Source organism: Microcaecilia unicolor, chromosome 1 (genome assembly GCF_901765095.1).
Source record: "Microcaecilia unicolor chromosome 1, aMicUni1.1, whole genome shotgun sequence".
NCBI classification, from domain to species: domain Eukaryota; kingdom Metazoa; phylum Chordata; class Amphibia; order Gymnophiona; family Siphonopidae; genus Microcaecilia; species Microcaecilia unicolor.
Genome location: NC_044031.1, coordinates 307,226,033 through 307,370,211, shown reverse-complemented (window position 1 = coordinate 307,370,211; position 144,179 = coordinate 307,226,033). Strand labels below are relative to the sequence as shown.

Genomic DNA, 144,179 nt, shown 5'->3' with positions numbered 1-144,179 from the left:
ATTCCATTTCAGAAACGTTTTGATCTACCTCTCAACTTGTTTTAATTGCCTGAAAATGTTTTCCTCCCTCCAAGGATTGAGCTGCTTTAAAAAGACTCAAAATAGTCAGTTTGTCGGCAGCCACTGTCTCAAAAAACCCTCAAAATATCTCCTAACTTAGATTTTAAACTCTTGGGATCTAGAGGTCGGATGTAATGCTTGAGTTGGCAGAAGAAGGTGTATTAGTCCCCCCGTCTCACATTTGCCTGTTGTTGAATAGACTCTAATGACATCTTAGTCCTCAGTGAGTACACTTTCCAACAAGCTATACCCTTGGTTTTCTCAATGAACAAAAGCATTGTTATCCATACCTGGCAGGAACTGTATATTGCCCCTGATGGACAATTGATCCGTAGCCATAGGGGCACTACCTAGCCAGTGTGTCCGTTTAATCCAAACGTCTTTTAAGGGTCTAAACAGCACACTTTTCCTTAACAAAGAAGGCAAGAGATGATGAGGAACTTGCAAGAGAGATCTAACACTATAAGGTGCATAAAGCAGCTGTTCATAGTCAGTAGATATAGTCCTTTCTACCCAACAGCCAATCCTCCAAATGGTGCAGAAGACATGCATAATTATACAATTGTAAATCTGGTAGGCCCAACCCCCCACATCTCCAGTTACCATATAGATATAATAAGTAGAATGTCACCTCTATCCCGCCCTAACAGAATTTAGTCAGTAATTTTGCTACCTGCAAGTGATCTCTCTTGAAGAGGGGACAGGCAAGACCTGGAGCACATACAGCCACTTAAGGAACACCACCATCTGGTATAAGCTAAGCCTACTGGACAAGGACAAAGGCAGTGATGACTATCTGTTATGATTCAGGGTAGTGAGCCCTTGGTTTGCTTGTGGACCCTATGAAAGATTAAGTCCCCACAGGCAAGAAGCCCAGCCATTTGCAGACAACCTGTGGGAGTAAAACAAGGCAGGCCAAACACAATTACAAGGCTGAATGGGAACCCAGGAATGCAGGAGAGAAAGCAGGAAAGAAGGTATGCATATGGGCCGCAAGGCCGAACTGGAACCCGTACACTCGAGAACTCACTCACCCATGCAGACCAAAAGTAAGAAAGGTAAGGCAGGAAGAGATACACATAGGCAGTGGAATGGCTGCACAAACATACGAGGGAAGAGAACAAAGCAAGACAATGCTGGAACCAAAACAGACAAGCAGCGGACTGCTGCGCAGGAACCAAATACAAAAGCAAGGCAAAGCAAAGCTTGTGGAACTTACATAAGCAGCAGCAAGCTGCACTGGAACCCAAGTACACAAACAATGAAAGGAGGAGGCGGAAATCCTTGCAGGCAAGCAGCAAATGACACAAAGTGGAGTGACTGTGGGGATGGCATCTCAGGACCTGGAAAGCAGAAATGTAGGCAGGGTGGCTTCGATGCGAGAGTGCCAGGACTGGGAACTGAGCAGTTTAAATCCCCCTGTTTGGTGTCTGACATCACAGGAATGCGCCGGCGCTGAACACTGCAGGTCTCGCGATGGGCGGCATCTACTGCGCATTGGTTGTGCGATCTAGACCCGGAGTCACTGTAAGGCCATGACACCATCCCTCCGAAGATTTCCCACATTAAGGGAATGTAACAGCTTCATGGATAGAGGCAACTGAATCCCTAAATATCAGAGAGATTGTGCAGCACACTTCAATGGGAAAACTCCCCTCCAAGTCTGGCTCACCACCTCCTTGGTGGCCAAGGCCTTTGATTTAGAAGGATTTAATTTAAACCCTGCATAGATCCCATACTCGTGAAAAATGCAGTTATCAGGGTATATCATGATTCTATGCATGGGGACTGGAATATGGTACAGGCAGGATCTCTGGACCCAACTAAGCACACAGCCCAATCAACAGAGCTTTATGCCTGCAGAGTGGAACTGAGTTCATACACCCAGTCACCACTGACAATTTACACTGACTCCCAATATGTGCACCAGGCATAGGGTTACCATATTTTGTCCTACTACTACTACTATTAAACATTTCTATAGCGCTACTAGACTTACGCAGCGCTGTACAAATCTCTGAAAAAGAGGACACATGCCCCGCCCCTTGCCCCACCCATGCCCACCCCTGTCACATATTCCCCTCCCCCGGGTCACATATTCCCCTCCCCTGCCCCCGTCACTTCCCCTCCCCTTACTTACTATCTATTGCCCTGGTGGTCTAGTGACCTCTTTGGGGCAGGAAAGAGCCCCCTCTTTCCTGCCCGGAGCTCTGTCCTTGCCCTGCATCCTGTTGCTGTGATGGTCTCGGGATTCAAAATGGCCGCCGAGAGTTGAAGTCTCGCGAGGCCGCTTCAACTCTCGGCGGCCATTTTGAATCCCGAGACCTTCACAGCAACAGAATGCAGGGCAAGGCACCGCTCCGGGCAGGAAAAAGGGGGCTCTTTCCTGCCCCGAAGAGGTCACTAGACCACCAGGGCAGTAGATAGTAGGGAAGGGGAGGGGAGGCTAGAAATCCGGACAAACGGGCGAACTGGCAAAACCCATCCAGACGCCCGGACATGTCCTCAAAAAGAGGACATGTCCGGGTAAATCCGGACTTATGGTAACCCTAACCAGGCACTGACTAAGAATCTGGACAGATGGTTAAGGAGAGGTATGCTCACAAGGCACAGTACCCCTGTCTCACATTTAGCCATTCTCTGTGACATAATTTGTTTGCTGCATCAGAGATTGGAGCAGCAGGTCCCAGTAGTTGTTATTGTCAGGCACACACTGGAGACAATGATTGGATTTCTTCCATGAATGACATTTGTGATCATGAGGCTAAACTAGCTAGAGAGGAGCCCTGAGAGGAAGATAGTAGGCCTCTACAGTTGATTACCTTGCGCTCGGGCAAACAGTTCCAGCCATCCCAACCTACACCTCCTGAAGGAGATGCAGTTACAAGCTCTCCAGACTGAACTGAAGCAGAGGGAAAGTGCAGGATGTCAGGTAACCCTTGCATTTCTTTTCAGGCTCTAACAATGATGTTAGGCCAAATACATTTGCCACTATATACAGTGGTGGAAATAAGTATTTGATCCCTTGCTGATTTTGTAAGTTTGCCCACTGACAAAGACATGAGCAGCCCATAATTGAAGGGTAGGTTATTGGTAACAGTGAGAGATAGCACATCACAAATTAAATCCGGAAAATCACATTGTGGAAAGTATATGAATTTATTTGCATTCTGCAGAGGGAAATAAGTATTTAATCCCTCTGGCAAACAAGACCTAATACTTGGTGGCAAAACCCTTGTTGGCAAGCACAGCGGTCAGACGTCTTCTGTAGTTGATGATGAGGTTTGCACACATGTCAGGAGGAATTTTGGTCCACTCCTCTTTGCAGATCATCTCTAAATCATTAAGAGTTCTGGGCTGTCGCTTGGCAACTCGCAGCTTCAGCTCCCTCCATAAGTTTTCAATGGGATTAAGGTCTGGTGACTGGCTAGGCCACTCCATGACCCTAATGTGCTTCTTCCTGAGCCACTCCTTTGCTGCCTTGGCTGTATGTTTTGGGTCATTGTCGTGCTGGAAGACCCAGCCACGACCCATTTTTAAGGCCCTGGCGGAGGGAAGGAGGTTGTCACTCAGAATTGTACGGTACATGGCCCCATCCATTCTCCCATTGATGCGGTGAAGTAGTCCTGTGCCCTTAGCAGAGAAACACCCCCAAAACATAACATTTCCACCTCCATGCTTGACAGTGGGGACGGTGTTCTTTGGGTCATAGGCAGCATTTCTCTTCCTCCAAACACGGCGAGTTGAGTTCATGCCAAAGAGCTCAATTTTTGCCTCATCTGACCACAGCACCTTCTCCCAATCACTCTCGGCATCATCCAGGTGTTCACTGGCAAACTTCAGACGGGCCGTCACATGTGCCTTCCGGAGCAGGGGGACCTTGCGGGCACTGCAGGATTGCAATCCGTTATGTCGTAATGTGTTACCAATGGTTTTCGTGGTGACAGTGGTCCCAGCTGCCTTGAGATCATTGACAAGTTCCCCCCTTGTAGTTGTAGGCTGATTTCTAACCTTCCTCATGATCAAGGATACCCCACGAGGTGAGATTTTGCGTGGAGCCCCAGATCTTTGTCGATTGACAGTCATTTTGTACTTCTTCCATTTTCTTACTATGGCACCAACAGTTGTCTCCTTCTCGCCCAGCGTCTTACTGATGGCTTTGTAGCCCATTCCAGCCTTGTGCAGGTGTATGATCTTGTCCCTGACATCCTTAGACAGCTCCTTGCTCTTGGCCATTTTGTAGAGGTTAGAGTCTGACTGATTCACTGAGTCTGTGGACAGGTGTCTTTCATACAGGTGACCATTGCCGACAGCTGTCTGTCATGCAGGTAACGAGTTGATTTGGAGCATCTACCTGGTCTGTAGGGGCCAGATCTCTTACTGGTTGGTGGGGGATCAAATACTTATTTCCTTCTGCAGAATGCAAATAAATTCATATACTTTCCACAATGTGATTTTCCGGATTTAATTTGTGATGTGCTATCTCTCACTGTTACCAATAACCTACCCTTCAATTATGGGCTGCTCATGTCTTTGTCAGTGGGCAAACTTACAAAATCAGCAAGGGATCAAATACTTATTTCCACCACTGTATACCAGCATCCACCTTGATAAATGACATATGACAGAAATGGTGGGAGCCTAATTTAAGCAGGTTGTGCAGAATTTTTTGTTTTTATGTGCAGTGTGTCAGCAGGTCACCTCTCAATTCAGGAAATAGGTACCGTCTCTCCCTGCAGTCGGGGTCGGGGGGATTGGAGGTAAGCTGGACCTCTAGCCCCCATGTCACTGGCTTGGGGTGGGGGTTCGGTGGGGCACTAGGCCACCAGGGCCTTGCTGTTTGGGGTCTGGTGGTCCCACGGACCTCCAGACCCTGTGTATGACAGGTCTGGACTTTTGTCCTCTTGCACTTTACCCTATGATCAGAGATAATAGCGCGCATACATTTGCATGCTATTATCTATGATTGTAGGGGCGGTAAAGCCCTGCGCTGTTCTAGAGCTATTTTTAAAGCACTGTGTAGAACAGCGCAGTTCTTTTGATCATCTGGGCATGAGAGAAGGAGATGGAAATTTAATAGATGGAGAACTGGAGGGTGAGAAAGAAGGTGAAATTTGAGTGGACAGAGAGGCAGAAATCAAAGGAAGGGAGGAAAGAGCTAAAAGAGGACGATCAATATGTCAGAAACTGCTGTGAGAGAATGGATGACAGGTGAAAGGACAAATTGACAGCAGCCACTGGAAAGAATTAGCAGAAGATAGGCAGGAAAGCAGAAGAAATAAACTCACTGGGACTATGACTGGAAAAATAAAATGTTCACACATCAAAAGTATTTTTAAAAAGATGTCTTTTTTTGAATTTATGAACTGGAATATGTTAGTTTTGGGAAATGTGCATCACAGGTGTCTTTGTATTGTGCAGTTCAAGAGAAAATGCATTTCTGTTTTTATTTCTTCACTATTGTGGTACATGTTGAATTTGACTTCTTGGGTTTCCAGTTCACTTTTTGTTATCATATGTCTATTTCCAATTTGTGATCTGTGTTTGGTGAGGGTCTATCTGTGCATAGGCAATAACATTTCAAAATGATTGGGGGTGCAGATACACACACTTGCAGAGCTGCTGGCTCCTATAAGTTGCTAGATTTCTGACCTCCTCCTGAATTTATAGTCCTTCCTGCCCACCCCTTTCCCATCCACCCGTAGGCTAGCTCTCTTTATATAGAAAAACCAAGAGACAATTATCTTCAATAAACACTATATTGGACAATCCTGCTCATTGATATCCATTAACATAGTACACTTTTTCACACTTGTTAATCATATCAACATAACTTTCATTCAATGCAATATATGTTGTGCCTTAGTGCTAAGGCAAACCATCTGGATCCTTAGAGCTTGCCCCAACTGTCTCCAAATATCAGTTATGAAAGATGAAATCAACAAACTCAAGAAGGAATTGGCTGCAATTAAGGAAGCATCCAGGACTACATAATTCCCAGCCAATTTACCACCAGCATGGCCACAAAGAATAAAGCAACAGAGGAATAAATGGGTCACAGTAGGCTCAGGTAGATTACGATCTAGAGGCATTCACCTTCCCAGTCTTTGCCCCTATATCATTCCTTTGCTGCAATGGAGCATTATGATGCTCAGAAAAGAAGTGCTGAGGTGGAGCCAGTGGCAAGCAATGTAACAGAATCCAAAAGACATCCTCAAAACAATGACACCTGGTCAACAATAGCAAGTTTACAGCACAGACAGTATTCCAGAAGCTTGGGGAGGGACTAGCGTTTGCCTACCGTGCACTAAAAAACACTACCGCGGGATGTTCTGAGGTGTCCTGCGGTACTACGACATTCAGCACGGGCTATACTTATATTATTCTTGTCATAAATCTCAGCCTTCACCTAAAATTCAGCTCAAAAATTATTTTCTGCTCTTTCAATATGACTTCTCCTCAAATTTGTAATATTTCAGTTATTTCTAACCAAGTAAACAAATTATATTTCTCCTAAAGCCGTGTTTTTGTTTGTTTGTTTATTTATTTCTCTCATCCAATCCTCCCGGTTCTCCCATCCCGAGCTGATCTTTCCCATGAGCTTTGCACCCCTTCAATCAGGGCTTAATTTGGAGATAAAAAAAGAAGTAGAACTGTGAATTTGGGAAAGAGAGTGAGTCAGGGGTAGAAGCAACAGAAAGAGAGAGGCTGGATTACAGGGACTGTTCTCTGCTCTGTTCTATGTTCACCCTCTCCCTTCCCCTTCCCTACAGGCTGTCTGGAAGGGAGAGCTTGGAACAGAAAACATTTGCTACTCTGGAGTCTGAAAATAAGTGGTGAAATTGTGTTCCAGGCTGTTCCCCCAGAAATTAAGCTCTGCCTTTGATCTGATCTTTCCGATTCCCCCACCCCCGATCCAATCTTTCCAATAAGCTCCACACCTGCATCAAGCCCCACTCACAGGTTCCTGATATGAAAGGCTGACCCCTAGCAGCAGTACTGCAAGGGTACCATTAGAGCAGGGCTTCTCAACCAAGTCCCATTGGGTTTTTGGGATATCCACAATGAATATGCGTGAGATAGATTTGCATGCACTTGGTATGCAAATTTATCTCATGCATATTCATTGTGGATATCCTAAAAACCCAATGGGACTTGGTGTGCTCCGAGAACTGGTTTGAGAAGCCCTGCACTAGAGGTTGGTGAGTGCCATTTTGAATCAGATGGGGCAGGAGTGGAGGGGAACTGCTCCCACTTTGTCCCACTAGACTACCAGGGATGGCCCTCAGGTATGTCTCAGGGGGGTGGGGGTTGAGTTTTGAACCTATGGATGAGGCTTGGATATGGTTGTGGGGCTTATTAGAAAGATTAGATTTGAGGAATGGGGGTATTGAGAAGATCAAATCAGAGGGAGAGGTGTTGGGGGATCAGATCCGAGGGTGGGGGGATCAGGAGGGAGAGTCGGCCTCTGTAGCAGCCTCATAGCAGCCATGCTACAGGATTGCCGGTAGCACAGCCGCATTTATCGCCTTCTCTTGAGATGGTGGATAAGTGCAGCTGTGCCATTGGCAGTCGTTACAGCTAGCACATGGTACCAACCCATGTTCTAGCTGTGTCAGCCAGCCGCACCTCTGACCCACCTAATTTATGCCTCGTTCTTGCCCCCTACCTGCGTTAAGCAGCTAATGTTTTTGGTCCCGCACTGCTGCTTTTAATTTACAGTAAACATCTTACTGTACACCGACAAGTGAATTCTTTCAAAAAGGCGGTAAATAAATCTTAATAAATAATAAAGTAAAGCTTGTGCTAGCTGCTTAATGCAACTTAGTAAAAGAGTCCCTATATGAGATTCCATAAACTGCTTAAAGCTGTCTTTTTGTGCAGGGTTTTGGCTGAATTGGACTGAAAGGGGGAATAGGAATGCTGCATTCAGAATTTTGTTATTTGTTGTACATATTTGCCTGTCTTGACTGGAAGTGAGGCCATAAAAAATAATAAATCCTTTTATCATAATTAACAGATTATTTCTAAACTGTTAAGCTGCCAAGATTTCCTTATGATCTTATTTGGCCCAAATGAGTGATGTAAAACCAGTCTTGAATTGTTGAAGTTATCCCATGAAGAGAAATCCCACAGCATTAATTACATGAGGCTTCCAGCCCCGGCTGTGCAGAGGGGTATGAGATGAGAGGTCACTCTTGAACCATGGATCGCATGCTTGAAAGCCTGTTGCACAAACCATTAGCCAAAATCTCAGACTCAACATTACGAGGGTGAAGGTGAGGAGGAAGGGAGGGGAGTGCAAAACAAGTCAGACCTCATTCAAGGATTTACTGATAACTGAAACCACAGCAGTCTGTAAATCCCTAGTACTTGGGAGAAGAAAGGAATAGAGAGATTTACCCGTCATGGATGGAACAGAGGTCAGTGGCTGCTTGCTTCTGTTAGTCTGTTCCTTGGCTTTGTGGCCATTCTCAATGGGGGCTGCACCTCCTTCCACTGTGGGGGATCTGCCTCCTCCAGAGGAGGCCCTAACTGAAATGCCACTCCCAGAAAAGATGGGTGATGCTTCTGTGCTAGACTCTGATATCCATATCATAAGGAAGAAGCCCTCATCCAACCTGAGACCCTACAGCCTGTCCCTCTTACAAGAGGATTATCACTACTCTCCCAAACCCAAGCATCTGCGCAGTGCCCGGCTTTTGAGGCTCCTGGGACCCTCATTCGACCCCTTTTGGATGTCCGTGGAGAAACCCCAGAACCGTAGTGCCGAAGTTGCAGATCTGGAGTCCCTGAGCCAGGACTTGGCAGATGGCATGACACGGTACCAGAAGAAGCTGTTGCGTGAAGCCCAGAATCTGAACCTCCACTCTCTTCTGCCCCGAGGAGAATCCAGCAATGTAACGGAGGCCGTCCTTGCCTATCTGCACCAGTGGCTGGTAAACAGTGCCACCTGCAAGCTTACCTCTTCCTGGGTGCACCTGGGGCCTGTCTTCTGGCCACGCTGGGTCCGCCACACTGACTGCGACACTTCCTACACCAGCTGCTCCTGGCCACCTGGCATGGTGTGCCGCCAAGCACAGGTCACCCAGCTTAAGATTTTAGCTTGGCACTGCTGGACAGGCAAAGACCCTTTGGGCACGGGCAGACTGATACACCAGTGCACCTGGCGACAAGTCCCATATCCTGTGGTGGCTGCATGCAAGTGTTCTTGCCGTTGAGGACGGAGAGGTATCAGTTGGAAGGATATACAGCCGCCCTGCACTCCATGTGCTCATGACATCTACATTCTACAGGAAACTCTGAATCTATCCTTACAAATCTGATGCCTCAATTTGCGTTTGTAGGGCCAGGTCCACTAGAGGGGTTTCCTATTTTGTGGCAAAGGAGAAAACACTTAATATATTTGGCCCATAGAGATGACAAGTGATGGGGATGGGTTATTAAAGGATATTACATGCTTAAACTGCAAGAACTTTGGCTGCTCCGGAATGAAATACATTATCCCAAAACCAATCTTGGGCAGCACCCAAAAGATTGATCATTTCTGAGCTCCTTGGCCTTCATGAAATAACAAGTTTCTTGTTTCTCTGTGGTTTAAAGTGCAGAGCTGGCTGCATACTAGTGTTCTCACCCGGTGGTTCCAGCGCTATTACATATTCAGTCCATGGCTCTTCTTATCCTTTTTGTGGAGGATAATCAGCAAGTTCCCCTTTCATGTATTCCAGTCCTAGTTCTGATGAGCAGCTTGAAGACAATATGTCCAGCCACCATTAACTGTCTCTGTTCACCAGGGGATGCTACCCATAAAGCAATCAAGTGGCAGGGGCTGGCATCTCTGAGTCACCATTTACCCTGCACAGGTGGGGAAGGATACATGTACCTTTGGGGTTTGTTCATACAGTACTGTTGGCAGGCTTCTTTTGTTTTTTTGTTTTTAGCCTCTGCTCAGTAAGAGCAGAGACTTATCAGATGGTAAAATACGTGTATATGTGGTGTGGTTTATGGTTTTCCTCTATTTTTCCTCCATTATTACTTTGGAACAACTGGATGCAGCTCCACCAGGACATAGGTCCTTGGGTTGACATCTGACCTAACCACTCTTCAGAACTGGTGAATTGGTATAGGACAGTATGGGAAGGGGCAGAGTTGACAGTTTTTTTCAGAAGAAATGCAGGCAGCTTGTGTTGTCTGTGTATGTTCCCTCCCTCCCCCTTACAACTTTGAAACCTTTGTGTGAAAGTAAGCTTTTGGGGGTAAGCGGGAGGGCAGCAGACTTTTCAAAATGTGTGGGTGATTTGGGGAGGGAAGTGTGTGTGTGTGTGGGGGGGGGGAGGGGGTTGAACAAAGGCTCTCTAGAACATCACACTTTCTTCTAGCAATATTTTATATTTATTAGATTTTCAAGTGCATGCTTCTGTTTGGCTAAAATACTGCTGGTTTTAATTGCAGGATTCATTATGGGGGCGATAGTTAGCAAATTTGTTCTGTGATTGCAAATGTCTTGCATTTCCTCTGTTCAGTGTTAATTAAAAAAATGAGAATAATAAAGTTCTGATCAGTTTTCCTAGGCATTGCACTTATGAGTAGCATCATACCAAGGGCCGTTACAGGGCCCTTGGCTCCCAGCCCACCATCATCTCTCATTGACAGTGGCAAGTTGGGTGGGGTGGGGGAAGGTACCAGTGGATGAGTCACACTGGAAACTATAGTTTGCTATGGTCTTGCTTAGGAATGAGCAGCAGATGGCCTTCGGGGAATGGAAAGGGGATGGGATTTGATATATCACCTTTCTGTGGTTACAATCTTAAGTAGAGAAGTGTGGTAGCCGTGTTAGTCCACTCCTAAGGTTATCAATAGAAATCAAACAAAATAAAACATGGAAAAGAAAATAAGATGATACCTTTTTTATTGGACATAACTTAATACATTTCTTGATTAGCTTTCGTAGGTTGCCCTTCTTCGTCAGATCAGAAAACATAAACCATAAAGCTGTATTTCTCTGTTGATCACCCCACCCCTCACCTATCCACACCCATCCTGTTAGAATATCAATGATATGCTTTGATGTCCCCATGCATACCTCCTACCCACCCCCATCCTCCTACCCTGTCAGACTGTCATAGTAATGCTTGAATGTTTTCACTTATATACACTGTCAGCTAGCACATTTGCTTATTTCCGATCTGACGAAGAAGGGCAACCTTCGAAAGCTAATCAAGAAATGTATTAAGTTATGTCCAATAAAAAAGGTATCATCTTATTTTCTTTTCCATGTTTTATTTTGTTTGATTTCTATGTGGTTACAATCAAAGCGGTTTACATATTATATGCAGGTATTACTTTTGTACTTGGGGCAATGGAGGGTTAAGTGATTTGCCCAGAGTCATAAGTGCCCCGATGATCAAAGGTAAATGCGGGTGCTAGAGACCACTCATGCCAGACTAGTGCCGCATTTACAAGAGCAGCATGATAAGAGGGTCTTGTGCAAGTGCACCAGGGAATACCGCAGAGCTCATTATATTTAAATGACCCTCTGCGATATTCCGTCCGTATGATCAGAGCACTGCACTTTGATCTTACACACGGAATAGCACCTTAACCCTACACCAGCGGCGTTAGGGTTAAGGCAGTATTCCTCTCCCCCCCCCCCCACCCCCCATTCATGTCAGGCAGCCAGGGCTGTCACTGTCAGCCTAGGCTGTTACCGTCAGTCCTGAAGGTCCAGTGAACCCCCAAACCCACCCCCAGACACCGACACCTCCTCCCCAACAGAAGGGACCTCCATCCCACACCTGGTGGTCTAGCACACCCTCCCCCAGTGATCTAGTGGTCCTGAACCCTCTCCCCTGTACCTTAGATGCCCTGCCCAGAGCATCCTCCAGTCCTCTCTTCTGTTGGGGGGATGTAAGGGGGTCTGGAAGTCCACTGATCCCCCTGTGTTGGTGTCCTGGGGAGGGGCACTAGGCCACTAAGGCTTTGCCTTTGGGGGTGTGATCCAGGGGTCCTTGCAGTGGCGTAGCCCAGGCCCACCCACTTTGAGCTCAGGCCCACCCAATAGCAGCACACCTACGATGTGGCTGGCACTGATCCTCAAGCCTCACCAGCTGAAAACTCCCAACAACTGTCCCTCTTGCATACGTTGTAAATAGCAGATCTTCGCCTTCAGCGAGTAGCAACTGATACATACTGTTCGCACCAGCCCCACAGCCTTCCCTCTGATGTTTCCCTCTGCAGAAACAGGAAGTTGCATCAGAGGGAAGGCTGTGGGGCCAACATGAGCAGTGTATTAGTTGCTGCTCGCTGACAGTGAAAATCTGCTATTTAAAAGGTATGTGGGGGAAGTGGATTTTTGAGAAACCATATGGCATGCAGGCGAGAGAGGAACTGACCAAATCACTTGTGAGACAGAGCGGAGTTCTTCTGCCCACCCATCTTGAGCCCAGGCCCACCCAAAATTGGGTGTCTGGCTACGCCCCTGGGTTCTTGGAATGTTTGACAGGTCCGGGCTTAGTCAAACAAGTGTGGGAGGATTGTGCCTGAGCTCATACCCAGGCACAATCCTCCTGCACTTTCCCCCGATGATCAACGCTAATGCTCCTTAATTTGCATTTTATTAGCATTGATCATTGGGGAGTTAATTCCCCATGTTGTTCTGGCGCTATTTTTACAGCACTGTTTCGGAACAGTTTGGGGAATTGATCATCGAGTCCAAGAAGCTTTGGGTTGTATGATTTATTCTCCAAGAGCAGCCAGTGTCCTGGGTGCAGGATGAGGCACAATCAGTTTCCCTGAGGGAAGGGACAAGCCCTGGACTATCTTATTCTGTTAGAAATCAGAACTACGAAATAAATACAAAGTGTGCTTTCCTTTCAGCTTAGGATCTCTTTCTGTCTGTAATTGGCTTCATATTGAATTAAATTGACTGGAAGAGCAGGAAACAGCACAGACATTTTCTGAGAAGAAGGTTTTACAGAGTCACTTTTTCTGGGGATGCCCTTCACCCTTCTTTCTCTTTTTAATTCTTTCTAACTAAATGGAATGTTGGAAAAAAATTGTACATAAGTGATGACGAATGTTGGTCCATCAGTCTGGGGCAAACTAACACTCTGAAAATGTAACCAAGGCAGACCAAATTTGGTGGCAGAGGAGGTGGAGAGAAAAGACATTTGAAAATGGGCCAGAGCAGACTGGGGTTTCCAGAGAAATAAAGTCCCCACCAAAAATGACAGAATGCATTTTTATGGAAGAGGGAGTCCAGCAACAACATTGAAAAGTGGCTATTAAGGACTTTATCCTTTCAGACTGCCCCTGCTCCCTCCTCTCTCAGTCACAAACATACACAGAGCAAACACACATATATGCAAACACACTCGCACATGCACACATATACCAATCCATTCCCAGACATACACAAACACAAACACACACAGACATACATATACACAAATGAAACAGACACACACAAACACACAGATACCAACTTTTCAAAATGATTGGGCGTGCCAAACTTAACACAAATTACCCCTCTCTGGATGAAGTGAAGGTGATTGCTCATTACTGGGGGTGCACAAACATTCACTGAATCCACAGAGCTGTAGGGTTACCATATTTGCCTTGACAAAAAAAGAGGACACCAATAGCCACGCTCCCTCCCCACCCCGTCATGCCCCTCTCACGCCTCTCCCCACCCACCACACCCTCTGCCATGCCCCTCCCCACCTCATGCCACACAGTCACCTTGATCCCCCCAAAGAAAGCCTCCCTCACCCCCTACTAACATTCCATCTATGATCCAACCCTACCTTATCGTGCCCTGGTGGTCTAGTAACCCCCACTCTTTCCTGCCCAGCAATGCCACTCCCGCTTGCTGCTGGCGCTGTTTCAAAATGGCTGCCGGGACTTCAAGTGGCAGCCTTGTGGGACTTCCACAGAAGTCTTACAAGGTCACTGCTTGAAGTCTTGGCAGCCATTTTGAAGCAGTGCTGGCAGCGAGTGGGTAGCGGCATTTCCGAGCAGGAAAGAATGGGGCCCTTTCCTGCTCCGGAGGCCACTAGACCACCAGGGCATGATAAGGTAGGGGAGGGGAGGACACCCCGAGGCCCACTAGCACCAGTCTAGCAGCCAGTCTGCCCACTTACCTGCAAACCTGGACAAATGGGAGGCTGGAAAAACCCACCCGGACGTTCCGCAGTATCCTCAAAAAGAGGCCATGTCTGGGTAAAACCGGACATATAGTAACTCTAGCACCTGTACCTAAGACACACACATACACATATGTGCAGAGGGGTACTAGAAATAATTCCATTACACATGGTCTGCATTCTTTTCTCACCAGGTTCTTCCCCTTCCCCTGCTGCCACAACAATCCTATCCCTGCTGGGTTGGCTCTTGGTGAATCAGATTTTATTTTTGTTACATTTGTACCCCGCGCTTTCCCACTCATGGCAGGCTCAATGCGGCTTACATGATGTGTATTTCCTCTTCTGTTTTGAAAATTCTACTGTGATTCTATACCTTTCTTAATAGTTGCTGTGTATGGTGAAAGAATCATTCATGTTGCTTGCTGTTGGTTGCTATGTTTGTTACCTACTAGCAGTGGAGTAAGCATGGCAATACCTGTTGCCTTGCAACAAAGGCATGCTGTGGTTACATCTTTAAATGTTGAGTGACATCTAATGGTTTGTTATATTATCACATTTTAGTTTCATTTTATTATTCTTACCACACAAAGCCCTATACCAGCCCCGCTTCTCTTCCCAAGTTACCCAGTTCCAGGAGGGAGACTTTTTGGTCAATCCTGGTTTTGAATTTACACCTCAAAGCAGTGTGAGATTTACAGTTCCCTATTCTATATATTCAAATCCATGCTGCAGGTCACATAATGCATAAGCCAATCATTCTCCCTGTGCTTAAACTGAAAGGAATGCGGATGACACATAAAAGGTATGCTATGAACTAACACCAGGCCTTTGAGACTTGGGTGAATAGTTAGACCAGGCCATTTAGTAATTCCAGTAGAAAAAGTGCACAATTTCACCTGCATTGTAAAGATAGTTGGTATAACCATGATAATTTTGGTCAGGGTCTGCCTTGGGCCAATGTAAGATAAGACAAAGTGTCAATACCTTCACATTCCTGTGATACATCTGAAGCAGAGTCTCTCCTCGTACCATCTCAGAACCAGGGCCGGTCAAACCCAGTAAGCAGGGTAAGCACCGCAGGGGGGCGCCTGCCTTCAAGGGCGTCGCTGCGCCGCCATACCATGCCGCCCTTGGGAGTTTAAATCTTTTATTTATCTCCGTCCCAGCATCCGCGTCATTTCAAAGCCCTGCTCGTCTCTAGCCTTCCCTTCCTTTGTGAGTTCGTTCCGCAGAGTCCCGCCTTCTGACATCATTTCCTCGAGGGCGGGACTCTGCGGGAACGAACTCACGAAGGGAGGGAAGGCTAGAGATGGGCAGGGCTTTGAAATGACGCGGACACTGGGACGGAGGTAAATTAAAAAAGACTTAAACCATGCAGGGTGGCAAGAAGAAAAAGAGGGATGTTGGGGGGAGAAGAGGGCGGGCAGGTGGCCATAAATGGGAGGGGGATGGGGCAAAGGAGAATCGCTGGACAGGGGCAGGGTGGGAGAAGAGAGAAAGGAGATGGGGGGCGCCAACTGATAGTCTGCAGGGGGGCGCCAGAGACCCTAGGACCGGCCCTGCTCAGAACAGTCACATGCGGTTGGAATCTGCTGGTGAGTTTCAGAACTATTACTGGAATGGCAGGACATACAGGGAAATGCCAAGTGTGAATGTATTAGAGATTGTGGAGGAATGCAGAGAGCAGGGCCTAGGGGCTTGGGCATGGGCATTTGCCAGAGGATGAACACTGGCTCCCATGAGTGCAGTGATCAAACCTTTTGGTGGATGACAAGTATGCATGCAGGAAAATTATAACTATTTTAAAATGGGTGTTCCTAACCTCTTTCTGGGTCTTATTTTGCTTACTCATTTATACGAAATGTGCACATTTTGCAGAAACATCACTGCTCCATAATACCCTTCAATTATAATTAAGAACATAAGAATAGCCATACTGGGTCATACCAATGGTCCATCTAGTCCAGTATGCTGTTTTCAACAGTGGTCAAGCCATGTCACAAGTACCTGGCAGAAACCCAAATAGTAGTAACATTCCATACTACCAATCCCAGGGCACACAGTGGCTTCCCACATATCCATCTCAATAACAAACTATGGACTTTTCCTCCACGAACTTGTCCAAACCTTCTTTTAAACTCAGAAACACTAATTGTTGTTACAACATCCTCTGGCAACAAGTTCCAAAGCTTAACTATTTGTTGAGTGAAAAAATATTTTCTCCTATTTGTTTTAAAAGTATTTCCACGTAATATCATCGAGTGTCCCCTAGTCTTTGTACTTTTTGAAAGAGTAAAAAATTGATTCACTTTTATCTGTTCTACACCACTCAGGATTTTATAGACCTCAATCGTATCTCCCCTCAGCTGTCTCCTTTCCAAGCTGACGAGCCCTAACCACTTTAGCCTTTGCATATATGAGAGGAGTTCCATTCCCTTTATCATTTTGGTCACTCTTCTTTGAACCTTTTCTAATTCCACTATATGGGCTGTAAACTAAGATTCCCAGGACATTTGGTGTTTTCAGCAACCTTTCCCCAAACTAGAAAAGGGTCTGCAGAGCACAGAAAACAGGTGCAAAAGAGGCCCGCTAAAGTAAAGTGGCATCCTGCAAAATCTCTGCGGCCAGCACAAGATTCATTGCTATACATTCTCCCACCAACTAGTGACATATGTAGTCAAGATGCGTATGAACATCCTGTCAGACCCAGCCCCCCGCTCGTGGCCTGAAAATTATCTTTTCGCCTGGGCAGCAGCCTGCACTGAGACTTTCTCTCTGAACTGTCCAGCCCCTTCTGACACAACTTCCTGTTTTGTGAAGAGTCTGATGACGGTTCAGAGAGAAAGTCTCGGTGCAAGCTGCAGGCAGCCTATGAGTGCTGCTGCTGCCTAGGCAAAGACTGGAGGTGATTTTAAGGTACTGGGGCCGGAGAGGGAGCGCAGGAAGATGCATCCCCTGTTATAAATTCCTGGCTACACCACTGCCACCCACTACTATCCATTCAACATAAATAGGAAGGTGCTGTAATGCAGTTTCTATTGAATTAAGGTTTAGTAAAAAATCACTTTCTTTCAGGGAGCTTTTAAAAACGTGGCTGTTTGGTTTATCACTAACTTCCAGTACAGCCAATGAGTCATATTGGTTCAGAGACTGTAGTTTAATTTGTTTGTGTCCTGGTTTGTCTGGGATGTTCTGAGTTGGGAAGGATTTGTTTTGCTTGTTTTGTCTTATGTTTAAGATTAAGGTCTTATCTTTTTGTTATTGTTTGTTCTTTTTGTGTGTGTTGTGGGGGTTGGCTTGCTGGTCTTATTGTTTTTAAGAATTATAGTCTTGCTTTTGTAAGTTTTGTCTATCACCTAGGGCAGTGGTTCCCAAATCTGGTTCTGGAGACACCCCAGTCAGTCAGGTTTTCAGGATATCCACAATGAATATTCATGAGAGAGATTTGCGTGCAGTGGAGGCAGTGTATGCAAATCTCTCTCATGAACATTCATTGTGTCGGCTGCAACAGTTTTTCTTGAGTCCAGTTTCTCAGGATTACCGTTTGTGCCTCCTTTGGACACTCAGGCGATGAAGCAGCATGTCGTGGTGGCTGTCCACGAACAATCTCTGCCTGAGGATGCCACTGGCGACCCCCTCCTTGGATAATGGTAGTGACCGATGCCAGCCTCTTGGGTTGGGGTGCTCATTGTCTTCACCACAGTGTTCAGGGGCTATGGAGCAAGAAAGAATCAATGGCAGATAAATCGTCTGGAACTCAAAGCAATTCGGCTTGCCCTTCGGGCATTTCATGTGGTACTGGAGGGCAGGCCACTATGGTAAAATGGACGAGTTTTCTATCTTTTGTATTAATAGCCAGATGCTAATTTTCCCATTATCATGTGAGCCTAGACTGCCACCTATTTTGTAGATGGAAATCCCCAAACGCTAACCGATTAGCACAGAACACGCCCATTTTCCGCCCCAGCACTAAAAAATAAATGTTATTTTTTAGCACATGGGTAGCACACACACATCCCCAAATTATTGTGAGATGCCTCAGAATGCCCTGCGGTAAGACTTTTGTTTTGCTGTGGTCAGAGTGCATTAGTGCTTACTGCAGCTTTGTAAAAGGGCCCCTTAGATTGTAAACCTTCTGGGGATAGGGAAACACCAGCATGTAACTCACCTTGAACTACCAAGGAAAAAAGGTGTGAGATAAGTGTAAACTAATCAGTCAATCTTGGGTAGTGCTTACAAATCGAAGTGAGAGGAAAATGGACCAGGCTAGTTTATTTTTATTTGTTGCATTTGTATCCCACATTTCCCCACCTATTTGCAGGCTCAATGTGGCTTACATAATGCCGTAATGGCGATTGCCATTTCCGGATTGAGAAATACAAAATGGTTCTTAAGTGACAGAGTAGATTAAGCAATCAAATGTAGCGAGTTCATTTCTGGCATGAGAAATAGAGTGGTATTGCTATAGAGTTCATGAGTGACAGGGAAAGTTAAGCAATCAAGTGTATAGAGAGTTCTTTTCTGGACTGAGAAGTAGACTGATATAACGATAAAGTTCATTAGTGCCAAAGTACAGTTAAAAAATCCAGTGTTGAGAGTTCGGTTTTGTCCCGTTCTGGTATGGGTTTTGTTGTCTGGTATTTAAGATGGATCATTGTGGTATGCCTTTTCGAACAAGTTGGTTTTTAATAACTTTCAGAAGTTTGTTAGGTCGTGTATTGCTTTGATGGCAGTCGGCAGGGCATTCCATAGTTGTGCGCTTATGTAGGAGAAGCTGGATGCATATGTTGATTTATATTTTAGTCCTTTGCAGCTAGGGTAGTGAAGATTCAGGAAAGTGCGTGCTGATCTTTTTGCGTTTCTGGTTAGTAAGTCTACGAGGTTTGTCATGTATACCGGGGCCTCGCCGTGAATAATTTTATGAACCAGGGTACAGATTTTGAACGCAATACGTTCTTTAAGTGGGAGCCAGTGTAGCTTTTCTCTTGGGGGGTTTGGCGCTTTCGTATTTCATTTTTCCAAATATGAGTCTGGCTGCAGTGTTTTGGGTGGTTTGGAGTTTCTTAATGATTTGTTCAGTGATCGAAAAGGAATGTTACCCTTCCCCTAAATCTTCCCCTCCTTGTAACATCTGTTGTAGGCTATCCAATTATTTGCCTTCTTTATTATATCACCCCTTCTGATAATCTGTTAACTTTTCCATCTCTCCAGTGTTCCCCAATCTGTTTCTCCAATCATATACTGTGGGACTCTCCTTCCAATGTGCCACAGTTTCACTCCACACTGTTCTTTTTTTATTGTGGGGCAGTACTTCATCATTTTTTGCTGTGTCACAGTAGACAACTATCCCAGTTCAATGCTCTTCTCCCTCCCTCTGACCAGTCAGTAGAAGGAAAGCAAGATGTATTTCATGTCACCCTCTGCCTCCTAGCTTTAATATTGACTTTAGATTTAACTGCTCATCTTTTGTCCAAATCCAAGCTCAGGGAAAGTTACATATTCAGGAACAGTAAGTAGGTTCATGCCCAGAAGCCAGTGTTGCAATGGGGGTCCAATTTTTGTGAGGGGGATTTTAGTACATGCCCCAGTCCCGCCCACTCTACCTCATGGCTCCGCCTCTACCATACTGTTTGAGTAGTGCAGAAGGCTGCGATGCCAGCCCTCCTACACATGCTCAGTTCAGGCACTTGAAAATGGAATATAAGGTGATACCTTATTATTAGAAAAGCCTAATACATTTTTTGATTATCTTTCAGAGGCCAAAACCTCCTGCCTTAGGTCAGGTCAGGACAGTATACTGCTGTTATGGTATCCTCTCCTGACTTGAGGAAGAAGTGTTCGTTTCTGAAAGCTAGTCAAAAATGTATTAAAATTAGTCCAATGTAAAGGTATCATCCCGATTTCCATTTTATGTTTTATTTGTATTTATCAATATTTATTAATTCAGCTACCACATTACTTTATCCTAAATTAAAAAAAAAAAAAAATATATATATATATATATATATTTTTTTTTTAACGTTTGATGTCTGACAATTTTTCTTTTTCCAATTGTGTTGGTCCTAGTCGCTTGTTTCTTCTTTCCTTTATCTTCTCTTAACTCTCTTGCCAGGGTTTCCTATCCATTTGCCATTCTTTCTCTCCTCCTTTTTCTTGCCGTTTTCTTCTATTTATTTTTCTGCCTAACTGTCCAGATTTAATTCATTCTTATTATCCAGTCTTTAATATCCCTCTTTTTACTTTGTCTATCTACAGTCTTTCATCTTTCCCTCACCCTTGTTCTCCCCTATGCCCCTTCCTCTTATTCTCCATTCTTTCACTAACTCTATCCTCTCCCCCTTTCCATCCAGCATATCCCCATCCTTCCATCAAGTGCCTCCCCTTTATTTCCCAACCCCTCCATCCAGCATCTCCCCTCTTTCACTTCCCATCTTTCCATCCAGTGTCTACCCTCCCTCTTCCCATCCTTCTACACATCATCTTCTCTCTCTCTACCCTTTTCCATTCAGTGTGTCCTCTCTCTCCCCATCCTTTCATCTAGTGTCTCCCCTTTCTCTCCCCTCTTTCTCTCCCTAACCTTCCATTCAGCATCTCCCCTCTTTCTGTATCCATCTTTCCAGCATCTCCCCTCTTCCGTTCTCTCTCTTCTTCCATCCAGTTTCTCCCCTCTTTCTGTCCCCATCCTTCAAGCATCTCCCCTCTTTCTCTCTCCATCAGTATCTTCTCTCTCCAGCCCTTTTATCGTTTCTTCATTTTACTATACCGTCTCAAATTGTGGTTACAAAACAAAAACGGTTTACATGTTAATATAAAATCATAATAAGAACAAACATAAAAGAACTCCATCAAGTTGATAGGAAAGCAAGCTAAGACAACCATTCCTGACCACACAATCATACCAAGTGATATCTAATTCGACTACATCAGCTACATGGATACCTGAATGTGGAGTTCCACAAGGATTCCCCCCTCTCACTTAACGATGATACCCTTGGCGAAACTACTATCAAACCAAAACCTTAACCCATACATATATGCAGACGACGTAACGATCTACATTCCACTTAAACAAGATCTAAAGGAAATTTCCAATGACATCAACCAAAGCCTACATATCATGCACACATGGGCGGACGCATACAAGCTGAAACTCAATGCAGAAAAAACCCAGTGCCTAATACTCACCTCGCAACACAACATGAACAAATTCACCACCATTGACACCCCAAAACTGAATCTTCCAATTTCGGACACCCTAAAAATTCTTGGAGTTACCATTGATCGACACCTAACACTTGAGAGTCACGCGAGAAACACAACCAAGAAGATGTTCCACTCAATGTGGAAATTAAAAAGAGTAAGACCTTTCTTCCCAAGAACCGTCTTCCGCAACCTGGTACAATCAATGGTACTCAGTCATCTAGAATACTGCAATGCACTCTACGCTGGCTGCAAAGAGCAAATAATCAAGAAACTTCAGACAGCTCAGAACACTGCAGCTAGACTCATATTCGGTAAAACAAAATACGAAAGCGCTAAACCCATACGAGAAAAGCTGCACTGGCTCCCACTCAAAAAACATATCACGTTCAAAATATGCACCCTAGTTCATAAAATTATTCACGGAGATGCACCAGCCTACAGGTCAGACCTGATAGACCTACCATCCAGGAATGCTAAGAAATCATTCCGTACAGTCCTTAATCTTCACTTCCCAAACTCTAAAGGTCTTAAATACAAACTAACGCATGCGTCAACCTTTTCCTACCTGAGCACACAATTCTGGAATGTGCTGCCATGCAACTTAAAAACGATCTATGAACTAGCTAACTTCCGAATTCTACTGAAGACCCATCTCTTTAACAAGGCATACAACAACGAGTAACAAATATGAACTCATGTACACATATCCAGAACTGCCTCTACAATACTTAATTGCCAAACTGTTATCATGTTTTTGCGCTATCATGTTACCCAAGATCCTTCTGCTATTACTAAATGTATATTTTCTTATATAATTCTTAGATATTTCTTAAATATTTCTTACTATGTTGCTTGTTAAAATACTATCCTGTTTTATCATTATCATGTTACCCAAAATCCTTCTGTTATTACTAAATGTATACTTTCTCATGTATTTCCACTATTCATGATGTATTGTAAGCCACATTGAGCCTGCAAAGAGATGGGAAAATGTGGGATACAAACGCAACAAATAAAAAATTCTTAAAAAATAAAGAAAACACCAATTTTTACTAAACAGCCATTCATAACAAATACATAACTAACATAATTTTCCATCCAGCATGTCTCCTTTTTCTCTCCTCATCTTTCCAATCATCTTCTGTCTCTACCCATCTTCCATCCAGTGTCCTGTCCTTCTTTTCATCATCTCCCGCCTCTCCCTCCCTCCCTCCATGTGGGATCTTCTGTTTCCTGCAGGCCGCTGCTGCTTGTCCCAATATGCAGCAGCAGTGGCATCAAAGCAATAAGAAGCGGATGTGGGGCTGCAGTCTTCAGACATGCACTGTCAGTTCTGCCGGTCCCCTGCCCCCTCTGACATCAACTTCTGTTCTGGAGCAGGGGACCAGCAGAGCCAACAGTGCATGCCTGAAGACTGCAGCCCCGCATCTGCTTCTTATTGCTTTGCGCCACTGCTGCTTGTCAGGAGAAGTGGCGGTGGTGGGTTCGGTGGGGGCAGTGGCTGAGCGAGATAATTTTCCACTTTGGTGGGAGGGTGGGAGATAACTCGCCAGGTCTACAGAAGGACTTACAGTCTAAGTTGTATCTGAGGCAAGGGAGAGTGAAGTGACTTGTCCATGATTACAAGGAGTGTCATTAGGAGAAACAGGATTTGATCCCTGGTTGTCAGCCTGCTTAGGGCCACAATATGACTTTTTGGGGCCCTGGGCACTTATGCCTTCGTGAGTCCCTCCCTCATAAATAAATAAATAAATAAATATATATGACAGAGCTTTTAATTTGAATTAATTTGTATTCTACTTATTGTGTATATGTTCATGGCCAAAAGGCAAGACATGAAATAAAAAACAACTTCTACTTTATTTTTATTCTTTCTGATTAAAAAATAATTTAAAACATTTTCAAGGTCCCTAGGCATTGTGCCTATGTGCCTAATGGATGTGTCTATCCTGAGCCTGATGCTCTTAACACTGAGCTTCTCTGTTCAAGGTCCCATTTTCTCACAGGATCTTCCAGTAATGTGTGTTCTAATCTTAGGGGGTTGTTTACTAAAGCTTAGTTCGAGTTATCTGCAGCAGGGCCCATTTTATTCCTATGGGCCCTGCTGCAGATAACTTTGAGCTAAGCTTTAGTAAACAACTCCCTTAGTTTGAAGCCAGCAGAGGAGAGATCATGAAAGGCCCAGACCTTGTGATGTTAAACACTACCCACTGTCTATTCTTTTGCTTTTCTGTTTTTCTAGAATGATGTAATTTTCTTTTCTTTGCTTTTAAATACAATTTTATTACTGTTAACTGTGCAGCTGTTTTAATGATGATAATTGGTACAAAATAAGATTATGACCCCTCCAGGGACAGAAAAATACCTAGTGTACCTGAATGTAACTTACCTTGAGCTACTACTGAAAAGGTGTGAGCAAAATCTAAAATAAATTTAAAGAAGTAAACCTTGAAACTTTGAGACAGATGGGATGAGATGCACCATTTCTCCTCTCTTGGCCAGATGGAGGGAACTGAGAGAGGATTATGCAGGGGGGGGGGGGGGGGGGGCAGGCAGAGGATGCATAAATGAAAGGATAAAGGATGAGAATTTTCCACATGTGACAGGAAAGGATGGACAGTGAGTGATCTGTATGAGTATGTGGGCAGGGCTCAAAAGGAGACTGTATTAATGAGGAGTGGAGGGGGTAAAAGAAAAGACCACAGGAATATTGGAGAGCAATGAAAAATGGGACTGCATGAGTGGGGGGGGGGGGGGGGGAGAGGAGGTAAAAGAAAAGAATGGAGGGGGTGAAAGAGCAGATTGCACAAGCATTGGGGTGGGTGGTGAAAGAAAGGACTATGAGTGTGTGGCATGGAGGAGCAGATTGTGGGAGTAAGAGGGCTACAGGAGTGGAGGGTGTGAATGAGAGGACTGTAGAAGTGTATGTGTGTAAGGGGAGGTGGGGGGGTTGTGTGTAAGAGACCACTGTTGGGTTTGGATTTCTCATTAGGCAGAGGAAACAACTACCCATGGGCAATTGCCCCACCTCGTTAGGCTGACTGGCTGACAAAATATTAAGGATGGACCCCTCTGGGCCTGCAATAATGTATGATTTTGGGGAGGACCACTCAGAAGGTTAAATTCACCACTAATCACTGCATGTTTGTGTATGTGTAGGAGGGGGGATGCAGGTTGTGAGAGAGAGAGAGAGAGAGAGAGAGAGAGCGATCCATGAGTGTATGGGGAACAGCCTAGGTGATAGAATAATATTGGGGGGGGGGGGGGGGCTGAATCTGATAGGGAGGTGATAAGGCAAGAGAGGCAAGGAGAGAGTGCTTGAGGTATGGCCTGGGACCAAAGAGAGAGTTCAGGGTACTTGGTCAGGAAGAAAAAGCTGAGAAAGAAGTGTGCAGGGGAGGGAGAGACACAGAGTTGACTGGTTGAATCTAGGAAGGTAGAAGAGAAGGGTTTATTTATTTAATTTATTTATTTGTGATATTTATATCCCACCTTATCCCAAACAAGCTTGAGTTCAATGTGGCTTACAATAAAGGGTAGATATCAAGAAATAATACAAGAGGAGAGAGTAATCTGGTTGGGAAATCAAGAATACAATATAGAAATCTGTAGAGAGTCATAATTTGAATAACCTAACAGAAAGAGATTATACATGAATCATTTGAGAAGATCAGGATTGATTACCATTGCAGGAGATAATTAATAATTTGAAATGGAATAATTCTTTGTGAGGAACTACTTGAAAAGGAATGATTTTAAGATCTTGCGGAATCCGGTGTACTCTTGTATGCTTGTTATTTTTGAAGGTAGGGAGTTTCACAATTTGGTCCCTAAATATGTGAAGTCAGTAGAATGGACTGATTTGTAGATCACCTTTTTACAGTTAGGGAAATGTAGTCTTAGGTAGTCTCTCGCTTCATATGTAGCATTGCGCAGGAGTAGATTTATTAATGGTAACATACAATCTGGGGCTGTACCATTCAAGATTTGAAAGATGAAGGCACATAATTTGAAAGTGATTCTCGCTCTGACGGGAAGCCAGTGTAATTTAATTAATAGAGGGGAGGCACTTTCAAAATGAGAAATTCTGTATATAAATCTGGCTTCAGTGTTTTGAGCCTTTTGGAGGTTTTTTTTAAACAGGTGCTCCTTATAGTCGACATATATGGCATTGCAATAATCGAATTGGGTTAAAATTAGTGATTGCACCAGTAGTTTAAAGGTTTCTGATGAGAAATAAGGTCTAATCCTTTTCAGGTTCCAATGAGACCTGAAGGACTTTGCAGTTACTGAGGATATTTGAGAACCAAAGGTTAAATGCGAAGGATGTTAAAAAAATGGAAGCGGTGCAAAGAAAAGCTACAAGAATGGTATGGGATTTGCGTTCCAAGACGTATGAGCAGAGACTTGCTGACCTGAACATGTATACCCTGGAGGAAAGGAGGAACAGGGGTGATATGATACAGATGTTCAAATACTTGAAAGGTATTAATCCGCAAAAAAATCTTTTCCGGAGATGAGAAGGCGGTAGAACGAGAGGACATGAAATGAGATTGAAGGGGGGCAGACTCAAAAAAGATGTCAGGAAGTATTTTTTCACGGAGAGGGAGGTGGATGCTTGGAATGCCCTCCCACGGGAGGTGGTGGACATGAAAACGGTAACGGAATTCAATCATGCGTGGGATATGCATAAAGGAATCCTATGCAGTAGGAATGGATCCTCAGAAGCTTAGCCGAAATTGGGTGGCGGAGCAGGTGGGGGAAGAGAGGTTGGTGGTTGGGAGGCGAGGATAGTGGAGGGCAGACTTATACGGTCTGTGCCAGAGCCAGTGATGGGAGGCGGGACTGGTGGTTGGGAGGCGGGAAATACTGCTGGGCAGACTTGTACGGTCTGTGCCCTGAAAAAGGCAGGTACAAATCAAGTTAAGGTATACACATATGAGTTTATCTTGTTGGGCAGACTGGATGGACCATGCAGGCCTTTTTCTGCCGTCATCTACTATGTTACTATGTTTGTCTATGACTATACCTAGTATTTTCAAAGTGTGGTTAATGGAGAATGAGGTATTATCAATTCTGAAACTGTTACAATCAGTTTGGTCGAATGGATTGGTGATGATCATGAATTTAGTTTTGTCTTTATTTAGTTTCAATTTGAATTCTGAGGCCCAGGTTTCCCTCAAATCGAGGCCATGTTTTGCCTTATGTAAGATATCTTGGATGTTCTTCTTAAAGGATATGTATATGGTGACGTCATCGGCATATATGAATGTTATGAACCCTGCTGTCTCTAATTTGCTTCCAAGTGGTGAAATCATTACATTAAATAGTATGGGTGATAGTGGAGAACCTTGTAGGATGCCACAATCCAGTGACCACGGTGGAGATAGGGATCCCTTCATTTTCACTCTATAGGATCTTGATTTCAGGAATCCTTGGAACCATTTACGGACTGTGTCGCATATGCCGAAGTTGTCTAGTAAGTTTAATAGGATATTATGATGTACCACGTTGAATCCACTAGACATATCAAATTGGCCTATTGATTATAGCAATGGACTGAGAATCAGGAAAGCCAGGGCTGAAATCCTGCTTCTGCCACTGATACTCCTTGTAACTTTGGACGTTGCCTGAGGTACCCACTTAGAATGTAAATTCTCTGGGGACGGGACTTGTTATACACGTCACCATTTTATAGGGCTGCATATCTCCAGTAATGCTGTAGAAATAACTATTAATTTTCACTTTTCCTGGTCAGGGCTGGTGTTAGGGTTTCTGGCAAACCCTTGCAGCCTACTAGTTGGCACCCCCTACCCATCCAGCATCTTCTCTCTCCTTTCTCCTCCCAACTCATCCCATCCCCTGTATCATCTTTGTCGCCCTTCTCTGCACCTTTTCTAATTCCACTATATCTTTTTTGAGGTGCGGCGACCAGAATTGAACACAATACTCGAGGTGCGGTCGCACCATGGAGCGATACAACGGCAGAATAATATCCTCATTTTTGTTTTCCATCCCTTTCCTAATAATACCCAACATTCTAATTGCTTTCCTAGCCGCAGCAGCACATTGAGCAGAAGGTTTCAATGTATCATCAACAATGACACCTAGATCCCTTTCTTGGACCGTGACTCCTAATGCTGAACCCTGCATTACATAGTTATAGTTTGGGTTCCTCTTTCCCACATGCATTACTTTGCACTTGTTCACATTAAACATCATCTGCCATTTAGACGCCCAGTCTCCCAATCTCGTAAGGTCCTGTTGTAATTTTTCACAATCTTCCCGCGATTTGACGACTTTGAATAACTTTGTGTCATCAGCAAATTTGATTACCTCACTAGTTACTCCCATCTCTAGGTCATTTATGAATATGTTAAAAAGCAGAGGTCCCAGCACAGATCCCTGAGGGACCCCACTAACTACCCTTCTCCATTGCGAATATTGACCTTTTAACCCTACTCTCTGTTTCCTGTCTTTCAACCAGTTTTTAATCCACAGTAAGACACTACCTCCGATCCCATGTCCCTCTAATTTCCTCTGTAGTCTTTCATGAGGGACCTTATCAAATGCCTTCTGAAAATCTAGATACACAATATCAACCGGCTCACCTTTGTCCACATGTTTGTTTACCCCTTCAAAGAAATGCAGCAGATTGGTGAGGCAAGACTTCCCTTCACTAAATCCATGTTGACTTTGTCCCATTAGTCCACCCATAACTCTGCCCAGAACCACCCACAGCTCCGCCCCAGCACACTGCGATTTGCATCCAGGAGAACCAAAAGTAGCCTCCGTTTCCAGCAACAGCAGGACTCAGGAGACGCTTTCATATAACATCATCTTCTGCTGCCACGAGACCAGCGGCAGCAGGAGATGATGTTTAATGAAGGCATTTTCTGCTGTCACTGGAAACAGAGGCTGTTCAGCAGGAGATCCTGGCTCCCCGACGAGAGTGTGGGAGATGACCCGCAAAAGTGGGAGTCTACTACTACTTATCATTTCTATAGTGCTACTAGACGTACGCAGCGCTGTACACTTGAACATGAAGAGACAGTCCCTGCTCGACAGAGCTTACAATTTAATTAGGACAGACAAACAGGACAAACAAGAGATAAGGGAATATTAACGTGACTTGGCAGGTCTGTGTAACTATTACACCAGGCCACTAGTGCAGTTAGGACTGAATGGGCCCTGGGTGGAAAAATTAAGATGGGTCCCCTATAACACCAGCTCTCCCAAGCTAGTGGGGACCAGGGCTGAGGGGGAGGAGGGGGAATCCATTCATAGCGCCAATAAACAAACCCTGCAGATAGCAAACACATTCCAGACCTGAATAGAAAATCTATCATAGCAACAGAAATATTTCTTAACTCTCTTTCCAGGATCTCCTGTTCTTTTGGCTTTTCTTCTCTCTCTATGCCCATCTTTCCATCTTACCTCTTCACCCCTTATCTGTCCTGTCCAGCATCTCCCTTCTGTGTCCCTGGTCTATTCTCCCCTATGTTCAACATCTGTCCTCTCAGTGTCCCTATCCCTCCCCCATATTCAGCATCTATCTTCTGTGTCCCTATCTTAATTTGTCCAGTATCTCCTCTCTGTAGCCCTGACTCTAAGCTTCCTCTATGCACAGAACCTCTTTTCTGAGCTCCTGTCCCTCCTCATCTCCAGCATCTCCCCCTCTCTTTCCTTCCTCCTGCACCCCCCTCCCCTGGGGCCCACATCTCTCCCTCTTTCTCCCCTGCCATCCCACCCCATCCCAGGACCAGCATCTCTCCCTCTCTCACCCTGCCCCCCACCCCTTTTGTCCCTGCATCTCTCTCATCCTCTCTCCCTGGTCCAGTCTCTCTGTCTGTCTTCTCTACAGTTCACCCATGTAGTATCTTCCCCCCCTTTTAGTCCAGGTCTAGGTCTCTCTCTCTCTCTCTCTCTCTCACTCTTCCCCCTCCTCCTTTGGTACAGGTCTCTATCTCTCTTCCTCTTCCCCCTCCTCCCCCATGTAGGCTTGGCTTCTCTTCACCTGCCTTCTCCTACCCCCCACCCCCCACCCCGCATGGGTCTGGCATCTTTCTGAAGCCCCTGCTCTCCCCTGTGCTCAGTTCTGGCATATTTTCCTTCCTCCCCCTCCCCCCATGGTTTTCAAAACTCACACCAACGGTGACAGTGATGACAATAACAGCTAGCCTCTGGTTTGCCCCACCACGACCTTTCTTCTTCCAAGGTCCTGCCTCCTCTGAAGTAACTTCCTGTGGGGTTACCCGGAAGAGGAAAGGCCCTGGCAATGCTGGCTGGATGCTAGCTGTTGTCATTGCTACCACTGCCAGGTTGGAGGGCTGCAGGAGGGGGTGGGGTTAGAAAAGACAGTGGATCTACAGCAGTGTAGGGGGGAGGTGAGAGTAAGGGACAGAGAGAGATAGGTACTGGACAGAGGGGGGAAGAGAATGGGAGAGAGAGAAATGCTGCACAGCCAATGTGTTAAAGAGCACTGTGAAAGCAGGCGGCCTCTACCTTTGAGTAGCCCTGGGTATTCTGCCAGGCTCGTTCATTGGTAGCTCCGCTCCTGTACCAGGCGCTGGAGTACTAATACAGATACTACTAGGAAACTAGAACAAGCTGGACTGCTACAGATCCCTATACAGGAATCCTTCACCTCAGTCACACGTGGAGAACACGGACAGATCCTCATCCAATACAGAATAGATCATGTTAGAAAGAAACAGACAGAAAGAAACTGAAATGGAAACATTTAAAGAAGACAAACTCTATAAGCAGTACAGTACCAGTAAATGAAAAACAGAAATTCATTTCCCTCTGTATGCTACAAAATACAGAAACAGAAAGATGCACTATACCCAAAGCTGATGCACTGTAGTTCCTAAAATTTCAAAATATTGTATTTCATTTTCTACCCTTGGTAGGATGCAGCAGAAAGAAGGACCCATGGACAGCAGAACAGTGTCTCTCAGCCACTGCTGCCTGTCATTCAATGACTCCAGGCAAGAAGACAAGCGGGGTGGGGGGGGGGGGGGGGGGGGGAGTTGGAAGGGAGGGAAAGATGCTGGATCTCATCTGGGCTGCCGGCATCAGGCCCCCCCTTGGAGGTTGGACCCAGGGGAATCTTGCCCTCCCCTGCTCCCTCTATCGGCGGCCCAGTAAAATGTATTTGTATAAATAAATAAGTTATATCTATAATCTATCTATGCGTATATCTATATCTATAATCTATCTATCTAGATAAATGAAGATATAATTTGGGTTTTATTTCTTAACCTCATTTCTGTGCATGCCTGGGCAAAGCCTTGGATGGGGGAACCTGAAGGGAAGTCTAGAGAGCAGTAGAGTCCTTCTCCGTAGCTGCTCATGTTTATCGTTACATAATCTGCTGCTGGGGCTGGTGTGAAGGCCAAAGAGGGAGAGTCTGCCTGTGGAATAACCCAAACAAATCTAAAATAAGGCAGAGTGTATCCAAGCTGAGTCCCTGCACAACTGCAGCCCTTCCTCCTTCTTTGGAGGTCACAGAGAATGACGTCCTCCCTGAGCACCTCGTACTGCCCTGATCCACTCATGTGCCAGTGCTGCCTTCCTGTCTCTTGAATGAGCAAGGAAATGGTGCAGCTCCTCAGCAGGGATACCCCTGTGTGCAGCAGCTCACTCTGTTGAGGGTGAAGCCCAGATCAGTGGCTGCTCTTTCACAAGAGCTGTCAGCATTTGTTAAAATGAGCTTGGGGGGTGGGGCACACAACCAATTTTCCAATTTTGGGTGGACCTGAGCCCAAAGTGGGTGAGCACAAAAATTGTCTCTCTGCCCCTTCCTCTTCCTCCCCCCATTCTCCACCCCTTCCCGGCATCTCCCGACTCAAAATATACTTTGGCTCATGAGGATCCCCAAGATCTGTCAGCTGAAAACTTACTCCAAAGATGGCCAGAATTCCCTTTTACCAAGCTTAGCAGGCTGATGGCGGCACCCCATGCATGCTTAGTTGTCAGTGAGTAAAGGATGCAGTCGCCATCTGCCAAGCTTAGTAGAAGGGAGTTTTGGCTGCCTTCAGAGGAGGTCCTCAGCTGATGGAGCTTGGGGATCCCCAACAGCTACAGCAAGGGTCAGGACTAGTGTTAGACATGCTATGTCTCAAATTCCCTCTCTTCCCTGCCTCCCCTCCAATCTTCCCACCTACCATTACAATCACACTGACAGACCATCACCAAATACAGAACAAGGGATCACAAATTAGAATTAAAAATAATTAGACAAAAACTGAACTTGGAACCTCGCCATGTACTACAACAGTGGAGAAATAAAAACAGAAATGTATTTATTTTTTCTACTGAACACAACAAATTGACATCCACTATGCACATTTCTCAAGTTAACATATTTCAGTTAATAAATTCAAAATAAAATGCCTTTTCTACCTTTGTTGTCCGGTCATTTTTATTCCCATGTTAGTTCCAGTTTCTCTTTTCTACTCTCCTGTCTTTCTGTTAATTCTCCTTCAAGCAGCTGCTGTTCATTTGTCTTTTCTCCACTCGTTCCATTCCCTCATTACACTTGCCTCTGACATATTGATCTTTCCATTTTAGCTCTTTCCTCATTTTTTCTCTTCTGTTCTCTGTCCACTCAAATTTCACCCTCTTTCTAACCCCTTTCCTTCTTTCTTTTCAGATACCTATCAGATTTCCATCTCCTTCTTTCACCCACTAGCTCTCCTATTCCTCATCTCACTCCTTCCCCAATCTTCCATTCCCTTCCATCTTCAATCTATTCCCCACTATCATATTTCTACCCCCTGTAATCACTTTCCTTCTTTTGTTCATTTCCTTACCACCCCCTTTGGCCTCTCCCACATGGTTCTACCATCCCGGTGTCTCCCTCCTTCCAACTCTTCTAGCCCAGCATCTGCTCCCTCTTTCTCCTCTCTCCACCCTCCACCCCCTCCCAGCATCTTCCTGTCCCTTCTCTTTTTCCTCTTGCCCCCTCCCCTGGGAGCTAGCATTTCTTCCCCTCCGACCCATTGTCCAGCATTTCTGCCTCACTTCCTTCTACTCCTGGATCCAACATCTCTCTCCTTCTTCCCCTCTCCTGTGTAGCATCTCTCCTTCCCTCTCCTCCACCCTCATGTTCAACATCATTTCCTGTATTTTTCCTCTTCCATTGTCCAACATCTCTCTCTCTCTCTCTCTCTCTCTCTCTCACACACACACACACACCCTTGCATCCCCAGTCTAACATCTCTCCATGTCTCCCTTCCCCATCATGTCCAACATTTCTCCCTCATCCCTGTCTCCCCTGTGCAGCATCTCTCCCTCCCTCCCCTCCTTCCTTCCCAGGTCCAACATTTCTTCTGCTCTATCCTTCATCCCTCCTGTGCAGCATCTCTCCTTCCCTCCTCACCCTACATCTAACAATTATCCCATACTCTCTCCCTCCTTGCAGCATCTCTCCCTTTCTCCCTCTATGTCCAACAATGATCCTACCTACCCATGTACCCATGCAGTATCTCTCCCTCCCCTCCACTCCCATGCCCAACAATTTTCCCTCTCTCCTACACCCCCCCCCATGCAGCATCTCTCCCTCCACTTCACTCTCATGCCCAACAAGTTTTCCTCTCTCCCCCTCCCCCATGCAGCATCAAGAGCACCTCCGCAGCACTTAAAACTTTGAAATTCAAAGGGTCACTGGCAGCGTATAAGAATTGCTGACCTGGAAGCCTTTCCTCTGCTGCGTCTTTCCGCCCAGGAAATTACATCATAGTTTGGGGGAAAGATGCGGCAGAGGGAAGGTTTCCAGGTCAGCCAGCATCAGAAATTCTTAGATGCGGCCGGCGACCCTTTAAACGAGCACAATTGAAGAGGAAAGGCTTCCAGGTAAGCCGGCAACAGCAGCAGTGATTCTTATATGCTGCTGGCAACCCTTTTGAACAGGAGCAGCTGCAGAGGGAAGACAGACATGGGATCCTAGCTTGCTTCAGCATTGGCATAGGTGCACAGCTGCTGGGTGGGCCTGAGTCCAAACTGGGTGGGCCCAGGCCTACCCGTGGCTACTCCCCTGGTTGGAAGAAAGTAACAAATCCACTTATGTGGGTCACTGCTGAAGTTCGGGCAACCAGCAGCAATCAGGTCAGACCCAGATACTCAATGCTGGCTCCTAAACATGGCCCAACATTGAATATCCAGATCTAACTTAGCCTACGATGCACCAACTAAATGTTGACTGGCAATGGAGTTATTCCCCCTTACAATTTGCCATACAAAAAATATTCAAATTGTGATAATCACCTCTTGAACAGCACACACTCCTTCCATTGCCAGACACTTTGTTTAAATTAGATGAGTCTTTATTTGTGTGATAACTCAACAGGATGTGGAGAGCACTAGTCTTGAGCATTTTTACTTTGGATGCCAAGGGCCTGCTTTACTTCATTATTCATACAGCTTCACTGGCTCCCTGTGAAATTCTGATTGCAATACAAGATACTTATACTTACTCACAAGGTTCTGTACACTGGCAGACCCCTATACCTTTACATAAGTACATAATGGAGTCACGGAAAGATATAAACAGGATGGAGTCAGTCCAGAGAGCGGTCTTTGTCTTAAAACATATAGGGACAGACTTATGAACCTCAACATGTATATGCTGGAAGAGAGGAGGGAGAGAGGGGATATGATAGAGACGTTTAAATACATCGGTGGCGTTAATGTACAGGAGGTGAGCCTTTTTCAAATGAACAACCAGTGCATGACCCCCAGAGACCCAAGTGGAGTTGCTGCCCTGGGAGAGAACAGAGATGCAGATCCGCAGCCAGGAAGTCAGTTTTCTTTTTATTCTCTTTTGTTTTCTTTTCTTTATTAGACTCTCAAATGCAGCCTGCAGGGCTCCTTGCCTCAATGTGGCCATGCATGTGACACACATATTTCTCACCTAGACAAGTAGGGAACATACAATGAACTTGTCGTGAAGTCAAATGAAGATGAAGTGTGTGTGAGCCACCAGACCACATAAGCTCGATCCTCTGAAAAGAAGAAAAAAACAGAGTGCCCCTGAAAGATTAGTTACACCAGTATCCTTAGCAAGGAGCTCAGAACAAATGAAGATCAAACGTTTGCCCAGATCTGACTGTATAAACCAAAGCAACACTGAACTCCCATAAGTACATTGCACCAAAATACATGATAGGTGATCAAGCAGAGGATCACCACATAGTGTCTCCATAAGGACCTCGCGCATAAACGCCCCACAGAAGAATAACCACAGGGTACCTAAACAGGATCCACTCCAGGTCTACAGATAGGCAGCCCCCCACGCATCTCAAAATGGCAAACCTAAGAACATGGGCCTTCTATTACATGATAATAATATGGATAACCAGGATACTAGCGACATCACTGAGCGAATGGAACAAAACCCCCATATGCATCACTGATAAGCGAAGACCCCCACCATCAACTGGAAGAACCACAATATAACCCTAACAATGAAACAGAGACAAAACTAACAACCAACAACAAAATGATAAGCCAGAATAACACACAACAAGCTCATTATCAAAAATATCCTCCAGTCAGATTGGTAGATGAAAAAAAGCTTCTTATAAGTGTAAGGAGGTCAAGAATTTCTCCTTTCTACCGTCATCATCACCGATCTGAAAGTTTCCATATGAAAACAAAGAATCTGCAGGTAACAGTTGACTTTTTATGAGGTCAAGAATGAGCCCAAAGGAACCATCCTTCTTGGGAACCATGAAATAGACAGACCAGATCCCCGTTTGCCACTCTGAAGTGAGAGTATGGTTTTCAGAACCAAGAACCTGAACAGGATAGACTCCACCACCACCATTTCTGACCTTGAATAGCAAGGTCTCAGGGATGGGGGAGGATAATTCCAGGGTATATCCATTGAGAATGATGTCTAGGACCCAAAGGTCCACTGCGGGTAAAACTGCTGAAGATATCTGTCACGTACTCAAAGCTGGAAACTGGTTTGTGAGCTCTTGGGCCACTGCCGAGGAGCGGCAGTGGCAGGCAAAACCACCCCCACACCGGAGACAAGGCAGAGCTTAATGAACAGTTAGGCTTCACCTGCACCTGGCCACTTTTCACTAAGGGTTGAGCCCTTGGCTTCAGGTGGCTGGCAGGACTTGTAGGACAGGGCTGGAACAAGATCCCAACTAGACTGAACAGGGACTGAGGGTCAGAGGGGAAAGGAACATACAGGGACAGCAGGGCAAGGAAAGGGTAAAATAAAGGACAGACTGAAAGCTGTAAACAGCCACTAAAACAGGGAGCAAAACACTGACTAACAAGACACAAAACTAAAAGCTGCAGAGCAGCCACTAAGCCACAAGCAAACAAAGACTAAACACAAAACTAAAGCCCAGAGACAAGACTAGCAAACTAACAACAACCTAAACTAACTACACACTGACTGGCTAGAACAGACAAGAATCAAGGCAAGGATTCAAACTAGGCAGCAGAGCAACAAGCATTAACATACCAGGGCCTTAGACGCAATGCCAAGGCAAAGCCAGAGAGTTTCAAAATGGCTAATAAGCCCAGACAGGAAAGACTCAGCTGCAGCAATCACCAGGAAGCTATGGTGGCTGTGCAGGCTCAATCCAAGCAAGCAAACCTGGCAGCCTGGAAGATCTGGACCGGACTCAGCTAAAATCTGGAACGGGTGATGGTCCATAGCAGCCACCTGTACTGGCCACCAGAGGGCGAGGAAAGTACAGACGTAACAATATCCCCAATGGAGTCACTTCAGGTTGGCTGTAGTCACCACAGAAATTCCAGAACCTCCACTCTTAGGCTTCCACACTCCCAAAAAATGACTGGCCCTGACTCATGAAGTAGTTGCCCACCAATAACTGCCTTCCTGGCCAATAATGCCTGGACTCTGTAAAGTGGCTCTAACTCTTCAGGTTCCTCATTCACATGCGTGACCAATCTTCCAGTAGCTTCTGAAGCTTGGACTCCCGAATTCTTCACTAATTTCACCAATTTGCTTAAACAGAAGCTTGCTAAGATATGCCTTAAAGGCTCTATCCACAACCCAGTGGCACAACCATAAAAGCTGTCATGCCATAACCATGGATACTATTGCATGAGTCAAAAGGCAAACTAGATCATAAACAGCATCAGCCAAAAAGGCCACCCTGACTCCATATGTACCTCCTCTATGCTCTCTGGGAGCTGCTGGATCCGGCACAGCAAAGTGCAGGCAAAATAGCCCCTGCAGACCATAACTTGAATGCCCCAAATGAAGGAAGCAAAAGCCTGTTTCAGAAGGATCTCGTTTTGACAATGCCTTAAGTTTTTTAACACCATGACTCTTCTCCTTCCACCGGGATGGTATCTTTTGAGTAACAGTGGCTATCAGGATGTCTACATTCAGAATTTTAAAAAGGGAATCTATCCGCCAGTAGAAGTGGGTAAAGCTAGTCTCGAGTCTTGGTTCTTCTGAGGCCCACTTCAGGAGCTTACCACTTGGCAAGAAATATATGGTGGTGGTGGGCTCTGTGTAGCAGAAGACTCTTGGCAGGACAAATCATTCCCTCTAGGGGTTTTGGACTTACCATCTCTGACATTTTGAGGGTCTCCAAGACCTGAGAAATGAAGGAAGAAAGCTCTTCTTTTCCAAATAAATCTTTTAAAAGAAAAGGTTGTCCTTCTTGCAAGGAGCCATTCGCTGAGGCCAGAAGCACTTCTGGTACTAGGTCTCTCCGTCTCTGCAGCTGACAATAACCCTGGTACATCAGGCCAAATTCTGGGGAAAACTGTGGACACTGGCAACTCCTTAACATACAAAAATATAAATATTAAAAGTGTAATGTTATCTTGGGAACACACTAATCTTCCACTAGAAACCCTGCAAACATCATACCAAAACAGCACTAAATCCAATGATTCAAACTGCAACAACCCTACCTCTGAAGAGGCAACATTGCAAATATTGTACCAGGCCCTAGATCACCAACACACCTCCTACTGGGGAAACACAACAAATCAAACTGCTATAGATCCCAGGAACACACACTAGTTAAATCCTTCACCTCAGGCACATTTGCAGAATACCTTATCTAATACAGAATAAAGGACCACAAATTAGAAACAGAAATATGTTGACAAAAACTGAAATAGAAACTCCCAAAATACTAGACTGATAGAAACTGAAACGCATTTTCTCCTTAACTGTGCAACATACAAAGCAGGCAATGTGCACAGATCCCAACTGACAGAACTGAATGGGCAAAGTTGTTCATTTTTACCTTTGTTGTCTGGGTCTGGCCATCTTTTTTCATTTGTCTTGCCAGTCTTCTAGGTTCTTTTTCAGGGTCTCCTTTCTATTTTTTTTTCTGTCTTCCATTCTTTCTCTACTTGTCTCTGACATAGGATTACCATTTGGCTCCAGAAAAAGGAGGACATATTGATCCAGTCCGGGTTTTGCTTCTGTTGAAAGCAATGGAAGTAAAACCTAGACTGGCTCAATCTGTCCTCCTTTTTCTGGAGCTATATGGTAACCCTACAAGTCTGACATTGTTTTATCTTTTTTTTTTCTATTATCTCTTCCTTGTCTATTTACTCATATCTATTTTACCCCCATCTTCCAGTTTTTCATCCTCATCTCCTCCTTTTCACCCTGCACTCAAATTACCAGCTTTCCATCTCCCACTCTCATCCGTTCTCTCTAGAACTCCATTTTCCCTTCTGTCTTGCTCCTTCCCCAGCCTCCTACTCCCTTTATCTTTCACCCACTCCTTATTCTAATCCTCCATTATCGGCCCTCATCTACATTCCTATGCTTTTTCTCTCTCCACCAGCCCCAACTCCTTCCCTATCAATCATTTGCTCCCTAGTAGCCCATTTTTCGGTCTCATATCCTCATCCAGCTTCTCATTATCCCACCTTCACCTTCTCCTTTGCCCCTCTCTCACCCCCTTCAGAAACCTCTCTTTCCTCTCTCATACCTCTAGAGGACCTGGAGGACTGGCACAACACCCCAGTCCTCCAGGTCCTTCATGCCACATCTCATCTCCTCCCCACCATTTATCTCTTTCAGCACTCTCACTCATACCCCATATCATCTAACATATACTTACTCATACCTAGCCAATTGCTAGGCCTCTGTTGTACCCCCAAAGTCATTCAGCCTTCAAACCCCATTCTCATGCACAAATTGTCTCCAAGTCCCCACTTTCCAAACCAATCTGTGTTCCCAATTTCTCCTTTAATTACCAAATCCCCATTCTTTCCTTGTTTTCCCCATCCCACAAATCCTCAAATTCAATATTTCCCTTCAGGTCTCCAGTCTCTGCTGTTCCCCACCCCAACCAATCCCCAAGTCCCTGCTCTCTCCTACCCTCAGCCTCAGTCTCATCCTTCCTTTAATCTCTGCCCCCAGTTTTTTGTTCCATTCTTTCTCTGTTCTTCCCCAGTCCCTAAGCCCCATCTTTGATCTCCCCCAAGCCCTGCTCCTATCTTTCCTCTTTTCTTTTCCCCAGTCCAAAAATTTCATCCTTCTTCTGGTCTTCCCTCTCCATTCTATTGTCAAAGGGTTTTTTGGGGTTTTTTTATTTTAGGCTTTTAGATGTTTCTTCTCTTTCTGATCTCATTCCTAGCTCTCCACCTGATATTCAAAGCCATTTAAATGGTTAGGAGAGGCTCCTGGCCATTTACAGTAACTGGCTTGCTCAGGGCTATCTGGGAATATTTAGCAGTACTTAACTGGTAAGTGAAGCTGAATATCCCTGTTAACCAGCCATTTCCTAACTGGCTAAATTAGGGGTGGGGTATGGGCAGAGCACAAACTTAGGCAGTTAGCGACAATTTTCAGCCCACTAACTGGCTAAGTAACCCCATAAAGTTAGGACAGCAAAAAGGCTGTCCTAACTTTACATGGTGAAGTTAATTAGGCACCGGTCTGAATATTGGCTGGCACCCAGTTAACTTTCGGGTGACTGCTGAGACACAGATATTCAATCCGGGAGTCACAAATGCCATGACATTGAATATCTGGGCAAATAAGCACCAGTAAATATTATAGTAAAGGAGGAGGCAAAATAGTCCACATTACCAACAAGCTCAGCTCTAAGAAATATTTCTTTCCAATAAAGAATTACTGTTGGATCCGTCAGATACGCATGCTTCAACTGTTATGTAATTGTCATTGATCCTTTATCTATATATATTTTTTTCATTTTCTTCCCAATATGTAGTGTGTAATATATATTAAGTACCAGATCATAAACAGCATCAGCGATGAATGAGAACCTATACAGAGACTGACCTTGAGACAGCCATCGGTGAAAACGTGAATTCCTATCGGTCCAATGTGTCTCCTAAGATTTTATTTGCATCCCATAATGAAGGATTTAAGAAGAAGTAAAGGCTAAGTACTTGATATATATTACATACTACGTATTGGGAAGAAAATGAAAAAAATATATACAGTAGATAAAGGATCAATGATGATTACATGCTCATCCTTATTCTTGCTTGGCTCAAATAATTTAGCCTAATGGTTGAAACATGCGTATCTGACAGATCCAACAGTAATTCTTCATTGGAGAGAAATATTTATTGGAGCTGGGCTTGTTGGTAATGTGGAATATTGAATATCTGGGGTCAGTTCAGAATGCAGCTGTGAGCGGCTCATGCACCACTTACTGTTACAGGCTGAATATAGGGTGATCTATATTTTTGTCATTTGCTTTTTTTTTAAATTAAAATTTAACTTTTGTTTCTCTTTACCATACTGTGTGATATTTACTTCACACTTCCCTCCTACATTAGCATACTTGAATACATTACAGCCAGGTACAGGCAGGCTAACAAGAGCTGAGGTATTCCAATGTAAGGTAAGTTCAGGGCCCATTTTAAAAGACGGACGCATGGTACCAGTGACACCATGTGGTCAGTTTCTAACTGTTCACTTTAATATTGTAAGTATTCTGTTTACATTCCCCTCCTTCCATCTGGTCCACCCAGCAGCTGATCTCTGTCCTGCAGAGTTCATTCACCTCCTGCCTGCCTTCTCTTCACAGGCATCTGTCTGCCTCTCCGGTGAGAGCAGCTCTCTCCCCTGCTGAATGTGCATGACTGTGATATGATTGACAGCACCAGTGAACCTGAAATTTTGGATGTGCAATATTGGCATTATGTATGTAAGCTTGTTCTCCCCCTAGACTGATGAAGATAGTGCGGAATATAAATCTTGTGAAATAAATAAATAAAACAATCCTTAAATTCAAAAGTCCAAGATAGTAGCCTTGTGTTGTTTGAACTGTGCTCAATGGATTGAACAGAACCAATGCAGAAAGCTACAGCAGGCCTAACCACGTGGTTACCACAGGCTGAATGCAGGTTGTACACAGAAAGCAATGCAGAGGGGAATGAAATGCAGGTGTCAACCCATGTGGAATACATGGCCACACATTGCGTTAAAATGAATGCTAGTGAGGCCACTGAGTATTCTGTGCAATGCAGAGAGTAAACGGGCTTTTGACACATGGCTACCTTGAGAGGTTTTTTTCACCAGGTCCAGGGCAGTATTCAAGGGTTCGCAGAGAGGATTTCATGACAGTTTTTGAGATTTAACTGCCAATTTTGCTTGGTTTTGCAACCAGCAGGAAGCCTCTGCACGTTCCAAAGGCAGACAGGAGATAATATAGAAACAGAGACAAAATGTAGGCAGATAAAGACCATATGGCCTGTCCAGTCTGCCCATCCATGCCATTTACTATCTCTATCACTTCCTTAAAGATCCTGTTGCAGGAATGGATGCATGAATTTGTGATACTTCAGGAGTCAGACAGCACACACCAGAATGAGAAAGTAATCTTCTTTATTTGCCAGCAAACAAAGCAGGACATCAGCATTAAGTCTCTTCTTCTCTTTGTGTCTTTCTCTCAGCTCTCTGTGTCTTTGTCTCAGCTGCTTCTCTTCTTATGCTGTCTTCTCCTTCTTCTGTCTGTTCCTTCTGTCCTTCTCTTTCTTCTGAGCTCCTTCTGACGTAAACTGCTTCTGCTCCTACTTAAATACTGTTCTATCTAGCCTAGCCTAGCCTAGGCCCCTTACTCTCCAATTGGTTAAGGAATAGATTGATTACCTTGCCTCAACCAATCATTACCTTAAAAATATCAGTTACATAGGTTTCAGACATCCTAAACTGACCTGTGACCTGGGGCCCCTTACACCAGACATTTGGTCTCCAGTCTCTTACATTTCTCATTATGATTGATTTCTCATCTATAGCTTAACCTGGGTTCACTTAGAGGATAATGGATATTCTTACATTTATTATTCTCATATTCCTAGTACTAACTGCTAACTAAACTCTGGTATTCATTAAAGGGGTCAAAAGCCAATCTTACTTAATAGCATACGGCTATGGTCTGTTATTACTTTCAGGAGGCCAGTCCTACACTTAGCTATAATTAATCAAGGAGAAGAGAGCTGACTAGTTCTGACCTTGTTCACCTATCAGCTTATACATTGAACCAGCCAGAACTATGGCTAAGTCAAACCACATGTTTGACCTCTTCACTGCAGTCCTTGCTTAGAAAATACAGCAGAGAGTAACATTAGATTTAAAAAGGTATTCTACATTTAACTACACAGAATCAGTATTTCTTATAAGACATATTCTAAATATCTAAAACTTGTAAATACTAATCTATTGCCTCTCTCTCTCTAAATAGTATTTTCTTCTAAGCATTTTAAACTACAATATATCTGGCTCATGCCAGAGCTTACAAAGGCTACTCAGCATGCCTAATAATGTACAGATGTTGAGCCAGCTTTCATCATTCACCAGGGTGAAAGAAATTCCTGTCTCTGACCTTTCTAACCCAGCCCGGCAAACGCTAGAGTTCAATATAATCTGAACCATCTGGCATACCTTCACTTCACTTACAGAGTAAAGAGTTGAAATTTGAAATAAGAATTCAATTCAAATACCAAGCTTTTAATATCATTTCTTATGTATCAGAGTTAACACTTTCTTTGCCCACTGCCTCATTCCCCCCTTTGAGACTAAAATCAGCTTATGCAGAGATAAGTCTCACTACTCAAACTCTGGAGATTATAGTGATCCTAACTAGGAATAGACTTGTGAATCACCATTACCCTACTTGTTAAGGTCCGACGGCATACTGCCGAAGCACATGAGGCCAGGAAACAAAACAACAACCCTGCTAAAACTAAGACTATTAGGGAAATGAACAAAGGACGTATCCAGGAGGTCAATGACCACCACCAGGAGGTAAGGTCTAATCCTCCTCGGTAATCCTCCACATTAAGGCTAGCCAACTGTAGGACTTTATCCATGGCATGCCTAACTACATGCGTCCTATTTATGACAATAGTACAGCACTCTGAAGAATTTAGCACTGTGCAGAGACCACCCTGGGCTGCAAAGAGATAGTCAAGGCCCATACGATTATACCGAGAAACTATACTTAATTCATTAATTTGATCCTGCAATGCATTGACTACCACGTTCAGCTCATGAACTAAAACATGGAGTAGGGACTGAAGTCTCCGAGTAGCCATACCTAGTTCAGTAATACCCGCTACCGGGCCTCCAATTGGAATCCAGGCTGTGGCAGAAAGGGCTACAAGTCTCTTTTTAGTCAGAGGATAAGTAGAATTGATATACTGGAGGGCTAATTCAATCGCCTCATCCTCTGTGGCAACGGAGGAGGGTAAGGACAAAGCCTCTCGCTTAGAGCGGTGCGGGGATAGTGGCTTAAGAGGAATAACTTTAGGAAAATAATTCAAGGTTACCAATACACAAAAATCATATGTGGAGGGAAGAATCATGTGGAGGACATTATCACAGAGCCAGTAATGACCAAGGAGAGGGTGAGGAAAGTTCCCAATAAATGTTGGCTCAGGCTGGACAGGGTACTTAGGGTGCCCATAATGCGAGCCCCTATCCCAGGGGGAACGAAGACGAAATGGAGACTTTGCACACCATAGGCGCCAATCCCCAATTGTGACAGGCTGCTCATTTGTTAGTAACTCTTCATACCCCGGGGACTTATGAAAGTAGAAAATAAGCTTGGACACTATAGTCTTCTCAGTGGTACGCTTAGGAGCCAGATAATCACCTGGGTCATAATCTGCAGGTATGGTAGCAGGGCACATAGGAGTACCTGGAGAAACTACCCACACAGATTCTCCTTTTTCTGGGAGAACATTAGTATAGTTACAGGGAATGGGAAGAACAGTTGAGATGCTTCTTGTTAAACAAAACACTCCAGAAGCTGGATAGGGAGACGTAAAAACTGGCCTTAGAGAAGAATCAGAGGGGGAAGTAGCATTATAAAAGGACCACCAAGTATAATCCTGGCTCCAAGGGCCTGAACTCGAAAAGTAGGGAGGTATAAGAGCTGGGAGTTGCACAGGGACAGGAACAGCTGGGACATCTGTAGTATAAGGAGAAAATCGGGAACACACAATACAAGGGGAAGTAATCTTTGCCTGGCTAATTAGTTCCTGGACTGAGTGTAACCAAAGGTTGGAGCGAGTTGGGGTATTAGGAACAAGGAGGCAAGGAGTAGAAAACAACAAAAGCATCCAAACTACTAACATTTTCTCTCTTCCTAATCTAAAACAAATACAGCAAACTAATTAGGCAATAATATTTCAACAGTCTGTGCTAATCACAGATTACTCTCATATAATGTTCTCAGTCTTTGAGTTCTTATACCAGTTGGGATAGACCCTCAACTGATAAGGATCAAGCTCTCAAATTCCAAGAAAGCCAGAATCAGGGCAAGAAAGAGTCTCAGTATGAAGCCGAAGTTCAGCCGCTCCTGCAGTATGCAGTTGACCCTTCTTTTCAGCTAGTAGATTCTTTGGTTCGGGTCAGGCGCAACTTCAATGGCTCCGCTGGATCTCTTTCTGCTCTCCACTGTCTAGGCTCCGTCTGATCCGTGCTGGGCTCAGTCTGGTCAGCAGACTTAATTCGAGACCAATGGACCCATGGAGTAATCCCTGCGACCTTCACAGCTGCAGGGGTAGAAAGCAAAACAGTAAAAGGTCCTTTCCATCGGGGCCCCAAAGGCTGAAGCCTCCAATCTTTCACCCAAACTCTATCCCCTGGCAGGAAGGAATGTACCTGAGCCTGGAAGGGGACAGGGTTTATTTCTCTCACATAAGACTGAAGCTCAGAAATTATCTTACCCAGGAGGGCTACCTGCTCCTGCACCTGGGCAGACCCTAAAATCCCTATGTCTCCCTTAATTCCCTGTAAAATGGCTGGGGGCTTCCCATACACAATTTCAAAGGGAGAGAGGGCTGTTCCTTTAGTTGGGGTGCATCGAAGGCGAAAGAGGGCTAGTGGCAATGCCTGTGGCCATTTCAGTTGGGTTTCCTGACAAATCTTTGCTAGGCTATTTTTCAAGGTTCTGTTTGCCCGCTCAACCTGCCCTGAACTCTGGGGACGATAGGCACAATGCAATTTCCAGGTAATGCGCAATGCGCGGGACAGGGCCTGAAGTGTAGCTTCAACAAAGGCGGGACCATTATCTGAACCTATGGCAAGGGGCAGTCCATACCTGGGGATGACATCCCTAAGGAGGGCTCGAGCTACTTCTGTGGCTTTCTCAGTGACTGTAGGATATGCTTCCACCCACCCAGAAAAGGTACAGACCATGACCAAGAGGTATCGGAGCCTACCGCTCCTGGGCATTTCTGTGAAGTCTATAACTAAAGACTCAAAGGGTGTTAGTCCTCTAGACTGAACTCCTGGTGGAATACGGGGTCCCTGACGAGCATTATTCTGGGCACAGAGAGTACATCGGGCAGAGGCAGTGGCAACCAGACTATCCAATCCTTCCAGCACCACTACTCGATTGAGTAGACGGGCTAGTGCTGTTTTCCCTAAGTGTGATAGGTCATGAGCTTGAGACACTACAGGCCAAGCTAGGTGGCGTGGCACCAGAACTCTAGTATCAGGGAGATGTAACCAGCCATCAGGTCTCCTTACTGCACCTTCCTCTTGAGCCCATTTCTCTTCCACTTGGGTATACATAGGTGTCCATTCTTGCAATCGGATTTGGAACAGGGGGGTCACAGTACTTGCTGGGGGTCCTCGAGCAGCTTCCTTGGCCACCCGATCAGCATGGCGATTCCCTCGGGCCACTGGAGTATCTACCCTTTGGTGTCCCCTGCAATGAATGACAGCTACCTTCTTAGGGGCCCACACAGCCTCTAGCAGCTGAAGTATTTCAGGTCCATACTTAACAGGTTGGCCTGCAGCATTTATGAGTCCCTTTTCCTTATACAAAGCTCCATGAGCATGTAGGGTTGTGAAGGCATACTTAGAATCAGTATAAATGTTGGTTACCAGTCCTGCTGCTAGCTCCAGAGCTCGTATGAGGGCCACAAGTTCTGCTTTCTGGGCTGAAGTTCCTTGGGGCAGGGCTCTTGCTTCTATCACCTTGTCCTCTGTCACCACAGCATAGCCTGCCAATCGCTTGGAGTTCTCCACATAACTGCTTCCATCTGTAAAATAAATTACATCTGGGTCCCTCCACGGAACATCTTTAAGATCTGGTCGACTGGAGTACACTTCATCCATGGTTTGGATACAGTCATGATCCGGTGGTCCCTCAGATGCTGGCAAAAGAGTGGCAGGATTAAATGTAGCCACTGTTTCCAGGTGTATCCATGGATTCTCACACAAGCTAGCTTGGTACTTAACCATACGGTTATTTGTAAACCAGTGGTTGCCCTTATACTCCATGAGGGTGAGAACTGCATGGGGGACTTTAACAACCAGTTCTTGCCCCAAGGTCAACTTATCAGCTTCCTGGACCAGTAAGGCTGTTGCTGCAATGGCCCTCATGCAGGCTGGCCATCCTTTAGCCACTCCATCCAGCTGTTTAGACAGGTATGCAACAGGCCTCTGCCAAGATCCCATCATCTGGGTCAGCACACCCAGAGCAACCCCCTGTCGCTCGTGGACATACAATGAGAAAGGTTTCTCCACATCAGGAAGGCCTAACGCAGGGGCTTGGAGTAGGGCTTTCTTTATAGCAATGAAGGATTGTTGAGCTGTAGGTCCCCATTCAAATGGTTCCTTTTCACCCCCCTTTGTGGCTTGGTAAAGGGGTTTCGCCATCAATGCAAAATTTGGAATCCAAATTCTGCAGAATCCAGCTGCTCCCAGGAATTCCCTAACTTCTCTTCTGGACTTGGGTTGGGGAATTGCAGCAACTGCTTGCTTCCTACTAGCATCCAGTCTCCGACTTCCCTGGGAAATACAAAAGCCCAGATACTTCACTTCTGACTGACAAAGTTGGGCCTTTGAGCGTGAGACCTTATAGCCTGCATCCAAGAGTAGCTCCAGCAATTCTCTGGTAGCCTCAAAACACTCTTCCTGGGTCACTGCTGCAATCAGGAGGTCATCTACATACTGGAGTAAAACTCGCCTGGAAGGCTCAGATTTAAAAGTCTTAAGGTCTTGTCCTAGGGCTGTCCCAAAAATAGTGGGGGAATTCTTGAACCCCTGTGGCAGACGGGTCCATGTATACTGAAGCTTCCTTCCTGTTACTGGGTTTTCCCATTGAAAGGCAAAAAGCAATTGACTGGCTGGGGCCACCCGAATACAAAAGAAGGCATCTTTTAGGTCTAGTGTCGTGAAATGGGTAGCTCCAGAAGGTATCAATCCTAGCAGGACATATGGATTAGGCACTACAGGGTGTAATGAGATAGTGGATTTGTTGACCACTCGTAAGTCTTGGACTGGCCGGTAGTCCTCAGTCCCTGGCTTCTGAACTGGCAATAGTGGCGTATTCCATGGAGACTGGCAAGGACGAATAATTCCATGGGATAACAGACGATTCAAATGTGCTTGAATCCCTTCCAGAGCCTTTCTGGGAATTGGGTATTGGCGAAGATGGATTGGCCGGGCATTTGGAAGTAAGTCTACATGGACAGGAGGAATATTTCGGGCCAACCCTGGGGGATTATCTTCTGCCCATACCCCTCTGACCTGAAAGCTATCTGCCAGGGGTAGGTCAACTTGGCCCTGCGACTGATGCAGCCGCCATTCTTCTTCAAGAGGGCAGCAGAAACTCAATATACCCTTAGGGCTGGATATCGGGGGCCGAAAGGAGACTGAAGTCTGGCCATCAGAATCAAAGGAAATTTGGGCCCTAAGCTTGGACAGCAGGTCTCGGCCTAACAAAGGGATTGGACAGTCTGGCATATACAAGAATTCATGAGTGACTATGTGTGAGCCTAATTGGCATCTACGGGTTGTCAGGAAGGGCCTCCGGTTCTGCACCCCCGTGGCTCCCACCACTCGGACAGTTTTTCCAGACACAGGCGCTAATCGCTCCGTCACAACAGAATGTTCAGCTCCTGTATCAATCATGAATGGAATTGAGCGGCTCCCTATAGTTAACTTGACCATAGGTTCCTGGGAGCCCAGTTTGTAGGAACCCGGTCTGTCCTATTCGTCCCATTCTGCCATCTCGGCTATCCCGATGATGTCAGATTCAGGAGGCTCATATCTTCCCTCTCGAACTCGGCCTCGGCTTCCTCGATCTCCTGGTCCCCTTCTCAGTCCCTGGCGCCTCTGGGGGCATTCATCTTTCCAGTGCCCTCTTTCCTTACAATAGGCACACTGATCCCTCTCCAATCTTGGTCTGGGATTCTCCCCCCTTGGCCGGGATTGATTGAAGGAATCTCGGGGCCTGGCTGGTGGTCCGGGGTCCCACTTTGGCTTCCCATTAGCTAGAGGTCGACCTCGGTTAAGGGTGGAATTAGTAATGGCTGCCGCTAAAAGGTCGGCCTTCTTCTGCATCTTCCGGTCAGCCTCTCGGCGCACCTCCTGATCTCTATTAATGAAAACCTTGGTTGCGATCTCAATTAGCTGGGTGGTATTCATCCCTGCGAATCCCTCCTGACGCTGCAACTTCTTCCGGATATCTGGCATACTCTGGGCCACCAATGCACTATTCACCATTCTCTGGTTTTCTTGGGCTTCAGGGTCAAATGGGGTGTATGTTCTGTAGGCTTCAATTAGTCGCTCTAGAAAGGCCCCAGGGGATTCAGTTGCCCCTTGGAGAATTTCAGAGACCTTTGCCAGATTAATGGGCCTCTTTATGCCTTTCCTCATACCTTCCAGTAAGTCCCGGCAATAGCCAGACAACAGTTCATAGTGCTGCCCATCATTTGGATCCCAAGCTGGAGCTGCGCGAGGAAACCGAGCTCTAACCCACCCCTCTAGGTCCGGTGTCCTCTCGGGAGCACGTGCTCGCGTGATGGCCTCAGCATTTTGCAAAATCTTCCGCCTCTCCTCAGTTGTGAAGAGGGTCAGGAGAAGTTGTTGACAATCAGTCCAGGTTGGGTTATGGGTGGCCATAATGCTAGTCACTAGGTCCACCACTGCCTGAGGCTTTTCAGTATAAGAGGGGTAATGCGTCTTCCAATTCAGGAGATCGGTGGTTGTGAAGGGTACATACTGGTAGGCCTGTGCCTGTATAACCTGACCCTGATTATTAGGATCCGGTCGAGTGGTAGTTACCTGGCGGAGGGGCAGAACTCTCGAGGAGGTGGGAATGGAACCTGAGGTAGAGCTAGGAGCTACCCTCCTATCATGCTCAAAGGTAATTGCAGCGGGTCTAACCCATTCAGGGGAGGTATGTTGAACCCCTGAGGGATGGGGAGGGGTACTCATAAACTGAGAGGTGGTCACAGGTGAGTCAGTCCATTGAAAGGGATGCCGGGCCCCTGATGAGTGGGTAGGGGTATTAGAGGGAGAGGCTGGGCTGTCGGGAGTTGAGGAGTCAGGGAGTGGAACCCAAAACGGGTCTTCAGAGGTTAACAGGAGAGGATGTGGCACAGAAGGGTAGAGGCTGGGTGAAAAGTCCAACCTAGGGTGTGGCAGGTTTGGCACAGGAGGGGAAGAACTATCCGGAGAAGCCTGTGCTGGAGAAGCTTGGGCTGGACGGCGTGGATCTCTGGGGGTAGCACGGAACCCCAACAATGGGCCATAAGGTGGTGGCTCAAGGTCTGAGGGGTCATCAGAGAGTATGGGTTTCTCAGACAGGGTAGGGGCGGAAGCCACCGATTGGGTGGTAGGCTTCCTAGGGCTCTTTCCCTCTTCTAGTTTAGATTTTCTAATCTTTCTTTGAACACGGCCTAACATGAATTTTACTGGGGATCCCATATAAGTTTTCAACCACGAGGGAGGGTCAGTCACAAGGCTGTCCCAGGAATCTATATAAGGGAGTTGTTCAGAATATTCTGGTTCTCCTACAACTATGCTGTAGACCTTCCGGATTACTTCAATATCTAAGCTGCCACTAGGGGGCCACCCCACTCCCATAGATGGCCACTCAACTTCACACAAGGTTCTTAGAGTACTTGAGCTTAAAGTCTGTCCATAGTCATTAATTAAAAATCCTTTTTTGAAGTTCTTAAGCATACAATCTAGGGGGGTATCAATTTGTCTAGATGATGTCCCACCCATAATGCTTACAGTTACAACACACAAAAAGGGAGGGAATTTTTTTGAAAGTGCAGTAAGGGGTCTGCACTCTCGAGACACTAGGTAGACAGACAGCAATCGCTTCCTTCCGTTGCTGACCAATTGAACTCGCGTTAATTGGAAATGCAGCTATAAGAAGTCCGCACTCAATAATCATTCACGCATCACACATTCCATACAGAAAATCCCACCCAACAATTTCAGATTTCTCAAATACAGATAAGCTCAAGCGTTTTCGCTTCTAGTCCCCGCGACTAGAAGGTACTAGGGCCTTCGCTGAGAGTTGATCAGGCTCTCCTTCCTCAATTTGTTTGAGGGGCTGATTTACAATTTTCTAGCTAGAATTACAATACAGAATACAGAATACATACCCGGCGAATGTTCTCCAGTCAGTTGGGTGCTGGGATTAATGCAGGATTCATCCCACCGCTGCCACCAAGAATTGTTGCAGGAATGGATGCATGAATTTGTGATACTTCAGGAGTCAGACAGCACACACCAGAATGAGAAAGTAATCTTCTTTATTTGCCAGCAAACAAAGCAGGACATCAGCATTAAGTCTCTTCTTCTCTTTGTGTCTTTCTCTCAGCTCTCTGTGTCTTTGTCTCAGCTGCTTCTCTTCTTATGCTGTCTTCTCCTTCTTCTGTCTGTTCCTTCTGTCCTTCTCTTTCTTCTGAGCTCCTTCTGACGTAAACTGCTTCTGCTCCTACTTAAATACTGTTCTATCTAGCCTAGCCTAGCCTAGCCCCCTTACTCTCCAATTGGTTAAGGAATAGATTGATTACCTTGCCTCAACCAATCATTACCTTAAAAATATCAGTTACATAGGTTTCAGACATCCTAAACTGACCTGTGACCTGGGGCCCCTTACACCAGACATTTGGTCTCCAGTCTCTTACATTTCTCATTATGATTGATTTCTCATCTATAGCTTAACCTGGGTTCACTTAGAGGATAATGGATATTCTTACATTTATTATTCTCATATTCCTAGTACTAACTGCTAACTAAACTCTGGTATTCATTAAAGGGGTCAAAAGCCAATCTTACTTAATAGCATACGGCTATGGTCTGTTATTACTTTCAGGAGGCCAGTCCTACACTTAGCTATAATTAATCAAGGAGAAGAGAGCTGACTAGTTCTGACCTCGTTCACCTATCAGCTTATACATTGAACCAGCCAGAACTATGGCTAAGTCAAACCACATGTTTGACCTCTTCACTGCAGTCCTTGCTTAGAAAATACAGCAGAGAGTAACATTAGATTTAAAAAGGTATTCTACATTTAACTACACAGAATCAGTATTTCTTATAAGACATATTCTAAATATCAAAAACTTGTAAATACTAATCTATTGCCTCTCTCTCTCTAAATAGTATTTTCTTCTAAGCATTTTAAACTACAATATATCTGGCTCATGCCAGAGCTTACAAAGGCTACTCAGCATGCCTAATAATGTACAGATGTTGAGCCAGCTTTCATCATTCACCAGGGTGAAAGAAATTCCTGTCTCTGACCTTTCTAACCCAGCCCGGCAAACGCTAGAGTTCAGTATAATCTGAACCATCTGGCATACCTTCACTTCACTTACAGAGTAAAGAGTTGAAATTTGAAATAAGAATTCAATTCAAATACCAAGCTTTTAATATCATTTCTTATGTATCAGAGTTAACACTTTCTTTGCCCACTGCCTCAATCCTATGTACTTGTCCCAAGCAATCTTGAATTCAGATACTGTTTTTGCCTCCACCACTTCTACTAGGAGGCTGTTCCACAAATTCATTACCCTTTCCGTGAAGTATTCCCTTCAGTTACTCCTGAGTCTGTCCCCTTTCACCTTTATCCTATGCACCTTCATTTCAGAGCCTCCTGTGCATTTATGCCACATCAATATTTAAATGTCTCTATCATCTCTCCCCTCTCTCTCCTTTCTTCCAAACTATATATATTAAGATCTTTAAGTCTGTCCCCATACATTTTGGGCAAGAATCTATCAATGGCGCAGAAAATTTGTCTTTCTAAATACATTTATATATTATATTTTTCTATACATCTATACATTATGAGTTCATTTTAATTTGAGGTTTTCTGTGTACAATTTGAGAAATCTCTTTTGCTTGTTTTATATCATTTTATATGTGTATGTATATATGTGTATTTTTTTAATTATTATAATTTTTTTATTATGTTTTTGACCCATTGTTTAGACTCCTGAGGCAGGCCTGTGGCCAAAACACGGTACTGTGTCGAGTCTGTGAATAAAGTGGTACTCTACACATCAGTATCCCGTCTCCCTGGAGTCATTGGTCCACTTCCCACTTCCCTCTAACTGCAGAAAATTTGACACCTATACAATTTGGCACTCAATGCTATTCTCTAAAGGGCACTCCGGGATGAGCACTCTATATAGAATAGCGTTGAGTGCCATGACATGAGCTGAAACCTGGTGTAAATCCTGGCGCACAAATTAGGAGTGGATCCCCACTATTCTGTAACACTGTACACATCTTTTGTGAAAGCCTCTGACCCGCCTATGCCCCTCCCATAGCCACGCCCCTTTAGTTTCACACAATCCAATTTAGGCATCCATTGTTTCAGAATAGCACATATCCAAATCAGCACCCAAATCATAACTAGTACCAATTAAGGGAAAGGGAAATGGGACTTGATATACCATCTTTCTGTGGTATTTTGCAACTACATTCAAAGCAGTTTACATATATACAGGTACTTATTTTGTACCTGGGGCAATGGAGGGTTAAGTGACTTGCCACAGTCACAAGGAGCTGCAGTGGGAATTGAACCCAGATCCCCAGGATCAAAGACCGCTGTACTAACCACTAGGCTACTCCTCCTCAGTGCTTGTTAGCTCCAGTGATTATCATTGGAAGCCATTAACTATCGATTTGGGCGACCTTTATAGAATCCGGTGGTTTATGTTGAAGACCAAAAGTGAAAGCACACATCAGTGCCTGATCCGCACTTAAGCATGAGCTTTGCAAAAAATGTATGCACAAGCAATTTTTCTGAGGCTCATATTTAGGCACAGAACAGGCACCAATGTGTGTTTCAATTATTTTTTAACTTCTACACAAGAACCTCGCTTACCACAAAACCTATGCGCACGTGTCCAGCACACTCCCCTCCTCCGAGTTTACATGCATAAAATTTGCATGCCATTAGGATTCTGCATGGCGCAGTATTACACTCATGGTAGAAGGCATACGTTCAATCTAGGGCCGGTGTTAGGGGGGGGTGGGCAAACAGGGCTCCATAGCTCCAGGGAGTCCCGCAGTCCAGGCATCTTTTCCCCTTCTCCCCATCACAGTCTATCTTCCCCTCACCTTCCCGATCTTCTTTAAAATTTTATTTCCCTTATCAGAGGGGTCTCCACATAGCAGTCATCCTCACAAACTGCCTCCAGCTGCCCCAAAGCTTTTCCTCTCTACCACGATCCGTCCCCCTCTGAAGCAATTTCCTGTTTTCGCCTGGGCAGATCACAGCAGAAAGGGAATGCTTTGGTGCAGCCAGAGGCAGCTTTTGAGGATGGCTGCTGTGCCGGGGCCCCTCTGAGAAGGGACATCAATTTTTAAAGAAGACCACAAGGTGAGGGGAAGGGTGGGACATGGACCGTGGTGGGGAGGGTACGAGATGCCCAGACTGCAGGTAGGGAGATTGGCAGGGGGGGGGGGGGAGAAGAGGGGCTCAGGGGCCCCCTCCTTCATTTCTGTTCTGGGCCCCACCATGTCTAAAACCAGTCCTGGTTCAGACATCTGTGTGCAGCTCTACCATGTGCCTTTCTGCATCAGCCCCTCAGTCTGTATTTTGTATAAGTACGCTTAAAAGTAACACATGAACCCAACTGTTCTTCTCCCCATTGCTACAGAGGGAAGTGGGTTTTGAGTACTCTTCAGGGAGTCCCTGTAATCTCTGTATTCCATACAATGGGGAAAAGCTAATGGAATGTTACAGTGACACCTTGTGATTAAACAAGTTGTTGCACTGGCAACTTTCCTTTAGCCTGGGTGAGATTTTGTCTGATCACAAGAACTTTTTTTCTTTCTTCCCTGTGCTGTTTGGTTCGTTCCCAATTTTAAAAACCCATTGTTTTATGAAAGTCTACCTTGAGGGATGACCTTGAAGTTGTTTTAGGCAGTTATCTCTAAAGATTGAATCAATTATATAAGAATTTTGATGGGGTGATCATGTTATGATGTCATATATGTAATAATTTAGGTACGTTTTTGATGTAACCCACCTTAGTCTAAGGTGGGATATAAATACAGAAAATAAATAAATATGTAATAATTTTAGAAAAGATGCTACTTCTCTGCCTCCCACAGATGTATACATATATTTGAAGGAGGTGTTTTCTGGGCATCGTTTGGCACAGTACTTTAGAACGACAATACACGTAGATCTGAAAATGTTCCCCTTAGCATTTACTTCCATTTTGTGGCGCACATAACTGCTAGGAATTGTCATGTTTGGGGCTGGGGTTTGGAAGGAGAGCTTGAAGGGGGAATTGTGCAAACCTCTCTGATATTCAAAACCACCTTGAATTGTGTGTTGTACAGGAAGAACAAGACTGTGGGCTTGAAAAGAAAAAGAAAGTCTGAGTCCAATGAAGATTTGGGAGTGTCTACATATTCGAAGACCCATTTTACAAAGAACACAGAGATTGGAACTGAGATGTCCAGGTAGGGATGTGCCCAATTTCAGTGGTATTTTAGTACAGAATCTGCCAGCATGGAGCCTTTTGTAAAATACCTGCAGGAGTGCGCATGTATTTGCTGGCTTGTGCAGTAGGAACATTCATTTTATTTTTGTTACATTTGTACCCTGTGCTTTTCTACTCATGGCAGGCTCAATGCGGCTTACATGGAGCAATGGAGGGTTAAGTGACTTGCCCAGAGTCACAAGGAGCTGCCTGTGCCTGAAGAGGGAATTGAACTCAGTTCCCCAGGACCGAAGTCCACCACCCTAACCACTAGGCCACTCTGTTTTATAAATATATGTGTAGGAAAAATCAACAGGGAGCAGTTCAACAAATTATATGCATAACTGTTGGCACCTATATGTATATCTCAGCCATTTTCTTCATTTAAAGATTTAGCTCACATTTTTAACAGTACCACCGGAGAATTACATTCAGGTAAAGTAAGTATCTCCCTGTCCCCAGAGGGCTTACAATCTAAGGGTTCCTTTTACTAAGCTGCAGTAGTAATTTCCATGCAGCAAATGTGACGAAGCCCACAGGAACTGAATGGGCTTTGTCGCATTTGCTGTGCCGAGAATCACTACTGCGGCGTAGTAAAAGGAACCCTAAGTTTGTACCTGAGGCAATGCAAGGTGACTTGCCCAAGATTTTGCAAACCTACACATTTGATTGCTGGTAATTAAAGTACAGAGGCCACAACCTTTATTTATTTTCAGTTTGGATGGGGGTAATATACAATAGGGGATTAAAGAGAATAGCTCCCTTAATACCTTCTGTACGGGGTTGGCCGAACTGAGCATTTTCTAAAAACCTGTATGTGCCAGGGAGCAGCCTTAAGTCCCCACATGGAAACATTAAGTCCTACAAGTGCATTCCCTTTATGAAATGGGGAATACATGTAGAGTTCTGATGCACCCACCCAGGCCCAAACCACAACCCTAATACACCTCATTACAATTTCTGCATATTATAGACATTTACGAATAAACTGAACCCTTTCTAAAGTCACCATTAACATATGGATGCTGTTTCCACATTTAACTTCCAGAATTTCCATGAGGAAATTGCAATAAGGCTTCTCAAACAACAACCTCAGTATACTGAATGGGAGAGTCTCCAGAGCCTACTATTTACTGAATCATTCACCTGCTTGTTATTTTACCCTGTTCTTTTTGGAACAATCTTTTGTAAAATAGCTTCCACTGATGTCTGTCATGCCAAATAGTGCTATACATATGTTATAAAAGGCTCCACAAACACTTTGACTCCTATTGCTCAGAGCCATAGTTTGAATGGTTAACTTTTGTTCCAACCTTGTGTTTTTTTATTGGATCTTGCGAGGGGGTAAGGGGTGGGGGTGGGATTTATTATAAATGAGTGCCCATTTTTTGTTCTGTTTGCTGTTCCGCATACTGTTAACTCTTTTGTTACTTTCTGATGTACTGGAGTTTTGCTGACACTCAAAAATTGCTTTCACCATAAAAGGCCCCACATTTTGTGAGACTTTTAAATAAAATGCTATTGCAGTTTTGCATGCATAGACCTAAATGTCTGTTTTACAGCTTTAACAGCCAATACGAAATTGAACTTTCCAATGTGGTGGTGTTTTTTTTAATGCGGTACTGCAGTAGACACACCTTGGTATCTAATATCACAGTGTAGTGTAAAGGCACTGCCTGCCATGAGAGCACATCACAGACAGACAGGTTTATAGAAGAAAATGTAGCTTCTAATTTTACAGCCTTCCACAGCAGGCAGTGTCTACTTACAGCAGAGGCGACAACCCCAGGCAGACATGTCTCCATCCAGCATGTCGGAGTGTTAATGTTACGGCTGCCCACTGGATCCAGATTCACAGGACACGATTGATCCAGTGCTGGGTTTTCCCCAATGCATACAGGGACTTGTATGCAATGGGGAAAACCCAGCACTGGATCAATCGTGTCCTGTGAATCTGGATCCAGTTGGCAGACTTGGTCAGTGTGATTCTTCCTCTTGCCTCTATACTTCACTGCAGTGGCCATCAGCTCCAGGGAAGGTACTCACTGTCCACACAATTGAAGCCACTACCACAGCATGGAGGTCCATGGGAGAGATGAAATGGCTGTGCACTAGGGAAGGAGACATTTTTGAGGCTGTCCAATATAGAGGTCAGCTATCTCCTTTCCACAGTGGAGATGCTATTTGATCTAGGGATGGACATCAACATGCCAACACTTCCTTTAGAAATGTGCAGGAGGTTGCCGGGGGGGGGGGGGGGGGGGGGGGGGGAGACAGGCATTTGGCACCTTTCCAAACACTTTTGTCAAACTCCCCAACTTAAAGCAACAGTCTTTAAAGCTAATCTGCATGTCACATAGTGAGTGCTGGAGAGGGAAAATCCAGCCAGAGTTATCTGGTTTCCTGTTTGTGCTGACTCCTTCAGCTTTGCTTTCCCTGCTGTTGTCCAGAAGCAGACAGGTTGCCAAAACTGACATATGTAAACAGATGCTCCAGGGACTCAGAGTAGAGAGCTGCACGGCTTCCGTCCCCGCGGGATTCCCGTGGGGACGGAGGCAGTTCCTGCGGGGTTCCCGCGGGGATGGAAGCAGTTCTGCGGGGTTCCCGCGGGGACGGAGGCAGTTCCTGCGGGGTTCCCGCGGGGATGGAACCAGTTCTGTGGGCTTCCCGTGGAAGTGTAAGCTGCACCTGCACCAGCCTCTCATCTACCGAATACCAATTTATTTGAGTGCTGTCTCTTCCTCCTCTTCTTCCTTGCTTTAACAGCATAAATGTGGAAAATCTTCCATTAAGGAGGTGGTAGAGTCACAAATGATGACGGAATTCAAAAAGGCATGGGATGAACACAGAGGATCTCTAATTAGAAAATGGAAGTTATATAAAAGCTAACCTTAAATGGCTGCATGTGTGTGGATATGTCAAGTGACACTTAGATGGCGACTCTGGCTGTGATAAACTAGAGCTGATACCTGGCAGACTTGTATGGTCTGTGTCTCATACATGGCAATCTGGTGTAGGATGGGCTGGAAAGGGCTTAGACAGCAACTTCAGTGGCTGGAACATAAGGACAGTGCTGGACAGACTTTTACGGTCTGTGTCCCACAAATGAGAACATGAATAGGCTGGAGTGGGCTTCGATGGCAACTCCAGCAGTTGGAACATAAGGATGGGGCCAGATAGACTCCTGTGGTCTTTGTTCCAGAAACACGAAAGAAAGACCATAATCAAGTATATAATATCACACTCGTTGATTTAATGATGAATTGATCATGAGTGTGACTATTGGGCAGAGTGGATGGACCGTTCAGGTCTATTTGCTGTCACTTACTATGTTACTGTTAATCCTCTTTGCTCCCAGGCTGGTGCACAGACCTCAGCTCTGACACAGGCACGAGAATCAGATGTCACCTGACCTACTGGCGCGTGCATGTGGCGACCTCTCAGCACACACTGCCAGTGAATCAGAGACAAATCTTACATGTGCGCACCAGAGTGTTCCAAGTTCCAACTTCCATTCCTTCCTTGCCTACAGTGCTGTGGCTCAAATCCAGAAAGGGAGCTGACTGGAACTTTCTTTTATGTACTATTAAATTCTTACGGGGATGGGTGGGGATGGGTTAAATTCTTGCGGGGACGGGTGGGGACGGGTTGGGATGGTTTTAATTTTTGCGGGGATGGGTGGGGACGGGTAAGATTCCAGCGGGGATGGGTGGGGATGGGTAAGATTCCAGCAGGGACGGGCGGGGATGGGTAGGATTTCTGTCCCCGTGCAACTCTCTAACTCAGAGTGACATTTCCCTAGGAAAGTCAGGTGACAATGACCCTGAGGAAGCGAAACAAGTTGAAGGCATGTCAAGTTTAAAGAAAGGAAGTAGGGAATGGGAAAAAGCAAACCAGAAATGGGGATGAGAGCACACATGCTAGAATGGGAACATGTGCATCAGACAGGGTGAGAGTGCTTGGAGGGAAAGATAAACCTTACATCTTTCATATGAGGTAGGCGAGAAAGATACTGGTAGGATATCAATACATGTGGTAGATTTCTGATTTATTTTGAGAATATAAAGCTTCTGTAGATGAGAGATCTCATGGCCTCAATGATTAATACTAGTACTATCCATTTTTCCATTTCTTTTTCTTTCTCAAAAGTTTCCAGCTGGAAGATTGCCAGAAGGTGAAAGGCAAAGTTTGAGGGTGCGGATGTAGCTTATGCCTCTCAGGACACCACACCATGTTTGCGTCCCACTTGGACAAAAGCATCCACACAGCAATCGATGTCCTCGTCATTGTGGGCAGCTGAGATCTGCACACGGATCCGTGCCTTTCCCTTGGGCACTACGGGGTAGCTGAAGCCAATGACATAGATCCCTGCAATACAAGAAAGAAACAAAGTGAGCAAGTATGTGTAGGAGAGAGGGGGAACACACCATGTATGGTCAATTTGAAGGGAGAGAGGCACAGCTGCTACCCACACCCTTCTCAAGTATCTTATTTATGTTTATTAAATGGTTTGATATACCGCCATTTCTGGGCCACAGGTCAAGATGGTTTACAACAGATCTGAGGTTCCCAAAACAATCCGCAGGACACACCAATCCACTGCCTTTCATTCCCTCACCAGCCCCAGCTCCACCCCGGTCTCTCCTTCCTTCCCTTGTCTCCAGATCATTCTCTCTCCTACTGCCTCTCCATCTTTTTAACCCCATTTCCACCCTCACTCAGCCCTTTCAGAGACCATCTTTCTCTTCTCTTACTCCTCCACTGCACCTCTATGCCTTTTCAGTGCCTCATCTTTCCTCCAATCCTGCAGATCATTTACACCATGCCTCAACCTCTCACCACACTTCATCCCCTCTCTCTTAACCCCTATTTTTCACCCTCACTCATGCTCCCAACCCATCAACACACCCCCACTCATACATACCAGTTGCCAGGTCCTCACTATCCCCTTCAAATTCCCTCTCAGTATCTCCATAATTCCCTGCTCTGCCCACAACACTCTCCCACTCAATCACCAAGTTTTATTCATCTTTTTCTCCATCCCACAAGTCCCATCCAACTTCTGCTCTGTTCCCCTTCCCCCCAAACCCCCACCCCAAGTCATATCCATCTTTTGCTCAGCTCTCCTTCCCACCCTGCACCTCCTATCTCAGAGTCCCTTTCATCTTCTATTCTGTTCCTCTTCTCCCTCACCCCACCCCTGGTCTCCAAATCCTCCTTGGCCTAGCACCTGTAAACTTCTCTGGTTTGATTCGGGCTTTGGTTTTGATGGCAGCAACGGGTATCAATAAGGCAGCTCCTTCCTCCTTGGTAGAACGGCCAGGGCCATGCAATTTCAGGGTCCTGCAGTTCAGAAACATCCAAAGATACAGAATCCCCCAGTTCAAACTAAGTGGTTTTGAATTGCACAGCCTGACCTCTCTGCAAAGGAGGAAGATGCTGCCATGAAGTACTACCACTACCAGAACTGCAGCCAGACCCAAGCCAGATCAGCTTATATGTTTGGCCTGGTTCTGGTTGGTCTTGCCACCTGTTTGTGACCTCATTTTGCCACCCTGTAGCAATGCCTGTGTCTTCACCAGAATTCCTCACACTGCTGTACCTCTTTCCAGCATGTCATCTGCTATAATTGATGCTAGTCGGGCATCTCCAAGCATCACTGGGCAGATAGGGTGACTGTCACCTGCAATGGTGAAACCAGATGCAGTCATCTTTGTTCGGAAACTGCACAGGAAGAGAAAGAAAACGTTGTTAACTTTCTAGGGACTTCTTCAACTTTACTGCCGTTGACCAAAAACAACCAAACCCACCAAGCCATCCCTATCCTGAACATACAAGAAGTGCTGAGTTATCACAGAGTGCACCTACTGAAAAGACCAAGATGGGTGTGCCCAGAAGTGAAGCAGCAACAGAGATAAAAGATCAAAAAGAGTTTATTTCACTTAGAGGCAATCTACTTTCCAAATGAAAGTGAATCACATTCTAATATCAAGTTTCTAAAGACTCCATGGAACCAAAATGGAAACAATTTCTTCTCCTAGCATCAAGAAAATAAATATTTTCAAGTTCCATTTTACAAATTTTCAAAGGAATCCCTCCCAAAGAACCATCCCTCATCCTTCAACAAAACTACCCACGAAAAATCAAAGCCCATGGCAAAGAAGTGAAACAGCAGCTTTGCAGAACAAGGAGCGATTCTCTGAAAAACATTTCTTTACAGAATGCATTGAGGGTGCATCTCCCAGCTACTCACCGCTGAGTCTTGGCAGCCATGGACTGTGCAATGGCATTGCTCTCCATCAGCAGATCCAATGCTTTGGAGGCACAGCCAACAACAGCAGGAGGCAGGGTGTTGGAGAAGAGATATGGTCGGGAGCGTTGGCGCAGGAGATCAATCAAGGCCTTGGGACCAGTCGTGTAGCCACCTGCAGTGAAGAAGCACAAGGATACGTCAGAATGAGACAGTAACATTACATGGAATCAGAATGCCTTCAGTTTACCCTCACAGATTGATGGCAGTCATGTTGGGAGAAGAGTTTCCATGGAAATATCTCAGATACCTGGAAGCACAGTATGTACGTAAAGATGGACTGAAATAAGGTAAAATTATGTATAATCATACCTGATAATTTTCTTTCCATTAATCATAGCTGATCAATCCATAGACTGGTGGGTTGTGTCCATCTACCAGCAGGTGGAGATAGAGAGCAAACTTTTGCCTCCCTATATGTGGTCATGTGCTGCCGGAAACTCCTCAGTATGTCGATATCAAAGCTCCATCCGCAGGACTCAGCACTTAGAGAATTACACCCACGAAGGGACACTCTGCCCAGCTCACCACCGCCGAAACGGGGGAGGGGAATTAACCCAGCTCATCCCCACACAAGTGGGGGAGGGGAATCCGTCCAGCTCATCCCCGCGGAGCGGGGGAGGGACACCAAACCCGCCGATGCGGGGGGATCTGGCTTATCCTGCAACCGCAACCGCGGGAGGAGCTGACTGACCCTAACACCGCCGAAGCGGGAGGGGTACAAAGCTGCCCTACAGCCGCACGAAGCGGGAGGGAGTGCCGGCAGAATTTATGTCTCAATCCAGCCCCGTAAAACGGAGGGGAGAGGAATGCAGCAGCTCACTGTAACACAAACTCGTCTCAACTCTTGAAGAATCCAAGTGAAAGAAGAACTTGAACACGAAGTCCTCCTGAAGTAACTGAAGGCTAAACTTGAACCTAAAATTCAACCAGAATATAAACAGTACAGATATCTGGGAGGGGCTATGGATTGATCAGCTATGATTAATGGAAAGAAAATTATCAGGTATGATTATACATAATTTTACCTTCCATATCATCAAGCTGATCAATCCATAGACTGGTGGGATGTACCGAAGCAGTACTCACCCAGGGCGGGACATAGAAATCCCTGACCTCAACACTGAAGCTCCAAACTGGGCCTCCGCCCGTGCAGCCACAGTCAAACGGTAATGCTTGGAGAATGTATGAGCCGAAGCCCACGTTGCCGCCTTGCATATCTCTTCCAAGGAGACGGATCCGGCCTCTGCCATCGAGGCCGCCTGAGCTCTCGTGGAGTGAGCCTTCAGCTGGATAGGCGGCACCTTCCCCGCGGCCACATAAGCCGCTGCAATGGCTTCCTTGACCCATCTTGCCACTGTAGGCTTAGCAGCCTGCAGACCCTTACGAGGACCTGCAAACAGGACAAACAGATGATCCGATTTCCGGAAATCATTGGTCACTTCCAAGTATCTGATGATGACTCGTCTCACATCCAGATATTCAAGAGCGGAGTACTCCTCTGGGTAGTCCTCCCTACGAAAGGAAGGGAGACAGAGCTGCTGATTCACATGGAAGCGAGAACCAATCTTGGGCAGGAAGGCAGGCACTGTGCGAATAGTCACTCCTGCCTCAGTGAACTGCAGAAAAGGCTCTCGACATGAGAGCGCCTGAAGCTCGGAAACTCTTCTGGCTGAAGTGATAGCCACCAAAAAGACTGCTTTCAACGTCAGGTCTTTCAGAGATGCCCTCGACAAGGGTTCCAAAGGCGGCTTCTGCAATGCTCTTAGCACCAGGTTGAGATTCCACGCAGGCACCACTGAGTGCAGAGGAGGGCGCAGGTGATTAACTCCCTTGAGAAGGCGCACCACATCTGGCTGCGAAGCCAGGGAAGCACCCTTCAGGCGGCCCCTGAAGCAAGCCAGAGCCGCTACCTGGACTTTAAGGGAACTGAGCGACAGGCCTTTCTCCAGACCTTCTTGCAGGAACGCCAACACTGAAGAAATTGGAGCAGTGAAGGGAGAAAGTGAGCCTGCTTCACACCATGCTGCAAAGATACGCCAAACCCTGGCGTAAGCAGTAGAAGTAGAGCGCTTCCTCGCTCTCAGCATAGTGGCGATGACCTTGTCTGAGAAGCCCTTCTTCCTCAGACGCTGCCGCTCAATAGCCAGGCCGTAAGACCAAAGGGAGAGGGATACTCCATCACCACGGGACCCTGATGTAACAGGCCCTGCTCCACTGACAGCCGCAGAGGATCGTCGACTGAGAGCCTGAACAAGTCCGCATACCAGGGACGTCTGGGCCAATCCGGACCCACCAGGATTACCCTGCCGGGATGCTTTGCCACCCGGTCTAGCACCCTGCCCAACATGGGCCAGGGCGGGAACACATAGAGGAGCTCTTGTGTCGGCCACTGTTGGAGAAGAGCATCTACTCCCAGGGATCGAGGGTCCCGTCCTCTGCTGAAAAAGCGCGGCACTTGGCCATTGGCCGATGACGCCATCAGATCTAGGCTCGGCTGGCCCCAGCGCTTCGTGATGTCCAAGAACGCCTGAGCAGATAGTTGCCACTCTCCGGGCTCCAAGGTATGGCGACTGAGAAAGTCCGCCTTGACATTCATGACTCCGGCAATGTGGGCCGCTGAAAGCTGCTCCAGGTTCGCTTCCGCCCACTGGCAAAGATTCATAGCCTCCTTGGCTAGAGGGGCGCTCTTGGTACCTCCCTGGCGGTTGATATAGGCCACAGCCGTGGCATTGTCCGACAGGACCCGTACAGGCTTCAACACCAGTACCGGGATGAACTCCAATAACACCAACCGAATGGCTCTGAGTTCCAGGAGGTTGATAGACCACTTGCCTCTGCAGGAGACTAGAGCCCCTGCGCTGTCCTTCCCAAGCAGTGGGCTCCCCAGCCCATCAAAGAGGCGTCTGTCGTGACGACAATCCACTCCGGGGTCACCAGAGGCAATCCTGCAGACAACTTGTCTGTCTGCGTCCACCAGCTCAGCGCCTTGCGCACTGCTGGGTCCACGGGAAGGCGCACGGCATAATCCTCCGACATCGGAGTCCAGCGCAGCAGCAGAGATAGCTGTAGTGGTCTCATATGAGCCCTGGCCCAGGGCACTACTTCCATCGTGGCCGTCATAGAGCCCAACAGCTGCACGTAGTCCCAAGCCCGAATAGGAGAGGCTACTAGGAACTAGTCCACCTGAGCCTGAAGCTTGACAATCCGATTGTCTGGCAGGAACACTCTGCCCACTTGGGTGTCGAATCGAACTCCCAGATACACCAGGGACTGAGTCGGGCGCAGCTGGCTCTTCTTCCAGTTGATGATCCATCCCAGGGAGCTCAAAAGAGCAACTACCCGGTCCATAGCTTTGCCGCACTCTGCATAAGAGGGGGCTCGGATCAACCAGTCGTCCAGATAAGGATGGACTTGTACTCCTTCCTTTAGCAGGAAGGCCGCTATGACCCCCATTACTTTGGAAAAGGTCCGTGGAACAGTAGCCAACCCGAAAGGGAGGGCTCTGAACTGGAAGTGTCGTCTCAGGACTGTAAAACGCAGAAAGCGTTGGAGAGGAGGCCAGATGGGAAAATGCAGGTACGCTTCCTTGATGTCCAAGGAAGCCAAGAACTCTCCTGCCTTCACTGCCGCTATAACAGAGCGGAGAGTCTCCATGCGAAAGTGCCTCACTTTCCAGGCCCGATTGACCCCTTTGAGGTCGAGGATAGGCCGGACAGAACCTCCTTTCTTTGGAACCACAAAGTAAATGGAGTAACGTCCCTTGCCAATCTGATTTTTTTTTTTTGGCACCGGAACGACCGCACCCAGGCGGATCAGGTTGTCCAAGGTCTGCTGCACTACCACAGCTTGACCGGAGACTTGCAGGGAGAGAGTACAAACCCGTCTCTTAAGGGTTGGCAGAACTCTAGCTTGTAGCCGTCTCTGATGACTTCCAGCACCCACGCGTCTGAAGTTATAGTGGTCCACTCGCCCAGAAACGAGGACAGCCGTCCTCCAATCTGCACTGGGGCGTGGACCAAGGCCCTGTCATTGGGTACGAGACCCTGGGGGAGGACCGGAGGGAGCACCTCCGGGACGGCGGTCTCTGCGAAAGGAATGCTGCTTGGGGGAGAAATTCCTCTTGAAGGAAGAGGGGGCAGAGGAACCCGACTTGCCCGGGCGGTACCGATGGGCTTCCTGCAACCGTCCTCTGGAGGTATCGGGACGAGTACTAACCCGAGCCCTGACCTCTGGTAATTTCTTGCCCTTAGACGTGCCGAGATCGGTCACGATTTTGTCCAGCTCGACCCCAAAGAGCAGCTTGCCTTTAAAAGGCAATCTAGCCAGGCGGGATTTAGAGGCGTGGTCAGCAGACCAATGTTTCAGCCAAAGCCACCGCCGCGCAGAGACTGTCTGAGCCATGCCTTTAGCTGAGGCTCTCCAGACATCATACAGCAAGTCTGCCAAATAGGCTAAGCCCGATTCCAGGGCCGGCCAATCAGCCCTCAAGGAATGATCCGAGGGGGAAGCCCGCTGCACCATAGTCCGGCACGCCCTGGCCACATAGGAGCCGCAAACTGAGGCCTGCAAACTTAAAGCAGCTGCCTCAAAGGACGACCATAAGGCCGCCTCCAATCTTCTGTCTTGGGCGTCCTTTAGGGCCGTGCCACCTTCCACCGGCAACGCCGTTTTCTTAGTCACCGCAGTGATTAAAGAATCCACGGTAGGCCACAGATAGGCCTCACGTTCACTCACAGCCAAAGGATAGAGGCGGGACCTAGCCCTAGCCACTTTAAGGCTCGTTTCCGGGACATCCCATTGAGCCGCAATTAAGGTGTGCATGGCATCATGGAAGGTTCTAGGCGGGCGCTTCGTCCCCAGCATAATGGCAGAGCCAACAGGGGCTGAGGGAGAGACGTCCTCCGGAGAGGAAATCTTCAAAGTGTCCATGGCCTGTAACAACAGGTTGGGCAAATCCTCTGGGCTAAAAAGCCGCGCTGCAGAGGGGTCATCCGCTCCATCCGAGCGGGGATCTATCTCCTCCAAGGAATCCGCAAAGGATCGTTGGGAGACCTCAGACACGCTGCCCTCATCTACATCGGAGGAGACAAAAGTCCTCCAAGGCCTGGAAATCAACCCGAGGGCGTTTACCTCTGGGAACCTCAACCTCTTTATCCGAAGAGGGAGCAGGGGCAGCGTTTTGCATGAGGAAAGCCTGATGCAGCAGCAAAACAAACTCGGGGGAGAAACCCCCCAGACTGTGCACTTCCGCAGCCTGGGCAACAGCCCTAGACGCACTCTCAACCGGCGCTCGCAATAGCGGGGGAGAGACATGCTGCGCATCCAAAATGGCGTCCGGCGCGAAACTCCGTGAAGGAGCCGCGCGGGAAGAACGGCGCTTAACTTTAGCCGCTTTTGTGCCGTCGCCCAAATTAAGGGCGTTCATGGCATTAATGTCTCCAACCTCAAGGGCGGCCCCGAAGAAGCCGTCCGAGCCGCGTGGCCGGCCAAGATGGCGGAGGCGAGGAGCGGGGGATGGGCGTTTATGGCGGGGAAAAACCGCCACGCCGGAGGAACGACCGGGACATTCATCGGTCACTAAACTATCACCCATCAAGGGCGAATCAGGTTGTAAAACCCCCGCATCCCCTCTAGAAGCGCTCCAGCGATCCGGGGAGCGACCCTTTGCGCCCTCGCCCTCCGACGCCATTGCCACGAGGAGAAGAATCGGGGAACCCCCTGCCCGCTATAAAAAGGTAAAATTACCTGCTTGCCGCTCCGAGCTGTAACGAACTGGTGTCCCAGTGAGTAGCTGCAATGAATGTTTAAAGAAACGTCGAATTAAACGCCTTTAAAGACGTTTAAAAAAAATTTTTTTTTTTGTTTTTTTTTTTAAACGGAGCCAGCGGGAGGGGGGAGAAAAGGAGGGACCTGGCACCACCAGGTTTGCACTTGCTCAAAAGAGCCCTCAACCCCAGGCCTCAACAAAACCTAAGGATTAGGCTTGGAGGCCTAGCCAGAGCTGCTGCTGTGTGTGACCACCACCTGCTGAGATAGAGAACATACAGGAGGAGTTTCCGGCAGCACATGACCACATATAGGGAGGCAAAAGTTTGCTCTCTATCTCCACCTGCTGGTAGATGGACACAACCCACCAGTCTATGGATTGATCAGCTTGATGATATGGAATGAGAGTAATTTACAGCAGCAGCTATCACAGTTACACCTTACAAATCACACTGGCATTAAATTAAAATGTATATTCAGTGCTGTTATATGTATAGTCAGCTGTAGGAAATGTAAGTAGTGCAGCAACCACTGCTGTCACAATCTATTTAGTTTAGACCTGTTGTTTGTCAGCTTGGGAACATATATAAATGTTCATATTTTGCAAAGTATACATGTAAATTATGACTCCACCCAAATTCTGCCCCTGAATACTCACCTACACTAAAACCGCATACAAGTAGGCTCATTCTTGCCATCATGCATAGGCACCGACTCCGTGGGTGCTGTGGGTGCTTGAGCACCCTCAATATTTTGGCGACCCGTTACCCAACCAGAACGCGTTGGAAGTTCTGGTTCCAACCCCAGCCCGACCTGCCCACCCTCTTCTCCCACAGCAGCCCTCCTTGCCTTTCTGTCGCCCAGCGTTTAAAACTCATTTTACCTCAAGTCGCGGCGACAGTGAAAGCAGCAGGCTTGCCTTCAGCCTTCCCTCTCAGCATCCCACCCTCACGGAAACAGGAAATGAGAGTGGGATACTGAGAGGGAAGGGAAGGCTGAAGGTGAGCCTGCTGCTTTCACTGCCGCTGTGACTTGAGGTAAAATGAGTTTAAAATGCTGGGCGGCAGGAAGGCAAGGAGGGCTGCTGTGGGAGAAGAGGGCAGGCAGGTCGGGCTGGGGTTGGAACTGGAACTCGGGGGGCTGAAAAGGGGGGGCAGGTGGGGTTTGGGGTGAGTCACTGGACATGGATGGGGAGGCAGAGGAGAGAGGAGAAATCACTGAACAATGATGGGAGGGGGAGGGGAGAGAGGAGAGTTGCTGGACATGGATGGATGGAGGGGAGGGCAGGGGAGAGAGGGGAGTTGCTGTACATGGATGGATGGGAGGGCAGGAGAAATGCTGGACATGGATGGAGAAGAGGGAAGACAGGAAGGAGATGCACATGGATGGAGGGGAGAGAGGAGAAATGCTGGACATGGAGTGGAGGAAAGACAGAGGAAGTAAATGCACATGGAGGGGAGGGGAGAGGAGAAATGCTGGACATGGATGGAGGGGTGGGAAGACAGAGGAGGAGATGCACATGGATGGAGGGGAGAGAGGAGAAATGCTGGACATGGATGGAGGGGAGGGAGGTTAGAGGAAGGAGATGCACATGGATAGAGGGGAGAGAGGAGAAATGCTGGACATGGATGGAGGGAAGGGAAGTAAGATGAACATGGATGGAGGGACGGAGAAATGCTGGACATGGATGGAGGGAGTAGAGGAAAAATGCTGGACATGGATGGAGGAGAGGGAAGAGAGAGGAAGGAGATGCATATGGATGGAGGGGAGAGAAGAAAGAGGATGGAGATGCATACTGATGGAGATGAGGGACAGGAAAAAGAGGAGAAAAACTACACATGAATGGAGAAAATAAATGCTGGATGGAAAGGGGGAGACGGGGGCAAACGCTGGATGGAAAGGGGGAAGAGAGGTGGCAGACACTGGATGGAAAGGGGGGAGAGTTAAGATTGAGGAAAGAAGAAACAAGAGACTGGGACCAACACAATTAGAAACAGTAAATGGCCAGACAACAAAGATAGGAAAAATGAATTTTAATTTTAGTTTAGGATAAGGTAGTGTGGTAGCTGTGTTGTTAAATACAGAAAATAGAATTAAGGTAATATCTTTATTGGACTAATTTTAATACATTTTTGACTAATGTTTGGAGACCAAACCCTCCTTTCTCAAGTCAGAAGATAATACCATAACATCAGTATACTGTCCTGACCTGAGAAAAGAGGTTTTGGCCTCTGAAAGCTAAATTGAAAAGCGTATGCAGTCCAATAAAATGATATCATATTTTCCATGTTTTGTTTTATTTGTATTTGTTAACCTATAGTATAGTGATTGAAATATGTCAATTTTTTAAATTTGCATCTCCTTATATTTGCACAGTACAGGGGGACTGAGGGGTGGGACTGTTCAGGGAAGAAGTCCTGGCGCAGGTTGCAGGCAGCCTATGAGTGGTGCTGCCACTGCCCAAGTGAAGACCTGCAGCAGACAGGATTTTAAGGTACCGGGGGGGGGGGGGGGGGGGGGGGGGGAAGGGTACCACCTGTAAAAAAAAATTCAGTACCCCCAATCATTTTGAAGAATTGGCTCCTATGCCATCATGTGTACTTATACCTGGGTGGGGAATAATTTTGTGTGGCATTTTACACATATATAAAATGCCTTTATAAAATCACCCCCATATTCACCAGTGATAAATGTACAAGGGCCGCCACTGAATAAACACATAAGTTATACAGATAGGGTCCGATATTCAAAATTATTTAAACAACCAGGACAGGTTTAAATTGCTGGTCTATAGCCAACTGGGCATTTTCAGTAGCACTTAATTCAGTTGTACTGCTGAAAATACCCAGTTAACGCTCAAGTCGAAATTGGCTATTTTGTAGGCATTTCACGTGTGGAGTTGGCACAGCCGGTTAAGTGCCGATATTCAGCACTTAACCAGCTAAAATAACCGCATAAATAAGACCATATAAAACGCAACCCTAACTTTATCTGGTTCACCTTAGCCAATTAAGTGCTGCGGAACCCTAGCACCTAGGCTCACCAAAAACAACAAACATTGGTCAATTGGGCCTTGCAATGGCAAGGACATAACAGAGATTAACCTGAAACTATATACAATCTGAATGAGTGCAACCTGGAACAATAAAATGGGCCTAGGAGGGTGGAGTTGGATTCTAGACCCCAAACAGATTTTGTAACACTGTCTGCCCGAACCGACTGTCGCGTTGGGTATCCTGCTCAAGGCAGTAGTGTGATGTGAATGTGTGGACTGAATACCACGTCGCAGCCTTGCAAATTTCTTCAATGGAGGCTGACTGCAAGTGGGCTACCGAGTCGACGCAGCCATGGCTCTGGCATTGTGAGCCGTGACATGACCCTCTAGGGCCAGTCCAGCCTGGCATAAGTGAAGGAAATGCAATCTGCCAGCCAATTAGAAATGATGCGTTTCCCGATGGCGACCCCCATCCTGTTGGGATAAAAATAAAAAAAGTTGGATGGACTGTCTGTGGGGCCTGGACTGCTCCATGTAGCAAGCCAATGCTCTCTTCCAATCCAAGGTGTGCAAGGTGCTTTTGCCAGGATGGGCATGAGGTCAGGGAAATAATGTTAGCAAGACAATCGACTGGTTCAGATGAAACTCTTGACACCACTTTTGGTAAGAACTTAGGGTGTGTGCGGAGGACTACTCTGTTGTGATGAAACTTAGTATAAGGTGCATCCACCACTAAGGCCTCAAGCTCGCTGACTCTACAAGCTGAAGTAACAGCCACCAAGAAAATGACCTTCCAGGTCAAGTACTTCAGATGGCAGGAATTCAGTGGCTCAAAAGGAGCTTTCATCCGCTGGGTGAGAATGACGTTGAGATCCCATGACATGGGAGGAGGTTTGATAAGGGGTTTTGACAAAAGTGAACAACTAGACGCTGTCCAGAGATGGGCTTACCCTCTACACATTGATGATAAGCAATAATTGCACTAAGATGAACCCTTATGGAGTTGGTCTTGAAACTAGATTCAGATAAGTGTAGAAGGTATTCAAGCAGGGTCTGTGTAGGACAAGCAAGGGGATGTAGGGCCTTGCTCTCACACCAGACAGCAAACCTCCTCCATTTGAAAGAATAGCACCTCTTAGTGGAGTCTTTCCTGAAAGCCAGCAAAACCCGGGAGACACCCTCAGAAAGAACCAAGGAAGCAAATTCTAGGCTCTCAACATCCAAGCTGTGAGAGCCAGCGACTAGAGGTTGGGATGTAGAAGAGACCCCTTGTTCTGCGTGATGAGGGTCGGAAAACACTCCAATCTCCATAGTTCTTCTGAGGATAACTCCAGAAGTAGAGGGAACCATATCTGTCGCGGCCAGAATAGCGCGATCAGAATCACGGTTCCGCGGTATTGCTTGAGTTTCAACAAAGTTTTCCACACTAGAGGTATGGGAGGATATGCATACAGAAGACCTGCCCCCAATTGAGGAGGAAGGCATCTGATGCTAGTCTGTTGTGGGCCTGAAGCCTGGAACAGAACTGAGGGACCTTGAGGTTGATCGGAGTGGCAAAAAGATCTACTGAAGGGGTGCCCCACGCTCGGAAGATCTTGAGGGCTATGCCCATATTGAGAGACCACTCATGTGGTTGCATTATCCTGCTCAGTCTGCTGCCAGGGTATTGTTTTTGCCCACCAGACAAGAGGATTGAAGGAACATGCCATGGTGGTGAGCCCAATGCCACATCCGGACAGCCTCCTGACACAAATGGTATGATACAGTGCTCCCCTGCTTGTTGGTACAATACATTGCAACCTGATTGTCTGTTTGGATGAGCACAATTTGATGAGATAGCCGATCTCTGAAAGCCTTTAGAGTGTTCCAGATCACCCGGAGCTCCAGGAGATTGATCTGAAGATTCATTTTCTGGGTGGACCAAACACCTTGGGTGTGAAGCCCATTTACATGAGTCCCCCCATCCCAGGAGAGATGCATTCATTGTCAGCACCTTTTGTGGCTGAGGAATTTGGAATGGAAGTCCCAGAATCAAACTGGATTGAATGGTCCACCACTGAAGGGAGCATACAAGCTCCGGGGACACTTGAATGACATCTTCCAGGCTCCCTGTAGCTTGATACCACTGAGAAGCTAGGGTCCATTGAGCTGATCTCATATGATGACATGTCATGGGTGTAACATACACTGTGGAAGCCATGTGGCCCAACAATCTCAACATCTGCCAAGCTAAGACCTGCTGAGAAGCTTGAACCATGGAAGCAAATACGACAAGAGTGTCCACTCTTGACTCCGGAAGGAAGGCTTGAACAGGGCTCCTATGAACTCCAAGCATTGGACAGGGCGAAGATGGTACCTGGGGTAGTTTAAAACAAACTCTAGTAGCTCAAGCACCCAAATAGCAATCCGCATGGACTCCTGAGCACCAGCCGAAGAGGTGCTCTTTACCAACCAATCGTCAACACATGGGACTCCCAGTCTGTGTACTGATGCTATAACTATCACTAGACATTTGATGAAGACCCTGGGGGCTGACCAAAGGGCAACATGCGGTACTGAAAGTGATGTGTTCCCAGCCGAAATAGAAGATACTTCTGGTGGGCTGGAAGTATTGGGATGTGAGAATATGCATCCTTTAAGTCCAGAGAGCATAGCCAATCATTTTTCTGAATCACTGGTTGTCCAGGGAAGCCATACTGAACTTTTCTCAGACTAGGAATTTGTTCAGGGCCCTTAGGTTTAGGATGGGACGCATCACCCTGTTTTCTTTTGCACAAGGAAGTACTTGGAATAGAATCCCCACCCTTCCTCCCATGGTGGAATGGGCTCGACGCATGGGCCTTCAGAAGGGCTGAGAGTTCCTTTGCAAGTACCTGTCTGTGCTGAGAGCTGAGTGAATGAGCTCTCAGTGGACAATTTGGAGGTTTTGGATATCAGTTGAGTGCGTATCTGAGATGGACTATTTGAAGAACCCACCGGTTGGAGGTTATAAGGGGCCACCTTTCGTGGAAAAACTTCAGCCTCCCCCTGATTAGTGAGTTGTCTGGGATGGACAATTTTAATGCGGCTATGCTCTGCTGGAGCCAGTCAAAAGCTCGCCCCTTGCTTTGCCTGGGGAGCAGCAGGGTCCTTTGGCGTACGCTGTTGACATGAATGAGCACACTGGGGTTGAGCCTGAGCAGGCTGATGAGGCCTGAGCAGGCTGACGAGCCAAGGGGTTGTACCTACGCCTCGATAGTAATAGGTACTTCTCATTGGTTTGCCAAAAGTCCTCCTAGCTGAGGAGGTAGATGCAGAAGTTGCCTGGCGGGAGAGAGAAGAGATGGTATCAGTATGTTTTTTGATTTGGTCTGCGACCTCCTCAGCCTTCTCTCCAAAAAGGTTATCCCCCCAGTATGGGGAATCCACCAACCTCTGCTGAACAGAATGTTCCAAGTCAGAAACACACAGCCATGAGAGTCTGTGCATTGCTATACTCTGAACAGAGATCCTGGATGCCACATCAAAAGTGTTGTAAGTGCCCCTGACCAAGAACTTTTGACATGCCTTCTGGTGCTTAGCCAACTAGTGAAGTGACTTGGCCTGCTCCGGAGGGAGCGTCTCAGCCAGGTCTGACAACTTTTGCACCACGTTTCGCAAGTAGACACTCATGAAGAACTGGTAGGATTGTATTCGGGAGCTGAGCACTGAAGCCTGAAACATCTTTCTCCCCCCAAAATCCAGGGTTCTAGCTTCTCTACCTGGGGGCGCCGAGATATAGTCCCTGGAACTCCTGGCTCTTTTGAGAGCAGATTCCACCACCACCGAATTGCAAGGCAACTGAGGCTTACCAAAACCAGGTGTACTGTGGATCCGGTACATGATAATTGACCTTCTTGGGCATGACCGGGACCAACAGAGGGGACTCCCAATTCCTAATGAGGACTTCCTGGAGTACCTCATCGAGAGAGACAGTCACAGGCTCCCTAGGAGGAGGTGTGTAGTCCAGGACCTCAAACATCTTGGCCCTGGGCTCGTCCTCCACTTCCAAAGGAAATGGAATGGCATCGGCCATCTCCTTGATAAAAGAAGGGAATGAAAGGCTCTCCAGAGGAGACTTTCTCCTTTCAGGTGGAGGGAGGGTTCAGAGAGAATTCCATAGGACTCATCTGAGGAAAAGTACCTTGGATCCTCCTCTAAATCCCACGAGTGCTCCCCTTCAGTGTCAGACAACACCTCCTGGTAGGAGTGTCGAGACCGAACCTGCCTCGACGTAGAGGACCCATGTCCTCGAGAATGGTGTTGAGAAGTCAGTTCCCGCATTGACTCCAGTGAAGTTTCCTCCACTGATGTTGAGGGAGTACCAGCTTGGGTGGCAGTTGACACCGATGCCACATGTGGCGTTGGGGTCAGAGACCGTACCACAGGCTGAAGTCCAAGCAGGGCTGTAACGGGAGGCAGGGTAGGCACAAGCACCCCTAATGCCGATGCACACCATTGAAGAAGGCCAGCCAGCAGCTCAGAAAGCAAGGCCCAGATGCGCTCATTGAGGGCTGACACCGGGAAAGGCTGGGGTACCGACTCAGGAGCAGTTTGCAATACTGCTGGGATTGATGCAAGAGCTGGATCTTGGCTGCTGGGAAACTGACGCATCGGCACCTCCTGTATGGAGGAGGAATGGTCCTCCCAGTGCCCATGCTTCTCGGGTGCCGAACTTTTGGATGCCCCAGAGCGCTCAGCATCATGCATTGAAGGCGACGTTATTCTGGACGAGCCCAGGCCGAGGCCTAGTATAGGATTTAGGCCAAGGGTAGACCGAACAGGCCCTATGTACCACCCCAGCCACCAAGCCCTGCACACACACAACAGCTAACAGGCACCACCAGAAAATGAGATAAAGCATTCAGGCGGGCCTCACAGCCGATCGGGAACCCACTCACGCAGAGTCCAAGCAAGCGGGCCTCACGGCCAACCGGGAACCCAGTCACACTCTGGGAGGGGAGAAAGAACAATGAAGGGTCCCCAAGGGACTGAGCACAAGCAGTGCACATAGTGCAGGGTAGAGACACAAGGAAAAGGGTGAGAGACAGAACCTCTAAAGGTATACACAAGGCTGTGCCACAGGGTGGTCAAGAATACAGGAAGCCCCAGAAGGGAACACTCTAGGCTGTACTATACAGCACTTAAGGGAAAAAGGGAACCAACTATAGGAATACACTCTAGGCTGAATCATTCAGCATTCAGGGAAAGGGGAAGCCACTCAAAGGAATACTCTAAGGTATGCCACTAGGCACTCAAGGAAAAAAGGGAAATCACTCATAGGGATACACTAGGCTGTGCCCCACAGCACTCAAGGAAACTAGGCTGCACCTTACAGCATACAAAATACAAGAAGCTCTACAAGGAACACACTAAGCTGTACCATACAGCACACAAAGGAAAAGGAAAACTACCTATAAGAATACACAAAGCTGGCCTCACAACACAAAAGCGAAAAAGGAACAGTAAGCAGAGAAAGCTGCCTTGACACACACAGACCAGAAAAGGAGCACTGCTCACCGGAAACAGGAGACAGATTCAGCCAACAAAGAGAACTAAAACCAACAAACAGGAGCAATATACACGGACAGAGGGACTGCCAAACGGAAGCAGAACCACAGGGAGCAGAGCAACAGCTCAGCACAACAAAGGGAACACAGAGAGCGAGAAAACTAAACAAACAAACTGGAACAATACAAGGCACAACTCACCACAGACAGCACAACATTAGAGCAGTAAAGCAGACTTATGGCCAGATGCACTAAGGTCCTCAGAAGAGCCCTTCCCTTACCGATTCCATAGCAAATCGGCAGGGAACGGCCATGCATCAAGGAAACGAAATGCAAATGAGCTGCTCGTTGTAGCTCACTTGCATTCTCTATTCTCTCGGAAGTCGGTCGGCTGGTTGAGCATGCCCAGAGCAGCCAAGCGTTATGCTGGCTGCTCTGCGCATGCCAAGGACGTCCTTCACTAAAAAACAAAAAAAAGGACGTGTCTGCCGAGGCACACCTTCTCTCCCTGTAAGGCATCCCACAGGCGGCAAACTGTATCTGCAAGCCGGGGATCAGGGAACCAATCTTCAGTCTTCTACTTTCCTCCTTGTCCGCAGTTCGGAACCTCTCTCTCAAGCTCCTCCACACCGTGTCATCAAACTCATACCTGGCAGCTATCGGCGGCTTCTGCTCCAGCCGTCTTGCCCCGGGGTGTTAGCAGCACGTCCGATGCCCCTCCTCCAGGTCTCTCTCAGCCAATCACAGCACGTTTAGCTGTCACTGGTGTCAACTAAATGCGCTGTGATTGGCTGAGAGAGACCTGGAGGTGGGGCATAATCGAAAGAGACATCCAAATAATTTTTTGATTTGGACGTCCTCGCACCCATCACAAAAAATCTGGGGGAAAAACGTCCAAGTGCTCGTCAGGCACGTCCTTTTTTTAGTGAAGGACGCCCATGTTAGGCACTTTAGAAGGACGGCCCTGACAAGCACTTGGACGGTTTTTTCCCCCGATTTTTTTTTTGTTGTTGTTAAATTTATAGAAGTTTTTAGAGGCGAATAAATCCCGCGCAGCCCCAACGAGAGGTACAGACCTCCCGTTAGATTTTCCACGGTTAGGCAACCGGAAAACGGTAGTGCATCTCATTACAATACGATTTATACACATTGGGGTACTAATTTGCTCATCTGCATTCTGTTTTCATTAGCTGCTACCGTGATCGAAAAATGTCTGAGAAGCCTTTTGTGCATGCCACGGTTTACTACTTGCTCGTTAATGGCTCGTTAAGTTTAGTGCATCTGGCCCCAGGTGTAGGGGAGGCAATCAAGCTCATGCTGGGAATACCCAGCACACACACACACACAGAATCAACAAGCACAGAGGGGAAAGGCTAAACTCCAACGTGAACACAGACTGAACACAGGCGCCCAAGCACAGGCTGGCTTCAGCTGAGCAAACAAAACAATCAAACGCTAAAGTTGTAGGGAAAGGTAGGCTTAAGTAGATCAGACTTCTGACGTCTGTCAGCTCAGCCCCTGAAAAGCCAATCAGGAGTGGGTCCCAAACATTCCCCTGCCTGCTAGCAGAATCATAACAGGTGATCAATGGTGATGCTTTTTGGCCTTCGCTCGAAGCTCATCATCGAGGCTCCTCGGTACCGACAAGGACGATGTCGAATCCACGTCACCTCAGGGTCAGGTCCAACAATGGATGATCACGGGGGGCCTGCACAGCAGGAGGCTTTGAGACAGGTAGAGACCCACTCGATGCTTCACTGCTCCCAATGTCTAAGGGTCTAGCAGCAGCCATGCTTACTGACACTCCCGATGCTAGTGCGATGCTCGACGTCGATGCTGATGAACCGGACTTGGCTCCAAAAATCCTCTCTTGTGGAGCCTCTCTGGAAACCTGGGTCCTCTTCTTCATACAAAGGCAGAGAACACAGTTAGTGGGGCTATGGTTGGGCCTAAGACACTGAAGACACCAAGAATGGGTGTCTCTCCCAGAAATCGTACGACTGCACCAGGTATAGAGCTTAAAGCCACTGGGAACCTTCATGGACATGGAAGGAAAAACTTCCTCGGCTAAATTAAATGAAGCGATGGTGCCTGAAAAAGGGAAAAGGCATAGCAAAAATGAAGGGAAAAATCCCAGCTGACGTCAAGGCCTAAAAGTGGTCTAATGATGACGAAAAAGAAAGGAAACTTAAAATCGGGCAAAATAAACTAGAAACTGAAAGGAAAATATTTTTTTTAAAGGGGGTTCCACAAAGGGGAACATAAAGGATTAAAAATAAATTGCCGAAAGGCACAATAATAAAGCTCTTTGGATCATGCAAAAGTGAGAAAGTAAAAAAAAACCCCACACATTCTCCTCACCGGGGTACAAAAAGAATTGAGACTGCATTTTAGTGGCGGGCAGGAAGGCACTCGAGCATGCGTGGTAGAGAATGTCTCGCACTCTACAAAGCTGTACTTATGCTTTTCATAAATCCTGGACCAGGCGACACAGGTCAGTGTCACCCACTTGTGAGAATCTATAAGCCTGTTTGACCTCAGAGAAAAATTATTTGCCAGGAAGACTTGGGATGTAGTTATTCCTCATCCCTGGAAATGAACTATGAGAAATGGATCTATTCTTTGGGATCTACCAGGTACTTGGGGACCTGGGTTGGCCACCGCTGGAGACAGGATGATGGGCTTGATGGACCATGCTCTGACTCAACAAGGCTTTCCTGATGTTCTTATGTGATAGGAGGAAGAAAGAAGGTAAAATTATGTATCATACCTGATAATTTTCTTTCCATTAATCATAGCTGATCAATCCATAGACTGGTGGGTTGTGTCCATCTACCAGCAGGTGGAGATAGAGAGCAAACTTTTGCCTCCCTATATGTGGTCATGTGCTGCCGGAAACTCCTCAGTATGTCGATATCAAAGCTCCATCCGCAGGACTCAGCACTTATAGAATTACACCCACGAAGGGACACTCTGCCCAGCTCACCACCGCCGAAACGGGGGAGGGGAATTAACCCAGCTCATCCCCACACAAGTGGGGGAGGGGAATCCGTCCAGCTCATCCCCGCGGAGCGGGGGAGGGACACCACACCCGCCGATGCGGGGGGATCTGGCTTATCCTGCAACCGCAACCGCGGGAGGAGCTGACTGACCCTAACACCGCCGAAGTGGGAGGGGTACAAAGCTGCCCTACAGCCGCACGAAGCGGGAGGGAGTGCCGGCAGAATTTAAATCTCAATCCAGCCCCATAAAACGGAGGGGAGAGGAATGCAGCAGCTCACTGTAACACAAACTCGTCTCAACTCTTGAAGAATCCAGGTGAAAGAAGAACTTGAACACGAAGTCCTCCCGAAGTAACTGAAGGCTAAACTTGAACCTAAAATTCAACCAGAATATAAACAGTACAGATATCTGGGAGGGGCTATGGATTGATCAGCTATGATTAATGGAAAGAAAATTATCAGGTATGATACATAATTTTACCTTCCATATCATCAAGCTGATCAATCCATAGACTGGTGGGATGTACCGAAGCAGTACTCACCCAGGGCGGGACATAGAAATCCCTGACCGCAACACTGAAGCTCCAAACCGGGCCTCCGCCCGAGCAGCCACAGTCAAGCGGTAATGCCTGGCAAAGGTATGGGCCTTCCCCGCGGCCACCTAAGCCGCTGCAATGGCTTCCTTGACCCATCTTGCCACTGTAGGCTTAGAAGCCTGCAGACCCTTACGAGGACCTGTAAACAGGACAAACAGAAGATCCGATTTCCGGAAATCATTGGTCACTTCCAAGCATCTGATGATGACTCGTCTCACATCCAGAAATTGAGAGCAGAGTATTCCTCTGGGTAGACCTCCCTACGAAAGGAAGGGAGACAGAGCTGCTGATTCACATGGAAGCGAAAAACAATCTTGGGCAGGAAGGAAGGCACTGTGCGAATAGACACTCCTGCCTCAGTGAACTGCAGAAAAGGCTCTCGACCTGAGAGTGCCTGGAGCTCGGAAACTCTTCTGGCTGAAGTGATAGCCACCAAAAAGACTGCTTTCAACGTCAGGTCTTTCAGAGATGCCCTCGACAAGGGTTCAAAAGGCGGCTTCTGCAATGCTCTTAGCACCAGGTTGAGATTCCACGCAGGCACCACTGAGTGCAGAGGAGGGCGCAGGTGATTAACTCCCTTGAGAAAGCGCATCACATCTGGCTGCGAAGCCAGGGAAGCACCCTTCAGGCGGCCCCTGAAGCAAGCCAGAGCCGCTACCTGGACTTTAAGGGAACTGAGCGACAGGTCTTTCTCCAGACCTTCTTGCAGGAATGCCAACACTGAAGAAATTGGAGCAGTGAAGGGAGAAAGTGAGCCTGCTTCACACCACGCTGCAAAGATACGCCAAACCCTGGCGTAAGCAGTAGAAGTAGAGCGCTTCCTCGCTCTCAGCATAGTGGCGATGACCTTGTCTGAGAAACCCTTCTTTCTCAGACGCTGCCGCTCAATAGCCAGGCCGTAAGACCAAAGGGGGAGGGATTCTCCATCACCACGGGACCCTGATGTAGACAGGTCCTGCTCCACTGGCAGCCGCAGAGGATCGGCGACTGAGAGCCTGAACAAGTCCGCATACCAGGGACGTCTGGGCCAATCCGGACCCACCAGGATTACCCTGCCGGGGATGCTTGCCACCCGGTCTAGCACCCTGCCCAACATGGGCCAGGGCGGGAACACATAGAGAAGCTTTTGTGTCGGCCACTGTTGGAGAAGAGCATCTACTCCCAGGGATCGAGGGTCCCGTCCTCTGCTGAAAAAGCGCGGCACTTGGCAATTGGCCGATGACGCCATGAGAACTAGGCTCGGCTGGCCCCAGCGCTTCGTGATGTCCAAGAACGCCTGAGCAGATAGCTGCCACTCTCCGGGCTCCAAGGTATGGCGACTGAGAAAGTCCGCCTTGACATTCATGACTCCGGCAATGTGGGCCGCTGACAGCTGCTCCAGGTTCACTTCCGTCCACTGGCAGAGATTCATAGCCTCCTTGGCTAGAGGGGCGCTCTTGGTACCTCCCTGGCGGATGACATAGGCCACAGCCGTGGCATAGTCCGACAGGACCCGTACTGGCTTCAACACCAGTACCGGGATGAACTCCAGCAGCGCCAACCGAATGGCTCTGAGTTCCAGGAGGTTGATAGACCACTTGCCTCTGCAGGAGACCGGAGCCCCTGCGCTGTCCTTCCCAAGCAGTGGGCTCCCCAGCCCGTCAAAGAGGTGTGTGTCGTGACGACAATCCACTCCGGGGTCACCAGAGGCATTCCTGCAGACAACTTGACTGTCTGCGTCCACCAGCTCAGCGCCTTGCGCACTGCTGGGACCAAGGGAAGGCGCACAGCATACTCCTCCGACATCGGAGTCCAGCGCTGCAGCAGAAATTGCTGTCGTGGTCTCATATGAGCCCTGGCCCAGGGCACTACTTCCATCGTGGCTGTCATAGAGCCCAACAGCTGCACATAGTCCCAAGCCCGAAGGGGAGAGGCTACTAGGAACTGGTCCACCTGAGCCTGAAGCTTGACAATCCGATTGTCTGGCAGGAGCACTCTGCCCACTTGGGTGTCGAATCGAACTCCCAGATACTCCAGGGACTGAGTCGGGCGCAGCTGGCTTTTCTCCCAGTTGATGATCCACCCAGGGAGCTCAAAAGAGCAACCACCCGGTTCACAGCTTTGCCGCACTCTGCATAAGAGGGGCTCGGATCAACCAATCGTCCAGATAAGAATGGACTTGTACTCCTTCCTTCCTCAGGAAGGCCGCGATGACCACCATTACTTTGGGGAAGGTCCGCGGAGCAGTAGCCAACCCGAACGGGAGGGCTCTGAACTGGAAGTGTCGGCCCAGTACTGCAAAACGCAGAAAGCGTTGATGAGGAGGCCAGATGGGAATATGCAAGTACGCTTCCTTGATGTCCAAGGATGCCAGGAACTCTCCTGCCTTCACTGCCGCTATAACAGAGCGGAGGGTCTCCATGCGAAAGTGCCGAACTTTCAAGGCCCGATTGACCCCTTTGAGGTCGAGGATAGGCCGTACAGAACCTCCTTTCTTTGGTACCACAAAGTAAATGGAGTAACGTTCCTTGCCAAGCTGATTTTCTGGCACCGGAACGACCGCCCCCAGGCGGATCAGATTGTTCAAGGTCTGCTGCACTACCACAGCTTTGACCGGAGACTTGCAGGGAGAGAGTACAAACCCGTCTTTTAAGGGTCGGCAGAACTCTAGCTTGTAGCCGTCTCTGATGACTTCCAGCACCCAAGCGTCTGAAGTTATTGTGGTCCACTCGCCCAGAAACGAGGACAGCCGTCCTCCAATCTGCACTGGGGCGTGGACCAAGGCCCCGTCATTGGGTACGAGACCCTGGGGGAGGACCGGAGGGAGCACCTCCGGGACGGCGGTCTCTGCGAAAGGAATGCTGCTTGGGGGAGAAGTTCCTCTTGAAGGAAAGAGGAGCCCGACCTGCCTGGGCAGTACCGACGGGCTTCCTGAAACCGTCCTCTGGAGGTACCAGGGCGAGTACTAGCCCGAACCCTGACCTCTGGTAACTTCTTGCCCTTAGATGTGCCGAGATCGGTCACGATTTTGTCCAGCTCGACCCCAAAGAGCAGCTTGCCTTTAAAAGGCAATCTAGCCAGGCGGGATTTAGAGGCGTGGTCAGCAGACCAATGTTTCAGCCAAAGCCACCGCCGCGCAGAGATTGTCTGAGCCATGCCTTTCGCTGAGGCCCTCAAGACATCATACAGCAAGTCTGCCAAATAGGCTAAGCCCGATTCCAGGGCCGGCCAATCAGCCCTCAAGGAATGATCCGAGGGGAAAGCCCGCTGCACCATAGTCAGGCACGCCCTGGCCACAAAGGAGCCGCAAATTGAGGCCTGCAAACTTAAAGCAGCTGCCTCAAAGGACGACCTTAAGGCCGCCTCCAATCTTCTGTCTTGGGCGTCCTTTAGGGCCGTGCCACCTTCCACCGGCAACGCCGTTTTCTTAGTCACCGCAGTGATTAAAGAATCCACGGTAGGCCACAGATAGGCCTCACGTTCACTTTCAGTCAAAGGATAGAGGCGGGACATAGCCCTAGCCACTTTAAGGCTCGCTTCCGGGACATCCCATTGAGCCGCAATTAAGGTGTGCATGGCATCATGCACGTGGAAGGTTCTAGGCGGGCGCTTCGTCCCCAGCATAATGGCAGAGCCAACAGGGGCTGAGGGAGAGACGTCCTCCGGAGAGGAAATCTTCAAAGTGTCCATGGCCTGTACCAACAGGTTGGGCAAATCCTCTGAGCTAAAAAGCCGCACTGCAGAGGGGTCATCCGCTCCATCCGAGCGGGGATCCGTCTCCTCCAAGGAATCCGCAAAGGACCGTTGGGAGACCTCAGATACGCTGCCCTCATCTACATCGGAGGAGACAAAGTCCTCCAAGGCCTGGGAATCAACCCGAGGGCGTTTACCTCTGGGAACCTCAACCTCTTTACCAGACGAGGGAGCAGGGGCAGCGTTTTGCATAAGGAAGGCCTGATGCAGCAGCAAAACAAACTCGGGGGAGAAACCCCCCAGACTGTGTACTTCCGCAGCCTGGGCAACAGCCCTAGACGCACCCTCAACCGGCGCTCGCAAGAGCGGGAGAGAGACATGCTGCGCATCCAAAATGGCGTCCGGCGCGACACTCCGTGAAGGAGCCGCGCGGGAAGAACGGCGCTTAACTTTAGCCGCTTTTGTGCCGTCGCCCAAATTAAGGGCGTTCATGGCATTAATGTCTCCAACCTCAAGGGCGGCCCAAGAAGAAGCCGTCCGAGCCGCGTGGCCGGCCAAGATGGCGGAGGCGAGGAGCGGGGGATGGGCGTTTATGGCGGGAAAAACCGCCACGCCGGAGGAAGGACCGGGACATTCATCGGCCACGAAACTGTCACCCAACAAGGGCGAATCAGGCTTTAAGACCCCCGCATCCCCTCTAGAAGCGCCCAAGCGATCCGGGGAGCGACTCTTTACGCCCTCGCCCTCCGACGCCATATGCCACGTGGAGATAAATCGGGGAACCCCCTGCCCGCTATAAAAAGGTAAAAATTACCTGCTGTCCGCTCCGAGCTGTAACGACCTGGTGTCCCAGTGAGTAGCTGCAATAAACGTTTAAATAAACGTCAAAATAAACGCCTTTAAGGAGGGGGGAGAAAAGGAGGGACCTGGCACCACCAGGTTTGCACTTGCTCAAAAGAGCCCTCAACCCCAGGCACTCAACAAAACCTAAAAATTAGGCTTGGAGGCCTAGCCAGAGCTGCTGCTGTGTGTGACCACCACCTGCTGAGATAGAGAACATACTGAGGAGTTTCCGGCAGCACATGACCACATATAGGGAGGCAAAAGTTTGCTCTCTATCTCCACCTGCTGGTAGATGGACACAACCCACCAGTCTATGGATTGATCAGCTTGATGATATGGAAAGGGGAGGATGGAGAGAGGGGCAGGAAGAGTGAGTAGACGGTAGATTAAAGGGGCAAGGGAAGGGGCAAACTAGAAGAGAAACTGACCTGCAGAACCACCAAGAGCTTTCCCCAGCGTGGAGTTAACGATAGTCACTTGGTCCATGACCCCCAGCAGCTCATCGGTCCCCCTGGAGTGGGAAGAGCAAGGTGAGTTACATTCAGGTACACTGGGCAATTCTCTGTCCTTCTGAAACTGTAGCTCTGCAATGTTTCAGTATCATGTGTACCAACTCATTATATAAAAATGTTTTTTTCTTTTGCTAAAAATCTCATTTGGGTCACATGTTGGATGCCCATTATCTATAGCCACTGCTTCTCACTCTATGCCAATAGCACGCATAACCCTTTTCACTGAAACAGAGTGACTGCATAACTCTCTATGAAAAGAGCATACAAGGAGAATTCCAGTTTCTTGAAGGCAAATAGGACATCATCTCCCAGCCCTCACCTGGCAAAAGTGGACCATCACAATCTATTCCTTTCAAAACATATACCTGTATAGCCATCCTATATTTAAATAAAAAGTCAGCCCTGATTAATACAGGCCCCGATGCTCAAAAGTAAACGCAGGCGCTAGAAGCCATTAGCGCTGTACTAGCACCCGCATTTACCTTCGCAGAATGTTCAGCGGGGTCTAGAACAAGAAACAAGCACGCCAGGCACTAGCACAGATAGAATGCAAATGTAGTCAAACTCATGTAAATGAGGTCATTTTGTATTCAGAAAAGAGTGCCCGAATCAACCTTACTGCTGCAAAAAATAACACCAGATTGGAGTTGGAAGAGAGGATTTCCCATGATTCCTTCTGCAAAATCTGCCAGTTGTGATTGCTTTTAGAAGCAGAAGGATGCCTTTAAGTGTTGGCGTCTGTTTCCTGTATCTAAATGTAAGCGTCCAAGCTAAAAAAAAATTTAAACACGCTTATATTTAGGCCACAGAAAACAGACGCCAATGTGTGCTTCACGTTCGGGTTTTACCAGGCACAGGAGCCGAGCTCTTCTGTGCATGTGCAAAGCACAATCTTCCTGCCAAACTCCCTGATGCTCAAAGCTATGAGCATGTCTATATTTGCATCTCATTATCATTGAGCATTATGGCGTCGATCTTCTATGCTGTTCCAGTGGTATTATTACAGCGCTATTCAGAATAGCACTGGAGTTTTGAGCATCAGGGCCATAGTGAACAAAACACTTCCAGCAATGACAGAGGCTGAACAAGTCATATTTATAATTTAATTAAAATTTTAAAAGGTGATGTAGATATTCAGCCAGCATTATTACTGGATATTCAGTGCTGGGCCATGTCTAGGCACCAGCATAGAATATCAGGATGTATGCGTCTGTCTCTTACGTGGTTAAGTGTGATATTCACAGAGGAAAAGGAAGATACCCTTACAAAATGCAATGAAGATCACAGAAAAGTAGAAGGAGACAACTCTCAGACAGGGAGAATTCAAGCTGAAACTCTTTATTAGGCCCCAAAGACCTTGTTATGATTGGGGTCTGAACCCCTCTCAAACTTACCTCTTTCCTGGGGGTCAGCTTCTTAGCTGGCTTCTGTTTCTTTTCTCTGTCCTTTCTGAGCTGGCTCTGTCTCTCTGTGCTGGCAGCTTCCAGCAGCATGGGGTTAATTGTTTTACTTTACTACAGCTGTGTGTTGCCTGAGTTGCTCTACCTCTCTTTGGGTGTACTGGCTTCAAGTATTTCACGGTTTTGCATTGGTGTGGGTTGGGCCTCTCTGGGTCAGTGTGCTTTTGCCTAGGTCTAGGGAGTGTGACATCATCAGGGAGGGCCTTGATAAGGAAGTGGTGTTGTTTCCTTCAGGGCCTTTGCAACAGTTGTGTTTGCTTTAGGTAGGGTGGTGCAGTGTGCACTTCTGACATTGTGTCTAGGGTCCCTGCTTGCTTTTGCTAAGGTCCAGGTTAGTGTTAGTGCAGTGTGCACTGGTGTCTATGTGTTTAGCTTTCCTGCTTTTCCCTTTGGTTCCCCTGCTTTTCCCTCTTGGTTTTGGAAGCATTGCTATGTGTAGGGCTTTGGAAGCTCTGTTGCTATTAGAAGTACTCCTGGGTTTGGTGTTGTTAGAAGTACTTCTGGTGTTTGTGCTATTGGTAGCATTGCAGTCTTTGTTGTTGGTGTTTGGTGATTTAGAATCACTTTTGGCTAATGTGTTAGCTTCCCTTCTTTTTCCTTGTGGCTCCCCTGTCTTCCCTTTTAGTGCTAGGAGCTCTTCTGGTTGCTTGCCAGAGTAGTGCTTAGGAAGCACCTTGTTAGTTGTTTCTAGCTTGCTAGAGCAGTGCTTAGGTAGCTGGTTAGTTCTGTGTTTAGCTTGTGTAAAGCTCTGCTTGTAGCTTGGTGCTTAGTAGCACCTGTGTTAGCTTTGGGTTTAGTTCCCTGCTCTGTTAGTTTAGGGCTTAGGAAGTCCCTTTCTTGAGCAGGGCTTGGAGCTCTTGTTTAGCATAGGGCTTAGGAAGTCCTTTTGTCAGTTTACTGTTAGGAACACTCATGCTAGTTTAGGGTTAGGAGCACTTCTGTTTCCAGTCCTGGTCCCTATGTCACCCGGTATCCAGTAAGTCCTGTCGGCTACTCGAACCCAGAAGCTCAACTCCTGGGGGGCTTAGTAGCTAAGCACAGGTGAAGCTGTGCGGACCAGTCCAGTGTGCTCCAGTCCAGTGTGTTCCGGTCCGGTGTGTGTTCCAGTCCTGTGTCCTCCAGTCCGGGGGATTCCAGTCCAGGGTGTTCCAGTCTGGTGTGCTCCAGTCCAGTGTGTTCCGGTCCGGTGTGTGTTCCAGTCCTGTGTCTTCCAGTCCGGGGGATTCCAGTCCATGTGTTCCGGTTCGCTGGGCAGTGCCTGCAGTCCCTGCCGGTGTGCTTACCCAGTGTTGGTTGGTGGGTTTTGCCTGCTGCTGTCGCTCCTCGTCAGCAGCCCAAGGGCTCACGTTTGCTCCAGAGCCAGGCCCCGCGGGCTCTGAACCTGAGAACCTGACAGACCTGACATGAGTCAGGGTTTCGGTGGGAAAACCGCCTGCATCCGGGGTCACAAGACTGCACATAAAAATATATAATCTTAAAATAAAAAATCTGACTTCTATAAACATGCATGTGTTCAAAAAAATGTTATCACAATACTAAAAACCTGTCAAAGCAAATAATAAAAACTCAAACATATCAATAAAAAAACATATTTAATAAAAGTGTGAACAATTAATAAAATATAGACCTTAGAAACAAACATAAAAGCAATCTAAAGCAATTGAACAATCTAATACAATTTGTGCCTTAGGACATATATGAGTGAGATGAGATAAAAGAACTGAGAAAAGATGGTGTGGAATAAAAAGAACTGGAATAAAATTCAAGTTACCTTGAAATGAAGTCAATTGTGTATGGTACCTATAATTGGATATTTCTCTTTCAAAATTGCCACACAGCCAAAGCTAAAGGGGAAACAAAAAAGTAAAAGGGGGAAGGAAAAATAAAGTCCATGTTAAACCACTTAAAATAAAAGCCCCACCAAAAGTGCTAAAAAAAGGCACAAAATGACAAAAGACTGAAAGACCAGATCAAAAAAGGTTCCATTCCCGATAAAATTATATGGTTATGAAATTAACCAGTTTTGCATAACCGGTTAAGAGTACCATTAAGCATGATCGTAGAAAAACGGCATATGGTACAGGATCCAATTCACTTATGAATCTTAAAAAGGACACACTGCCATACCTGGGGTGAGAGAGGAGAAGAAACAAGAAAAAAGAAAAACATGTGCAGATCCCCTTGGAAATAAAACCCCACCGAGTACCATATGGAACTAAAAACCGGATCAAAACAAACAACTGAATATAAAAATAACTGGTATAATATCTATGAAGAATGGCTAGGAAAATATAACCAGTTTTGGGTCCACTATGTGAAAAAATAGTAGAAAGTTGGTATTGTTAGATGCTGTGACCAGACACAGTAAAGAACATACTGCTAAAAGTTCAAAAACTTAACATCTACATGGATAGGACTATGCCATTATCAAGATACATAAATAAAGTAAAATAAAACAAAACCTTACCCCTATGAGTACCGCCAAAAAACTGCATTTGAAAATGCTGTCACAAATGACGTTAAGGAAAGCATGTAGGTTTTATGTTTTTTTTTTTTTTTTAGCTTTTAGCAGTACGTTCTTTCTCATGCCATTAAACTATGCCGTTTTTCTACAATTGTGCTTAACTGTACTCTTAACCAATTATGTAAAACTGGTTAATTTCTTAACTGTATAATCTTATCCGATATAGAACTTTTTTGATCTGGTCTTTCATTCCTTTGTCATTTTGAACCTTTTTTTAAAAGTTGTTTAATGTGGATTTTATTTGTCCTTCCCTCCTTATCATTTTCATTTTTGTTTCCTCTATAGCTTTGGCTGTGTGGCAAATTGGAAATATCCAATTATAGGTACCATACACAGTTGATTTCATTTCAAGGTGACTTATTTTATTTATTTATTTCTTTATTTTATTTGTTACATTTGTATCCTACATTTTCCCACCTATTTGCAGACTCAATGTGGCTTACATAGTACCATAAAGGCGTTCGGCAAATCCGGTAAGAGCAAATACAAGTGATATTGAGGTAGAATAGGGTTCATGTGTAACAGACACATTAGAGAATCATGGAGAGGAAGAGTTATTTTATATCCATTATGAGCTTTGGTTTTGTTGTGTTGCAGGGTTCAGGCACTTAAGTTGGGTCTGTAGGGTATGCCTTTTTGAACAGGTTAGATTTTAGTGATTTCCGGAAGTTTAGGTGGTCATACGTTGATTTCACTGCTTTTGGTAGTGCGTTCCAGAGTTGTGTGCTTATATAGGAAAAGCTGGATGCATAAGTTGATTTATATTTGAGTCCTTTGCAGCGTGGGTAGTGGAGATTTAGGTATGTTCGTGTTGATCCTTTTGTGTTTCTGGTTGGTAGGTCTATGAGGTCTGTCATGTATCCTGGGGCTTTGCCGTAGATAATTTTATGAACTATGGTGCAGATTTTGAAAGTGATACGTTCTTTGATTGGGAGCCAATGCAGTTTTTCTTGGAGGAGTTTAGCGCTTTCGAATCGCGTTTTTCCAAATATAAGGCTGGCTGCCGTGTTTTGAGCAGTCTGAAATTTCTTTATGATTTGTTCTTTGCAACCCGCGTAAATTCCATTGCAGTAGAATTCCAGTTCTTTTTATTCAGCATCATCTTTTCTCGGTTCTTTTAGCTCATCTCACTTATATATGTCCCAAGGCACAAATTGTATTAGATTGTTCAATTGTTTTACACTGCTCTTATGTTCATTTCTGTGGTCTATATTTTATTCATTGTTCACACTTTTTTAATATGTTTTTTTCACTGATATGTTTGACTTTTTATTATTTGCTTTGAAAAGTTTTTAGTATTGTGATAACATTTTTTTGTACACATGCATGTTTATAGATGTCAGATTTTTGATTTTATGATTATGTATTTTTATGTGCAGTCTTGTGACCCCTGATGCAGGCAGTTTTCCCACCGAAACACTGGCTCGTGTCGGGTCTTCAACTTTGGTGCCTAATAAACAGTTTCAACTTGAATTCTCCCTGCCTGAGAGTCATGTCTCCTTCTACTTCTCTGTGATCTAAGTGTGATATTCAGCACTTAACCGCATAAGCAACACCACATAAAGGACTGACTTTTATGCGGTCTGATTTAACTGCTACATTTGGGTGGTTAAGTACTGAATATCAGCATTTAACCACATAAGTGCCAACTCCACCCCCGACCACCCATGAAATAGCCGGCATTGAATTTAATGGTCCGTAGTCAATAGAAATAAAACATGGAAAAGAAAATAAGATGATACCTTTTTTATTGGACATAACTTAATACATTTCTTGATTAGCTTTCGAAGGTTGCCCTTCTTCGTCAGATCGGATATAAGCAAATGTTGGTAGATGACAGTATATATAAGTGAAACATCAAAGCATTTCAGTAACAGTCTAACAGGATGGGGGTGGATAGGTGAGAGACCCCCTATCCACCTCCCTATCCACCCCCATCCTGATAGACTGTCACTGAAATGCTTTGATGTTTCACTTATATATACTGTCATCTACCAACATTTGCTTATATTCGATCTGACGAAGGGCAACCTTCGAAAGCTAATCAAGAAATGTATTATGTCCAATAAAAAAGGTGTCATCTTTATTTTCTTTTCCATGTTTTATTTTATTTCTATTGATTACCTTTAAAAGTGGACTAACACAGCTACCACACCTCTCTACTCATGGTCAGTAGTGATATTCAACAGCACTAACTTGTTAACTGCTGCTGAATATCAGTGGATAGTCCCATGCAAGCAATTTATCCGGGCAGGAGCTGTTTCTGGCCAGTTAAATTGCGAATATCAACCCAGACATTTATAATCCACTTTCCTCCAAATGAATTCAAGGTGGGGTACAGAAAAAAAACCCCCAACCATTTAACAGGAACAAATAGATGCAAAAGACCTTAAACAATATTGCATAACAAAGGGGCCCTTTTGCTAAGGTGTGCTAACAGATTTAGCGCGCTAAATGATAAGACGTCCATAGGAATATAATGGGTGTCTTATAATTTAGCACATGCTAATCATTAGCACGTGCTAAATCCATTAGAGCACCTTAGTAAAAGGACACCAAAGTCTGCCTATCGCCAAACACCCATCCCACTGTCCATAGAAGTAGTGCTTGCACAAAAAAATCCACTTCTAAGGGAAAAGCCAAATTTTAAGCCTCTTTCTGGGCAAATTATGGTTCCTCAATCCCTGCAATTTAACCTCCCTCAGCTGAAATGCAGGTCTGACATGCAATTTGGCAAGTACAGTTCCAGTGTGATGTCTTACCGTCCATTGGGTCCCAGAAAGCCAGTGGCGTGGCACTCATCAACGAAGACCAAAGCGTTGTACTGTTGGGCCAATGCGCAGATTTCCCGCAAGGGTGCAATGTCACCATCCATGGAGAATACACCATCTGTAGCGATCAGACGCAGTCGGTGTTTCTGACAGAAGAGGAAAGAGGCGACATTAATCTCGATCACTTACAAGCGAAAGTCAGCTAGTTGCGGAGAACCAATGTAAGAAACAAGAAGTAATATATATGGAAAGCTACTTCAACTGGGTTATTATATTTTGCCTAGGTTGGAAGGCCAAGTAGGTGCCTATTTAAATGCTATTTTGTAAGGACAAACAGGTGCCTAGGTGTCTTTATAACATAGCCGGAAATAAACGTAGAACACTGCAGTATAGTTTAAATCGCTTTATTGTAGGAAAGCCTGATGTGACCAGGCTTTGGTATAAGCCTACTCAGGGCATGGACTTATATCTATAAAACAATTAAAAACAAATATTTTGACAAAAAAGAAACAGAAGGCCCAATATTCCAAAGGGTTTAACCAGACAGATGGGGCTCCAAATCAGCATCATACTCATCTCTATCATTTACTTAAGCATTTTACAAGTTCCCCAGTTCTGGCAGCTTCTTCCTCACTGAGGGCTGATGATTTTGCCTCTGGGTTCCACAATAAGATTGCTCTGCTCAACAATCTCCACCAATCTGCCCGTCTGTACCTGCTACTCCCTCCTCTGGCTCTTCTCCTCCTGTGCTGGTCAACTTTGCTGCTTCATTTACTCTTCCAAATATAGCTCTCCTTCAGACTACAGTTTCTTGTCTTCATCCACCTTCTCCTTTTAATGGTCCAATTCTTGTATTTCTCCTTCAGAGAATCGTTCAGCCTTTTCTTCCATTTCTTCTCTCAGTGTCAACCTCAGTCTTTCTTCCGGTGTCTTCCCTCTGTCCTGGAAACAGGTTATCATTACCCCTATTCTCAAGGATCCCAAATTGAAACCCTCTGCTCAGTGTGCTGCAGAGGCAAAGAAAGCAAATAGAATGTTAGGCATTATTAGGAATGGAATGGAAAATAAAAACGAGGATGTTATAATGCCTTTGAATCACTCCATGATGCAACCGCACCTTGAATACTGTGTGCAATTCTGGTCACCACATCTCAAAAAAGATATGGTGGAATTAGAAAAGATACAGAGAAGGGCGATGAAAATGATAAAGGGGATAGGACAACTTCCCTATGAGGAAAGGCCAAAGCAGCTTGAAGAAAAGACGGCTGAGGGGAGATATAATAGAGGTATATAAAATAATGGGTGGAGTGCAACGAGTAGACATTAATCACTTGTTTAGTCTTTCCAGAAATACAAAGACTAGGGGGCATGCAAAGAAGCTACGAAGTAGTAAATTTAAACCAAATCGGAGAAAATATTTCTTCACTCGTACAATTGAACTCTAGAATTAATTGCCAGAGAATGTGGTGAAGGGGAAAGGGAATGGGACTTGATATATCGCCTTTCTGTGGTTTTTGCACCAACATTCAAAATAGTTTACATACAGGGGCATTTTCAAAAGGAACATCCATGTTTTGATATGGATGTCCTTGCAGAACGTCCCGATCCAGGGGTGGGGAAACCCGTATTTTGGAAACAAGATGAACGTCCATCTTTCGTTTCGAAAATACCGTTAGGGACGTCCAAATCCTTAAATTTGGTCGTCCCTAGACTTGGTCGTTTCTGATTTTCGGCAATAATGGAAACCAATGACATCCATCTCAGAAACAACCAAATGCAAGTCATTTGGTCGTGGGAGGAGCCAGCATTTGTAGTGCACTGGTTCCCCTGAAATGCCAGGACACAAACCGGGCACCCTAGGGGGCACTGCAGTGGACTTCATAAATTGCTCCCAGGTACATAGCTCCCTTACCTTGTGTGCTGAGCCCCTCAAAACCCACTACCCACAACTGTACACCACTACTATAGCCCTTACGGGTGAAGGGGGGCACCTAGATGTGGGTACAGTGGGTTTGTGGTGGGTTTTGGAGGGCTCACTGTTTCTTCCACAAACATAACAGGTAGGGGGGTATGGGCCTGGGTCCGCCTGCCTGAAGTGCACTGCACCCACTAAAACTGCTCCATGGACCTGCATACTGCTGTCATGGACCAGAGTATGACATCTCAGGCTGGCAATCAATATTTTGAAAGATATTTTTTGAGGGTGGGAGGGGGTTAGTGACCACTGGGAGAGTAAGGGGAGGTCATCCCCGATTCTCTCCGGTGGTCATCTAGTCATTTCGGGCACCTTTTTGTGCCTTGGTCGTAAGAAAAACACGACCAGGTAAAGTCGTCCCAAGTGTTCATCAGGGACGTCCTTGTTTCTTTCAATCATGGGTCAAGGACGTACAAGTGTTAGGCATGCCCAAGTCCCGCCTTCGCTGTGCCTCCCATACTCCCTCTTGAACTTTGGCCATCCCTGTGACGGAAAGCAGTTGGGGACGTCCAAAATTGGCTTTTGATTATACCGATTTGGACGACCCTGGGAAAAGGACGTCTATCTTCTGATTTATGTCGAAAGATGGGCGTCCTTCTCTTTCGAAAATGAGCCCGATAGTATATACAGGTACTTACTGTATCTGGGGCAATGGAGGTTAAGTGACTTGCCCAGAGTCACAAGGAACTGCAGTGGGAATCAAACCCAGTTCCCCAGGATCAAAGTCCGCTACATTAACCACTAAGCTAGTTAGCTTAACGGTGTTTAAAAAATGTTTGGATATCTTCCTAAAAGAAATGTCCATAAGCCATTATTAAAACGGACTTGGGAAAATCCATTGCTTATTTCTAAGATAAGCAGCATAAAATGTATTGTACTGTTTTGGGATCTAGCCAGGTACTTCTGACCTGGATTGGCCAGTGTTGGAAAAAGGATAGTGGGCTTGATGGACCTTCGATCTGTAGCAGTATGGCAACATTTATGTTCTTATGTTTCGCCCAACACTGGGCTGCATCAGAGGTAACTGTCTAGAGATCAGATTGCACATAAATCCTTTAAAAACAATACTAGAACATGAAAGGCAAGTAGAACTGATACCGTTACTTTTCCAGCAACATCGGTTTGTAGGAACAGTATTTGCCATACGAAAACGCTGGATTACATACAGATTTTTAGAATCCTCCCAAGCACCTAATAAGCTTGAAAATATCTAAATTTATAATATATAAGCCCTCTAACCATAAATCATTCCCAGAAAAACAACAAGCTGATAGTGGTATGTCTGTTTTGTGACTAGAGACCTGCAAGGGAACGGGGTTTGCGGGAATCCTGTGGAATCTGCGGGAATCTCCGGGGCTGTGGGGTTCCCACTGGGACTGAAGCAGGTCTGCATGGTTCCCGCAGGGACCGAAGCAGTTCCTGTGGAATTCCCCACAGGAATGGAAGCAGTTCCTGCGGGGCTCCCGCGGGTACGGAAGCAGTTCCTGCGGGGTTCCCTTGGGGATGGAAGTGGTTCCTGTGGGGTTCTTGTGGGGACAAAAGTAGTTAAGCCTTTCCTGCAGGGTTCCTGTAGGGACAGAAGCTGTTCCTGCGGGGTTCCTGTAAGGATGGAAGCAGTTCCTGTGGGGTTCACGTGGAAGTGTAAGCTGTACCTGAATCAGCCTCTCACCTTCCAAGTACCATGTTCTCTGAATGCCGCCTCCTCCTCCTCACTTTAACAGCACACATGCAGAAAGTCTTCCATTAACCCTCTCTGTTTCTGGGCTGATGTACAGGCCTCAGCTCTGACACAGCCACGAGCATCAGAGGTCACCTGACTTACTGGTGTGTGCATATGGTGACCTCTCAACACACAGTGCCAACAAATCAGTCTTACATGTGCGCACCAGAGTGTTCCAACTTTCATTCCTTCCTTGCCTGCAGTGCTGCGGCTCAAACTCAGAGAAAGACTCAGAGAGCTGACCAGAATGTTTTTTTCTTTAGGTACCATTACATTTTTGCTGGAATGGGTGAGGTTGGGTAAGACTCCAGCAGGGACAGGTGAGGATGGGTTAGATTTCTGTGCCTGTGCAACTCTCTAATTGTGACACGGAGCTGGATAACTGCCTAACTCAGTGCCTGCAAATTTCTCTTGTGTATATTTCTTGTGCTTATTCCCAAAACTCAATTTATTATTCTCTAGGATCATAGTTAAAAAAGATTGAGAAAATCAAAAACTTTGATTGTAGTTACGCCTTTCTTTTAGCCACCAAACTATTTTTCTACCTTTTCAAGAAAAACAGGAACGTTTCAGGTCACAATTCACTTTTATATGATACTAGTAAAAAAGGCCCGTTTCGGAAACAAATGAAACGGGCGCTAGCCAGGTTTTCCTCGTAGTGTGTATGTTAGAGTGAGTGTGTGTGTGAGAGTGACTGTGTGTGAGAGAGAGAGAGAGAGATTGAGTGCTTGTGTATCTGTGTTTCAGTGTGTGTGTTTCAGAATGACTGTGTGTGAGTGCGTATGTTGGACACAGTGAGTGACAGAGACAGAGTTTTCCGAGAGCTACAGTGTGTTTGATAGAGCGTCTGGTTATTACCCCCCATTCGTACTTTTCCCTTTTGTTGGGCCCCCTCCGTTTCCTCCCTCTTTTCCCCTCTCTTGCCTTCCCCCTCCCCATCTGTACTGAGTGAGTGTGTGCCCCTCCCTCCCCACCTGCTTTTCCTTCTGTTAAGCAGTTCTGTCTTCCTTCCCTAATGTCCTCCTCCTCCATGCCAGCATTCTGACATCCTTCCCTGATTTCCTCCTCCTCCATGCCAGCATACCCTCCCAGGCAGAGTTAACCCTGTTGCTATGAGATTAGGTTGTGTGTGTTGATGTCGGTTACCGAGGGTGGCTCCGGGATCTCGGTGCAAGTTGTGTTTGTGTGATGCTCTCTTTACCGCCCCGCCGTCGACGTCATCGCTTACCGAGGGGGGCTCGGGATCTCCGTCCAAGTTGTGTATGTGCGAAGCTGTTTGTTCCGCCCTGCCGTCAACGTAATCGCGTGGTGACGTGAGGGCGGAGCTACACGTCCCTCTCCGGTTTGTTGGGGTTTTTTTGGCGTGGCCGCTACTCCTTGGCGCTGAGTGCAGTTATTTCTTCCTTCCCTTATTCCGCCTCCATGGCTGGTAGCTTTCTGTGAGGTAGAAGCGCTGCCGGGCCGCCTCCTCTTCCACATTCCGCCCTCTCTCCCGCCTCCTCTTCGTCGTTCCGCCCTCTCTCCTGCTTTCGGCTACTGATTGGCTCCTTGAATGTGCTCCGCCCTCAACGTCATTACGTTTGACGCGAGGGCGGGGCCCACAGACTGTGTTTCTGCTGCTACAGAGCTTCGAACAAACGAACTGGCTTCATTGACGTCAGTGGTCAATGGAACGTTGAGAGTGCTTTTTATGTCGAGATGGGGCGTGGCCTAGGGCGCAGATGGGCGTGGCTGAGTGCGGGAGTCTGAATAGCCTAGGTCAGGAGCCACAGTTGGAGTGAGGTGAGCTTCAGAACGTCTGAACGGGATTCAGAATGTCTGAGGGGGATTTTATTTATATAGATACCACCCAACAGAAATCTAAGTGGTTTCACAAATAAAAACATTACAAAAACAATGGAGTGGAGGAGTGGCCTAGTGATTAGGGTGGTGGACTTTGAGGAACTGTGTTCGATTCCCACTTCAGGCACAGGCAGCTCCTTGTGACTCTGGGCAAGTCACTTAACCCTCCATTGCCCCATGTAAGCTGCATTGAGCCTGCCATGAGTGGGAAAGCGCGGGGTACAAATGTTAACAAAAAAAAAAAAAAAAAGGGCCAGATTCAGTAAATGGTGCCCAAATTTAGACGCCGGAAAGATCTATGCTAAACTCGTATTCTATAAAGGGGTTGCTGAAACCTGGTGTAAATACTGGTCAATCCATGAATTCGATAACACTAAAGTTTTGGGATGCCCCGACCCACCCATGTTCCCCTATGACAACACCCTCTTTTGGGTTGCATGTGAGACCCTTTGGGGGAAATTCTATATATGGCGCCATAAAACCACGCTGTTAGTGTGGTTCTATAAACTATGCCTAAAGTTACATGTAGTTTGTAGAACATGTAAGTTAGGCGCAGATCGGGTATATTCTGTAGTAGTGCACATAGTTTTTTTGAAACACGCACAACCCACCCATTCCCATAGCCATGCCCCCTTTTTGACTGCACACATTAGAATTTACGAGCATTGCATTATAAAATATGCCTAGAAAGCTATGCGCGTAAATTCTAATTAAAGCCAATTAGTGCTGCTAATTGGTTAAGTTTCAATTATCGGTGCCGATTGGCTTGTAAATCAATTAAGTTGTGCATGCAATTTGGTCATGTGGCCAAATTAGTGCACACAACTTGAAGGAACCATTTATAGATTTTGGGTGTTTGGGTGTACAGCGTTCTAGGTCAGATGCATGTAGTGCCAATTAACTCCAATGATTGTTAAGAGTTTGTTAACTAATCTACACGTGTATCTGGCTTGCGCCCCCAAATTTGGGCAACCTACATAGAATCTGGGGGAAGTGTATAAGAAAGGGAATAAAAATTGGGGGAACACAATAGGAGGCTAGGTTCCAATTAATTTCAACTAGAACAATATTAATGGATAGCATAAGATAGGGAAGGGCAGCAGAGACAGGACTCAGAGGTTGGTAGTGGCTCAAACCTATATGCAATGTTAGGTTACTTAATCTGGGGGAAATGCTTTCATAAAATGTATGGGGTCGATATTCATAAGGATCTAACTGGGCAGTAGAGGTTCCTGCTGGGTTAAACCCCACTGAGTAAGCCGACACCCAATATTCAGCAAAAATTAACTAGTTACTGCTGCTGAATATATCCCACTAACTGGCTAGGTTAGAAGCAGGCCGGGAACAGAATTAGGGAGGAGTGTCAACTTAGCCAGTTAGCGGCAATTTTCAGTGCTCTAACTGGCTAAGCAACTGCATAAAATTAGCAATGAAAAAAAGACAGAGCAGACCAGCAATATGAAGAAAAATGCAATTTAACAAACAATACCCAACGTGGCCATGTTTTGTCCAAAGGCCATGCCAAGGGTGAAACTATGATATAAACATATATAAAAGAATGAATAAATTAAAATCATACACCACAAATACAACAATTATTAAAAGGACTTGTTTCGCCTTTATCCTAGCAATGTATCCCGTCTACTAAATGACATCAGATCCCTTTGCAACTGTTGAGGGCCTCTTCCTCTCTCATTATGGGGCTGTATTGCCTTAATAAAAATGGTATTATTACCCAAATGGTTATTTTTGTTGCAACATTTGCCTATAGTATTAACTTGCCCAAATTTGACTAAATACAATAATTTGATGTGCAAGTCTGTCTGGGGTACAAAAAAACTCCACCTTGCACTTTGTTCCTTCGATGTAATGGTGGACTTCCCGACTTGTGAGCTTACATACAGCTTGTCAACTTCAGTCCGTGAGAGATTGGATTTTTGAATCTTTCCAATTCTGTGACTTTATACCGAATGAACACTGGGGGGCGAGCTTGCCTTGTCATATTTGATCCACGCTCACACCAGTGCTTTACCTTCTCACTTAAAGCATCATTTTCTACTTCAAGCGCTAAAATGGGTCTGGATTATTCTCCGTAAGAAATATGTAATGCATCCACATGTCTCTAAATATTTGCCCTTGGTGGGCAATCTGGACTTTCCACCAGGATTACAAGATGCCCGATTTTCCCACTGGGCCTCTCAAGGCCTGGCTTTGTTACAGCATGCTCGAACAGGATGAGACACAAATGGTACCTTATGACACTCTCAAAGACACATATTTACTACAGCCTTGAGACACAGATTCAGAATTACATTACTACTACTACTACTTATCATTTCTACAGCGCTGCATACGTCTAGTAGCGCTGTACACTACTCTTCTCCGTTCCCATCCGGAGGATTTCTCAGAATCTTTGGTGAAAAGTGGCCCCCAATCCACTATTCGAAAAGGCCTCATTGGTCACTATTACAATGGATTACAGAAATCCTTACAATGTTGTCTCTTCAGTGTATAGTAGATGCATCTTAGCTGATAACTTTTGCTGAGCTGGCGCTATATAGAAACACGGGGGGGAATGTCCTTGAGACAGCCCATGTTGGACGAAACGTGCATGTCGGGGAGATGATCCCCTGGGTCCGACAAATACAATAAATTGAAAAGATAAGTAGCTGAAAAATGTTTATATTTTTTCTAAAATTTAAGAGGAGAATGTATTAATAGAAAAAAAAGAACTGGTGAAGATTTGGCTGTTGCATAAATCGCTTCAGTTTAAAGTGATAGCGATTAGCATCACTGAGGTTCTCGAATAAATACATGAATGAATTTTGAAACATCTATGGTATAATTGTGACATAGAATGTGTTATGAGCTGTATGTCCTGAAGAAGAGCTTTATAATATTAAAGATTTGAAGGAGTTTAAAACTGGATTGGATAGTTATAAGCTTCTACTGTAAGTATGACACAATCCAAAAAAGCTGGATCTCAATATATTCCTAATTCACCTACATACATAATATATTCTTCTTTTATTTTTTAAAGTGATGTGTGTTCAGACAAATGTGAATTAAAGTGAACAAAAAAACCCCCACTCTACAGCACCAGTCCCATCAAGTTCAAAGTCCCACAACAGTTCATCAATTGATTAAAGGCTCAACTCAAAATCTAAAATAGAATCATATTTATTTTGTGTTTTCCTCAGATTGCAGTAAGTATGAGGGAGTCCTCATGGATAAATACGTCTGTACAAATTATTGAGCCAAATTAGATGCATATGTTTCAGTTGAATGATGTGTAAAGTATTTTTCCTGTATTGAAGTTTTTTAAAGAACAAAACCCACAGAGGTAATCAATGAAAAATGTTTAAACATGAAAACAAACACTTCAATACACAGATCTTTGAACTAAAAAAAGTTACATGTGTATGTTACATATGAGACCCGCCCAGATTTACATTCACCTGTCAGACAGATGTTTACGGTTACTTAAAACTTGATATACTCCCTTTTCTCAAAGGAGATCAAAACAGTTAAATAAAATTTAAGATAAAATCATAAGAAACAAACAGAAAAGAACACAATCATTCATACTAAGAGAAGACAGGAAAGAAAATAATTGGGAAGGGAAAAGAGTTAAGAAAACTATGGGGCCCCTTTTACTAAGCTTCGGTAAAAGGGGCCCTGCACTAGCGGCTGCGCAAGTTTTTGCCATGCGTAGAGCGAGTAAAAAGATGAAAAAAGAAATTGCTATGCAGTAAGTTTGCACTTGCCGCACGGCCATTTCGGTGGAACACTTACTGCCACCCACTTAGGTGGGGGTAAGGGCTCCCACACTAACCCGGCGGTAATCCCTGCGCTTGAAAATCAGACCTGATTTTCTGTAGTGCCGGAAATGGTGCGGGCTGGGGGCAGAACTATTGGGCTGGTGGTAGTTCTGGGTTGCCACGAGCAACCCTTTAGTAAAAGGGCCTCATAGAGAGTACAATAAAATAAAACGGAAGTAAAAGCAAGATAAAATAGGCTGTGTCAGTGCATACTATCAGGACCGGCACTAAACAGATGCAGTAGTCCCAAAAGCTTTTTGAAAATAATATGTTTTTAGTTTAGTCTTAAATTTAACAAAGGAAGATTCAGAATCTAATGTCTGGGGGCAAGCTATTCCAGAGACTGGGGGCCAAAAAGAAAAAGCAGAGTTACAAGTGGTTTCGTAAAAGGCCTGTTTTGGAGAAGGTAAGACAAGGCGATTAGAGTCAAGTGACTTAAGTACACAGGATGAAGTATAAGGAACAATCAGAACTGCTAAAAGTTTCACTCACACACACAAGGAGTGATTCGGGCTTCACATACTGCAGCAGGATATGTTTATCCACTCCTACCCTAGCTAATATTTAACCACCTCTCTGACCTTGTGTGCAACTTATCAGTCACCTTACTTTCTAACTTTTCTTACTCTCTTACCTATCTATATGTTCCATCTTTGCTTTACCCTTCACTATCAATTAAAATGTTCTGGGGGCGAACTAAGATGGCGGCGTAGCAAGACGCGCTGAGAAACACCTCTGAAAACCCACTTTGGATATAAGAATTTCCTCTGTTAAAATGCCCCATACCAAGTGAAAGGGGTCGACGAGACTAGTGCCCCCACCTACCTCGACTTCCTCTCCGATCCAAATGGGTCTCGAGTGCTTCTTTGTGCCAGTCTCCCAGATTGCAAGAGATACGGATCCCATAGCGGGGATTTCTGGGGAAGCAGAGGCCCTGCTGGGAGATGAAATATCTCTCTCTCCACCTTCGATAGTAAAACCTCCATGCCTGGCGTTGGCGACGATTCCAGAAGGAGAACAGCGCCCTACCGGAAGTGTTTCGGGTGCGGCTCCCAGTGAGGGTCCGGTATCGCCGCGAAAGACGCCGAGAACTGAGACAGGAGCCTCAGAGAAAATGCAGGAGATAAGCCTTGAAATGATTTGGATGAAGCTGAATAAAATAAAATGGATGTAACTCTCCAGCAAACATCAGGTGAAGTCAATACTTTCAATAATAAATTTAAAGAGTTAAACTCAAAAGTGGACTTGATAAAGGAAGAATTAGCTGAAAAAGTTTCAAGTATCCAAAAGAATGTAGATTCTTTACAAGAATTCAAACAAACTGTGGTGAAAGATAATACAGACATTCGAAGGAGAATTGAACAGATTGAAAATTTTAATAGAAGTGAGTTTCCCCAAAATACTTGGGATTAACCCGCATGATATATTTAAAAGATATTTAAATGAAGTGCTAAAAATGCCCCTCGAAGCAATTCCTCCTATAAATAAATTATACTATATTTCTAATCCAAAAGGAGATGCGGGGGAAAAACAAGAAGTTGGGAATACAAACTTGGATTTAAATAACATTTCAGCTATATTAGAGCAATCTATGGATGAAACAACAGAAAGATCCACTCTGATTGTATCATTAATATTTGAACAGGACTTAAATAATATAATGAAACTCTACTTTAAAAATTTAAAAACCTGCTTTGGTGGTATTAAAGTACAGATTTTCCCTAATGTAACAAAATTGACCAAACAAAGAAGGAAGGCGTTTTTGGCATTGAAATCAAGAACATCTGATATAGGAGGGACATTTTTTTTTAGCCTACCCCTGTAAATGTACTGTTAAATTGGGACAGGTAAAATACACTTTTTATTCACCTGATCATTTAAAGTCATTTCTAGACTTGAAACAACTGAAATAATATCAATATAAATATGGGAGTATTACATCACTTTGTTACTTTTGATTTATTATGATAATAATCTTCTCTAATTACGAAAATTTTTTTGTTCTGTTTAAAATAATAATTATTTTCTTGCTGTAAAGAATGACTATGGCTGTATTTCAATAACAAGTGTATTCTTGTTAAATTTAAAAATTAATAAACAAATTTAAATATAAAAAATGTTCTATTATGTACCATGTTGACATTGTAAGTAGTATACCTTGCCATATTTTGTATTGTTATTTGAATAATTTTAATGCTGTAATTGCCTATTGCTCATGTTTGTTCTATTCTTACTGTACACCGCCTTGAGTGAATTCCTTCAAAAAGGCAGTAAATAAATCCTAATAAGTAAATAAAATAAGTTATGCATGTATTTACATAATTGCACTTAATCAGATTCTTGACACTAATAAGTGTATGAGCACATATACATGCGTATATGCCAGTATTCTAATCATTTACATAGATGGCTTTCCTCTTCCAGCAAACTTATGGTAAGACAGGTTATGAGTGTTCTCCAGCAAGGATTTCTATCCCACTCTTCTTTCCCCATATTCCTCTTTCTTCCCTCCCATAGCTCTTAGTCTGAGTGTGTATCTGTCCCATCATACTCTTGCCGTTCTTTTCTTAATGTTTTTATGATTATAGTTATGCAAACCGTTCTGTTCTGCCCTGGCAGCTAGTGCGGTCAAGAAATTCTAAATAAAGTATACACTATATTTGGTGTGGAAATGTTGCCACCCACCCTATAGAATTACTCCCAAAATACCCAATAAATACATACTAGAAAGGCCTTCAAAAGTGCTGTGAACATACTAAAATGAGTCACCGGCACTGTCACGATCTCTGTAGATTGGAGCCCCAATCTTTCCATACCTGTGCATCCTTTAGCTTTGTCTCCAGGTCCTCCATGTCCATGTGTTTGTAGCGATATTTGTTGGCCTTGCACAAGCGAATTCCATCAATGATGGAGGCGTGGTTCAGCTCATCCGAGAGCACAGAATCTTCTGGGCCCAGCAGTACCTGTGTGAGGGCAGAAATATACTCACAGATTCTGCACACCACACAGACATAGGGACAAGATAACAGCCATGAGGACAGGTGAGAGATAATAAGCAAGCATACCTGTATACCTTAGAAAAAAGCGGCACTAGGCTGACATCCTTTATACTGCTTAGCCAGCCAGGTTGTTAGCTCCTGCAAAAGTACCATCTACGTGGACAGCTGGAATCTAAGACCACCTATGCCCTCTGTAATTCTGTCATTCCTTCCATAATCCAAACCCAGGTTCACATTACCTGTGTGTATATATCGTGAATATCACATAGAACCACTACCTTAAACTACAGATAATGTGTAAGTGGAGAAAAAAGCCTCAGAGTCACCGCCCAGCCTGCCACCTCTCAGTGAAATTATAAGGCATGAGCTCGGCGTGCCATCATTTAACTTCAAAAAAACTCCACATGTGCTTCAATATATCGATCACAATTTTAAATATTGCTGTATGTGTCCACTAATCCTTCTTATAATTGTACTGCATCTAATTAATGGAAGTGATAAAACGACAAGTTCCATATCATTATGTTGAATGCAAACAAGTCAAACATAAATCCAGGAGGATCAATCCAAATTACTTAGCTTTAAATCTTCTTCAAAAGACCTTCTCCGGATGACCCTTCCTTTTGGTAACCCGACAGGGAGCCCCCATTTCGCGATTGCTGCGTCAGGGGTAATGTCCAAAAAATTCCTATATTCCAAAAATTGCATCCACTGTCCAAACTTTCACTGCTTAACGGTACTTGTACGGGAAACACAGCGCCATTTTAAAGCAAACTTAGCTCCTCCCCTCTTTAGCGAGTCACCACCTCGTCACTTCCGCTGCCAATATCACGATCAGGTTGTCACTTCTGCATATGTTGATTCCCCACGTACGTCAGAAAAAGGCAGACCATTCTACCCTCACATTCAATCCTTCAGGTTCAACAGTATTAAAATAAAAAATCAATTTCTGTTCTTTTTGACGGAGCACTCTACTCACATCTCCCCGTCTCAAAGAAGGTTGAACCTGCTCTAAGATCATACAGCGCAAGTTATCAAATTTATGTTGAAATTTCTCATTGTGGGACACCATTGGGGCTTCCTGCTTCCCTAATTTCATACAGGACCGATGTTCAATGAGCCTAGCTTTCAAACTTCTTGCAGTTTGCCCAATATATAATAACCCACAAGGGCATCGAATCACATAAATCACTCCAGTAGTTTCACATGTAGTTATCGATTTTAAAGAACATGTTCGTCCTGTTCTCGGGTGTGTGAATATACTGTTCTCATCCATAATATGGCATACCGAACAGTGCCCACATTTGGTGTGTCTCCCAATGTCACTCAAAGATGTTTGCATTCAACATAATGATATGGAACTTGTGTCGTTTTAACAGTTCCATTAATTAGATGCAGTACAATTATAAGAAGGATTAGTGGACACATACAGCAATATTTAAAATTGTGATCGATATATTGAAGCACATGTGGAGTTTTTTTTTTAAGTTAAATGATGGCACGCCGAGCTCATGCCTTAAAATTTCACTGAGAGGTGGCAGGCTGGGCGGCGACTCTGAGGCTTTTTTCTCCACTTACACATTATCTAGTGGTTCTATGTGATATTCACGATATATACACACAAGTAATGTGAACCTGGGTTTGCATTTTCAGAGTATTTATTCAAAGAGCTCGAGTGTACTATTCCTTCCATAATGCCAACAGTTTTCTTTTAACTCTATAGATACAGACATACCCTCTCCTCCAATCCCCTCTCTCCAGATCATATGCTCTACCAACCTCAAAGACCCCTGCGTTAGCATCAAAGCAGCTGATATACAAGATGGCATCTTCACGATGGTGGAAATGAGCTATCTTCTTCTCCAGGCCTTTGTGTATGCTCTGTAGAGACCAAGTGAGTGACCAAAACAGAGAAAAGCAGATAAAGAACATGAAAATAGGGGTGGAGGGGAAGAGAGAAAATATATATTTTTTGTCAGTAGAAAGGCCAAAACACCCCAGGTTTCTCTCAGCTTGAAAAGGCACATATCACAGTGTCTCAAGAAGTAAAAACACAGAAGGGTAATATTACAATATGCCACCTAACCTTGCAGTATTTTATGAGCACAACGTGGCTGTGTATTCTTATTTTTGGGGTGCCTAAAGAGACTTTCTGTGGCAAGTATATACCAAGTTACTTTTCCTTTAACAATTACCCCACGGAAAATAAAGGCCCACATTTCCACCTGTTATTCAGTATGCACTTTTCCCAGCTGAATTTGCACACATATATGCATATTTTATAAACTATTTATGTAAGCACTATGCCCTTCCCAACCCCATGTCCATGAATGCCTCTATTTATTTATTTTTGTTACCTTTGTACCCCGCGCTTTCCCACTCATGGCAGGCTCAATGCGGCAGGCAATGGAGGGTTAAGTGACTTGCCCAGAGTCACAAGGAGCTGCCTGTGCCTGAAGTGGGAATCAAACTCAGTTCCTCAGTTCCCCAGGACCAAAGTCCACCACCCTAACCACTAGGCCACTCCTCTACTCAATTCAAGTACACTTATGCACATGAAGGCTATGGGGGCAACTGTTTAACAGGGGGCTTATCTTTAGGAGCTTATTCTAGAAAGGAATGTAGGTGCCAATGTTACTTTATAGAATACTAACCAGGTATTAACACATCTAACATTTAGGTGCAATCATTTATACCAACCATAGAGCTAGTGTAAGTGATCATAAATATACTGTCCACATGGACCGCAAGAATCTAAGAGCACCTTTGCCCTCTGTAATTCTATCAATCCTTCCATAATGCCAAAGCAGATATGCACATAATTTACGATTTTTTATAAGTTATGGCCCAAATTCTATAAATAGTGCTTTAAAATCGGCGCCAAAAAACAATGCGATTAGCACGATTCTATAAAATGCACCTAAAGTTAGGCGTAGATTTTAGAATACGCTTAGCGGCCATTCTTGTGCCTAAAATCTAGGCACATCTATTTAGGCCACTTAAAATCAGGCCTACATAACTGCGCCTAACTTTAGGTGCAGATCGGGTGTATTCTAGAACAGTGTGCATACTATTTAAGAAATGCCCATGACCCGCCCACTCTATGCCATGGCCACTCTCCCTTTTTAACTGTGCACATTAGAATTGACGAGCACCACTTTACAGAATACGCCCAGAAAGTTATGCATATAAGTTCTAATTATTGCCAATTAGTGCCACTAATTGGTTGTTAACCAACTCTGATTGGCTTAATTTGTGCACGCAATTTGCCCTTCCTTGAGGCATTCCATTACAGCCATCCTACCCTAGATTTAGATGACTTTTGAGAGCCCACTTATTTCAAAAGGATTTCAACTTGCATTTAGACATAGCTGTTCCTCCCAGAATCCACTGACTCCAGCAAATCTCTATATGTCTTTTGCTAGAGTAGCAGACTTGGTGGAGCTGAAGGAGATAGAGAGGTACATAGAGGAGACCTAAAGGTAAATTGCAGAGAAGTCCCACATCCAGTCTGGCAGCCCCTGTGCTGCCTTGGAGAAGAGAGATCTCTAGAAGGACAGCATCACCCTAGTGAAGTAGGAAGTACTCCTGTAGCCAGAACCTGCCCACCAGGTTCTCCAAGAACTTCTGCCCAGGCGGAAAGGGTTAAGACAGCTGCTGTAGTTGGTGATTTGATCATTAGACATATAGATAGCTGGGTGGCTGGTGGACGTGAGGATCGCCTGGTGACTTGCTTGCCTGGTGCAAAAGTGGCAGACCTCACGCATCACCTAGACAAGATCTTAGATAGTGCTGGGGATGAGCTGGCTGTCTTGGTACATGTGGGTACCAATGACATAAGAAAATGTGGGAGGGAGGTTCTGGAAGCCAAATTTAGGCTTTTCAGAGATGCTCCCTGTTCCACGCACAGGACCCAAAAGGCAGGCAGAGCTCCAAAATCTCAATGCGTGGTTGAGACGATGGTGCAGAGATTTAGATTTGTTAGGAACTGGGTGACATTTTGGGAAAGGGGGAGACTGTTCCAAAAGGATGGGCTCCACCTTAACTGTGATGGAACCGGGCTGCTGGTGCTAACTTTTAAAAAGGAGATAGAGCAGCTTTTAAACTAGAATGGAGGGGAAAGCCAACAGTTGCCCAGGAGCACATGGTTCGGTGTGGAGTATCTTTGAAGGATACTATCAAAACAGAACATTTAGGGAACCCCAGTAGAGAGGTTTCAGCAATGCTGAAAGTAAGCCAGGTGTGCTTAATGAGACAGCTGGATAAAGGATGCATATTATCTCCTAAGCAGCTTGTAGATCAAAGGAACAAACACAATAGAAGTGCCTGTATACAAATGCTAAAAGCCTAAAAAATAAGATGGGAAAGTTAGAATATATAGCGCTAAATGATGAGGTAGATATAGTCGAAAGAGGATAATCAATGGGACACTGTGTTAATGGGGTACAAATTGTATCACAATTATAGGATCAAATTGGAGAGGGGGTTGCGCTATATGTTACAGAGGGAATTGAGTCAAATAAAACAAACATTCCACATGACGCAGATAGAAACTCCATGTGTGAAGGGAAGGAGTATTCTTTTAGGGCTGTATTACCGTCTGCTGGGACAGAATGAACAGACAGATGAAGAAATGTTTACAGAGATTAGGAAAGCTGGCAAATTGGGAAACGCTATAAAAATAGTTGATTTCAATTACCCAGATATTGACTGGATAAATGCTACATCAGGGAGTGCCAGGGAGATAAAATCTGTAGAGATAATAAACGACTGCTTCTTGAAGCAGCTGGTCCAGGAACCAAAAAAAAGGGGGAAGCCATTTTGGATCTGGTCCTTGGTGGCGTGTAGGGCACAGTGCGAGAGGTGGCGGTGTTAGGTCCCCTGGGAAATAGTGATCATAACATGATTAAGTCTGAGCTACTATCTGGGATGAACCCGCAAAGGAAATCTACTGTAGCTACATTTCATTTTTGAAAGGGCGATAATAATAAAATGAGGAAAATAGTTAAAAAGAATCTAAAAGGATCAGCTGCAAAGGTTAGGACAGGTATGGACGTTATTCAAAAATACCTTCTTGGAAGCACAGTCCAGATGCATTCCACGTATTTGCAAAGGTGGAAAGAAGAGAAAACATCAGCCAGCATGGTTAAAAGGTGAAATAAAGGAGGCCATTACAGCCAAAAGATTGTCCTTCAAAGAATGGAAAAAGGGCCCAAGTGAAGAAAATAAGAAGCAACATTGGCAAGTCAGATGCAAAGCATTAATAAAGCAGGCTAAAAGAGAATATGAAGAGAAATTTTCAGGTACATCAGAAGCAGAAAGCCTGCAAGGGAATCCATGGGACTATTAAATCATGAAGGAGCAAAAGGAGCGCTCAGGGAGGACAAGGCTATAGTGAAGAAACTGAATGAATTCTTTGCTTCTGTCTTTACGGAAGAAGATGTAAGAGATCTGCCTGTACCGGAAATAGTTTAAGGGTGATGATGCGGAGGAACAGAAAGAAATCTCGGTGAACCTGGAAGATGTACTGAGCCAAACTGACAAATTAAAGAGTAGTAAATCACCTGGACTGGATGGCATACATTCAAGGGTACTCAAAAAAACTCAAGCATGAAATTGCTGATCTCCTGTTAGTAATATGCAACCTGTCGTTAAAATCGTCCGTAATTCCTGAAGATTGGAGGGTGGCCAATATGACGCCAATTTTTTAAAAGGGTTCTAGGGATGATCCGGGAAATTACAGACCACAAAGCCTGATGTCAATGCCGGACAAAATAGTAGAAACTATTATAAATAATAAAATTACAGAACACATAGAAAAACATGGTTTAATAGGACAGAGTAAGCACGGGTTCAGCAGAGCGAAGTCTTGCTTCATCAATTTGCTTCATTTCTTTGAAGGCGTGAATAAATATGTGGATAAAGGTGAGCTGTTGACGTAGTGTATCTCGATTTTCAGACAGCTTTTGATAAAGTTCCTCATGAGAGACTCCTGAGAAAATTAAAGAGTCATGGGATAGGAGGCGAGGTTCTGGTGTGGATTAGAAATTGGTTACTGGACAGAAAACAGAGGGTAGGGTTAAATGGTCATTTCTCTCAATGGAGGAGTGTAAATAGTGGAGTTCCTTAGGGATCTGTACTGGGACTGGTGCTATTTAACATATTTATAAATGACATGGAAATCAGAACGACGAGTGAGGTGATGAAATTTGCAGATGATACAAAACTATTCAAGGTTGTTAAAACACATGTAGACTGTAAAATATTGCAGGAAGACCTTAGGAAATTGGAAGACTGGGCATCCAAATGGCAGATGAAATTTAATGTGGACAAATGCAAGGCGATGCACATTGGAAAGAATAATCCAAATCATGGTTACCTGATGCTGGTGTCCATCTTGGGAATCAGCACTCGAGAAAAAGATCTGGGTGTCATTGTACAGTATACGCTGAAATCTTCTGCTCAGTGTGTGGTGGCAGCCAAAAAAGCAAACAGGATGCTAGGAATTATTAGGAAAGGGATGGTAAGACCGAAAATATATAATGCCTTTGTATCGCTCCATGGTGCATCTGCACCTTGAGTATTGCATTCAGTTCTGGTCACTGTATCTCAAAAAAGATATAGTGGAATTAGAAAAGGTTCAAAGAAGAGCGACCAAAATGATAAAGGGAATGGAACTCCTTTCATATGAGGAAAGGCTAAAGAGGTTAGGGCTCCTCAGCTTGAAAAAGAGGGGAGATATGATTGAGGTCTACAAAATCCTGAGTGGTGTAGAACGAGTAGAAGTAAATCGATTTTTTACTCGTTCCAACATTACAATGACTAGGAGCCCTATTTACTAAGGCGTGTTAGTGTTTTTAACGCACCTACAATTAGCATGCGCGTTAACCGTGTAGGCACCTATAGGGATATTGTAGGCAAGTACATGGTTATCATACATACATGATTAATGTGCGTTAAAGTTGTTAACATGCCTATAACGTGGCTTAGTAAATAGAGCCCTAAGGGACACTCGAGGAAGTTACATGGAAATACGTTTAAAACAAATAGGAGGAAATATTTTTTCACTCAATGAATAGTTAAGCTCTGGAAATCTTTGCCGGAGGATGTGGTAACAACGGCTAGTGTATCTGGGTTTAAAAAAGGTTTGGACAAATTCCTGGAGGAAAAGTCCATAGTCTGCTATTGAGACAGACATGTGAGGCAACTGCTTGCCCTGGGATTTGTAGTATGGAGTATTTCCACGATTTGGGTTTCTACCAGGTACTTGTGACCTGGCATGGCCACTGTTTGGAAAACAGGATACTGGGCTAGATGGACCATTGGTCTGACCCAGTATGACTACTCTTATCTTCTGTTGTCACTACTACCATCTCTAGCTTTGATATTCACTTTTATGTATTCTTTCCTATCAAATATGGGCCTTCTTTTCTGTTGTGCTTTTTAATTACTTGTGTTTAAATTGTGAACTGTTCTATTATCTTTTTTGAGGAAGAAAAGCAGAGGCTGACTGAATTTCAGTTTTGGCATCAAAACCGACCTGAAATCCAGGTTCGGGTTTCCGCTGAATACGCCTGTGCTTTTTTGACGGAAACCCAAAACTGTAGCCCCACCCCTGCCACCGCAAGCCTGCCTCCCTCACCCCCCTGACAAAACTCCCCACTGGGCTGCCCATCACTGTGCCCTCTCCCCCCCCTTGCGAGACTGCCATGGGAAGTCGTGGCTGCCATTTATTCAGCACAGAGGAAGAGGGCAGAAGCAATTCAGGACACACCTGCACAAAAGACACCACTAGATCACCAGAGCCTTTACAAGGTAGGCCTGGAGAGGGCCTCCCGGGAGGGGGGGGGAGGAGTAAGGAGGGTGGAGTGGTGGGCGACCTGGGAGGGGGGAGAGGTGTTTTCTGTCAGGGGGGTGGGGGGGGGGAGGATGGCCTGCAGCAGCAGGGGATGGGGCCACATTTTCAGTTCTGGCTGAAACTGGGCTGTGGATTTTGGCGGCAGATTCAGTTTCAGCCTGAACCGAAATCACCGGTTTCAGTTGGCCTCTAATATCAAGCTAACAAACCATATTCAATTAGAAACATTTTTCACAAAAATATTTCCACCTGATAATTGCAAATAGGTAATCGGAGTAGCCCAAGGGAACCAGGTTTGATTCCCACTGCAGTTCCTTGTGATTCTGGGAAAGTCATTTAACCCTCCATTGCCCTGGGTGCAAAACTTATTGTGAGCCCACTATGGACAGAGAAAGGACCTGCATATAATATATATATATATATATATTTGTTACATTTGTAAACCGCTTTGGTTGTATCACAGAAAGGTGGTATATCAAATCCATGATTCTTTACTCTCTAAAGTTCTCTGCATATGAGGAATAAGGTCTCTACCTTAAGATCACCTGGATTGTCTGTTATAATTTTTTTGTTCTTTCCAATATCCTTTCCTGCCATCTGTATATTATGACATTAGGTGAATGCTTTTACTTACTGATTTTATACACAATTATAACCTAGACCTCCCATAATACCATCCCTTTTATTATCCTCCTTGATACTTTTTATTTTATCCATACTTTTGTAAACCAGTTATATATCAAATAAAGGCGAATTATGAGCTATGAACAATGCAATATAAAATTCTTATATTTTACTACAAGCCAAAAGGTTCTGTGTGGATTCCAATAAAGATAACTAGCCAGGTCTAAGAAATGTGACAGTACTTTTGATACAATAATAATAAGTTAGATGATGTTATCCATCATTTAAGAAATTTCTAGAACAAGAATGTTTTCAATGTCTTCCTAAACTCATTTAATGGGTTCCTAATCTAATAGCAGAAGACAGAGCATTCTAGCATCTTGCTGCTTGATAAGAGAATATGGAGATATAAATTCTCTTAATCCTGATTTGTTAATCTAATGATCATTCATGACTCACTCTTTGACAAATTAACTCAGCAATAGTCCTGGACTGGATAAAATCCCTCCAGGTCTCAGATTTAGATGGAGTCCCGAGAGGGGGGACGGAAGGCTTTTTCTGTGGTGGGGGGAAAGAAAACTGTTAAAAACCAAGTTGGACTGTTAGTCATTTAGAGTCTATGGGGGTGATATTCAAAGCGATGTAACCAGCCAGCAATGGTTTCTGGCCAGTTAAATGCCTTGTTCAGGGTTAACCAGTTATTTTTAGCAACACTTAACCAGTTAGTGACACTGAAAATGACTGGTTAGCACCTAAAGCAAAACCAGCTATTCTGGAGGCATTCTGGGGGTAATATTCAGCACTTTATCAGCCAAAGTCACCACATAAATAGGACCATATAACAGTCAGTCCCAGAGGCGTAGCCACGGGCAGGCCTGGACGGGCCCAGGCCCAGCCACTTTTGCTCGAGGCCCACCCTAACTAGCCTCAACCCAACATCCCTTGCTGCCTTTTCTCCCGCGGCTCCGGGTCTGGCCGTCCGGGAGCGTTGCCTGCCTCAAATTCTGCTCCTCCCCGCCGCTGCCTCGGTCACTGCAGCATTCTTTTTTTGGCCTGTCGCTGGCTGCGCTGCGATTCACACAGGCAGTTCCGCTCCCCTCTGCCGCATCCATCTGGCCCTACGTAAACAGGAAGTGCATCAGAGAGGGCCGGATGGACGCGGCAAAGGGGAGCGGAACTGCCTGTGTGAATTGCAGTGCTGCCGGCGATGGGCCAAAAAAGAATGCTGCAGGGACCGAGGCAGCGGCGGGGAGGAGCAGAATTTGAGGCAGGCAATGCTTCCGGATGGCCAGACCCGCAGCTACGGGAGAAAAGGCAGCGAGGGTGTTGGATTGGGGCAGGATGAATTGGAGGAAGGCAGAAGTGCTGGACTTGGGGGGGGGGGGGATAGTGCAGCCGGACTTGTGGGAGGAAGGGGATTGGAGGGAAGGGAGAGAGTTGCTGGAGGTGGGAGGAAGAGGAGGAGGGGACTGAATGGAAGGGAGAGAGTTGCTGGAGGTGGGAGGAAAATGAGGAGGAGATCTGGATGGAAGCTTCTAGCCAGGGGAGGGAGAGGAGGAAGGGACTGGAGAGAAGGGAGAGAGCTGCTGGACAAGGGAGGAAGAGGAGGAAGGGACTGGAGGGAAGGGAGAGAGCTGCTGGACATGGGAGGAAGAGGAGGAGGGGACTGGATGGAAGGGAGAGATCTGGTGGACTTCAGAGGAAGAGGGGGCTGGAGGGAAGGAAGACAGCTGCTGGACTGGGAGAAAGAGGAGGAGGAGACTAGAAGGAAGGGAGAGAGCTGCAGGAGGAAGAGGAGGAGGGGATTTGGATGGAGGGAGAGAGCTGCTGGGTGTGGGTGCAAGAGGGGGCTGGAGGGAAGGGAGAGAGCTGCTGGACATGGGAGGAAGAGGGGGAGAACTGGAGGGAAGGGAGAGAACTGCTGATACAGCACAAGGAGGGAGGGAAGGGAAATAGAGATACAAGACCAAGGAGATGAAGGAAAAGGGAACAAATACTAAACCTACAGTGTGAGGGAGGAAGGGAGGGCGGGGAATCAAGCAACCAAGCCAGATGCTGGAAAGGGGAGGGAGTGAGAGGGAGAGAAGCTGGATGGGGTAGGGTCAGATAGGGTAGAGATATATTGGCACTGGGGATGAAAAGAGGGGAGAAGCTGGACAGAGAAATATAGGGGCATAGAGAAAGGAAGATACTAAACATGGAGGAAGATAGAGGTACAGAGATGGAGGAAGATAGAGGTACAGAGATGGAAGAAGATGGATAGTGGACATGGAGAGAGAGAGTGGAACTATCAAATGGACATGAGACCTTGGTGAGTGAGTTAAGAGAAGGATGTAGAAACCAGAGCCTGGAACCAACATGACTTGAAAAATAAAATGAGCAGACAACAAAAGGTAGAAAAAAAGAATTTTATTTTTCTATTTAGTGACTAGAATGTGTCAGATTTCAAAAATGTACATCCTGCTAGATATGGCTGGGGCCCAAGGCAGAAATTTGGGAAGGGACACAAAAGCTTACTAACAGGCTGCAACTTCTTCAGCTTCCAGCTGGCCTGGGGTTCTCTCTGGCTAGGGGGCCAAAAGCAGTTGCCCTAGTTGCACCTCCTCCCCTAACACTGTCTCCTGCATGTGATTTTGCACAGTATAGGAGAAAATGCATCTTTGTATTTCTCTGTGCTGTGCTAAATGCAAGGTCTGGCCTCTTGGGATTTTGATTTAATTTGTTTATGGTTTGTGGTCACTTATTCTGTATTTGTGTTCTGTGTGTGTGACCAAAATATTCTGTAAGCATCAGTTTTCTATGTAGTATTCTATAGTACATTGGCTTCTTCAGTTTTCTTGATAGATGTATTGATATTTTAGGGCCCCACTGTAATATGTAGGGCATATTTAAGTGGGAGAAGGGGAAAGGGAAATGGGACGATATACCACCTTTACATTCAAAGCGGTTTACATATATACAGGTACTTATTTTGTACCTGGGGCAATGGAGGGTTAAGTGACTTCCCCAGAGTCATAAGGAGCTGCAGTGGGAATTGAACCCAGTTCCCCAGGATCAAAGTCCGCTGCGCTAACCACTAGGTTACTCCTCCACATTTAAGGGAAGTCTATGTGTGTTGGTGGACCGTGTATCAGTGGAGGATGAAGAGTACACCCTCTTATATTTCCCCTAGCTCTCAATGTGGCCTGCAGCCACTGAGGCCAGCACTGCTAGTCTCATTGAAGTTATTGGGAGTGGGGTAGGTGTGCGGTAGGAGTAGGGGCGTGGGCAGGGCATATCAGGTGGCAGGTGTTTATCTAGTGCCCATCCACCCAACCTATTGGCCCACCCAAAAATTGCCTGGTCAGTCCTATCATTATGTGGTGCCCCATAGCCCAGTTAAGTGCCAAATATCACACTTAACCGGCTATGGTTTAGTCGGCTTTGAAGTTTGAACTTGGCCTGGCACTGAATTTCTGAGTACAGCACTGGCAGCGGTCAGCAAGATGTTGAGCGCTGTTGGCTGACCCCTCTGTTTCTAATGACTGTCAGCATTGGATTATGGAATTATTTTTTGATTTTTCAATAAAGATGATTTGGAAAAAAACAATTTCTCAAAGCCATCACAGATGGAAAATGAAATGACAAAAGAGCCACAAATGAATCCCCAACTGTTCACACAATGGACAAGCCTCTATGCCTCCTCTTCCCTGTCCCTCTCCCAGCACTGGTGGCATGTTCGTCAACACACCTGCGTTCCACAGATGAAGCGCACAGAGCTGAGGCCTGCCCCATACTGGTCCAAGGCCTCCAGGCCAGCGCGGATCACCTCAGGGTGGCTGGACAGTCCCAGATAGTTATTTGCACAGAAATTCAGAATTCCTGGAAGAGGAAGAAGCAGAAAGTGCAAGGCATCAGGAATCTCTTGTTGATTTTTCTCCCGTTCAGTTTCAGTTATAGATTTTCTTGACCATTTTTTACCATACAGGAGCAAGGTGTTTCACATATTTCCAAAATTTAGGTAAAAGAGAAACAAATAGATCTCGCACCTAGTAATATAATTTATGCGTCTTTTGCTAGAAATAATAATGTCTGATTTCAAAGCCTTTCAGTCTCCTTTGGCTTTGATTTCTACACCATATATTCTGCCAAATTCTCATATGCACACAGCAATACAGAGAAAATGGGTTATTAGCTATTTTCAGCACTATTTGCTGTTTTAAATTCACTCTTGGGAAGGTCATGTGAATTTAAATTTGGACTATCAGAACCATAGGAGCCAACTTTTCAAAATGATTGGGGGTGCTGAAATTTTTTTTTACAGGTGGTGCATTCCCCGCCCCCTCCCTCCGCGTTCCAGCCCCCCTCTCCCTCCCTCAGAGTTCCAGTCCCTCCCGCCCGCCCACCCACCCTCCGAGTTCCAGGGGCCCGCCCTCCCTCTCTCGCTCCTTTCCCTCCCCCCTCCCTCCGAGTTCCAAGACCCCCTCCCTCCGAGTTCCAAGGCCCCCCTCCCTCCGAGTTCCAAGGCCCCCTTCCCTCCATCCGTCTGAATTTTAAAAGCCCTCTTCTTACCTCTTGTCAGTGAAAAGCATGCACTGCAGGCTCATCGGCGTTTCAGCCTTCCCTTCTGTCTCTCAGCTCTGGTCTGGTCCCGCCCTTGCGGAAACAAGAAATGAGGGCGGGACCAGAGCTGAGAGACAGAAGGGAAGGCTGAAGCGCCAACGAGCCTGCAGTGCACACTTTTCACTGATGCGAGGTAAGACGAGGGCTTTTAAAATTCAGACGGAGGGAGGGGGGCCTTGGAACTCGGACGGAGGGGGGCCTTGGAACTCGGACTCGGAGGGAGGGGTGGCCTTGGAACTCAGAGGGTAGTAGAGTAGTTTTAAAATTCTGGCTGGGCTGGAAGGGAACTTCCGGTCTGTAAAAGCACCCACGAAGTCGGCGCCTATGACCAGAACAAAGTTACTTGGAATTCACATATTAACAGCCACTGATAGAGATACTATTCTTTATTCAACTAACTCTAATACTATGGCATTGAGGAAGATGGTAGCAATGACAAAGCCAGGATTAATGTTTTGGTGAGGCTTGGAGCTACCATGCGTGAGGACTAGGCAGTACAGATGTCGATGCCACCTCCAGTTCTCCTGTCATTGGCCCGTGTTGCTACTGCTGAGTGGGCCTTATGCCAACATGAAGAGGCTGCAGCCCACCCACGGCTATACCCCTGGGTAGGGATTTTAAAAAACAAAACAAAAAAACAGGAAGATGAGCATCCAGACTCCACTTATCTTCATGAGTTCTTTTAAATGGCTATCAAATTTCCTCATACACTGTCAAATATAGGAAAGCAAGAGTCAAAGGGTTGCTGTGGGATGAAACAATGCAAGGGTTAAAACAGAATCTCATTTCAATGCTTTGTGAAGGTCCAAAAGACAAACAAACCACTTCAACAGAACTTACAGTGGGGGAAATAAGTATTTGATCCCTTGCTGATTTTGTAAGTTTGCCCACTGACAAAGACATGAGCAGCCCATAATTGAAGGGTAGGTTATTGGTAACAGTGAGAGATAGCACATCACAAATTAAATCCGGAAAATCACATTGTGGAAAGTATATGAATTTATTTGCATTCTGCAGAGGGAAATAAGTATTTAATCCCTCTGGCAAACAAGACCTAATACTTGGTGGCAAAACCCTTGTTGGCAAGCACAGCGGTCAGACGTCTTCTGTAGTTGATGATGAGGTTTGCACACATGTCAGGAGGAATTTTGGTCCACTCCTCTTTGCAGATCATCTCTAAATCATTAAGAGTTCTGGGCTGTCGCTTGGCAACTCGCAGCTTCAGCTCCCTCCATAAGTTTTCAATGGGATTAAGGTCTGGTGACTGGCTAGGCCACTCCATGACCCTAATGTGCTTCTTCCTGAGCCACTCCTTTGTTGCCTTGGCTGTATGTTTTGGGTCATTGTCGTGCTGGAAGACCCAGCCACGACCCATTTTTAAGGCCCTGGCGGAGGGAAGGAGGTTGTCACTCAGAATTGTACGGTACATGGCCCCATCCATTCTCCCATTGATGCGGTGAAGTAGTCCTGTGCCCTTAGCAGAGAAACACCCCCAAAACATAACATTTCCACCTCCATGCTTGACAGTGGGGACGGTGTTCTTTGGGTCATAGGCAGCATTTCTCTTCCTCCAAACACGGCGAGTTGAGTTCATGCCAAAGAGCTCAATTTTTGTCTCATCTGACCACAGCACCTTCTCCCAATCACTCTCGGCATCATCCAGGTGTTCACTGGCAAACTTCAGACGGGGCCGTCACATGTGCCTTCCGGAGCAGGGGGACCTTGCGGGCACTGCAGGATTGCAATCCGTTATGTCGTAATGTGTTACCAATGGTTTTCGTGGTGACAGTGGTCCCAGCTGCCTTGAGATCATTGACAAGTTCCCCCCTTGTAGTTGTAGGCTGATTTCTAACCTTCCTCATGATCAAGGATACCCCACGAGGTGAGATTTTGCGTGGAGCCCCAGATCTTTGTCGATTGACAGTCATTTTGTACTTCTTCCATTTTCTTACTATGGCACCAACAGTTGTCTCCTTCTCGCCCAGCGTCTTACTGATGGTTTTGTAGCCCATTCCAGCCTTGTGCAGGTGTATGATCTTGTCCCTGACATCCTTAGACAGCTCCTTGCTCTTGGCCATTTTGTAGAGGTTAGAGTCTGACTGATTCACTGAGTCTGTGGACAGGTGTCTTTCATACAGGTGACCATTGCCGACAGCTGTCTGTCATGCAGGTAACGAGTTGATTTGGAGCATCTACCTGGTCTGTAGGGGCCAGATCTCTTACTGGTTGGTGGGGGATCAAATACTTATTTCCCTCTGCAGAATGCAAATAAATTCATATACTTTCCACAATGTGATTTTCCGGATTTAATTTGTGATGTGCTATCTCTCACTGTTACCAATAACCTACCCTTCAATTATGGGCTGCTCATGTCTTTGTCAGTGGGCAAACTTACAAAATCAGCAAGGGATCAAATACTTATTTCCCCCACTGTATAAGTAGTGAACAATTAACAAGCTTCTGCAATAGGCAGCTAGAAATGTTTTGTTTAGTTTCCTGTGTCATCATTTCCAGGAATGTTGGTTTTATTCAGGTTTAACTGGCCGTTTGGGGGAAGCAATGTCATCAAGCAATGTCGTTAAGACAGCACACTTTGGGAAAGAGGGCAAAACAGCGTGCACTAGCACTGGCCGTTATCATCTGTTAACACATGGGACATGAGACATGTTCCATGTCGTTGCAAACAGTCCAGCACAGACGGCAAGTCCCTAAACCAACACACAAAATAGAATTAAAATTAAATAACCAAAAATGATCCCTCTTAAATGAAAACAGATCTCATATATATATATATCCATCAATATACTACCATATGTTATCTTGGTGTTCAATACTAATCTGCCATGCAGGTGTGTGTTGGATAAACACTATCCCATTATCTCCATGTCTGTATTTGACAGCATGTTCAAGACAACTGCCAAAGATGTATTTGCTACTTTGCATTAAAAGGCTATTCCTGCATAAAACATCGTCAAGAATCACTTCCTAAAAACCAAAGAACTTCATAATATGTAGCGACTCATAAATTACAAACACTAGTTTCCTAGAGCTGTGAAATCAAACCATATTGGTAAAAAGTTCACTTACTATTATGTGCTCAAATCACAAAGCAGTACTCCGTTACTGAAGGTGGAAAAACCTATTGTGATGTCAAATGATGCTTATATACATCATTTCCGGTTCAAAGTTCAGGAGAACTCACTAGAAAGTGATAACTTCAATTTGTCAAAAAGCAATCAAAAAGGTGTGTGTAATCAAGGCAAAAAAAATATACATATATATATATAGTGGCACACATTGATATTCACAAATTGGAAAAGAACTAATATTGTGTCAAGTCTATAACCTGTAATTTTTGCGTTGTACGCTAAAATAACATAAATAGTTTGGTATATGTCAAAGAGAAGAAAACTCTTAATTAACCCATAACAATTAGGAATTAATCAGACCTAACGTGAAGCAGTTTGAAAAATATGCAAATGCAACCAATCCAATTATTCCTCCATTAACAATTGTGAATAAACTATATGTTGCAAAGAGATCAGAAAAGTCCATCCTTATTCTGCAGTACTAAATGTCACCATGCAAATACTGTACAGTCTTGATTACCCAACCTTCGTTAATCCGATCATCCGCATATCCGACAACCCCCCCCCCCCCCCCCCCCCCCGGTGACATCATGACATTTCCATTAAAAATCTTTGTTTGAGAACAATTTTTGAAAATTGGGAACTCTATGCTTTTGTTTATGCATTGTTTGAGGGGTTCATACAGTGCTTTCCGTATTATCTGACTTTTCTCTTATCCGACAATGGGTCGGTCCTGTTTATGTCGGATAATCGAGACTGCACTGTACTCATTCTTTAGCTTGTGTGCCTGTGGCAATCAGCGCAAGGTTAAAATCCATTTCTTTGTACGTTTGGTTATTACGGGATAATTTAATCAGGAGCACTGAGAGCTCCTTTGCTATCCTCAGGCAGTGAGGCCCTGATGTTCAATAGTAAATTCAGGCGTCATTAGCGCCATACTAGTGCCCGCGTTTGCCTGTGCAGAATATTCAGAGGCCTGGAGCATGGGAACAAATGAGCGCGCATACAAACAGCGTAAGTAACATGCAATGTAGACAAGCTCGTGTTAATGCAGTCAATTTTGCACCCGAAACAAAACTGCCTTACTGCTGCAAAAAATAACGCCAGGTCGGAGCAGCCGTTAGGCTGTTGGAAGAGAGGATTTCTCATGATTCGCATGCTTCTATCGTGATTCTTTCTGCAAGACCTGCCCCTTTTCAAGCAGAAGGAAGTCCGTGTAAGCCCTTAAGTGCTGGTCGTGAGAAACAGCTGACTCAAGCGAAAGCACATATTGACGTCTATTTTCTCCATCTAAATATAAGCGTCTAAGCTAAAAATAAAACTTATATTTAGGCTGCAGAAAACAGACGTCAATGTGTGCTTCACATTCGGGTTTTACTAGGCGCATGTGCACAGGAGCCAAGCTTACCGCGGAACTCTTCTGCGCATGCGCCAGCACAATCCTCACATGCCAAAGCATAATTCTCCCACCGAACTCCTTGTTTGCGGCCCTATATTTGCATCTCATTAGCTTTGAGCATTAGGGCATTGTTCTTTTGCACTGTTCTGGCAGTATTTTTACAGTGCTATTCGGGACATCACTGGAGTTTTGAGCATCAGGGTCTGAATGAGGTAGGAAGCACTCAGTACCAACTAAAAAGCCTGCCTCTGAAGTTTAGTTTACCTTACTAATTTTCTAGACCACTCTTGGAAGGAGGAGACCACAGGTAAGCACTTTGTAACCTGCAGGGAGGATTGGTATACAGAGAATGGAAAGCAAAGCCTGGATGGAAGTATCCACCACGAATGCATAATATGATTTGAGGTCTATAAAATCCAAACAGACAGATGATCAAAAGCCACGCACTGTTCCAAACAGCGCTCTAAAATAGCGCTGGAACAGCACGGGGCTTTACTGCACCGATAATCAGAGATAATTGCATGCAAATTTAAGCACGCAATTATCTCTGATCATGGGCAGTGGCGTACCAAGGGGGGGCAGTGGGGGCGGTCTGCCCCGGGTGCACGCCGCTGGGGGGGTGCCGTGCGCGCCTGTCCTTCGTTCGTTCCATGCTCCCTCTGCCCCGGAACAACCTGTTCCGGGGCAGAGGGAGCATGGAACGAACGAAGGACAGGCACGCGCGGCACCCCCCCCCCAGTGGTGTGCACCCAGGGGGGGGTTCTTTCGCAGGGGGGGGTGTCCTTTCGCCAGGGGGAGGGTCGTGCTGCATCCAGGGGGGGCGCTGCACCTGGGGGCGGGGCACATCGGCAATCCGCCCCGGGTGTCAGCCCCCCTAGGAACGCCACTGATCATGGGGTAGAAGTTCGGGAGAATTGTGCCTGAGCATGCGCTCAGCACAATCCTCCCACACTTGTTTGACAGGTCTGGGCTGTCAAAAGCCCAAACCTGTCAAACACAGGGACTGGAGGTGTGTGGGACCACCAGGCCCCAACTACCCCTGCCTCGAGCAACAGGGGCTGGAGGTCCAACAGAACTTCAGTCCCCCCGACGATCCCCCCCTCCCCCAGGTTCAGGGAGGTCTGGAGATCCGGTGGGTCTCCAACCCCCCTAACTCCCCACAACATGTGCAACCAGTCCCTGGTAGCCGAGTGGGCGACCAACCCCCCCCCCCCCCCTAGCGACAGGGGGGGCTCAAGGTCTGCTGGACTGTTGGTCCCCCCTGACGATCCTCCCCTCAGGTTCAGGGAGATCCGGTGTATCCTAAGATACACTGGGCAGGGCCGGGTGCCGCCATTTTGCGGCGTCGAAGAAAGAGGAGGGAGGCAGGCTGCCTCCCTCCTCCGACCCACAAGGTAGGGGGGTAGGGAGTGGGTAGGCAAGGAGAGGGGGCAGATTGATCACTGGACCACCAGGGACCCTTTGCTGGGGGGTTGGAGACCCACCGGATCTCCAGCCCTCCCTGAACCTAGGGGGGAGGAATCTTCGGGGGGGGACCGGCGGTCCAGCGGACCTCCAGCCCCCCTGTCACTGGGGGGGGGGGGGGGGGGGGGTTGGTCACCCACTGGGCCTAACATTCCGTTTGCTTTTTTGGCCACCAACGCACACTAGGCAGAAGATTTCAGCATACTGTCTCCAGTGACACCTAGATCTTTTTCTCGAGTGTTGACTCCTAAGGTGTACCCTAGCATCAGGTAACTGATTCAGATTATTCTTCCCAATGCACATCACTTTGCATTTGTCAACGTTAAATTTCATCTGCCATATGGATGCCCTGTCTTCCAGTTTCCTAAAGACTTCCTGCAATTTTTCACAATCCACATGTATTTTGACAACTTAGGGCCCTGTTTACTAAGGCATGTTAGCATTTTAACGTACCGACAATTAGCGCGTGTGTGTTAACCCTGTAGCTGCCTATAGGGATATTGTAGGTGCATACACAGTTAATGCGTGTACATGGTTAATAAGCGTTAAAAACACTATAACGCCTATAATGCCTAAAACGCCTATAACGCAGTTTAGTAAACAGGGCCCTGTGTCATCTGCATAGTTTTGTGTCATCTGCAAATTTAATCACCTCGCTCGTCGTTCCGATTTCCAGATCATTTATAAGTATGTTAAATAGCACTGGGCCCAGTACAGATCCCTGCAGCACCTCACTATTCACCCTCCTCCACTGAGAAAAATGGCCATTTAACCTTACACTCTGTTTTGTGTCCAACAACCAATTCCTAATCCACAGAAGGCACTAACAATAGACAACATGAATGCACCCCAAGATTGTTTTGGGAAGCTGGGAAGTTGGTCTTACCGTCTTAGGGGGCAAAATGATTTCATATCTGAAGTACTGCTATAAGGCTTTAAATCGCCCAAGCAGATGCATGAAGCGAGTGTTCTCTGCTCGTGGCCAAATTTTTTTACCAGATAAACATCCTTCCTCCTATTTTCACCATTGGATCCAACCTATTGATAGATTAATTTTACAAAACTCGAAGGCAACTTCAAAAAAATAGTAAGTCTGAAACTTTAGTTATGCCCTCCCCAGTGAAATGAGGCCCAAGTCTAAGCCGAGCACACCTGAAAAAAATGGCACCGAAACCTGCTGAATCTCAATTTGAATTACTAATTAGAGAGATGTGTTCCTTCAAAGAAATCATGTTGGAACAAATTAAGGTAACAAAATTAGTTCAGTCAGAAATCGAGACTTTAAATACTCAATTTACAGATACTTGGAAACGCAGATTATTTAGAACAATCATGAGGTTTTGCGACTAAATTACAACTACTTGGCAGTATGATCATGACATGCACTTACTACAAAAGGACTTGGAAGACTTATCAAATCAAAATTGGTGTAGTAATATAAGGATACTCTGTCTTCCAGAAGGTTCTGAAGGCTCAGACCCCCATCGATTTTTCAACTGAACTGCTTCCTAAGCTAATGGATCTCAAACTTTCCACACCACTGGAACTTGAAAGAGCCCATTGCGTACCATCAAGGCCCTGTCTCCTTGGCAAAACATCCAAGGCAGATAGTGGCTAAAATGCTAAGATTTTAACAAGCTCTTGTGATTTAACTGCCGCCAAAAGTCATCCTCAATTCTTATATCAAGGCAGACAGCTTCTGGTAGTTCCAGATCTGGCCAAAACTACTGCAGCATGCCAGAAGGAATTTTTACAACTTCGACAATCTCTAAAGAATATTGGAGCTAAGTTTGGTCTGCTCTACCCGGCTCGAATGAGGGTGACACACAATAACCATCCTCACATCTATCAGGATCCCATTGAGCTTTAAATTTTCCTGGACTCAATTTAAATAGATGTAAGTCACTGCATTTTAAAATGCATCTACTGCGAAGATTTGTCTCCATTCAAGGATTTTCATCTCTTTGGATATTGGAGCCTTTCATTTAGCAGTGCCGTTTATTATAACACTTGTCTGTTTAAATGATCTCAAAATATTGTCTAATTCTGATTTTTAAAGGACATCAGCTCTGGCCACCTGAGAGTAATGTGCTGCCTTCATAGGTTCCCTCGGACTGAAGTCCAAAACACACCCATGATATCTTTTCCAATTCTTGTTTTACCAGCGTGAGCCCTGCCTGTTGCAGTAGCTCATTATACTGGCTTTCTGGAGGAGACAAGAGAGTTATTGTTTAATCTCATCAATAGTATTTGCATATCTGTTCTTCACATGTCTGTAATGTTTTTTACAGTATCATCTTGCCTTAAAATTTCAGTGCGCTACGATGGCTGATTTGCATGCTGTTGCTTTTAATGCCAGTTGGTTAAATTACCATATAAAAAGAAAGAAAAGTTAATAATTTGGGGTCCTTTTATCAAGCTGCAGTAAAAAAAGAGTCCTGCAGTAGCAGTGGGGAATGTTTTTCCCCGTACGCCAGGGCCCTTTTTACCGCAGCGGGTAAAATGCCCAAAAAAACACATGGCCATGCAGTAAGATTACCCTTCCCATGTTGGCCATGCGGGAGGAGCACTCACTGTCACCCAGAGTTGGCGGGAAGGGCTCCCATACTACCCTGGTGGTAACCAGGCAGCATGCAGTGCTGCTGGGTAACCCTCTGTGGTATATATATTTTTTTTAATCCAGCAGCGCCGGAAATGGCATGCCCTGGAGGTGGAAATACCGCCAGTGGACGCATTGGGCTGGCAGTAGTTCTGGGTTGCTGCAAGGTAACCCTTTAGTAAAAAGGCCCCTTAAAATCTTTACAACCTGATTGTTTTGGGGGGGGGGGGGGTTGTTACAGGAAACATCACCTGCAGACTGTACCAAATTTAATATTCCAGGTTTCACTAATCATTTTTTCTCTCCAGCCATACACAAGAAAAGAGGCGTTTCTGTCTTAATTAAATCCAAGTTAAATAATCATGTTAAACATTTATCTGATTCTGATGGCAGATGGTCTTTAGTTTGTGCCAGTATAAATTCTCAAGTTTACACTTTCCTAAATGTTTACGCACCTGTTATTGACTCTCCAGATTTCACTAGATCTCTGTACTTCACACTCTTAAAGCACCAAAATGGTTTGTTAATTATTGGCAGAGATTTTCATCAACCTCCTGATATTTTTCTTGATAGAACATCAGCATGCAGACCCTCCAAATACAAAACTTTTAATTGAATTTCATAATTTTATCACCAATGCAAATTTCATGGATGCTTAGCGATTACTCCATCACACAGACAAAGATTATACTTATTCACCCCCAACAATACTTATGCCAGAGTGGATTAATTTCTTATTTCTGCCTCTCTTTTCTCTATAATTACTAAATCCATTATATACCCTATCCATTTACCCAATCATGCTGCTGTATCACTGTCCTTGAGATCATATCTTCCAACTAAACGGGGGGGGGGGGGGGGGGGGGGGGGGGAATTCATTAAGCATGGCTAGGGCTTTAAGTCAAGTTAATTGGCCCTTAACGTGACAAACAGCCCTAATGCTGCTTTTCTAAAAATAGTCTGCACTATTTAAGTCGCTGCACGTTATGGATGAGATGCAAAATAAGCAAATGCATGTTTTGCGTCTCATTACTATGCAAATGCCCCAACACAACTTGCAGTGATACACTGCAAGTTGCATTAGGACCTAAAAATCACAGTAAAATAATTCTTTAGCTGGGGTTATTTTACCATCTGGGAGCTCTGGGCTGCAAAGTCATGGCCAGATGCTCCCAGGTCAATAACTGAAGGCCCCCCCAATGGCAAGCTACCCCCACCCCAAGATTAATGGTCCAGGGTGGGGGTCTTGGAGGTTCTGGTTTGGTCTTCGGGTAGGAGTGATGCCCAGTCACTCCAGCTGAGTTCAGCACCACCTTCAAAATAAAGTATATAAATGTTGCTGTATTGGGACAGACAGAAAGTTCATCAAGCCCAGCATCTTGTTTCCAGCAGTGGTCAAAACAGGTTACAAGTACCTGGCAAGATCCAAAAACAGTACAATACATTTTATGCTGCTTATCCTAGAAAAAAGCAGTGGATTTTCCCCAAGTCCATCTTAATAATGGCTTATGGACTCTTCTTTTAAGAAGCTATCCAAACCTTTTTTTAAACCCTGCTAAGCGAACTGCTTTTACCACATTCTCTGGCAATTAATTCCAGAGTTTAATTACATATTGATTGAAGAAATATTTTCTCCGATTTCTTTTACATTTACTAATTTGTAGCTTCATTGCATGCCCCTAATCCTAGTATTTTTGGAAAGAGTAAACAAGCGAGCACTCATTATTTTATATACCTCTATCAACTGAAGAGCCCTAGTTGCTTTAGCCTTTCCTCATAGGGAAGTTGTCAAGTCCCTTTATTATTTTTGTCGCCCTTCTCTGTACCTTTTCTAATTCTAATGGCAGTGGAGGAGTGGCCTAGTGGTTAGGGTGGTGGACTTTGGTCCTGGGGAACTGAGTTCAATTCCCACTTCAGGCACAGGCAGCTCCTTGTGACTCTGGGCAAGTCACTTAACCCTCCATTGCCCCATGTAAGCTGCATTGAGCCTGCCATGAGTGGGAAAGTGCGGGGTACAAATGTAACAAAATTAACAAAAAACAAAACCCCTAGTGGTAGTATCTTGCTACTACTGCTAGGGGGTCACATTCCATATAAGGAAATATTGGGCATCACTCCTGCCTGAAGACCCCCACCCTGGACCACCAATAAATGAGCTCCCAGATTAAGTACACCAAATCCAGGACAAATAGACAAACAAATCAATCTTCTACCCACCCCCCCCCCTCCCACCGCACACCTATTCTCTACTTAACTCATGATCAGTAATTCAGTGCCTTATGCGGCACAGCTGTCCATACAGTGGGAGCCTACTTTTACGTAATCTGCATGAAGGTATTCTTGGGGGCACAGTTGTCATATAAAGATCAGCTAAGCACCTATTTATGGGTTTAGGGGCCTGTGGAGGTCATTTTCGAAGATGTCTCAAAACGGCCAAATACACATACATCTGCTGAAAATTGTGATTTTAGAAAAGGAAGAATATGGACATTTTCTACTGAGTTCATCCAAATAATGAGGGGGCGTATTTTTGGCATGTTTTGGGAGGGACTGGGGCAGGCCCAAAATTAGGACAACTTTCAGCGATAATGGAAAAAGAACATATGACCAAGTCTAAAAAGAAGTCCATTTTTATCTAGACCTGTTTCAATCACATCCAAGTAAAAAAAAAAAAAAAAAAAAAAAGATACTCTGAATGACCACTGACCAATAGATAAAGGCTTGACCCCTCCTTAATCCTCAAATGGATGCTTTCCCCCTCTCACCCCACTAAGAAATGAAACTGAAAGGGGATACCCAACACTATGACAGCATCAGGTCTTATGTTCACACCAGTGTTGCCAGGTGGGCGGTTTTACCGCCCAATTGGGCGGTTTTCTGCGACCCACCGCGGGAAATTTTTGCCGGCGGCGGGTCGCGGTTTTTTGGGCTTCTTTTTTTTCTTTTCCGCGGTTTTCTCGGCCGCGGGGGGCGGGGTTAGTGACATTCTGGGCGGGGCCAATGACGGGGGAGGCGGGGCCGGTGACGGGGGAGGCGGGGCCGATGACGGCGGGGGCGGGGTTGATGACAGCGGGGGTGGGGGTGTCAGGGGCGGGGTTTGAGTTTGGGCGGGTTTTGGGCTGTTTTTAGGCTGGATTGGGTGGGAAAAAAATTTTCCACCTGGCAACCCTGGTTCACACGCAAAAGAGCAGCAAGCAGCTCCCTGAAGTAGTCTAGTGGTCAGTGTACTGGACTGTGAACAAGGGGATCTGGGTCCAAAACTCATTCCCCCTAGTGCATTTGTGGTGGAAATTGTGAGCACAAACCACCAAATTACCTACGTAGCCTAAATATAAGAGACCCCTGCAAGATGGAAGGTGATTGTAATGGTGTACAGTTAGGTACAGTAGGTTTAATCTGTTCTTGGATTGCTCACAATACAAAATAAAGGAGTTATGGTGGGAATTGTACCTGTTTGCCATTGTTTAAAGACCACTGCACTAACCACTAGGCTGCCCCTCTGATCTGCAGAGACATCTGTGTGGCCATTTCTCTCAAAACGATGGGAGACAGACGTTCGAGTGCTTGTTTTTTTTTTTTTTTGTATTTATAAGTTGAATGTGTCAGTTTGGAAAATGGCTCTTGTTAGATGTCTTCTGTGCAAATACGTCTATCTTAGAGCCATTTTCAAAAGTGAAACCTAGGCAGTATAGTAAGGGAGGACGGCACCCCTGCCACTTTGCTACGCCACTGTTTACCTCCATTCTCTCTCCCCAGCATGCACTGCATACCTGAAATGCTAGAGTCCCAAAATCCCACCAGCAGAGACTCTCCTGCCCACTGCCTCCCTCCCCCCCCCTCCCCCGGCAATGTTCAGTTTTTGTACAACCAAGCACAGGGGACGGGCCTCTCTTGCACATGCTCAGTCATACAAAAACCAAGCATGGGGGGGGGGGAGGGGGAATGGACTACATGGTGTGCAAGTAAGAGGGCTTCCGATGGCAGGGCTTGGGACCCCTGACAGTCAAGTGCCTCAATTTTGGGGGAGCCTAGGGCACCCTCCCGGTCCCCGCCAAGACGGTACCTGGGGCTGTCCACAACCCATCCCCTCTTACTATGCCACTGGATCCAGATCTTTTTCCTATTCAAAATGCCTCAAGTTGGGACTTTTTTGGGGACATAATGAGCTTAACATCCCAGTTCTGACTAGATGTTTTTTGAAAATGCCCCTCCACGTGTCTTTAGCCTGACAATACTTGCAACAATCATGGGTGAAAATGGACCCTGTATGGGTGTCGGTCTAAATGTGCGCACAAATTTTATTAATAAATGCATATTTCATGACTCTGTCCAAACTCCTCCTGCTGCTCCTACCCTCAGGTTGCATAAAATAAGCATTAACTATTATACAGTAATTTAACCCCTGAGGCAAATTTTATAAAAGCCCTTTTCCATAGGTAAAAAGTGGGTTTATCCATGGGTAAAAGTTTTATAAAACTATCCAGAATTCAAGTTACCGTATTTTTACACATATAGGACAAAGTTCTATATATGGTGCCAAACAAATGAGTGCTAAATGCTATACTATAAACGGCACTCTGAGTTGGACCCCTTTTACAGAACAGCGCCTAATGCCAGGATCCGCACTTAACTTTTAGGCAAGGATTTACACCAACTAAGGCCTGGTGTAAATCACTGGAACAGTGCACACAAATTCTTGGAATGCTCCTGCCCCTCCCATAGCCACACCTCCTTTTCAGATCTGTGCTCTAGAATTTGTGTGTACATCTTTATAGAATACTAGTAAAAAAAGGCCCGTTTCCGAAACCAATGAAACGGGCGCTAGCATGTGGTTTTTTTTTTGTGTGTGTGTGTATGTGTCACAGAGTTATTTTGTGTGTGTATGTGTGTGTGTGTGTGTGTATGAGGGTGCGGTGTGTGTGCAGGTTGTTGATGTGTGTCTTTTTTTGTTTTGTTTTTTTGCTTGGGGGTTGGGGGATGTGCTGTGCTGGCAAAGTGGGTTGGATTGGTGTGTGGCTTTGAGGGTGTGTTTCTGTTGTATTGTGTGTGTGTGGTTTTGTCTGTCAAGGAGGTTTGTGGAGGGGGGGTCTTTCTGTTGGTGAAATGTAAATGTGGTTGTAGGGGGGTCAGCCTTTGTTGAGTGTTGTTTTTTTTTCCATGTTTTTTTTTTGTGTTGTGCTGAGGCAGCAGTGTTGTTTTAGATGGGCGAAAGGTAGAGGAGCACGTTCTTTGTCTGTTGGTATTTTTTGGCCATTTCAGGGCTGCTGTAGGGGAACGCTGGAAGAGAAATGTGCTGTTGGAAGCAGCGCCATCTTTTTCCATTGGGATGGGGTTCTGGGCATCCTGGAGGTGGGTGACGGCTTGCCTGAGGACGGGGATGGTTGTTTTAAGATGGCGGAAGGGAGAAGAGCACGGTCTCAGGACGTCGGGGGGTGATCCGGTATGTTTGGTCCATTTCAGGTCGGCTGCAGGGGAATGCTGGAACATTTATGCGCTGCAGGAATCAGCGCCATCTTTTTCCGGGTGCTCGGGGAATCCCCGAGGTGGGAGACAGCTTGCCTGAGGCTGGGGATGGTTGGGCACGTCCTTGGCCGCTTCGGCAAAAGGGGAAGAGGAAGAGGGTGGGGAGTTACCTGCAGCCGCCTGAGAAACCATGTATTCTTTGTTTGTTTTGTATTATTAGTTTGCATTTCTGTTGAAGAAAGAGTGGATGCCTTTCGAATGATGGAGGTGGTGCGTCGGTGTGCAGTTGTTTCATTAGTTTGGCAGCCAGTCTCCAGCGATTCCTAGGCAGGGAAGGAGTACTCCTCCCCCTTCCTTGGTCGCTGTTTGCTGCTGGCTGGGTCGCGGGTAATCCTTCCAGCTGGGTCTTAGCTTGTCCTGTTCGCCCACGTCCCAGATGGTGACGGGCACGTTGTTTTCCGGCTCCTCTGACTCCATGTCAAGCGATCCCAAATATAGTCTGTGCTATAGGCCCTCTGGCACTCTTCAGTACTGACATTAGGCATTTAAAAATTTCTCCCCCCTCCCTCCCCCGGTCTATTTTTGCACATACCCACAGCAGGAATATTCTTCTCTCGTTCCAGCGGTGGTTCTGTGCTCTCCGTGCTGCACAGATAATGAGCCATTCTGCTGGGGAATGCTCCTCCCTTATTGTCACGTAGTTTCCTCTGATTGGTCCGTCTTATGTTGCCTAGTGTTGCCTGGGAACGGTGTTGTGATGGTCCTTTGTGTTTCAGAATGTTGAGGGTGTTTTTTCTGATTGGTCCGTCATGCGAGGGCGGGGCAGAGAGACATGGTCAGTGTTGTGGCTTCACCACCATGAATCCATGAACCCTTCAGTGAGTGACTGAGTGACTTCAGAACGTTGTCTTCAGAATGTTGAGGGTGAGTTTTATTAAAGTAGATGCCTAGCAAGATGCACATGTAAATTCTAATTGTTGCCAATTTGCATCAATAATTGATTAGCGCCCAATTATCAGTGCTAATTAGTTGATTATTCAACTAAATTGCACACAGAAATTGGGCATGCACTCAATTTTGTGTGCCATATATAGAATCCAGGGGATAACGTGCCCACATGTATAACTTGCACATGCAGTGTGCAAATTGTGAGTCTATGTAAAAATAGACCAGTACAACATACACTATGTGCTGATTGCCAAACACACACATCTGTTCTTACGAGCTTTTCTTTTTAGGCATTATTATTGCACAAAAAACTAAAAAGAAAAGCCCTTAAACTAACTAACTAACTAAGCTAACTATGTCTGATCCTGTTTCATGTTAGTCCTATTATTAGGTTTCAATTTGGTTCACCTCATTTATTGTATTTATGTTTATATTTGATCATTTTACTATTGTTATGCTGTTAACAAAATTGTACATTTTATGTTAAAAGGTGGTTAATAAATCTTAGTAAATAAAACAGTTTTGCAATTAGCCAGTGTCGTAGCGAGGGCGGCTGATACCCAGGGTGGGTCGCCGCTGCGCACCCCCCCCCCCCCCGGAGCGCATTCTTACTAGCATAGGAAAGCGGGGAGAGGGCGGGAGGGCCGATCCGCCCCAACTGCACGTCGCTGGGAGCTGCGTCGGCTCCGCTGGTTCCCTGCTCTCTCTGCCCCGGAACAGGAAGTAACCTGTTCCGGGGCAGAGGGAGCAGGGAACCAGCGGAGCCGACACCCCCCCCCCCCCCCCCCCAGCGGCATGCACCTGGGGCAGACCGCCCCACCGCCCCCCCCTTCCTACGCCACTGCAATTAGCACATCTTAGTAAAAATACACTGGTATAACACGCCCACACATATGCCCCCGGGATTCTATATAGCGCACCTAGAGATCCGTGCCAAATTCCAGGCGGATTCTATAACAATGCACGTAACTTAACAAGCTAATGAACGCTGATAACAGTACTTAAAAAGCAATAATGAGCACTAATTGACAATAATTAGAATTTGCAAGCACAACTCCCTAAGTATATTCTGTAATGCACTGCGCCTAACTTCTAATGTGCGCAGACAAAAAGGGGCGTGGTTATAGGTGGGGAAATGGCCTTTTCATGGGTTTCTGAAATTTACACGTGTAGTTATAGAATATGGCCCTCTGCACCTAAATCTACACGCCGGGTTTTACACATTGCTTTCATTGGTGTTAAAGGATGCACGTAGTTTTAGGTGCTGGGATATCAACAAAGCGCATTCCATATACCGCGCCTAAGTCTAGGCACCGCTTATAGAATACACTTAGGCAGAAATGTTTTCAGGGCAGATTTTTTAGGCGCCATATATAGAATCCCTCCTATAGCATTCATGGGGTGTGCGTGGTTTATAAAAATGCATACAACACACACGTTATATCAGTGGTGTAGCGAGGGGGCTGCCACCCGGGGCGGTTCGCCGTTGCACCCACCCCCCGGGTGCAGCACGATGACATACCCCCCCTCAGCGCATCGACACCCCCCCCCCGACCCAGTTTCCACCCTCTTCCGTCCAACCAGCTCCCTACCTTTAAAAAATATCGGAATCCGAAGCGAGGCACAGCGCCTCGCGCCTGCACGTAAAAGAAATGTGCAGCGTCTCATTTGGCCTTCCCTCACTCTGTCTGTCCCGCCCTCCGCTGACGCAACTTCCTATTTCCTCAACTTCCTATTTCCGCAAGGGCAGGACAGACAGAGCGAGAGAAGGCCCGATGAGACGCTGCACATTTCTTTTACGTGCAGGTGCGAGGCGCTGCGCCTCGCTTCGGATTCCGATATTTTTTTTAAAGTAGGGGGAGCTGGTTGGACGGAGGAGGGTGGGCACTGGGGGGGGGTGTCGATGCGCCGAGGGAGGGGAGCTGGCAGGGAGCGCCCCCCCCCCGAGCTGACACCCGGGGCGAACCCCCCTCCCCCCCCCCTTGCTATGCCACTGCGTTATATGAATGAAAATAATGTATATACCTCTTTTGGAGCAGGTGTACATTTATTTCCAGAGAAGCTAATGCCTGCTTGTCTGCCTTCTCCCAAGCCAAGCCAAATGCACCAACTGACATGCTAGACTTCCATGACTCACCTGCAGTGTGTCACCTCTTTTCCCCAGATATACTGGAAACAAGAGGAAAGGAAAAGGTGTGGGGGGAGGGGGTGTGAATACTTCATAACCCTTGACAGAGATCCAATCTACCGCATCACCACAGCAGACCAGGAGACAGGCTAGGAGAGGTTGCACTGAAGGTTTCTTTTTTGTTGTCATTATTCCTTTTCCAAACCTTCGGCCACATTCAGGCAGCTTACAGTACCTCTGGCCCCCTCCCATAAGTAAACGAGAAGAACAGCAGACACTGCAGCCATAACTCCTTAAAAGGATTGGAGGGGCGGGGGGACAGTCCCATCACCACCGGGTTTAATACCCCTGGGCTCTTTGGATCAGTCTCCACCAATCACAGCTGTCTGTTCCCAAGAAGAGAGAGAAATCAGCCTAAAGCAGTGCTGCCTGCAGCATCCCCCTCACTCAGTCTGTCTGTACTTCACTGGGAATCTGAGCCTACAGCTTTTCTAGGAACATCCTACTCAGTTTCTGCACCAAGCAGTATCTGTATCATCTGCTGGAGCCAGAGAAATACTAAGGAGCTGAAGGCAGCACATTTCCCTATAAGGGGTATGAAGTCAGAGAATGTTATTACATAGTCAATACCAGAAACAAACTCACCGGCTCTGATCGCTAATTGCATGCAAATGCATGCAAACAAAGGTCTCCCGCATTCCTCCCTTATGATCAGCAGGTAGCACGTCAAACAAGGGCTGGCATTAGGGTTTGCCAAACAAGGGAGGAATGGGGGAGACCAGCAGAAGAGGTTTCACAGGTCCAGGATTTTCTCCTGGACCTGTCAAACCTAAACTCACCCTCCCTAACACTAAAAAGACCCTGGTGGTCCAGTGGGACCCCTAGCCCCACCTCCAACACTGAAGAGATCCTGATGGTCCAGTGTGACCGCTAGCCCTCCTCACCATCACTGGCATGGCACCCCCCCCCCCCCCACAGCCTACCTTGAAGTTGGAGGAGGGAGGGGGCTAGCACTCCCTCCCTCCTCTACGGGTGCCTCCTCAAAATGGCAGCTCCCTGCCCATCCTGGGATGTGCTGGGTGGGGCTTAAACCTTATATGGAAGTTAAGCCCCAACCAACACATCCCAGGTTGCACCGGGCAGAGTGTCGCCATTTTGAGGAGGCGCCTGCAGAAGAGGGAGGGAGTGCTAGTCCCCTCCCTCTCCAAAGTAGGCTGGGGGGGGGGGAGGGGGTGCCAGTGAGGGTGAGGAGGGCTAGCGGTCCTGCTGGACCACCAGGGTCTTGGTAGTATTTTTTTTTTTGGGGGGGTGCAGGCTTAGGTTTAACAGGTCCATGAGAACATCTTGGACCTGTCAAACCTCTCCTGCTGTTTGACAGGTCTGGGCTATTTTTTTTTTTTTTTTTTGACAGCCCAGACATGTCAAACAACTTCTGTGGGAGCATTGTGCCTTGGATGCATGCCCAAGCACAGTCCTCCTGCAGACGTATCCCTATAATTGAAGCTAATAGCACGCTTAAATTTGCATGCTATTAGCTTCGATCATAGGGGCGTTGTTTCCCCACACTGTTCCGGCCCTAATTTTAGAGCGCTATTCAGAACAGCGTGGGGGATTTGATCATCTGCCTGCAAGATTCAAATCCCACTTTAACTTTTTTTTTAAATAATTTTTATTGTGAGTCCTCCAGAAACAGAGAAATACCTACTGTACCTAAATATATAGGCCACCTGCAAGCCTGAAGACTGTTGACGTTGTGTACGTTCAAGTACTGTATGTATTTTTGTGTTCCCTATTACAAAATTAAAAATTAAAGTGGGATTTTAAAGTCCACTGCACTAACCACTAGGCTGCCCCTCTGCTCTGCAGGGACGACTGTGTGGCTATTCTTCTAAGAATGCTGGCAGACATTTTTGTGTCTGCTTTTTTACCTTGTCCCGACATATTTCCTGTTGGAGATGAGCGTCCATTTTGGACTTTATGAGCTGGACATCTCTATTCCGACTTGGACATCCTTTTCAAAATGTCCCCCCAAGTGTCTTTACAAAATATGCTCCCAGAATCAGCTCCAATAAGGTTCAAATTTACTTTTGCTCAGGAATAGATATAAAATGTATGGGTGTGAAGTACCCATATTTCATGACTCCACCTACACTACATGCAGAACATGGAACATGTAAAAGCATGTGCCTTCTTGTCACCACAAATAGCTTTGTGTGTATACTGTGAAGTAATTTTATTAAAAAAAAAAAAAAAAAAAAAACTTTTCTGTAGAGTAAAACAGAGTTTAAGTGCAGAAAAATCTCTATACAATTACCTCTCAAATGTGTAATTCGCATTAATATAGGTTAGTAAATGAGGCCCTCGGTTTGTACCCGAGGCAATGAAGGCTGAATTGGCTGCCCAAGGTCACAGAAAGGGTTAGTAGGATCTACCGTATTTTTTGGACTATAAGACGCACCGGACCATAAGACGCACCTAGGTTTTAGAGGAGGGAAATAGGAAAAAAAAAAAATTCGGACTATAAGACGCACTTTTTCCCTCCTCTAAAACCTAGGTGCTCCGGTGCGTCTTGTCCGAATCCCTCCCCCTGGCCCTGTCACGACTTCTCCCCTTACTCACGCGATCTTCCCTGGTGGTCTAGTGACGTCGGGGCAGGAAAGAGCCCCCTTTTTCCTGCCCAGCGCGCTGCTCTCCATCCTCCTGTATGCTGCCTGTGACGGTCTCGGCGAGATTCAAAATGGCCGCCGAGAATTGACGTCTCGGCGGCCATTTTGAATCTCGCCGAGACCGTCATCACAGGCAGCATACAGGAGGATGGAGAGCAGCACGCTGGGCAGGAAAGAGGGGGCTCTTTCCTGCCCCGACGTCACTAGACCACCAGGGATGATCGCGTGAGTAAGGGGAGAGGTCGTGACAGGGCCGGGGGGAGGGGAGGTAACCCTAGGGAGGGCGATCCTGAGCTCGGAGGGAGGGCGGGTGGCCTGCTAAACTCTACCTTCGGACTATAAGACGCACCCCCCATTTTCCTCCCAAATTTGGGGGGAAAAAAGTGCGTCTTATAGTCCGAAAAATACGGTAAATCCTGGCTCTCCTGTTTTTCTCTCCACTAGGTATTCCTCCAGGCCTACACCTCAAAGGAAGCATACCTTTTATTTATTTAATATTGCAGCACAAGGTATTGTACTTTGGACAAGAAAGTTCAAAATCAGCAAAGGAAAAATGGTTCTGTAGCATAGAACTATTACATACCTTGTCACTAGGGAGTCACTTGCTGACGTCAGACAGCCAGTATACAGAAAAAGATCAAGCACCAAAAAATACAAAATAGAGACCAAGAAAAAGAGGCAGAAAAATATAGGAATGATCCCAATTATACTGGTCAGAACCAGCCTGATTAAAAAAGAATTTCCAAGAGCACCTTGCTATATTTCCTGAGCACATTATGAAGAGCAGGAGGTTCTCTTTGGCCCAATGTGTGTGCTGAGGTGAGCACCAACAGTAAATCTGAGATTGAGTTCATTACCAATATACCCTGGTTTTCTAAAGCAGTTCAAAGAAAGGAGTTTCCAGTGCTTTGAAATGGAGCAGAAGCAGCCCCAAGCTACTGCTCATTCCAAAGCTCTGAACAACCAGATCACACCACACTTACTGGTTTCAGGTTTACTTATCCTCCTTTGCAGGTGCTGCCTTATTCTCTTCCGTTTGGCTGTCAAAAATCCAAAGTGAAACACAATAGAGGAAACTAGTCTAAAAGCAGCACAAGGCAGTCCAAAGAAGCAGAATACATATCTGGTGTTAAAGCACTTTAATCTATAATAATATGTTTACACAAGTCCGATGTGAATCACATTTCACCCTATCAGCGGGCTGCGTCAGGGGCAGTGTGATAGCGCCACTAACACACAAAAGATGTTCTAAACAGAACATCAAAACATAAGTGCAGCAGAGTCACTTCAAAGCAACTGAGGTCAACCGTGATTTCTTTCTCTAGCACCCCACTCCCTCTGACACAACTTCTCTCCCTCAACTGCGTCCCTAACGCTTTAAGTAGGAAGGAGTGGAAGGGTGGAAGAAAGATCATAACAGGAGGTTAAAGTAAGTCTGTTTAGAAGGCCAACCCAGGAGGAGCTGAACTAGAGACTGCAAACTTCTTAAACCTTGTTGAGTAGACTGGATGGACCATACAGGTCGTTATCTGCTGTCATCTACTATGTTACTATATTGTTAAAACCACACAAATGACAATATATTTCCATTTTTGAATCAAATTATGCTGAAATGCTATTTAAAACTGTTAAAAGTAAACTTAAATCTATAAGGCAGTGGTTCTCAAACCTGGTCCCGGAGGCACCCCAGCCAGTCAGGTTTTCAGGATTTCCACAATGAATATTCATGGGCGATATTTGCATACAATAGAGGCAGTGCACGCAAATCTCTCCCATGAACATTCATTGTGGATATCCTGAAACCCTGACTGGCTGTGGTATATCCAGGCCAAGGTTTGGGAACCACTGCTTTAAGGACTGGATTCAGTAAATGATACTCAAAAAATATGCACCATGCGTGATTCTATAAAGTACTACTACTACTACTACTGTTTAGCATTTCTATAGCGCTGCAAGGCGTACGCAGCGCTGCACAAACATAGAAGAAAGACAGTCCCTGCTCAAAGAGCTTACAATCTAATAGACACAAAAAAAAGTAAGCAAATCAAATCAATTAATGTGTACAGGAAGGAGGAGAGGAGGGTAGGTGGAGGCGAGTGGTTACGAGTCAAAAGCAATGTTAAATAGGTGGGCTTTCAGTCTAGATTTAAAGGTGGCCAAGGATGGGGCAAGACGTAGGGGCTCAGGATGTTTATTCCAGGTGTAGGGTGCAGCGAGACAGAAGGCACGAGGTCTGGAGTTGGCAGTGGTGGAGAAGGGAACAGAAAAGAAGGATTTATCCATGGAGCGGAGTGCACGGGAAGGGGTGTAGGGAAGGACGAGTGTGGAGAGATACTGGGGAGCAGCAGAGTGAGTACATTTATAGGTTAGTAGAAGAAGTTTGAACAGGATGCGAAAACGGATAGGGAGCCAGTGAAGTGACTTGAGGAGAGGGGTAGTATGAGTAAAGCGACCCTGGCGGAAGACGAGACGGGCAGCAGAGTTTTTAACCGATTGGAGAGGAGAGAGATGACTAAGTGGGAGGCCAGCAAGAAGCAGATTGCAGTAGTCTAAACGAGAGGTGACAAGGGTGTGGATGAGGGTTTTGGTAGAGTGCTCAGAAAGAAAGGGGCGGATTTTACGGATGTTGTAAAGAAAGAAACGACAGGTCTTGGCGGTCTGCTGGATATGAGCAGAGAAGGAGAGAGAAGAGTCAAACATAACCCCAAGGTTTCGAGCTCCCATTTTATTCCTATGGGCCCTGTTGCAGATAAATCGGGCTAACCTTTAGTAAAAGACCCCCTAAACTTGATACAATACGTCACTTGCCTTGTATGCCTATATGGTAACAGTGAGGTCACCTGAGCATTTTTTCAGATTTTTGCTAGTTATTATTTGAAAAGTTTCTTCTCCTTTACCTTTCTCCCTGACACACCGAGGAGCTGATGCAGAAAGCCACATGATAGAGACCAACATGGCTTCTAACATGAGGTTTCTGCAAAATAAGCAATAAAAATCACTGTAGTAATCTGCAGCTCATTGAGACATGTCATCCTTCCTGTCAGTGACTGGCTCACAAACTGACAGAAAGGATGACATTAAAAAACAGTTCTGGGTCTTCACCGGCCCCAGCCCCCGACCTGCTGACCCCCCCCCCCCCCCCCCCGCACATCCGTATTTGAAGGTACTGACCCAGCCCCCTCTCTTGAGATTAGCTGACACCCCCCTGCCCCGACAATCTCTGGTCTAGTGGCTTGCACCCGACCCCAACATTAAAAAAAAAAAAGCATCCTTGGTGGTCTAGTGTAGCTCCCTCCCCTCTATGAACCTCCCCAGACCCACCTCTTTCACTTCAAATCTGGCCAGGCAGGAGCGATGCTGTTGCCTCCAATGCCACCAGGATCCAAAATGGCAGCACAACACACTGTTAGTGGTCAGGTGCCACTGCCACCATTTTGGATCCTGGCAGCGCTGGAGGCAGGAGGAAGTGGGCATCATTCCTGCATGATCTGATCTGAAGTGCAAGGGGCAGATCTGAAAGGGTTTATTTATTTGTTACATTTGTATCCCACATTTTCACACCTATTTGCAGGCTCAATGTGGCTTACATAGTACCGTGGAGGCATTCGCCAACTCCAGTGATGAAACAAATACAAAGTGATGTTATGGTCGAATAAGATTCATGTGTTACAGACACATTAAAGAATCGTAGAGAAAGGGAGTTATATAGGGTTCATTACGGGCTTTGGTTTCGTTGTGTTACATGGTTCAGGCGCTTAGGCTAGAATGATAGGGTATGCCTTGTCGAACAAGTTGGTCTTTAGTGATTTCTGGAAGTTAAGGTGGTCATATGTTGTTTTCACAGCTTTTGGTAGTGCATTCCACAATTGTGTACTCATATAGGAGAAGCTGGATGTGTAAGTTGATTTGTACTTGAGTCCTTTGCAGCTAGGGTAGCGAAGATTTAAGTATGTTTGTGTTGATCGGATTGTGTTTCTAGTTGGTAGGTCTATGAGGTCAATCATATATCCCGGGGCTTCGCTATAGATGATTTTGTGGACCAGGGTACAGATTTTGAAAGCAATCCGTTCTTTGATAGGGAGCCAGTGCAGTTTTTCTCGAAGGGGTTTGGCGCTTTCATATCGTGATTTTAAAACATTGGTATCGGGGCATGGTGGGAGGGTCAGGGCCACTAGACTACCAGGAATTGTCATTGGGGGGGGGGGGGGGGAGAGTGTCAGCTACTCTCCAGGGAGGGGGTTGGTTCATTACCTTTGGCTAAGGATGTGATGGGAGGGAGAGAGGTAGTCGGGTCCTGTTGAGGGGAGGCAGCAGTCGGGTGGTCACATGTGTGGGTGTCAGCCAGCGGTCGGGTTGAGTTCTGTTGGAGAGGGGAGCTGATGCAGAAAACTGCCAAACAGTTGGGCTAATGGGCCCAATGCACCGCCTCAGACCAGTGGTACTTTGTTTTAGCATTGTGTTGGTGTGATAGACATCAGCACACACCTTTACATCTGCTGCAGATAACTCAAGCTAAGCTTTAGTAAACAACCCCCTAAAAGCAGAGGCGGACTGACCATTCAGGCAACTGGACAGTGCCTGAGGGCCCACAGGCTCTGCCCGGTTGCCCCTGTCTGCCGCTGCCTGTGTCAGCTCCAGCTGTGGTTTAAAATGGTGGCCACGAACTCTCGTGAGACTACCATGAGAGGTCGCAGATGCCATTTTAAACTGTGGAGCTGACACAGGCAGCAGCAGCAATAGGGATGGAAGGAGGAGGAAAAAGGGAGATCAGGGGCCATGCTGCTGGACATGGAGGAAGGTAAGGGCTGCGGGGATGCGTATGAGGGGGCGGCGGTGGGGGGACCCAGGGTACTCTCAGTCCACCCCTGCCTAAAAGAAAATCTGAAACAGTAAGCAGGAAAACCACTGCATAATCCTGAGGGAAAGATTAAAAACAGCAGCTATAACTGCAAAATATGTCAATTTGCCACTAGGCAAGAAACATAACCTGACTAGAGACAGCCTGGACCAGAACCTGGGAACTGTACTTGTTATTCAACTTATTTTACTGTTGGTGCTGTTATTCTGTAAATTATCTCCATCAATCCTTTATTTATTTATTTGCTGCATTTGTACCCCACGTTTTCCCACCTATTTGCAGGCTCATTTTGTTTTAACTGGTAAATATTATTACTTTGCAACATAAAAACTGTCATGCCCACAAAGTTATTTTAATCTCTCTCTCTTGGCTAAATTTCCCATTATAATGTTTGCACAACCTACAACACTCCAAATCAAACATGGTCTTGTGAATAGGGCAGCAAAGTACGAGCTCTGACCTCCTCAGCCCACAGTGAGGCTAAGCCTTACTTGCTACCAATATATTAGTAGGCAGAAACAGTAACGACACTGTCTACTATCACAGAAGCCCTCCAAGACATAAAAGAAAGCTAAGAAAATCGACAGTGTTTAAACAGTTCTCGTGCCAACTGTCCAGCGTAAACCACGTCATTGCCTACCTCCCTTTCTGCCTTCCACCTGTATGTGTGGCCCTTGCTTGGAAGTGATGATCCTCTCACTCTTCCACGTCCCAGCACCTCTGATGCTCTCCAGCTCCCCGTCTAAGATGTGCCTGAGCTGGGAAACGGCAGACTGATGCCTCCGGCAAGGGCTGATTTGCCCCAGGGAGAAGGGAAAGCGCAATATTCTCCTGCCCCACATACCGAATTCTACCCTCACCGCCACCCCCGGCTGCTGCAAGAATACCCAGCACAAGGATCCAAAACGCACAGGAGGCGTGACAGGAACCAGCCAATCAGGACCCAGTGAACGTCGCCACCTCCCAAACACCAATCAGACGCTGAGTTCATTTAAAGGGTCGGAGGGCGGGGCGTGCTAGGATGTGTGAATGGCTGATCCGGCAATGAAACGTAGCGCAAGCGGCTACGCTGTTAATATGGACAAAGGGTCTAATTGTACCTTACTTTTATTTTTAAATACAACCGGGCGTAGAATAACTCTCAGCTAAGCTACTGAATCCTCTTAGCGATTCAGGATCAGTTTCGGGGTTTACGTGTTTATCAAACTATTACTGCTTACGGTAGTATTCTGAGTTTTTTTTGCAGGTCTGTTTTCTTAACGAGAAATCCAGGACTAACACGCCCCAGAGCACAGCGTAAAGCCGATTGTGGTCAGGCGCCAGGTGCAGGACCCTGGACAACGGAGCTCACGATCGCTGCAGGAAGATCAGATCTATTATTCTGTATCGTTAAGCAAAAAAACAAAAACACTCCCTCAAAAGAGACACACAAACAAACGATTAGGTTAAACACTACAGCTTATAAGGAAACAGCTCAAAAGAATTAAGACATTAGGACGAAGTAAGAAAAATATACGAGGCAGCAGAACTCACAGAAGGAAACAAGATAACCAAGAAGAAAGATTGCAAACAACAGCTAACGTTTTTATGTAAGATCTGCGGGGAGGGGGGGAGAGAGCAGCTATCAGATATTGGGGAAATACTTGCACTTTCAGCTTTAGAGACATCTCCACTGACGTCCTGGAGGGGCCCCCAACAGACAAATTAAAAGAACATGTCGCTGGAGCTCTCTACATTCTCAGCCCAGTCTTTGCATGCGCATCTGTTGCATCATTGTTGACAAGACAAGCAGCAGGACTGCCTGACAACAGTGTAGCCTTACTACCATTACCACGCTCAGCTCAGTTAGCATTTCTGAAATATCACCAGTTTAAAGATTTCTGCACTATCCAAATAAACAGTAACAGCTGAAATCTTTCACTAACTGTGCCAGCAGCATCCTTTTTAAATGTGTTTGTGGATGATCATGGAACGTCACAAGGTCGGCTGGAACCATCCTGGTCGTTGGTGGAAATATCATCAGATATAGGAATCTTTGTGGACAGCTTTGACACATAGAGCGAGCAGCTGGGTTTTGAAATTGTTCAACTTTTATCATCTTTTGTTTGACCCTCGGGTTTTTCAATACATCCAGGCTTGGATAAGACTAGAGCCCACTAAGTCTAGAGGTTACAGTCTCTCTTCAAAGGGGAGTTAAAGGAGGGGGAGGGGTATGGTTGTGGGGATTGGGGTGTTATTTGGAAACATAATTCTGTTGTTGTTATTTCTTTCATTGTATGTTGGCCTTTCAATAAAAAATATATAAAATGTGATATATTCACACTGCATGTTCATATATTAGATATATGCACATAATCATATTATACAATGATGAAGGAAGGTGTTCAGTATATATATCTACATTATTTTCATATACAACTCATGTAGATATATGACATGAACAAAGTGAATCTGACTACATCCTCCGTATCAGCCTGTGTAAAACGTGGCAGAGAACTACAGGCACAAGCACATCAACAACAAAACAATCGATAGATCACACATTTGTTTTTAGTTCTGTTAAAAAAGCGTGCACGCTCATTTTCCCCATCCACTATCAGAACTTGGACAGTGGCAGAGCCCGGAGCTAGTTAGCAACTGCGTCCCTTGGGCTCAGCTCCTCAAATTTCCGAAAAGGCAGCGTTGCTTGCGTGTCAGGAAACGAGCCTTTGTAAAATGGCAGCAAAAACTTGCTCCCAAATATGTAAGCACACATAAATAAATAAAAACTAAAGTGGAAACTGTCCCCCTCCCCCGCAATGATTAAAAACCCTCAGCCCAGGAAAATTCTCAACATGCATTCTAATCTCAGCCCTGTACTTAGAAGACAGCGGCTGTGCACGGAGGCGGGCAACCAGTATGCAAGTCCTATGGACGTTTCATTTATTACAGATCGCCTATCTCAACAATCCTCAGTGATTATCAATCAATGTGAATGTTAAAAGAAATTTCTTATCATTAAGCTAAAAAATAGTAACATTGCATAAATCCATAAAAACACAGTCCCTCATCCCACCTCTTCATAGTCTTGACAAACAATATTTATCACTAAGCTGAAACATGGGGTATCATCTTTGTTGCTCTATTTTCTGTCTGATTTTTCGTTTTGCTTTATGACACGTGTTTTAAAGGTGTGAGCCACATATTTGGAAACTTATAGGATTTGATGGATTAAAGCACCCCCCCACCCCCGAGATTGAAGGTTCATAAAGCAATTGCTGTATTCTGCCACAGAAAGTTTCAGAAATGTTTAAATATTATGGAAGGGTAGCTGGCAGGGAGATGCTGGAGTCCTGGGGACCCCCCACTGGGTTTCTGGGAAGTCATTGTCCCCCTCCACCCTCGGGGTCCCCTCCTTTGAGAGGAACCGTCCCTGAGACAGACGGAGCTCCAGGCTCCCTGTGTTAGTTGGGGTCGCTTTTCGGGGCTTCAGCCGGCCCAGAAGAGACTTCAGAGACCCCAGCTGAG

General features: G+C 45.9%; 2 protein-coding genes across 2 annotated transcripts; one reads left to right on the top strand and one right to left on the bottom strand.

The window, feature by feature from the left end:
- The first annotated feature begins 8,468 nt into the window (after window positions 1–8,468).
- LOC115460230 (noggin-like) lies at window positions 8,469–9,281 on the top strand. The gene has a single exon (XM_030190045.1). It carries the CDS (start codon window positions 8,469–8,471, stop codon window positions 9,279–9,281), a length of 813 nt encoding a protein of 270 aa, XP_030045905.1.
- A 49,385-nt stretch (window positions 9,282–58,666) lies between these two features.
- On the bottom strand, window positions 58,667–141,587 carry GCAT (glycine C-acetyltransferase). Its single transcript, XM_030208029.1, has 9 exons — window positions 141,313–141,587; window positions 115,187–115,317; window positions 104,754–104,855; window positions 102,792–102,938; window positions 90,609–90,763; window positions 83,779–83,861; window positions 60,889–61,060; window positions 60,238–60,359; window positions 58,667–59,003 (listed from the first exon to the last, which is right to left on the bottom strand). Exons 1-9 carry the CDS (start codon window positions 141,512–141,514, stop codon window positions 58,852–58,854), a joined length of 1,266 nt encoding a protein of 421 aa, XP_030063889.1. The 5' UTR covers window positions 141,515–141,587; the 3' UTR covers window positions 58,667–58,851.
- Between the last annotated feature and the right edge of the window lie 2,592 nt (window positions 141,588–144,179).

Coding starts and splice junctions, on each gene's coding strand:
- LOC115460230 (XM_030190045.1), top strand. CDS start 8,469: ATGGATGGAACAGAGGTCAGTGGCTGCTTGCTTCTGTTAGTCTGTTCC.
- GCAT (XM_030208029.1), bottom strand. CDS start 141,514: ATGTGGGGCAGGAGAATATTGCGCTTTCCCTTCTCCCTGGGGCAAATC. Junction 83,862..90,608: donor TTTCTGGGACCCAATGGACG/GTAAGACATCAC, acceptor TTCCCACTCCAG/GGGGACCGATGAGCTGCTGG. Junction 59,004..60,237: donor AGATGACATGCTGGAAAGAG/GTACAGCAGTGT, acceptor CTTGTATTGCAG/GGATCTATGTCATTGGCTTC.